At 38.8% G+C, this 144179-nt stretch overlaps 1 protein-coding gene across 2 annotated transcripts; it reads right to left on the reverse strand.

Moving 5' to 3' along the window:
* Window positions 1-50661: 50661 nt before the first annotated feature.
* Window positions 50662-111331, reverse strand: CRYBB2 (crystallin beta B2). Of its 2 annotated transcripts, none has more exons than XM_044069650.1 (6): window positions 111148-111331; window positions 107290-107358; window positions 98452-98570; window positions 93410-93542; window positions 55086-55228; window positions 50662-50973 (listed from the first exon to the last, which is right to left on the reverse strand). In XM_044069650.1, exons 2-6 carry the CDS (start codon window positions 107326-107328, stop codon window positions 50805-50807), a joined length of 603 nt encoding a protein of 200 aa, XP_043925585.1. In that variant the 5' UTR covers window positions 107329-107358; window positions 111148-111331; the 3' UTR covers window positions 50662-50804. The 2 variants fall into 2 exon arrangements, with proteins under 2 accessions (XP_043925585.1, XP_043925584.1); XM_044069649.1 differs by having other exon boundaries at window positions 107290-107361; window positions 111148-111330.
* Window positions 111332-144179: the final 32848 nt, after the last annotated feature.

Consider the following 144179-nt stretch of genomic DNA (forward strand, 5'->3'; position numbering starts at 1 on the left):
CAACAGAGAGTCAGATGCAGAAACAGGCTAAGCATTCAATGGCCTACTTTTCTGTCAAGAGGAATGGTGTGGGAAGAGATGCTGATGGGGAGACCTGTGGTAGAAACCAAGAGAATCTCTTGCAGACCCTGAGCTTATAACCTGGAAAGAAGTAAAGAGGTCTGACAGCTATATCTGACTGTGTGTATGTGCGATGACCCTCTTATGCATAGCCAGACTTGAGTAACTAGGCCTCATAACATAGATGTGTCCATCCTATAACATTATGCCAAACCTGCCCCTGACTTTTATCACGTGCATGGTAGTGAGCCAAAACTAATACCCCATAAGGCTATTTCCCTTGAAAAGAGAAAGGGAGAGAGAGAGAGAGAGAGAGAGAGACCAGGAGTATCCACTGAAGAAGCATGCATGAGTAGCACTGCCATAAAAGCACAATGCAAACTAATTAGTCAAAGGGAACTTAGGTGAGCATACAGCCTAGAAATCAGTGAGGAAATGAACAAAAAGAAAGAAAGAAGAATGACCTATTTCATAACACAGAGTAACGCACACACAATAATGTATTATGGCTGGAAATGAGCAGTCTTTGGTGGTTAAACTCCTCAGCTAAACCTAATACCCTAGCTCACTCAAACAGAGAGAGGTTCTCTGCAGCATGCTTTTTTACATGAATTCATGACATTATTGTGAAAGGTCCGGCTGTTTTTCCTGCAGTGATAATGGGAGTTGACAGGTCAGCTAGATTACAAGAGTGGATCTTGCTGCATTAAATAGATTCATAGGTTCATAGGTAGGTACTAGGCTATCTGCCCAAAGGCATTTATAAGCCTAGCCAGAATGTGTTGGCTTTTGCCACCCCCTTAGATTAGTTCCCTGTGCCTCTGTCCAGCAGAGCCACTGAAGTGATCCCTGGGGTAAACTTTCTGTTTCCCATTCACTCGTCAAGGTTTCTCTTGAAGAGGGTTAGCGAGGAGCTCTCCCTAATGTAGATTGGAACCTTGTTCCAGAGCGTGGGAAGTCTTTGGGACAAGAATCTATCCCTCCAGCATGTCCTATTTATTGTTGTGGTGAGGTTTAGATCCCTGGAGTGTGTGGCTCGAGGGGATATGGTTTTCGTTAGGTGGAGCATATCCATCAATTCTGGGTTGGACATGGCCTTGTATGTCAGGCAGAGATCACCTCTGAGTAGGCGGTATGCAACTGAGTACAGCTGGAGTTTCTTCAGTCAAGCTGCATAGGGCATCTGCTTGAGGCCAATGATCGTCTTGGTGAGGAACTTCTGTGGTCTTTCCAGTTGTTGCAGGTGTCTTATAAGGTACATCCCAAATGGGGCATTGTACTCTATGATGGGTCTGATGAGTGATGCATAGAGGGGCACAATGACCTCTTTTGATCTGGATGCAAACCCTTTTGTGATTAGGTGGGCCACATAGAAGGATTTTCTAACCACTTTGGCAATGTGATTATCAAAGGAGAGGTTACTATCTACTTGGGTCCCCAGATACCTTATTACGTCTTCCGTATTTAGGGGGCTACCACCTATGTGGTAGTTTGTGGGTACTTTGTTTTTTCCAAAGGGGATGACTATGCACTTTTTGGCTTTTAGCTTGAGACCATGGTTTTGACACCAGGAATCTGTCTCAGTGAGACCCTTTTGGAGGATGCCTGTGTCAGCCGAAGAGTCAATTATAGCCCCTAGTTTACAGTCATCTGCAAACTTAGTGAGCCATAGTCCTCCTGTGCTTGCCTGTATCTCTGAGAAGTATATGCCAAACAGGAGGGGTCCTAGGACTGAGCCCTGGGGAACACCACTTGTAACAGGTTTAGAGTCAGACCTAGCTCCTGCAACTCTTACCATGTGGGTTCTGTCTGTGAGCCAGTTGGCAACCCATCTCGTGATGTAGGGGATTATGTTCAGGCTGGTGAGCTTGTCTATAATACCTGAGTGGGGAATAGTGTTGAAAGCCTTTGTGAGGTCTAGGTAGGCTGTGTGGACCACCTTTCCCTCATCTATAGCCTTGGTAACTGTCTCAAAGAAGTCCACCAGGTTTAGGAAGCATGATCTGCCCTTAACAAAGCCAAAGTGGGTAGGGTCCAGTGTTTGGAGGTTTCCAATGTCTCTGTTAATGAGAGCCATGATGATGTGCTCCATAGCTTTGCAGACCAAGCTAGTCAGGCTTATAGGGCGATAGTTCCCAGGGTCTGTTGTGGCTCCACCTTTGTGGAGCGGAATAACCGTTGCTGTGCATCACTCTATGGGCATGTAGCCTGTGGAGAGGCTGAGTTTAAACAGTGTGTTTAGGTGAGGGGTTAGTTCATCTTTGAGCTTGTGTAGGATGCAGCCTGGGACACCGTCTGGTCCCATTGATGCTGTGTTTTTGGCTTTGGAAAGGGCTGTTTTAACTTGAGTGTCTGTGATTTCAGGGGCACTTCATTCTTCTGGTATAGTTATGGGCTCTTTTGGGGATGAGAGGGGGGTGAAGTTTGCACTGAACCTGTCTGCCAGAATGTTGGCTATATCAGTCGGTTCAGTGTATTTTGTGCCATTCTGCACTAACTCCGAGCAGATCTGAGAATTGCCACTTAGATTCTTGACATAGCTAAAGAATGCCTTGTGGTTATCTTTGGAGTCCATGACAATTTTTCTTTCGAAGCTAGCCTTGGATGATTTTATGAGGGAAAGTAGTTTCTTGCTGATACTGATCAGGGATGTCTTCCCTTCTTGTGATTTTACTCTTTTCTGTACTAGTTTCCTCCTTCTATTGTATAGCTTGTTTATGGCAGGGGTCCACCAGACTGGTTTCCTTTTCTTGGAGGAGTGAGTCTTGGTTTTGTTTGGAATAGCACGATCCATGCATTCTTGTAGGTGCCTGTAGAGTGCATTAGTAAAGGATTCTACAGCTTGGACAGATTTATCCTTTAGCATGGGGGCTTTAAAATTTCCCACCTCGGTCTTAAGTAACGTGAAGTTTGCTTTTGAAAAGTTTTTCATGGTGGTTTCTTTGACAGGGGGTGGTGGTGAAATGTGGATATCTAGAGTGATTAGTTTAAGTTCAGATCTAAACAGCGAGGGGTTGACCTCCATTGCGGAACACTGGTCGCCCATGTTGGTGATGACCAGGTCCAATATGTTGTCACCTATGGTGGGGGTATTAACCAGTTGATCCAGGGCATTTCAGTTTATAAATTCTAGGAAATGTTGGGCCAGGGAGTTCGTACTTGAGTAGTTCTCCCAGTTAATGTTTGGATAATTGAAATCACCCAATATCAGGGTGTTTGATAGGACCTTTATGTTTCCCAGTGTTTACAGGAATGTGGAGTGGGGATCCTGGGACATGGTGGGTGATCTGTAGCAAGCTATAATTTGAATAGCAGTTTTGCCCATTGTTAGTTGCATGTGGATGATCTCTGAAGCATCGTGCTGTGCCACTAACCTGGAGGTGTGGGTATCCTTGATGAATATGGATACTCTCTCCCCTTTTGTATTTCGGTCCAGGTTTTGTAGCCGAAATGTATGGTATGAGTTGTAGCCTGGTAGTGCTGGGGTGCTCTCTGGAGCCTTAAACCAGGTTTCTGTTACTGCACATATATCGATTTTCTCCATACTGAGGAGTGCCTTGAGTGCGTGCATTTTGAGGTTTAGACTTCTGGCATTGAGCAGCATTACCCTCAGTTTTTTGTTACTTGTGCTATTTACAGCAGTGGGTTTGTCTTTTGAGCCTTGCCTAAAAAAGGCACTATGGGGGAGACAAGAGCCTTGGCCAGTATTCGAAAGCCTAAGGGTGACAGGTGCAAGCCGTCTCTAGCAAAGCAGCTTGGCTTGTCAAGCATTTCATCCCAGGCTGACAGACACTGGATCCCATTTGAATCACACCAGAAGCTTAGCCAATTGTTGAAATTGATAATTTTTTCTCTATTCCGTGGTATCATTCTTGGTGAGGGCATGATGCTACTCAGGGTCAGGGTCATACCAGCCTGGGCTATGTGATCAGAGACCTTCTCTATGTCTCTTTTCATGCAGTCCAGGGTGGTATGCCTCAGGTCATTCACACCAACATGGACAATGACAGAGTCATATCTGTACTTGTTCTGGAGTGACCTGAGTGCTTGTGTTATGTGGCGGATCCTGGCACCCGACAGGCAACTGACAGTAACCTTCTCCTTGTTCATCCTAGTGAGTAGAACGTCAGTGTGCCTGACTATAGAGTCACCTATTACTAGTGTGTTGGGTATGCTATTTTGTCTTAAGGGCTGTGATTGTGTGGCACACTGGTTTTGTGAAGTATGTGTTTCATGGTTTGTGTCATGTGGTGGAGGTTGCTTGGATGTCTGCTTTGGAGATCTCTGTTGCTTTTGCAGAATTTTATTTAGAGCCTCTAGGTATGTTTTTGCGTATTTATGTGTGTTTTTTGCCAGTGCTGGTTTCATAGGTCTATGTGAGAGTGGTGGTGTGATGCAAGTAATTCCCTTCTTCTCTTGGCTGCCTGGTCCAGTCTTGGGTTGAAAGAGCTTAGCCTTCAGTTTGGCTGTATAATTGCATCTCTCACATGTATTAGTGTTTGGTAGAAGGAGGTTGACTGTGTACATGAGGCAATTGTAAAATTGCCTCAAAATGCCCAAATCCACGAGTTGGACTGGAGAGTACACCTGAAACTGCCATTTGGACATGCCTGGATAGGTACAGTGAACTGTTTTACTGATTGGCTGGTAAGGTCGAATAGAGAGCCTTGTCCTTCTCTACAGTATAGGGGGGGTCTAGTGCTAAGGTTTATTAGTGCTTGCTATGAGTTTTGGGCAAGTGCAAGGATGAGAAGTGAATGATTTGAGTGCTTAAGTTGAACGTTTGCCTAGTTCCAAAGGAAAAATTGAACAGTAGACTTTGTGGAGCCGGGAATAGTTATAGCCTAGTTAACCGGCGCTGCTCGGCGTGCAAAACCACGCAAATGCGGGTTTTATAGCAGGGAAATGAAAGAGATAAAAATTAGCCCAAAATGGCCAATAAACTACTAATTACTGGGCTGAAACCACTCCTCCAGGGACAGATAGGCAGCTCAAAGCTCCCTCTCTCACTGTGAACAGAGAAACTTCCTTCTATCCAAGTAAGGTATGGGCAAACACAGAAACTTGTAACACAGCCCTGAATTCAGCACTAACCTGAAAACTGGACTAAACTAGTTTAGAAAGGTGGGAAAACAAGTATTTTTTTGGGGGGTTTTTTTTGTTTTTTTTTTCAGAAAATAAAGCAGATACAATTAAAAAAAAAACACTTTAAATGCACAGAAATGGCTATCACACGAGTGTGTAGCCTACAACAGTTAAACAGGTAATTTAAACGCAAAAACAACTTTGTTAAAGTGCAGGCAGTAAAATAAGTACAATATGTAGCTGAAACAAGCTTTTTAAATCACAGAAACTCTAGAAAATCTGTGTTTTAGGTGGAATTAGCTAAAGGCAGCAAGAAAATGCAGAAAATGATACTTAATCACTCCAAAGTCTCTCTTTTGTCTCTCTGCTGCTGTAGAACTCTGCAGGGCACCAGGCAGGAGCTTGCTGAGCTGTATACTAGCACAAAAACCTTGCAAATGCGGGTTTTATAGCAGGGAAATGAAAGAGATAGAAATTAGCCCAAAATGGCCAATAAACTACTAATTTCTGGACTGAAACAACTCCTCCAGGGACAGATAGGCTGCTCAAAGCTCCTTCTCTCACAATGAACAGAGAAACCTTCTATCCAAGTAAGGTATGGGCAAACACAGAAACTTGTAAATTAGCCCTGAATTCAGCACTAACCTGAAAACTGGACTATACTAGCTGAGAAAGACGGGAAAACAAGTATTTTTTTTGTTTTTTTTTTCCAGAAAATAAAGCAGATACAATAAAAAAAAACACTTTGAATGCACAGAAATGGCTATCACACTTGAATGTGTAGCCTGCAACAGTTAAACAGGTAATTTAAACACAAAAACGACTTGAAAGAAGATTTTGAGAAACAAAACAGTTGGAAGAAGGCAGAAGGAACATTTGAGATGGCAAAATTAAACATGACTTGAGGCAGTATTTCATCTTTTAAAAGCTTACACTCTCTTCTTGGAAAATAAGCTCACCCTCCCTTATCTTAAAACCAGTCAACACAGAGTCATCGATATGTTTGTTTAGCATTACAATCCTTTGCTAGGAGACTAGGACACAGCCAAATCATTAAAATTTTCCAGGGAATACACAAAAAAGGTTTTAACTTGTACCAGTATTTTGCAGTTGCACTGTATACAGAACAGAAGTTGACTGACAGATCATGCCAAGATGGTGAGTCTTAAAGTCTACCTGCTTTTCTTCAATTTTTTTTTTGTATATTTGTTCTTGCTGATATTCAGGTTGCCATGAAAGAGGCCCCTTAAATATGAAACTCCAAATCATAATAAGCAGAAAAAGTGTTCTAGGAAAAGCTGTTTGTGCCAATGACCAGATGTGACCTGATGTCTGACAATTTCAGTAATTCATGGTACATCATGAAAGTTAACTGGTCATGATCCTAATTCAGTTTGAGAAGGATTTGGCTTAGATCTATACTAAAGTGAAATATCCATAAGCAAAAAGTTGAAAATGTGAGTATTTCTTTTCTACTGCAATGAATCATTAAGAAAGTACTCCTAAAATCTGATAGCACGGAAAATGGGATAAAATTTTTATTTGGTGACATTGAGGCTACTTGCAAATGCAAACTTATATGGGGGCCTTGAACTAAGAAATCATACCTCATGATATTTTTCTTGTAACAAATTTTTTTTAGCAATAACTAAGACCATGTGCTTATTATGGGCTAATTGTTGTTTGTTGCTCTCTCAGAATCTTACAGTAGATATCAGGTTTTCAAAGAGACAGCATACATTTTCACAGGTAGAGTATTAAAGGGAGCTTTCATCCTCAGAACTGAACAGCTTCTCAGATGCCTCCTGCACTGAAGCTGAAGACATAGCAAACATAACAGCTGATAAATGTAGCTCCAACTTCACCCCTTTTCACCCATTTTGTCTCACAAGGAATTCCAGTAACAGATGCCCCCAGACAGTTTTCATGCAGGACAGGAAGTGCTGTCAAAGGCCAGAAGTACTGCATCAATGGGCGCTAACAATATTCCGGGATCTGTCTTAAATAGCATAAAGCATGATTTATCCATGCCCCTAACAATCCTGTTCAACCTCAACCTCTACACAGATTTGTGCCAAGCAAATGGGGAACAGCAACGGTCATACCCATACACAAGGGACCAGTGTCTGTCCCAGGTAACTACCACCCAATTAGTCTGATCAGCCTCATTTTTAAGGCAAAGGAATCAATAAGGACCTAGGGAATGTTGAAACACTGGACAAATCCTAGTTCTGGTTCATCAAATACAGGTATTGCTTACTCACTGTGGAAGACTTCTTTGAACAGGTTACCAAAACATAGATGAAGGCAAGTTGGTGCATCCCACCGGGCAAAATCTGGCCAAAGCTTATGACACAATTCCTCACTCAGACATAGTGAAGAGGCTTACCCAACTAGTAATAATAGCCTGCATCACACACTGGATTACTATCTGGCTCACAGATGGGGTTCAGGAGATCAAGATAGGGGAAGCTACCTCCACAAAAAAGATCAGTCACCAGTGATGTTCCACAGGTCTCATTGCTGGGACCTCTCCTGTTTGGCATCAGCTTCTTTGAAGTAGAGGCAAACACCAAGGGACTCTTCCTGAAAAGATTTGAGGATAAGTACAAGTTAGAGCAGTCACTGAATCCCCAAATGTCTCAGCCATTCTGCTGGAAGGCCTGTCCCAAACAAATAACTTGTGCTGGAGCCATGGACTAAAACTAAATGCCAAAAGGTATGTTATTGTTTCCTTTCATAAATACACTACCCCAGTAATTTACCACATTGACAACACGCTCCTAAGAGTCAATCCTGTAGTTTGGGATAAGAACATATGTGACAGTGAACTAAATTTGACCAATATGTGTCCACAGTAATATGAAAGTCCTTCTATATTGCACAGCTTGCAAACAAACAGCTTCCAGGTCCTGGGATGTCATTGTTCTCCTTCATTCTACTCTCATCAGGCCAATCACTGAGTATAATGCCCACTTTGCATGTATCTAGCCAGATATATGCAACAACTCAAATGCCAAACAAGGTTCCTCATAAAAAGGATACAGGGGTTAAAACATATGTCCTACATGGACCACCTCAAAGTACTGTCATTGTACCCTACAAACTACTGAGAGGGGGACCTATGTCGAGCTTATAAGGCATCCTCTGACCCAATACTGATGGACATACTGCACAACCACAAGTCAAATAGCATCAGAAAAACTCATTCCAGGGACTTAAACTTCTTCTATAACTTTGGAGAAACAAGTATATCTCTCTGAAACAGACTCTCCATCCACATAAAGTAAGGATCATCCTTGCCCTATTCAAGCATAACTTGGATGTATGGATAGGAATGAGGAAATTTACACCAGGTCTTCCCCCTGTACTGCTTATGGACAGAGGTGGCCCCTAAATTCTCTTTACGATAAGGCTTTTATAAATACTCAATGGTATTACTGCTGAAGTAAGCACTCTCTCACCCAGAACTAATAACTTTCCTATAGGTAGTATATAATAATACACCATAGAACTGGGTAAGAGTAATCTGAACTACAGTATACTCAGTGAGGCTTAAAGTGGTCCTCTATTCACCAATTAACTATGACATGTTACATACATTGCCATCTCAAATTAGCAGTCCTGTAGTTGCTTGTATGCTGCCTCTTGGCTACACTACTCTATCATGGATTCTAGGGGATGTCCATTCCTAAAGGAGGTCACTTCTTTTTCCAACCAAATATATATTAGTTTGCCATGTACAAAAGGTCATTGTCTTCTGCAGAATTTTCGCACATGGGAATATTTAACCTTGAAAGGGTTGCTTTTAAGTGGAAATAGTTATGTTCTAATTCATCTTAAGCGTTACTATTGATATATTTTGTCAGTGTATTATGATTTTGTGGTGAGAACCAGGAAACTGATGGCTGAACTACCTGTAATTATCCCCATCACTGTACTGTCCAGATGTTTATCCCTTCCTGTTAAATGAACTGAATTTAGACACATGAGAAAACTGACCACTCTTGTAACTTTATTTCAGGAGACTAAATCCTTACCTTTGTGAGCAGTCTTTTCTGTATCTTTTTTTTTGTATCTGTGGCTACCAACTGTCAAGCCACCAGCACTGTCCATAAAATTCACAAAAATGGATGGGACCAGTCCTGTGGCATGACCATCATGCAGGTAGCCATAAATTAGTAATGGAATAAGAAACAGTACACATACCTCATAAAATACAGTATTAAGACAGCAGGAAAAGTAATCCTGACCAAGCCGGGTATACTTGAGAAAGTCATCAGTTATAATATCCTTACACCAGGAAGTATTGAACACAACCTTTGTTCAGATTACTAATATTTACAGTCTAAAGGCTTACAATCCAGTGGTTCCGTAATCACAGTCTTTCTTTTCATGGTTGGAGGGAGAGATTGTAACTGCATGATATTTAACTTGCATGTGATTAATTTATTTAAAGGCGGGTTTCCCAAATGTATCCATGAATGAAAATTATACTCAGGTGAGACATATTATCAGAAATGAACATTTTACTTGAGAACATCTTGCAGGAAGTATACAGATATAAGACGGACTGTACTTTTTTTTCTGCCCCACATAGGTCCCTGCCAATGCTGAATTGTGTCCTTCTTTTCTTAGGTCTGTCACTTATTAGGCATGTGACATTTAATACAGATATAGTACGCCCCTAAAGTATTAGCCTTAAATGCTAACATTACTCTGTATAAACCTTATTATATCTGAATTTACCCTTACTTAAAATAGAGGAAGACCCTCTGGGTAACTGGTACTACACTTAACCTCTTGAAACTCAGGCAGAGTTGGTAACTATTATAGATCTGTACATAGAAAAAAAGTTCAGTCTTGTTAGACAGTGGTGTTATTAACATTGAGTGAAATTAGGTTAACTACATAAATACAGACTGAAGGATGACAACAGGAAAGGACTGATAGAGAAGATCACATATCAAGTATCAAGTGCCCACAATACCAGATACATCCCTTTGGTACAGTGCACAGAATTCGGTACCATTGTGCAAACGGGTGTGAAGAAAGAAAGAAGAGAAGTGGGACCATTTCTATGTGAACTTCATGATACTTACAAATGATCTTGATTTCAGTTTGCAGAATATTTTAAAACTATGGATCTATGATCCCTTTTCTCAATAAGATCTTTTTTCTATAGCGATTTCTTGAGTATTTGGGATGCCCAGTTCTCTTAGTAGTGTTAAAACAGATTCTACAATATCTGATCATATCAGAGTCACTGGCATATTAAGGCATTTATCATGTTCTGATAATTTCCATCTTGATCTGATTTCAAAGTCTATCCTCTCCGAAGATACACAAACTGTTAATTGTTATAGTTTATATATATATATATATATATATATATATATATATATATATATATATATATATATTAGGACTATTTTACATTTCAGAGAACTAATAATGCCTGAATGAGAAACAAAAAAGGCTGTTTTCTCTATTCTGCATTTACTGTTGATGGAGTCCATAAAATCAAATGTATTCACATCAGGATCTGCAGTTCTGATACTGAATTTTGTACAGATGATTCAAGTAAATACATTAAGTTTTTTTAAGGCATTAAACACAAAATGTTCTCAGAAGGAACTACTGAGTATTGTGACTTTAAATGCTTATGGTTGTAAGAGACGCTATCCAAAGAACCCTGACAGTTTGGTATTTATTTCTGTATGGAGGCACTCAGCAATCTTTAGCGCTCATTTAACCCTGAATTAATTGGTTTGCTAAGCCATGAAAGTAAAGAAGGAAAAACTCTCTGATCTTTGTCTGCTGCACAAGAAGTCAATATTTGAAATGTCATTAGGGAAACAAGGGATGTTCTCTCGTGACACTGAAGATGGAAAATTATATTTAATTGTATGCATAAGACAACACAATGTATACATTGCATGCTATCAAGTAATCAGCTCTGTTATAATGAAATGTTTTACCTTTGACTAGACGGCCATTACATCTGTTTTATAACCTGACCTAAATTCCAAAAGGTTGAAGGAAGGACGCAGTGTGATTAAATAAGAGGGGAGGGGAACAGGTGTTGACTTGAGAATGAACATGGTGAAAATATTGTAGAAAAAAATTACCATATTATATTACTTAAAGTTAAGACATAACCATTGCTGGCAACAGTGTGAGCAAATGCATTTGGGCAATTTCATATTATAAGCTTTAAGTAATTTTTACTCCCCAGTCAGTTTTGAACATAATTGAGGGATGACTGTCCCTTGGAAAAGCCATTGTAATAGTGGAGTTTAGTCTGAAAAGGTAGATTCTACCTTAACCTGGAACTTTTTGTTACATTGAAAATATAAACCAACCTGATGCTTTGTCACTAATACCTAACTCCAACCCACCTGATGCTTTGTCACTAATGCCTATCTCCAACCCACCTGATGCTTTGTCACTAATGCCTATCTCCAACCCACCTAATGCTTTGTTACTAATGCCTATCTCCAACCAACCCGATGCTTTGTCACTAATGCCAATCACTAACCCACCTGATGCATTGTCACTAATGCAATTCTCCAACCCACCTAATGCTTTGTCACTAATGCCTATCTCCAACTCACCTAATGCTTTGTCACTATTGCCTATCTCCAACCCACCAAATGTTTTGTCACTAATGTCTATATCCAAGAGGATGTTGAAGACCCGCTTCTGGTCACAAGGTCAAATGATTTTGTAAGGACTATAAATAGCAGCACCTGTCAAATTTCCTTTATTCTTGTTAATTAAGCACCAATCAAAATTCTTTTATACATATTAATTAAGATCAGAATGACTCCAGATAGCAGTAAGAGTATTGGTATCTAGAAAGGAGGTGTCATTGCTGATTATAATTGTCCAGTTGAGAATATGATACTTTCTCTAGAATTTATCCTAAGCTTGAAACAATTGAAATTAGACAGAAGTCTAAGAAGGACAAGAATCCTTACATTTTGGAAGGGGTTTAATTATTTTATATTTACAAAGCAAGGGCATAATATTTAGTGTAAAAAGAAAATATGGTAAAGGGATCTACAGTGTGATTTTACAGAAGGAAAGGATTATCGATGTAATAAATAATTTCTGTGGGTATTGGGATTCTGTATAAGTGTTGTCAATGGGAGTTAAATGTGAATAAAGTGAAAAATTATGTTCAGGAATGTATGCCTTTGAATAGAAGCAGAGGCAGAAATAGTTAAATTAGAAAATTATTTTAAGAAGCCATGGCAAGCGACATAGTCATTGTTTGTTTTAGTAAGAGCCAGGAAGAAACATTTCATTTTATTAAAATGTGCAGTACTTCTTATCATAGGCCTATTCATGTTATTTGGATGATATATTCATCCTTTGGAAGGGTAGTCAAGCAGCACTAGATTTATTTCTCTCATATATTAATACAACCACTTCTTATCTGACATTCACACAACAAGTGGACAACAATGAGATATAATTTTTTGGATGTCATGTTGAGTAAGGATAGGGAAATAAAAGATTCATAGCGAATATTTACAGAATACCAACCTACTCAAATTCATTCTTGCATTTTTCTAGTGCGCACCTGGCAATTAATAAGAAATCGGTAGTTAAGAGACAGCTTGTCTGGGCGGCAAGGATAGTTAGCTTAGATAAGGACTTTGAAATAGAGTGCAATAATTTGATTGACATGTTTAAAAAGAGAGGCTATCCTAATTATATTCTTAGAGAATTGTATAATGAAGTAAAAACAAAAAGGTCAAATGGTCATTTTGCCCCTATTTTATCATATACTAATAACCCAATGCCCTTGGGTGTGAGTAAACACCGCCTGGACAATGCTGCACTGTTTATAACAAAATTTAATACACATTTTTATGAAATTAAGGTTATTATGATGAAAAACTGGACACTTATGGATGAGGATTTGAACATTAGAACAAAATTGTGTCATGGTTTCAAAATGGTGGCAAGGAGAACAAGTAATTTTAAAAATCTATTGGAGAATGGCAGGACAAGCTGTATGGCCAATAAGTTAGTGGGTAATTTGAATAGATGTGGAATGTGCAATTATTGTAGACATATAGATCAGGGCCAATTCATACAGATAAAGGGCACAGAATATATTATTAAGGGCAAATGTAATTGCAATTCTAAGGGGGTAATATTTGCAGCAGTATATCAGCTCTGCCTAGCATTTTATATAGGAAAAACCACCAGGTCTCTCAAGGAAAGAATTTATGAGCACGTGTATGCAATAAGGAAAGATCAGTTAAATAATGCACTAGCCAAACATGTGCATGAACAACATGATCATTATTTTAGATTTGCAATACTGAAGCAAGTGCTTAGTAATGACAGAGTTGGTCCCTGGGAACTACAATTGGAAAAGGCAGAACTTATATGGCAGCACATGCTTCATTCTTATGCATGGCCTGATCTTTGCAGTATTAACAGCATTTTAAAATTAAAAGCTTTAAGTAGATAAAGGTTTCTTTGGTAATGACAACACATTTTGTTTAAAATGAATATTTTACTTATGTGTATATATATATATATATATATATATATATATATATATATATATATATATATATATATATATATATATATATATATTTAATTTAATATCTTAGGCACGTTATAAACATTTTTAACTCATATAGTTGCATAATTTGCTTGTATTTGGTGTATTTAGAGTGTTTAGTAATATACATGAATATTTATTTATTCATGAATAATGGTACATGCAATGGGGGAAGTAGCATAATATTTAGGTTTGTGATGTAATTTCCTGTAGTAGAAAAAGGCACCAAATTTTAAACTATTTAACTGTTGTTAATTTTTTATACTCATTTTGTCTGATGAAGTTTACTAATGCAGTAAATGAAAAGCGCTTAACATTAGATATGACTCTTTCTTTATTCCATAGCTAGTATTATGTTTGCTTTATAGTAGTTTGTGCATTTTATTTTATTTTTATAGGATCATAGGAGGTTACAAGACTAATGGCCCTGGGCTCTTACAAGTGTAGCCAAGAGTTTATCCCCAAAAGAGAACCCTTAGTCAGCACCTGTTGCCCCTGTCAGTGAGGGACAAAGGTGGAACCCCTGGGATTGCGCTTGAAGAGGGTCAGTGAGATACTCTGTTTCACATGTATGGGAAGTCTATTCTAGAGATGGGGCAGCCTCTGGGAGACAAACCTGTCTCTCTAGCAGGTTTTGTTGATGTCGCATAATAGATTTAGGCCTATCGAGTTGGTAATGCACGAGTAGTTAGACTTACGAATATGGAGCATCTCAAGCAGGGCAGAGTACCATATTTCCTTGAAGGTGAAACACAAAACACCTCTAAGCAATCTGTATGATACCAAGTAGAGCGATAATGATTTGAGCCTGTCCACATAGGACAGATGCTGGAGGCCATGGATTCTCTTTGTGAAATACTTCTGTGGCCTTTCCAGCTGGTCCAGGTGTTTGGAGAGGTACATACCAAATGGGGCATTATACTCTATTATAGTATAGAGAGGAATAACCTCCTTTTTTCTGAATGCAGTCCTTTTACTTATGAGATGAACCAAGTAAAAGGCTTTTCTGACCACTGCTGCCACATGATGGTTAAATGTGAGATTGTTGTCAACCTGAGTACCCAGGTCTCTCATCACAGGTTGTGTGCTTAGGGGGTTGCTATTGATGTGGTAATCAGTAGGGACTGTGTTTTTGCCAAATGGTATGATAATTTTTTTTGCATTTAACTTAAGGCCATGACTTTAGCACCAGTTATTTGTAGCTATGAGACCCACTTGCAGTATGTTACAATCATTTGGGGAGTCAATGACAGCATCCAACTTACAATCATCTGCATCTTGGTCAGCCACAGACCCTTTGTCTTTGCCTGGACCACTGAGAAGTAGATACCAAACAGTAAAAAAAAAAACTTTTAGACCAAAAAAAAAAACAGTAAAAAAGAAAAAAAGTATTTTATAATTTGTTTTAGGTTTGACAATTTGAATTTTTAATGAGATCTAACAGCTATGGCTTTGTGTAGACTAAATTATTTTTTTTTATAGGTTACAAAGCACTGTAAATCTTTCTAGATCAGAAGAAAGTTTAAATTGTTTACATTGAGACCAAGCTGATCTCAAATTTTAAATTGTTCTTTCATTTCAGTGGTTACCCAACTTTTAATCCTTAGCTTAAGCAGTCTAATGAGTATTGGAAAGGATGTGTTTTGTAGATTTAGGATGCTGAATGTTAGGTTTATGATAACAGAATCTGGATGTTGAATCTTAAGAACTAGAGATTGGATAAAATAATTTAGATAACTTTTTAGGCTATCTTTTGTGTTTTACAAATTCATTGGAAGGTATGGAAGGGAAATCAAAGTAAAAGGGAATAGAACAGAGGTCACATAATCCGTGGAACTGAAATTCTAGAGAAGAAATGAAGAGGTGGATGTTACTTATTTCTATGTCAAGACTGGAGTGTTTACCCAATTTAAGGTCTGGATAGGTGGGGTCTTTAGATGGGTGGGATCTTGTACTGGCTGCTACAGACTAGAGTAATATTTTGTCTTACACTAAATATTAATAATATTTAATAATTAAGATCACATATAATAAGTTGAAAATTTCAATAACAGCAAGCACTTTCCTCTTTACATACAGTTAGACTAACACTTTATCAGATTGTTGTGTCCTGTGCATTTGTGAGTGAAAACTTCATTAATGTAATACCCCCCCCCCCTCCATAGCTGAGAATCAGCTGCCATCAGCTCCTCTTCTCATTTATTTGGTGTACAAGACCCTCATTAACCCCCCCCTGGACTCTTTGCAACCCACGTACACGGACAGTGAGGAGACTGAGGACACTGGTGCAGCATCACTGCTGGGAAGTGAGAATGCCCAGCTCACCCTCCCCACCCACACACACTCACACAACAGCCTTGCAATGGCTGCCATCAGGAAGTGCATGAGCATTTCCACATCTGAGCCACCTACCAACAAAGCTGCACACTGCTTGCAGAGCTGAACTCGCATGGCTCTTTCTACTGTGACTGTAGTGAGCCAAAATTACCTCTACCCCCCCCCCCCCCGATGGGTAAGTTATCACTGACTGTCCATTCATATCCTTACCTGCCTAGTCCCTCCAGCAATTGTGCTGCTAGTCAAAACAGGTCATCTAGGCCATAGTCAGGCCATTATCTGTCTGTGCCATGGGACTGGGCCCAGTAATGTAATTCTAGAGACACCAAAGAAGGTTTCATTTGAAGTTCTCCAAGAATTATTAATAAGAATGAAGGTGATGTTGCATTAGTTATTTGTTTAAATTGGTACTTGTTAGAAGAGGGTGAAACCTAAGCTACTGCAACATAAAGGTTTAGTTTTTTAGCTAATAGATTTGACAGAATAATTCAGTTTAGGTGTTTTTGCTAAGGGACTGGCTGTGAAATTTAGTTGGACAAGAGGTTTTCTATCTGGGCATGGATCCCCACTCATCCAGTTGTTTTTTTAACCTAGAGTTATGCATGTAAGAATAACAAGGAAAAGACGTACTGCCAAGTGTTGAGTTTTTTTTTATCCAATATTTGATAACTGCTGCAATGTCATGTTAGTAAGTGTCAATGAATGTGTCAAAGTGTTCTAATTTGTCCCTAATGCTTACAGTATTTGGGAGGCATATTTTTAAACAGGGTGTTGCTGGTTTGTCTGTAAAATATTTGAAGAGTGAACCAGAGTTTGGTTCTACATTGCTGTCTAGAAGAAGTAAAAGAACAACTGAGCAGAGGTGGTAAAAGAATATTTATTTTAGAAAGGGGTATCTTTATTGAGATATATATGTCAAATTATTGGTAGACACTTTCATTGACCAGTGTCACACCCTTACAAAAAAACTGAATCCCATCTCATCATAATTAAGAAATGTGCTTTAACATGGACCCTGCATGTTCCCTGTATTAGGGTTTACAGGACAGGGCAATTTGATTGTTCCTGTGCAGGAATAAAATAAGTCAGGATGTGTATGCCTCAGTGTCACAGATTTCAACAATTGTGCCATTTGTTGAAACTGAGAAGAGATGTTTATTGTAGGCAGAGGGACCTTAATAACTTGAAAAAAAAGTAGTTTGAATGTGTCTGAAATTGTATTCGTTTCACTTTAAAGATGGAGATGAACTTTGCAGTGGGGAATTCCAAATGGTGTTAGATCAAGCATTTTAAATGAAGGAGGAAGTGAATGCATAGACTTAAAACTTAATGTCAGGTGGGAATTCACTGTAATAGTGCTTGAGTGGAAGAAGAAATCATATAGAAAAATGTACAAATTAAGGAGAGGTAACCATTGCTGTTTGGCAGTAAGGTCCTGGAAAAGATGTAAAAGTAATGAAGTGGGGCAGGGTTATTATATAGAACATAAATAGGGGAAGTGCCTAATGACTCCACATGTTAAGCTAGAAAAATATTGAACTGAATGATAAAACTGGAATTTAAACAGAAGTGTAAATGGAGTAGAATTGAAAATTATAAATGCTTTTGTTACTATAAAACTATTAGGATTCTTGATTGTTTTTCAGATTTGTGAAGCATAGAGGTTTCTTATGTCAAAGGTCAAATTAATATTCAGAGTGGTAGCCTTGACAGCAGACAGTGCTCTAATACTAATGTTTAAATCACAACATTCTGTCACATTAATAGGTTGTCTGGACAGTAAAGTATATTAGAAAAAAAATAATAAAGAATCTTACCCTGTAGCCATGGCAAACATATGAAACATTAAAAAATGCAATTTAAAGAATTCAAAGTATAATTTCTACTGGTCATAAAAATGAAGACACCATTTCCAGAAAATAACATGACAACTATAATAGCAGATGCTGCATTAGTTATAGTGGAACTGAAAGATGAATTTGTATGTGCACATGTTCTCCATCTATCGTTTGGCCAGACCTTCAGTTTTGCGTGCAAGAGTAACTAGAATATAAGTAATGTAAATTGGAGGAGGGACCTTATAGCCAGGAGCCTGTAATTGTTGCATTCAGGTTTGCAAGTGTCAATGACAGAGTTTGATTGTTTGCAACTTGACATTCCTGCTTGCAGTGTTTAGGAGGCAGATTTTAGGAGAATAGGGATTTTGTTTGTTTGTTTGTTTGTTTGCAATACGTTTGATAGTGGGACTGTCGAAAAGTGCTAAAATAAAACACCCTCCAACATTAAGGAGATTATAAATACTTCAAAATATTTCTCCGAATCTGCTGTCTCTTGTATACTCTGTGATATGCAGTAATACACTAAGAGATGTACATTTTCAGTGGCTGTACATGATCGAACTATGGGCCTTATGTATAACAGTGCATACATTTGAAAGTATGCAGACTTGTTCCAGTATTTGCTGTGGCAAAGGGAAGTCCTACTGCTTACCAGTGGGAGTGGTGAGCTTTGTACTGCCTATCTAACACTAGAGGAGTGGTTTCCAGCTCTGAAATTGTAATTTTATTAGCCTTTTTGGACTGATTTCTATCCCTTTCAACTTTCTGGCTTAAAAATGTGTGTGTTTGCGCATTTTTCACATTGTGCAGCAGTGCTGGGCTGCAGTTAAATTATTGTAGGTGCCAGAAAGTCTGCTCTTCAAATTTTCCCTTAGAACCAGCTGGTTCCTCAGTAGTAGCACTAAAATCTGAAGCTCTGTCTTTAAAATTTGCGGTAGAACCTGCTGGAAAGCACTAGGAAGCCTGAAACTGATACAAGCACTTAACTTTCCTTGTCAATAAGGAGAAATTAATCGTAGGCACTAAACAGCCTATAAATGCAAGGTACCTTGCAAAGGTAAGGGAAAACAGCTCTTGTACTTTACAAAAAAAGCACCTAAACAGGCATGTCCAAGAGTCAGCTTCCGGTGATTTCTGCTGTCCACCTGGTGAATCTGGGCATACTGGGGCAATGCGTCAACTGCCTCATGTACACAGACAACCCTCTCCTCCTACCACCCAACACTACAACCTGGAGAGATGCATTTACATAGCCAAACTGGAAGCAAAGCTCTCTACGGCCAAGATTGTGCTAGACAGTCAAGAGGAGAAGGTTAACACCTACACTACACCTCAAGCAACTCATAGCCTTTCAAAACCCACATCATCAACATCCACACATAGCAACACTAAACCCACATATGCGGAGACCCTTAACATTAACCTGCCCAAGCAACAAGGATCTCCAAAGCTGAAATGCAAACAAACACCAGTCACAACCAAAGTGACACATAGCTCACAACACCAGTGTGTCACCCAACAACAGCACCTAAGGCAAGACAATGTACCCAACACTTTAGTCATAGGTGACTCTATAGTCAGGCACACTGATGTCCCACTCACCAGGCTGAGCAAGGAGAAAATTACAGTCAGCTGCCTGTCGGGTGCCAGGATGCGCCACATAACACATGCACTCAAGTCACTTCACAACAAGTACAAATATGACACTGTCATTGTGCATATTGGAGTGAATGACTTGAGACATACCTCCCTGGACTACATGAAAAGAGAAATGGGAAGAGCTGTCAGATCATGTGACCCAGGCAGGTATGACCCTAGCCCTGAGTAGCATCCTGCCTTCGCTCAGAATGATACCACAGTATAAGGACAAAATGATTGACTTCAATAATTGGCTAAGCTTCTGCTGTCATTCAAAAAGGATTCAGTATCTGTCTGCCTGGGAAGACATGACTGACAAACCACGATGCTTTGCCAGAGATGGTCTGCACCTGTCACCCCTGGGATTCAGGTTACTGGCTAAAGCTCTTGCCACCCCTATAGTGCCTTTTTTAGGCAAGGTTCAAAGGACAAAACCACCACCATAACAGATACAAGCATGCAAAATCTGAAGGTAATGCTACTCAATGCTAGAAGTCTAAACCTCAACATACACTCTCACGAGGCACTCCTAAAAATGGAGAACATCGATATCTGTGCAATAACTGAGACCTGGTTCAAGGCTCTAGAGAGCACCCCTGCAATACCAGGCTACAACTCTTACCACACTTTTCGGCCACAAAACCAAGACCAAAACACTAAAGGTGGAGGAGGGTCCATATTCACCAAGGATATTCTCACCTCCAGGCTAGTTGCCCAACACAATGCATCTGAAATTCTCCAGGTGCAACTAACACTAGGTAAGACTGCAATCCAAATTGTAGCTTTCTACATATCCCCCACCATGCCCCAAGATTCTCATTACACCTTTCTAAACATACTGGAAAATATTAAGATACAAACAAACACCCTAATACTGGGTAATTTCAACTACCCTGCCATTAACTGGGAAAACTACTCAGGTATCAGCACCTTTTCCCAATGGTTTTTGGAATTCATAAATTCCAACAACCTGGATCAACTAATCCATTGTCCCACTGGGGGCCCCAATATCCTAGACCTGGTCATTACCAACATGGGAGATAGATGCTGCACACCAGTTGTTACCCGCTCATTGGTCCGGTCTGACCATAAGCAAATCACCCTTGACATCCACATCCCACCCCCACCTCCCAGTAAGGAAACTTCCATAAAAAACTTCTCCAAAGCCAACTTCATGCTATTGAAGTCAGAAGTGACAAACTTCATGACACCCATGCAGACGGGATCTGAAAGTTTGACTGCTGAATCCTACACTAAGGCACTGTACGAGCACATCCACTTGTGCATGAATGGTGCCATTCCAAATAGAACCAAGATGCTTTCCTCCAAAAAAAGGAAGCCAATCTGGTGGTCCCCTGCTATAAACAAACTATACAACAGAAGGAAGAAACTGTTGCAGAAAAGAGGAAAATCCCTGGATGCAAAAAACTCCCTCACCAGTCTCAGTAAGAAGCTGAGATCCCTCATAAAATGCTCAAAAGCTAGTTACGAAAGTAAAATTGCCAACGATTCCAAAGACAACCGCAAGGCATTCTATAGTTATGTCAAGAATCTAAATGGCAATGCTCAGATCTGCTCTGAGCTACAACAGAATGGCATTAAATATACTGATCCCAAGGATATTGCCAATATCCTGGCAGATCGATTTAGTGCCAACTTCACCCCCCTCTCACCCCCTAAAGGGCCCATCTCAATACCAAACGATTGCCAAATTCCGGTAATCATGGCCACACAGGTAGAAACCGCATTCTCCAAAGTTAGGAATACATCATCCATGGGACCAAATGACATCCCGGTCTGTGTACTACATGAACTACAAAATGAACTGGCACCTCACCTAAGTGTCATGTTTAATCATAGCCTCACCTCAGGCTTCGTGCTAACTGAGTGGCGCACAGCTACATTTATCCCACTCCACAAGGGGGGATCCACCTTGGATCCTGGGAACTACCGTCCCATCAGTCTGATGAGCCTGATCTGCAAGGGCATAGAACGCAAATAGGGCAGTACTATTTGAATGTTAACGGTCTGACGAAGCAACTGTGAAAGCACTTACCGATTTGTTTCAAGTATTAAACAGACTTTTTACTTTACATTGTGGATTATACATTTTTATGGTTCACTGGCTGGATGGTGGAACTTATAGCTTGCTATGTGGAAGGTGGATTAGTGTGCAATGATTAGTACATGAATGAAACTTTAAAACGCCTTGGTTATCTCTCAGCCATATTTATTTTTGTACTTATTTAATTGCATTTCGAGGGCAGAGAGATATCTACACCATTGGAGACACAAATTATTCTATTTATTAATTAAAACATGCTGGTACACTAGGTTAAGTTAACATAATTAAAGAACTGCATTACAAAATCTACAAATAAGTTCTCCTAAATATTCAGATGTTCCGGATGGCATGCGTGCTAATTTTCAAGCAACAATAAAACATTAAGGTAGGTAGACTGTTACAACATGCAGCTGGGTATGAATAATGAAATGATGTCCACCATTTCATCATCATCATCATCATCGTCATCAGCACATTTTTCCCATTTTCTACTTGGGGTCATGGTGTTCTGTAAACTGTCGCCATCTCTCTCTCTCAGTTCACTACCACTGTCCTACCTATTTCTCTCACACAATCCATCCATCACTTTGCTGGATGTCCTGATTTCCTCTTGCCTTCTTCCTGTCTGTCCCAAATCATATTTACCATATTGTATTCTGCTTTCCTGCACATGTATCCAAACCATTGTAATCTGTTCTTTTTGACCTTTTCTGCAACTGGAGCTACTTGGGCTTCTGCTCTGATGTCATAATTTCTTCATCTGTCCCATAGTGTGCATCCTCCTACCTGTCTCAGGCACTTCATCTCCATCACTTCTTGCTCCCTCAGCTGCTCTGCCTTAATTACCCAGGCTTCTGTTCCACACAATAGCACTGACTGCACCAGTGTTTGTATACCTTATTTTTCAGCTTCCTTGGTATTCTTCAGTAATAAACTATCCCTGAAACTGTTAGGTTGCTGCCCCCCCCCCCCAATTCTAAGTTTGACTTCATTGAGACCACTGGTCTCCTCAGCCACCTCTCCCAGGTACTTGAAAGATGTTAACATGTTCCAGTATTTCCCTTGTCTCTCAATTCTAAGCGTCTTCTGATTTCCCCCATTTGCTGCCATTGCAGCTGCCTTATCTGTTCTCACTTTCATCCCATTCCTACTCCAAAAACACACAATACTTTCTCACACTCCTCATCAAACTCCAACATCTGTATACCCATTTTAACTCCAGGCTCTCCATAAGTGGGGATATCCACCCCAACCCAGGCCCAAATCCATCCTGTCCAACTCAAACTGCTCCAACACAAATGTCAGAACATAACATCCCCACTTTCTTCATCCCTGGGCAAATCAACAACAGCAGGAAAACCAACCATCTTTTAATGCTAAATATTAATATTAGAAGTATCAAAAATAAAATACCTGAACTCCAGGCCACAATAGCACACTACTCCTCAGACATAGTTGCTTTAACAGAAACCTGGCTAAATAAAAACATAGCTAACTCAGACGTTCTCCCTACCGGCTACAATATCATTAGACAAGACAGACCACTTCGTAAAAGGGGTGGAACTGCCTTACTGTACAAGTCAAACTTAACTGTCCATCAATTACCAAACTCCTACCCCTCCCCCAATAATTGGGACATACTTATCTCACAACTTCAACTTCACCCTAAAAAGGTCATCACCACAATTGTGATCTATATTCCACCTGGTAATACACCTGCTAGCCTTGAAGACTTCTTATCCTGGTGTTCTTCCACATACTCACAAGAAACCCTTATTCTGGGGGACTTCAACCTAGATTGGTTCACCTGTATATCAGAACCACCAAGTAATCTAATAAATCTCCATGGCTACCAGCAGCTAGTCCAAATTCCCACTAGATGTGATAAAAAATCTAAAAGGGAATCCATCCTTGACTGGGTCCTAACTAACAACCCCACATTGTACCCTCACACAGGCAGTCTCCCAGACACCTTAAGTGACCACAACATAATATACTTTATACGTAGTAGAACAATCATATGCAAAACCACTAACTATATATCCACTAGAAACACAAAAGAATTCTCTCCTGAGGTCCACAACACTTTACTCTGTAACTGTGACTGGACCCCCCCTAAAACCCCTCCCACTTGACCAGGCTGTAGCATATTTCAACAAAACATTTCTACAACACCTAGACACTGTCGCTCCATTACGCAAAATCAAGGTTAGAACCTCTACAAACCCCTGGCTCAGTAAAGAAACCAAACAAATCCTCAAGTCCAGAGACACTGCCTGGCTTTACTATCAAAAAAACAAAGAAACACAAAGCCTAACTAAGTACCAAGAATTGCGCAACCATGCAAAAAATGCATTAGGCTGGACAAAAAATCCTACTACACAACATTACAAACTAAATACCAACACAACCCACAAAAATTTTGGAAAAATGTAAACCAGCTACTGAAATCCACCCAAAAGGCTACCCCCAAACCGACACTAAATTTCCCATCGAAACACAATTCAACTCCCACTTTGTGAACTCTATTCTATCCTTAGTATCACAGGACAATTCCTTCCTCACTATCCCCCCCCCCCCAACACAAATAACACTAATACAAGCTTTACCCTCAAAACAGTTTCCACCACTTCAATCAAAAGCATACTCTCCAAACTAAAAACATCATCAACCGCAGCCAGCCTACTCCCCAGCTGTTTCTTGAAACTCACAGCAGATGCTATTGCTATCCCAGTCTCCACTCTCATAAACAGATCAGTTGTTGAAAACTATGTGTCCAAACTCTGGAAATTATCCTATGTTACACCCATACATAAAGGCGGGACCTCCACTGAACCTAATAACTACAGACCCATTGCTTTACTCTCCCCCCTGGCCAAAATCCTAGAAAAATGCATCCATACCCAGATGCTAAACTATCTCCTAGACAGCAACATCCTGTCACCTACTCAGCATGGTTTCAGACCTGCCCATAGTACCACTACAGCCCTCCTCTGCTTCACAGACACAGAAAACAGTCTCAAAAATGAAGGCCTACAAGTGTCAACTCTTTTTTTGGATATGTCCAAAGCATTTGACACAGTCTCACACCAAATCCTGCTAAACAAACTAAACCAATATCATCTATCAAATTCCACCTGGTTCCAAAGCTACTTAACTGATAGTTACCAAGCTGTGAAATGGGAAAATTCTCTCTCTCCTTAGCTGCCCATAACTATAGGAGTCCCACAGGGTTCTGTCTTAGGACCACTACTATTCAGAGACTTCACAAATGACCTCCACACCTCCACACAGCATGCATCTATAATTTAGTATGCAGATGACACTACCTTAATCTGTGCTGCACAAAACATTCCCACCCTCCTGCAAACAACTCAACTAGCATTCTCTGATGTTGAAAACTACCTTACCAAAACCCAACTTATCCTCAATCCAAAGAAAACTCGGCTTATGATTATAACCAGTTCTAACAAAAACACTAACAGTCAATTCACTATCTACTCCACTAATGCTACTCCAATTGCTCCAGTGGCACAGGCTAAGCTATTGGGAATAACCATAGACTCCCACCTAAAATTTGATAGTCATCTCAACTTAACTATTAAAAAAGTACATGCCAAACTGGGGTCGCTCTACCGTAACAAACCATTTCTTACCAACAACACAAGATCAGCCATTGCTCGCTCCCAGCTTCTATCCACCCTATTCTATGCATCTCCCATTCTAACTAATCTCAACAAAACTGAACTAAGCAAAATGGAAGCCTGCTATAACAGAATTGCCCACTTTGCTGCAAATTGCTCATATAGAACTCATCACTGTACTGCTTTGAGACAGCTCCACTGGCTTGAACTGCCCAACCTCCTAACCTACAATCAGCTCTGCCTCTGTCATTCTATCTATTACCTCCCCAATAAGTGTCCTGCCCTCAAAAACCTAGTACAACATCACTCAGCCAAAAGGCCTCTTAGATTATCAAGCAAACTACTACTAGAATTCACCAACTGCTACAATAGCTTTGGAGATGCACTATATAGTAGTTCAGTGGCTAAAAAATGGAACTCTGTCCCTATTAGCATTCAAAACACATCATCCAAAGCCTCCTTTAAAGACCTCATCAGGCAACATCTCAAGCAAAGTTGGCAGTGCCATGATTGCTCCCCAGGCTAGTGAAAGCGGATAACACATACATACAAAATCTAGAGCACTTGATAATAGTTTCCAGTCTTACTCACAAACACTGGCTAATCTACAATGTATGTACTGTACCTGTGTACTATGTATGTATTCTACCTATGTTCCAAATTTCAGCTGTACACCACAAATCTATTAATTATCTTTATTTTTTAAAATTAATATTTTTTTGTTTGTTCTCTCCACTGTAATTGTTTATGTGCCGCATACCACTGTAAAAATATGTCTCCTGTAATTTGTGTGTATACTGATCATGTCTAAATAACTAAATGTGTCTGTAATTTTTCTTTGTGGAGCTTTTCTCCCTGGGCCTCTGCTGAAAAAGGGCCTTTTCGGCTCAATCAGACACCCCCGGTTAACAAATGTAAAATAAAATAAATAAATAATATGATTTCAGTTTGCATTCCATTCCCCTATCCCTTTCTGAAGTTCTTGCTCAGATTTTTCTTGTAATGCTGCACGGAGCTGCAAAAGAAGTAGTGTGTTTAACCCCCCACCCCACCCCACAGTTCAACTATTTGAAAATGTATGTAGTAATGACATCAGGTCAATGTTATTAAAGACAAAAAAGACTAATATATTTAATTTAACAGAAGCCGAGACAAAGCTTTTGCACAGTACAACAACAAAAAGGTGTATAAGGGTTATGAAACCCGACAAAGGTGGGGGGCTGGTGGTAATGGACCAACGCATGTATATTGAGAAGATGCTGGGGATTCTATATGGTGATGGTTATGAAGTGTCGTTAAATGAGCTACATATAGCATACAAGAATGTTGGTGTTATATTCAATTATTTATTATTACATTTTCAAATAACAAGGGAGGAATATAATTATTTAATTTAGACATATCCTAAAGTTCCAACCATATTTGAAATCCCCAAAATACACAAAAGCAACAGCAACCCACCTCTGAGACCTATTGTAGATGCAAAGGCATCAAAACAACCACTTTAGCTAAGTTTATTGATTTTCCCTTGAACACAATTTTATCAGAATTTAAGCATATATTGAAGGATTCCTGGGACTGTTTAAAGAAAATAAAACAAGATTTGTATAGGGAAAAGCTGATTATGGTAACTATAGACATTAAAAGATTTGTTTAGCGTTATACCGCATGAAGAAGGACTTGATATGTTCTAGGACTTTCTATGTAAACAAACCAACTTTAGCCACAGTAGAATACTTATGTTTAGGACTCCTATGGAAACAGTGCTCAATAACAACTTTATTATTTTTGAGAATCAGATTTTTAAGCAAACTACAGATGTAGTGATGGGGATGGCATGCACCCCCCTGTTTGCAAATATTGTACTTACTCAATGGGAGCTGACTCAAGTTTTTACTTGTCAATGGTTTAAAGAATGTTTGATTTATGGAAGAGTTCTTGATAACATACTTATTTTTGGGGAGGAAATGAGTTAGAGCTGAACCAGACTTTTGAATATCTAAACAGGAACACTTCTTTTTTGAGCTTTACTATGGAACAACACAGTAACAGAATGACTTTTTTGGACATTCTTATAACCAAAGTTGATTCACTGAAAAAGTTTACTACCACCATTTACAGAAAGCCCACATATTCTAACACTCCCTTACATTTTGAAAGTGGGCACCCTGAATTTAAAAAAAGATTTTTGGTTAAGGGCCAATGTGTGTGGTTAGCACGGATGGTCAGTGACCTATAAATGCATATTGAAGAAAGGGAAAAGTTAAGGGGCAAGTTACTAAGGAGGGGATAGCTGAACAGTTTAATTGAACCGGTTTTGTGTAAAGTTACAGAAAAGAGAGTTAAAGTACGCTTCTTTCCACGGTTAGACTCAGAGGAAAGGGACAACAGTAGTCATAAAAAAGTTGATGTGGGGTCAAGGAACACAAACGAGCTTAACAGGGTCTTTATTCTGGCGTACAACTTGTAGTTTTATGACATAAAAGATATTTTAAAAAATAATTGGTTTATATTTAAAATTGACAAAGAGGTCCTTAAAAATGTTGGTGACAGACCATGTGTCATATTCAAAAAAGATGCATGTGTCAAAGATTTGTTGGAAAGAAATAGATGGGAATAAACACTATAAGAAAAGTAAGATGTTAAAATCTGGACACTGTAAAATCAATGTGCCAATGTATTAGAAACAGAAAAAGATTTTATTCCAAGGTATGGTACAGTTCAACTAAATTTCAAGTTGAACTGTAACAGTACACACGTTGTACATGTCACCCTGTCAAGGCTGTGAAAGATTTTACATAGGGAAGACCAAGAAAGCATTTATAGTTCATATTTACCAACATATGTATAACTGCGGTGGTGGTGCTGCGGTAGCGTTGTCGCCTCACAGTAAGACGTTGTCCCATTCGATTCTCAGCTAGAGCGTCTTCTGTGTGGAGACATGTGTGAATGGGCGTACCTTCATTGAAGGTTGTGCATCAGGGCCGGCAACTCGGCATGTAAAAATCTACTGCTAATCATTAGCGGACCGGAGTTCCGCTGTGGCAACCCCTAACTGGGAAAAGCCGAAAGACGCAACAACATTTACCAACATATGTATGACATCAGGAAGGCTAATGAAAAGAATGTATTGGCTGTACATACTATCTTGAACCCAGATCACAAGTTTAAATTTTAGCCATTGATCAAGTAGTACCTGACAGTAGGGGGGGACTGAAGGAATTGTTTCTAGAATTCATGGGGCAACTTAGAGTGGATATCACTAACCCATCCGAACTGAATGGTGTAGTTTTTCTCTCCAGCTATTTAAAATTAAAAGCTGAACTTTATTTTTTTAGGGGGGGGGGGCACAAATGTATATTCCTGTGGCAACACAGTAACATTTGTTTATTTTAAGTACATGATTTATTTTCATGGAAATGTATTTTGGATTGCACTTTATTTTAATTTTGAGATTGGGGCTGATGGGCTATATGCAATATATAAATAAAGAAGTATGGTTGTAATGCATTTCATAAAGTGAAATTTAGCTATGTATAACAACAACTAAAACAGTGATTTTTAGGTGCATTTTGATTTAATGGCATGTGACTTAGCCTGGCTATAAAAGGAAGTGATGTAGGAATAATTCCTGTTTTAATCTGAAGAAGTTAAGTGTAACAACAGATGAAAGCGCTAATTAAACTTTGTATCCAGTTTCACAGGCCAATGTTCGTTTTCTTTACATTACTGAACAGAAACAAAGAAAAGGAGGCAAAATCGGGATGGGGCAATGCACAAGGGGTAGAGTGTGGCACAAAATGATGGTGGTAAACCTTGCAGAGGATAGAGCAGTGTACATGTTGACTGCAGGCTGGCCCACAGAGATATCCATTTCTTCCAGAAGATGGTTCAGATGAGCCAGTAATAGGACCACTCCCTGCTCTGATTGCTAAATGGCACGTGGCTGATATTCAGGTGCATTTGCAATGGTCTCCATGAAGGGCATGTTGGCAGCAACCCAATAGGCCCTTCTGCTTTCAACCACCTCCAACATAGTCTGCCACACTGAAGGGTGACTACAGGTGGTGACTGAATCAGGCTACCTGCTGAGAGCAGTTGTAAACATCCCTCCATTAGACACTCCCAGGTGTCTCACCCACTACAACTGCAGCTACAAGGGAAGCGACCAGCTGTGGCTGATGCACCTCTGTGCTAACCGCCAGACTAATATGGCAACACAACCCCCAGGTAGCAAACATGAATGTGTATTAAGTCTCTCGTACATTATTCTATTCATTTTATACATCTTGTCAGTGATATATAAAAACAGAATGCCATAACAAGCAAGGCAGCTGCATGGGGATATGCTTGCTAGGTACAGGTAATCAAAAAAAGAATGAAGACAATGCTTATTCCCCTGTGTAAACAGCTGGTTAGATCCCATCTCTGAAAGACTATAAATGGGACTTAGGCTGTTAAGGAGAGGGTCAGATGGACTGTAGCAGGTCTTAAACAAAAGCCTTGTGAAAAAGATTAATGGAGTAGCTTAGCATGTACAACCTTGTGTAAAGGAATAAAAGTGGAATCATTAAAGAGGTCTTCAGTTCCACAACAGAATCAGTAAAGTTCAGGAGGGAACGTTTTCAGAAGGGTAACTGTGCACAAACAAGAGGGTACAACTGGAAAATAAAAAGGCAGCAGCTCATAGAGGATGTGTGCAGTAATATTTTATTAATCTGATACTGTCAATGTCATGGATTAGCAATAATGGCAGACTATAAAGAGGCAGATGACAGGTGTAATACTGTCTAAACGGGGAAGAATGTGATGAAAGGAGGTTAAATTACAATGGCAATTTGCCTCAAGGTTGAGGGAAAAGTGAAGACTGGACAGGCATCAGCAGTCTTTCTCTGCTTGACTATGTATCAGGTTAAAATAAAACCACATTCTAAAATAAATAAATAACTGAAACAATGTGGTTATAAGGATAACACTCTGTGCCTGGCAGAAAAGATAGAATACTTCAGCAAGGATACAAGAACTGAAACATCTACAATGGACTTTGTGTGGAAACATTTTTGAATAGGCTGGTCCACATACCTCTCAGCTGTCACATATTAAGAGGCGTGTCACACATTTTTGTTATAAAATTCTCTCTGTGCTCTGGGGAGGAGACAATTTAACACACTGTCCAATGGTATTTTGATGTATAAATTTATAATTATAAGTGTCTGTAGTACAATGACCAATATAAACATTAATGCACTTGATTATACTCAGTTCACTTTGAAGTCCGTTGGTGCGATCACTTGTCACACATTGTGTAGTGCAGTTTGCTTATGAGAGGTTGAAAGCTATACAAGTCTGTACTGCAGTATTTTCACTAGATTCCTTCTGTGTGCTGTGAATGTTGTCAGTGTATCAACAAACAAATATGTAAAATAGAATAAAATTATATTTTATATACATACTGTCTGCCCTCTAGTGGTAGAAACTGAAATAGACTGGTATTGCTTGCAAAAAGTGAGATGACTAAGTAACTTTACTTGGTAATGCTCCAGTCTTTAAGAGCATTATTATCCTAGCATGATTGTCTTCACAGCATCTCTGTTACAGTCTTTGATCATTTTTTTTCTATTTATAACTGAAAGATATTGGAAAAGAGACTAGGTATAAAATTTCATCTGTAGCTACATTACAGATGTGCTGAAATCTCCTACTACCTAGGACCACCAAAGATATACCCTTTTGATGCATTACAAATTATCTATTTTTAGCCAAGTGATGATAATATAAGGTGCTAAACTGTTGCCACTGAAGCATAGCAGGTCTGCACATGATATTGCATTGTTTGGCAGTTATTCCTATCTTGGGAACTAACCCTTGAAAGATCTAAATGGTTATCTAAAAAAGGAAATGTATGTTGATGCTCTGTGAAGTTCACGGAGTCAGAAGAGAAGTCTTGCTTTTTTTCTGGAGAGCATAAGCCTTTTGTGTTTTCATTTACTCTTTCTAATATGCAAGACCAAAGTTTTTTATGATTCTGTTAACATCTATTGCAACAGTTTCTTATAGTATTAAAATACTGGATTTAGATATAAGAGGAAGTTATTTCTAAGCAAGTGCATTGTGCATTTCAGAGTGATAATAACAATGCAATGTGTATCAGATGAGTTTAGCATCATAAATTTCACAAAAAACATATTTTTACAGTTTATAGCCATATCAGCATTTTAAAAGATACACGATTGCCATTTTTAAATTCGTTATTCATCCAAAACAATCCAATAAAGCTGAATTACATTTCTCCTTAATATTTTCTTGCTATACTGTATATAATAGACTTGCTGTTATAAATCATACTCTGCAAAGGCATTTTTGGTAAGTAAGAAGTTATGGCATGCTGTGTTACACGTTGAATAATATGTCCTCCATGTGCAGTCTCAAGGGCTGGAACATTAATCTAGAACTAGTCTGGTCTTATTTCATATCACATTTTACAACTGTTCTAATGAAAGGTCTAGGATGATCAGCTGTATAGAAAACTTGTTAAAATACACTTACCATTCATGTTCCAGAGAAGGCATAGTCTTTGAGATACATACCTGTCTCTCCAGCAGGTCCTATTTATAGGACAGGCAAGGTTTAAGTCTTTAGAATGGGTAATTCTGGTGCTGTTTGTTTTGCAGATATGCAAGAGGTCCATCAGAATGGGGTCTGACAATGCCTTGTATGTCAGGCAGAGATCCCCCCTCAACTGTCTATAGGACACAGAATACAGGGATATGGCCATGAGGCAGTCTTTATAGGACATCTTGCTTATGCCCTATATTCTTTTAGTGAGGAATCTCTGTGGACATTCCAATTGTTGGATATGCCTGGTTAGGTACATACCAAAAGGGGCATTTTACTCAGACAGGTCTGATGAATGCCAAATACAGTAGAATAATGACTTCCTTGGACCTAGATGTCATACCATTATTTATAAATTGCACAGTATAGAATGATTTCCTCACTACTGTAGACACATGATGGTCAAATGCTAGATTACTGTAAATGCATGTCCACAAATTCCTGATTTGGTCAACTCTTAGGGGTGTGTTGGCAATATGATAGCTACCAGGGGTGGATGTCCTTCTGAAAAATACTATTATACATTTCTTGGCATTTCATTTTAGTCTGTGGTTCTGACACCTGTTGTTTCTTTGTGTCAGTAGGGGATTCAGTGATAGCTCCTAATTTGCAAATCTAGTCAGCCAGATGCCACTGACACTGGCTTTAACTTCAGAGAAGTAAATGCCAAAAAGGAGCGGTCCCAGGACCGATCCCTGAAGCACTCCACTCATGGCTGGCCTCTTTATAGAGGTAGACTCCCCAACTCTAACTTCCTGGGTCCTGTCTGCAAGACAGCTGGCTATCCACCAGCTGACATAAGGATTTGTACCTAATCCCTTGAGTTTGTCAACAATGCCCAAATAGGGTATTGTGTCAAATGCTTTGACCAGGTCAGTGTAGGCAGTGTGAACCATTTTGCCCTCATCCATTGCCTTGGTGACTTTCTCAAAGAAATTCACCAGACTGAGTAGGCATGACCTGCCCTTGGTGAAACCAGGTTGAGTTGGATCTAGTGTCTGGTGATTTCCTATGTCACTGTTGATCATTTCCATGATAATTATTTCCATGCCTTTGCATATGAGACTACTGAGACTTATGGGTCTGTAGTTTCCAGGGTCTGTAGATGGCCCAACTTTGTGCAGAGGGATGACTGTTGTAATTCTCCATTCATGAGGCATGAAGCCTGCTTGGAGACTACAGCTAAATAGCAAATCCAGTGGCCCTGACATGTCATATTTCATGCAAGGTACAAGGCATCCTGGGATATTGTCTGGACCCATTGATGCAGTGTTCTTGACCTTAAAGAGAGCCTTAAGGACCTGTTCCCTAGTGATAGCAGGGGGAGTTATATTTGTTGGTATTTCATGAGGGAAGCTTGAGGAAGAGCGAGAAGTAAAGTTGGAGGTGAATTTGTCTGCCAGTATATTTGCTATATATTTTGGCTCAGTATAGGGGACTCCATTAACAATGAGCTCTGCACACAATTGTGTATTGCCTTTGAGGTTACAGACATAGCTAAAGAATATCTTTTGGTTGTTCTTGGCCTGGGAGACCAAATTTACCTCAGACTTGGCTTTATTTATCCTCTGAATTGTTTGTTTAGTTTGGGAGTTCTTTTATCCTGCTGGGTGCTGCACCTCCTAAATTTTGCCATGATTTTTCCTCCTTTTAAATAGCCTATTGATTTTGTGATTCCACCAGGGTGGCTTGCTTTTTGAGTTAGTTCTGTAGTTCTTACTGGTGGGTACAGCTGCCTCTTTGCAGCTATTAACATGCTTGTATATGGTATATACTAGGCTAACATCCACCAGGGCCTTTAAGTCTAGCCATGCAACTCAATCCAATTCAGCCCCTTGTAACATGTGTGTTTAAACTGGAGCAGAATGTTAGTTAGGGCATTGCTAAAAAATTGTGAGGGGGCTGTTAGTTAGGAATGGTTACTGTTAGTCTCTGTCTATAGGAGACATTGGAGCCAGCCTGAGGTTGAATTTATAATTTCCTATCCAATGATAGTTAAGGAATGTTGACTGTCAGAATGTATCTATAAGAGACATGGAGGCCAGCACTAGAATGAATTTCCAGTTTCCCATCTGATGATCAAGGTTATATTTGAATAGGGCTAGGAATGGACTCTGCTTCACATGGATGGAGAGCCTGTTCCATATCACGGGGATCCTTTGAGATATGACAGCGTGTTCCAGATCATGGGGATCCTTTGAGATATGAGAGCCTGTTTCAGATCATGGTGATCCTTTGAGATATGAAAGCCTGTTCCAGATCATGGGGATCCTTTGAGATATGAGAGCCTGTTCCAGATCATGGTGATCCTTTGAGATATGAGAGCCTGTTCCGGATCATGGGGATCCTTTGAGATATGAGAACCTGTTCCAGGTCCTGGGGATCCTTTGAGATACGAGAGCCTGTTCCAGATCACGGAGATCCTTTGAGATATATATTTGTCTAACCATCATGTTCTGTCTACAGTGCAAGCAAACTTTACATCCCTGGATCTAGTGTTTCTGTTGCAGTTCATTTTGTAGATGTACAAAAGGTCTGTCAGGGCTGGATCAAAGGGCACCTTATATAATAAACACATATCATGTCTCAACAACCTGTAGGAAACAGAGTACAGAAACAGGACTCTGAGGTAAATCTGCACAGGACAATGTGCTAAAACATGGATTCTCTTGGTGAGAAACCTCTGTAGGTGCTCCAACTGTTGCATATGCCTAGTCAAGTACATGCCAAAGGGGAGATTGTACTCTGGTTTAATAAGGGCTGAGTAAAGAGGTACTATAATGTCCTTGGATCTGGATGCTATACCCTTACTTATAATTTGGGCAACATAGAATGATTTTCTTACCACCTTTGTTAAGTGTTGATCAAAGGCCAGATTAATGTCTACATATATTCCCAGATCTCTAACTATATAGTCCAACTGATTGGGGTGTCTTATCAAAGGAGTAATTTGACTGGGTTGATGTTTTCCCAAAAGGCACCATAATGTACTTCTTTGCATTGAGTTTTAATCTGTGGTTTTGGCACCAGTCATTTGCCTGCATTAGACCTTCTTGCATGATGTTGGTGTCATGGGAGAATTTATAATAGCTCCCAATTTGCAGTTGTCTGTGAACTTGGTGAGCCAGAAGCCCTGGACATTAGCCTTGACCTCAAAGAAATAGATACCAAACAGGAGTAGCACAGCATGAAGCCCTGTGATACTCTGCTGGTGACCTGCCTCTTGGTGGAGATGGTCTTACCAATTCTGACTTCTTGGGTCCTATCTGTGAGCCAGCTGACAATCTATTGAGTTATGTATGGATTTGTGCCTAGTCTGGTGAGTTTCTCAACAATACCTGAGTGGGGTATTGTATTGAATGCCTTAGCCAGATCTAAGTAGGCTGTGTGCACCATTTTCTCTTCATCCATTGCCTTGGCTACCTTCTCAAAAAAAAGTCTACCAGGCTGAGTAGGCATGACCTTACCCTGACAAAAACAAACTGGGATCAGTTCATGTCTGTAGGTTTCCAATGTCTTTGTTGATCATTTCCATGATAATTCATTCCATGGCTTGAAATATTAGACTAGTTTAGATTCCCATATTCATAGATTGTTACTAGGCTAATGACCGGTGGGCACCTTTCTAAGCCTAGACATGTTTTCCTGAAACTTCCTGTACCCAAATAGGACATTGAGGGCCAGGCATTCATAAGCTACCCCTGTTCATAAGGGATATTGGTGACAGGTCAAGTGTAAATTTCCTATTCTCCATCCACTGGTCAAGTTGCACTTAAACTGGGTAGTAATTGAGCTCAGCTTCACATGGATGGGAAGTCTGTTCCATAGGAGGGGCCATCTCCGGGACATATATCAGTTTCTCCACCATGTTTTGTTTAAGTCACAGACAAAATTCAGGTCCCTAGACCTTGTATTTCTGGTACTCTTTGACTTTCGAATATGTAGAAGATTCATAAGTGTGGACTTGGGGATGCCTTATAAGCCAGACATAGATCACCCCTCAGCTATCTGTAAGAGACTGTGTAGAGGGAAAGAGCTTTAAGGAGCTTTGCATAAGGCAGGTTTGTTATGTCTTGTACTCTTTTTGTAAGGAACCTCTGAGGCTGCTGTAGTTGGTGCATATGCGTGGTCAGATACATACCAAAGGGAGCATTGTACTCTGATTGGTCTGATAATTGTAGAGTACAGTGGGATAATGACCTCTTTGGACCTAGATGCCATGCCCTTACTTATATGTTGTGCAACATAAAAAGATTTCCTCACCACTGTGGCCATATGGTTGCCAAAGTTAAGGCTATTGTCTATGTACATACCCAGATCCCTGATCAATGGTTCGACTCTTAGGTGAGAAAATGTTTCCAGATAGTTGAATGAACACACACACTCAAGCTGACTGCTATGAGATTAGAACCCCAACCTATGTATGAGTTAGACTAATAGATCTGTATTCCCCAGGGACAGTTGATGATCCACCCTTGTGAAGAGGAATAACTGTTGCCATCCTCCATTCTCTTGGTATGTACCTTGTTTTGAGGTGGTAGTTGAAAAGTAACTCAAGTGGCCCTGGTAGATCATGTTTCACGCTATTTAGGAAACAGCCCGGAATATTGTCGAGCCCCATTGAGGTTTTGGCCTTAGCAAATCCCACCATAACCTCCTCCCTGCTAATAGTGTGTGTGTGTGTGGGGGGGGGGGGTACACTACACTAGTAGTGATTTCCCAGGAGAGAGGTGGGGAGGGTGGGGGTGAAGTCTGAGTTGAATTTGTCAGCCAGCAGGTTTGTTATGTTGCTCTGCTCAATGAAGGTGGTACCATTTACTACCAGTTTCAGATATAGCTGTGGAAGGCCTTGTAGTTGTCTTTAGTCTGGGAGGCTATCTTGACCTCGTAATTGGCCTTGTTGGATTTAATTAGTCCTCTTAGTTCCCTGTTTAGTTTAATTAGTGAGCTCTTGTCATTATGTGCATTGCTCTTTCTGCATTTAGCCATGATTTTTTTCCTTTTATTATATACCCTGTTAAGATTAAGAGTCCAACAGTGTAGATTATATTTTTGGGTTTGTTTTTGGGCTTACTTCTGGTAGGTACAGCAGTCGCTATGCAGTCATTTACATTTGTACAGTTTCTGAAAACATTCTGCACAAACTGTTGTGAATGCAAAGTTAGGCAGGGCATTGAATTTTGACAAACTGTCAGTTAATAGGATGAAGTTTGATTTAGAATAGTTCCTAACTGTATAACTGTAACAAATTTTGCTGGGTTTTCCAAGCTGATTTTTATTTTAAAGGAGACAGTTTAGTGCTCTGACCTCACCAGTGAATATATCACATGGGGGGGGGGGGGACTCTTCCATATTGGTGCGAACTAGGTCCAGTATGTCTGAACCTGTGGTTGGAATGCATATGAACTGATCAAGAGCATTAGTATTAAAGTCCAGGAAACTTTGTGCCTGCAAATTGAAAACAGTGTATGTTTCCCAGTCTATGGAAGGATAAATGAGTCTCCCATGAATAGATTGTTTGGTTGGATGGAGCGTGCCTTCAGTAGATCTAGATAAGAGTTATGGGATTCTTGTGACATAGATGGTGACCAGCAGCTTGCTTAGATGTGGTAATGGATTCTATCCAAGGTGTTTTCCACGTGGACGAACTCCAAACTATCATTCAGTTTCACCAACCTTGAGGTATATTTGTTGCTAATGTAGACTGAGGCACGATCACCTTTAGACCCTGTCTGTGCAGCTGATGGTTTAAATGTGTGGAAGGCACTGTAGTCTTGCACTACTGTAGCATTTTCTGTGATTTTAAAACATGTCTTGGTAATGGCACAGAAATCTTTTTTCCAAAGTGAGGAGAGTTTGTAGTGTGTGGAGTTTCTTGTTAAGGCTCCTAGCATTGAGAAGAAGTCACCTCAAGGTTCCTTTGGGTTTTATTTGCTATGTTGATAAATCTGTCACTTTGACATTGTGTAAATAAGGCTCTAAGAGAGTGGATAAAGTTTTAGCAAAACCCAGAAGTCTAGGGGGAGATAGTTGCAGCCCATCTTTGTCAAAACAGTGTGGTCTGTCAACATGTCCTCCCTGGACTGACACCACAAACTAAGCCAGTTATTAAGGTTAGTTATTTTTTGTTCATTCTGTAGCACCATCTTTGGTGAAGGTAGAATGCTGCTCAATGCAAGGCTCATAGCTGTCAAAGACACATATTCAATGAGATTGACAATGTCTCTCTTCATAAACTCCTGAGAGTTATGTTGCAGGTCATTTATGCCCACATAAACTATGATAGAATCATACTGGTACATGTGCTTTAAAGTGTGTTAATATTGGTGGATCCTGGCTCTGGAAAAGCAAATGATGGCAATCATTTCCTTGTCCAATATGATGAGTAGGGCATCCGTTTGTAGTACAATGGAGTCCTCTATGACAAAAGTCCTGGATAAATTGTTCGCTTGCCTTTTGGGCTTTGTTTTCAGGGATCCATTGGGTGTAGTCTTGTGTGGTGTTTGGTGCTGCTTTTGGTGTGTGCTTTACAGACTGCTGATGATAGGCATTGCTGTTTGCAGGCTTAGGTGGTCTTTGAGGAGAGTGCTGTTTTTAGTACCTCATCATAAGATGGTCTATGTGTGTGACACTATGTGTGGTAGATGTATTGTGTGTGTTCTTCTTGACAACCTTGTTTGTAAGTGAGGGTTTTGCCTCCAAGGAGGTTGTCTATGTATATCTCTCACATACTCTGTTGGTTTCTTTAAGGATTAAAAAGTTGTCAGTGAACATGAGACAATTGCTACATTGTCTCTGGGTGCCCATATCTACTGAGCTGGCTACAGATACATTTGGAAATTGCATATCCATGTTGTCTGCACCTGTATTAGGGGGGGCTGTTAGGGTTTAAGGCTAGGTTTTACAAAGGTCTCCTAAAGTGATCTCTAGGGTTAGGGACAAGAGTTGAATAGTGTTAGGATATGGAATTAGTGCTATCTGGCATGCAAGCTAGGTGCTCTGAGGTTAACTCCACACAATGCTTCAGTCAATTGCAAGTTACAGTCTAATACTAGCTTTATAGGAAAACTTAGTCCATGTACTTGTCTCTGTACAGGACAATGCAAAACACTGCTGCACAGTGAACAATTCTGCACAAACAAGCCTAATTTTTTAGAAGCAGAAATTAAAGTGAAATCTAACTCCTGAACCCTCTGGACAATAAAATGACTAAACTCTGAGACCAAGCAAACACCTTTTGCCACAAGATAGATGACCTTAGTCCTCTTAATGAACAAGGATAGCAAGAAAAAGGACCCTCAGGTGCAATGCAACATGAAAACAACATATTCCCTACCTGAATCGGGTTTCTATTGGAACATCGAATTTCCAATTGTTCGAATCACTAAAGGTCGACCTTTAATGATCGAACAATTGGAAATTCAAATTCTTTAAAATGAACATAAAAAAAAGTAAAGGGTGTAGGCAGGGGGCAAGCCCCCTGCACCCCCCACACCCCTTGCTACTTAAATATACCAACTCCGAGATCGCGCTACAGTGTAGGAAAGGGAAATCTTCCCTTTCCGCATCATAGTGCATTAAAGTGCAATCTCAGAGTTGGTATATTTAAGTGGCGGGGGTGTGGTGGTGCAGAGGGGCTTGCCCCCCTGCTTTAACCCATCAGGGTACGTTGTCTTTGTCTTTTTTTAATTTAGAAGTTACAGAACTTTGATCATATGGTGTCGACCATATGGTATTCAAAGTTCCGTAACTTCGATTTTCTAATAGGTAACCCCTGAATCACCCTTCTACTAACTAGCTAAGGCAATTATTCCCCTAAAACCTGAGTGCCCATTAGAGAGTAAACAAAATAATATGAGTGACTAAGACAGGGGAGAAAATTTACTTTTGAAAGCAATATTCAAGAATGCCTGTTTTGTCAGATAGATTATTGAGAACTTACATGTTCTGTGTCTTTCTAATCTCATATAGTGAAATTCAGACACCCAGTTTATAAAAAATCAGATTTTTTTCAGTTTGACTCACAGCCTAATTGTATGGATGGAGGTGAATATTTCACCACTGAAAGCTGGATATGTATTGTATTGTCTTTTTTTATTGTATCATATTTTACTAAACCTGTAACTGACAGTTGAAATACCATGCATTTAACATCATTGTTTGTGGAGGCCTTTGTAAGGGTTTTTTTTCCACAGGTCAAATTAGATGGTACACAGAAATGTAGAGAAGTATGAATAATAATTGGAACAAGGTTTGTGTTAATCCTAGTTTTGTACTATTAGTGGCAGCAAAGATTATGACTTCATTTTATTTATTTTTGGGCCCACATCCCCTTCAGTAGTCATCAATCTCTCCCTAAAGCACAGAGTGAGCCTGTTTATTCTTCCCAGATGTAAAATCCCACTGGCCCATTCATTCCTCTGAATGGTAAGAGTCAGATCCAGGAATGATGCCATCAGCTGCTGGAAGAGTGTTGGGTTGTTGTAGATGCTCCTATCCCCCACCACTCTGATGGCTTGCATGCTACACAACTGTTGCTACTAGTTGGTACCTGAGTGCTGTCACACATCACGTCTCCTGGCCAAGCAGTGCACCACTTTAAGTGTGTGCACTCCAGCCTCCTTGCTGCAGGTAATGCACCTGCGCTCCAGCAGGTTTCACCAATGCAGTGACCCAAGGCAACACCAACCACTCAAGATGAGACAAGCATCATCAACTCACTCCAATCATTTCCTTGACTTGTCCCTCCAGCACCTGAGCATTCATCAGCTGTGGCAAAATCAGGGCTTCATTCTTCTCTATCACACAGCCAGGAGTGTTTTTTCATGCAGAAGTGGACACACAAACCCACACACACATGTACAAACACACAGCACTAATGTATGCTAACACACACCCCAAGCACTAAGTCACACAGTCAGAGTCACACAGACACACAGACACTCAGACACATAGTCACACAGTCACACAGAGACACACACACAGAGACACACACACACAGACACACAACACTAATGCATGCTAACACACACCCCAAGGACTATGTCACACAGTCACACAGTCACACAGACATACAAACACACAGACACACAGACACACAGACACACAGAGACACACACACACAGAGGCACACAACACTAATGCATGCTAACACACACCCCAAGCACTGACAGACACACACACACAAACCCACACACACACACACACACACACACACACACACACACACACACACACACACACACACACACACACACACACACATGTACAAACACACAACACTAATGTATGCTAACACACACCCCAAGCACTAAGTCACACAGTCACACAGACACACAGACACACAAACTCACAGACACACAGTCACACAGTCACACAGAGACACACACAGAGACACACACAGAGACACACAACACTGATGCATGCTAACACACACCCCAAGCACTAAGACAGACACACACACACACACACACACACACACACACACACACACACACACACACACACACACACACACACACACACACATATATACACACACACTTACTGTCATCTTGCATAGAGGGCTGTTAAACCTACACAGTAGCTCAGAGGTTTAGAGCTCTGTCTCTGATTTAGAGGATCTGGAGTTCATTCCTGAGCACCTGTCTTGCTCTCTCTGTGCTGAGTTTATATATTCAGCCTACAACTATGATTTTTTTCAGTATACTCTGTTTACCACCCACCTCCCAAAAATACAAAAGGGTTGGGATAACATGTAATTTTCTTTTAATTCAACCCTGGTGCAGAATGAACAGAATGAATATGAATCAATTTCTTTATTCACATATGATCGAGTTGAGCAGGACAGAATGCAAGCAGGTGATTTCATAGTTTAGTCATCCTATATCAACAGAACATGCTACTGGGAGTCAAAAACTGTTACATAGCAAAACAGCCACAACAGCTTGGTGTACTGGATGCTGACAATGCCAACAACATGAACAGTCACAATTAGTTTACTGTTCTGTTTTACATCACTTTATTCTTAGTTAAAGGATGAGCAATGCATTAAGCCTTCAGGTCCATAATATGATATCCGATATCATTTCAGTTTCTTCTGCATGTTGTGCCACTTACCAAAAATTTGCCAAAAAAGTCTTGACTGGTCTGCCATTACAATACTGTTAACGATCATATAAATAATGTCAATTCCTTTCCCAATGTTTTATTTCTAGAAAGTTAAGATGTTCAAAGGAAACATGGATGAAAAGGAAAGAACAAATATTTATACTGTCCCTTGTAAAATATTTAATACAGATTAAATGTGTGCAGTTATGTCAAACAGCAAATTGTTTTCTTCTCTTCAAAAAAAATAGATTGTTACGTATATTTTGTTCCTTTTGTTGTCCTCTATGATTGTTTCTTAGTTTAACCCCACAAGGTCAGGAACATGTCTTCCGCTAACACCACACCTCTCAACTGTAGAGATTTTCCCATAATGTCCAGATTTTTGCCTCACATTTTTTATCTGTTTCTCATAAAATTGTGTTTTTTTGTCAAATTGTTGGTAAATCATTGAGGGTTGAAGTAAAAAAATGACAGACATCTGAGTTTCTGACTCCATACCTTTCAGAAAATACATGTTAACGTGAAACCTGTCATTCTATCAACTAGTTTATAAGCACAATATTTAAAAAAAAAGTGTCCCTATTTTTGGGCCTTTGTCTCCCCTATTATTTATGGCTTTGCCCAGTTGTTCTTGCTCTAAGAGATTGAGAGGTATGCCTCCCACTATGAAAACTTGGTTGTTTTGCTACCACAATTGCTCCAGCTGGCCATCACATTTGCAAGTATGACAATCTTCATTTATATGCACAATGTATAACCCAGAGAACAGTTTTTTTTTGTGTTAGCAAAACACAGTTTTATTTAAGCATGTTTATATACCAGATTATTATTATTATGGTGTGTTGGTACTACACCATTTACCACAGTCTGCAGTATTCTTAGGGCTTCCTTTAGAGATCAGTAACAATGCCAAATAGCCAGTGAGGACTTTCTGCACAGTTGGGAACATATAGGTTCATAGGTTCATAGGTTTATACTAGGTTATCTGCCCTGAGGCATTTATAAGCCTAGCCCAAATTTTTGTGGCTTACGCCACCCCTTATATGAAAAAATACTGTGCCCATTAGTTTATTGTGCCTCTGTCCAGCAGTGACACAGAGATGATTCCCGGGGTAAACCTACGATCTCCCATCCACAGGTCAAGATTTCTCTTGAACAGAGCCAGCGAGGTGCTCTGCCTCACATGGACCGGGATTTTATTCCACAGCATAGGGAGTCTCTGAGTGATAAATCTATCCCTCCAGCACATCCTATTTATATCTGTGCTAAGATTTAAGTCGCTTGCTCTAGTGGTTTTGGTGGATTTTGATTTTTTGAGGTGGAGCATGTCCATTAATTCCGGGTTGGACATGGCCTTGTATGTCAGGCACATGTCACCTCTGAGCAGACAGTATGCAACTGAATAGAGCTGGAGTTTCTTCAATCTGGCAGCATATGACAGATTTTGGAGTCCCTTTATCCTTTTGGTGAGGAACTTTTGGGGTCTCTCCAATTGCTGCAGATGTCGAGTGAGATACATCCCGAATGGGGCACTGTACTCGATCATTGGTCTGATAAGTGAAGAGTACAGGGGAACAATGACCTCACTAGATCTGGATGTGAATCCCTTCATGATCAGGTGGGCAATGTAGAAGGTCTTTCTAACCACTTTAGCAACGTGAGTGTCAAAAGAAAGGCCACTGTCAACCTGGGTCCCCAGGTCCCTGATAACCTCTTCTGTGCTTAGTGGATTGCCACCTATATGGTAGCTTGGGGTTACCTTGTTTTTCCCGAAGGGTATGACTATACATTTTTTGGCGTTTAACTTCAGGTCATGGCTCTGGCACCAGCTATCTGTTTCCGTGAGTCTCTTCTGAAGGATATCCGTGTCCGATGCACTTTCCACTATGGCACCCAGTTTGCAGTAGTCTGCAAACTTTGTCAGCCAAAGTCCTCCCATGTTGGCCTGTACTTCTGAGAAGTAGATGCCAAACAATAGGGGGCCAAGGACCGAGCCCTGTGGGACACCACTTGTGACCGGCTTGGAGTCTGACATAGCGCCAGCAACTCTAACCCTGTGGGTTCTGTCCTTAAGCCAGTTTGCAACCCATCTTGTGACATATGGGTTTACATTTAAGCTGGTAAGTTTTTCTACAATACCCAAGTGGGGTATTGTGTCGAAAGCCTTTGCAAGGTCAAGGTAGGCTGTATAGACTGCCTTTCCCTCATCAATAGCCTTGGTGACTGTTTCGAAGAAGTCGACCAAGTTCAAAAGGCATGATCTTCCCTTGACGAAGCCAAACTGGGTCGGGTCCAATGTCTGCAAGTCCCCTATATCTTTGTTTATGAGCTCCATTATGATCCTCTCCATAACTCTTCAGACTAGACTTGTTAAGCTTATGGGGCGGTAATTACCAGGGTCTGTAGAGGCACCGCCTTTGTGGAGTGGGACCACAGTTGCCATACGCCACTCCTTGGGCACATATCCTGTGGTAAGGCTGAGATTAAACAGCTGCCTTATGTGGGTTTAATTCCTCATTTAGCTCGTGTAGCACACAGCTGGGGACACCATCCGGTCCCATTGATGCTGTGTTTTTAGCTTTAGAGAGAGCAGCTTTCACCTGCGCATTTGAGATGTCTGGGAGGCTACACTCCACTGGGATAGTTATCTCTCCTTTAGGGGAAAGGGGGTGAAGTTTGCACTGAACCTGTCTGCCAGTATGTTGGCAATGTCTGTGGGTTCAGTGATTTTTGTATCATTTTGGACTAATTCTGAGCATATCTGGGAGTTTCCACCCAGGTTCCTAACATAGCTGAAAAAGGCCTTATGATTGTCCTTTGAATCCATGGCAATTTTTCTCTCAAAATTGGCCTTAGTTGATTTTATGAGTGCTCATATTTTTTTTACTAATAATGATCAGGAGTGACTTCCCTTTTATGGATTTTGTTCTATCATGTAATAGCTTTCTCCTCTTATTGTAAAGTTTGTTAATGGCTGGGGTCCACCAGACTGGACGTTTGCCCTTTGTGGAAAGAGTCTTGGTTTTATTTGGAATTGCCTGATCCATGCAGTCCTGGAGGTGTTCATAGAAGGCATTTGTAAGGGCTTCTGCAGCTTGGGTTGTGGTTTCCACTGGCTCAGGGGCCTTGAAGGATACCACACCAGTCTTGAGTAGTGTGAAGTTTGCTTTAGAGAAGTTCTTCACTGTGGTCTTTTTGTTTGGGGTGGGGGCGGATGTGGATTTCCAGTGAGATTAGTTTATGATCAGATCTCACCAATGAGGGATATACTTCTGGTGTGGAGCATTTTGTCCCCATGTTTGTGATAATGAGATCTAGTATATTTTCTCCTCTCGTGGGAACAGTGACTAGCTGTTCCATGGCATTTGAATTTATGAACTCCAGGAACCGTTGGGCTAGAAAGTTAGGGCTTGAGTAATGTTCCCAGTCTATATTCGGGTAGTTGAAGTCACCCAATATGATGGTGTTTGGAGATACATTTATACCCTCCAGTGTCTTCAGGAAGGCTGTGTGGGGTTCCTGAGTTTGAGAGGGTGGCCTGTAGCATGCTACAATTTGTAGAGCAGTTTTGCCTATGGTTAGTTGCACCTGGATGGTTTCCAAGCTTCATGCGTTGCCACCAACCTGGAGGTGTGGGTATCCTTTAAGAATAGGGATAAACCCCTCCTTTTGTGGTGTGGTCTGGGTTTTGGGGCCGGAACGCATGATATGAGGTAAAACCTTATAGTGCCGGGGTGCTCTCAGGAGCCTTGAACCAGGTTTGAGTTACAGCACAGACATCGATGTTCTCCATACTGAGAAGGGCCTCGAGTGCATGCATTTTGAGATTTAGACTTCTGGCATTGAGCAGCATTACCCTCAGTTTCTTCCCATTTTTGTTTTCTAGGGTGGTAGGTTTAGAATTTGAGCCTTACCTAAAAAGGCACTATGGGGTGGCAAGAGCCTTAGCCAATATCCGGAATCCCAGGGTGACAGGTGCAAGCCATCCCTTGGAAGCAGCGTGGCTTGTCAAGCATGTCATCCCAGGCAGACAGACACTGGATCCCCTTTGAATGGCACCAGACATTAAGCCAATTGTTAAAGCTGATCATCTTGTCTCTATATTGTGGCATCATTCTTGGTGAAGGAAGGATACTGCTCAGGGTCAGGGTCATACCTGCCTGGGCTACATAATCAGAGAGCTCCTCTATGTCTCTTTTCATGTAGTCCAGGGAGGTACGTCTCAGGTCGTTCACACCAGCATGGACAATGACTGTGTCATATTTGTACTTGCCGTGGAGTGACCCGAGTGCTTGTGTTATGTGGCGGATTCTAGCGCCTGATAGGCAGCTTACTGTGACCCTCTCCTTGTTCAGCCTGGTGAGCAGGACGTCAGTGTGTCTGACTATGGAGTCACCTATGACAAGTATGTCTGGTGTTGTATTTGGCCTTAAGGGCTGTGACTGCTTTGCACACTGCTTTTGTGGTTTATGTGTTGCTTGTGGGGTGTCTTGAGGTAGCAGTTGTTTGGGCGTCTGCTTTGGAGGCCTGTGCTGTTTAGGTAAATTTTTACTCAGAGCCTCCGAGTATGTCTTTGTGTGTTTATGTGTTTGATTCAGAGGTGTGGTAGCATTATGTGAGGCTGGTTTTGTGGTGTGTGTAGTTGCCTTCTCCTCCTGTCTGGTCTTGCCAGTCCTGAGTTGAGAGAGCTCAGCCTCCAGTTTGGCTAAATAGCTGCATCTCTCGCAAGTATTTGTGTTATGTGGGAGGAGGAGAGGGTTGTCTGTGTACATGAGGCAGTTATAACATTGCCTCAAGATTCCCAGATTCACCAGCTGGCCATATAAGGCCCAATTCCAAGAGACTTCCTCTGAATGTGACATACTTTGATGTAAGCCTGATTTATAGACAGATCTTACACCGGCTTAAGTAACTTACATTTTGGGATTGGGCCTACAGTGTTTAGTAGTGCTAAATTCATCCTAAGGAGTTTATTATAAATTAGATTTTACGCAGTTGCTTAAGGTTATACTTTCAAAAAGAATTACATAATTTTCCTATTTCAAAAAGACAGCTAGTGGGACTTCAGTTTCCTGTTACTAAATTACGTCTGCTCTTGCAGTAGAAATTTGTATTGCTCACCTTCAGTTATCATATGCATTACCATTCAAGAAGTTCAATTAACATCACCACTTCCTTAGCTTTTCTTCAAAATTTTGGAATATATTCCGCCTTTTCAAAATTATCCATCTATTATATGTGGTATGCCTTTCAGAAATGGCTGTGTAAGTGTGTGTGAGTGTGTGTGTACGCCATACCTCTCGACTCTGAAGATTTTCGCAGAATGTCCAGATTTTTGTCTCAAATAGTTGATGTGCTCCTAATAAAATCTGTGGTTTTCTGGCAAATCACAGGGGATTTAAGTCACTAAATAATGACCATACAATGACATATTTGAATAGCCGTGGTGGTACACCAGTAGCATCGTTGCCTCACAGCAAGAGGTTCTCCTGTTCGATTCACGGCTGGAGCGCCTTCTGTGTGGAGTCTGCATATCCTCCCCGCGGTCGAGTGGCCTCTGAAAAACATGCATGAATGGGCGTACCTTTGCTGTACTGGGCATTGGGCTGGCAACTCGGCACCATAAAAAACCTACTGTCAGTCATTAGCGGACTGGAGTTCCGCTGTGGTGACCCCTAACCGGGAAAAGCCGAAAAGACAAACAACAATGACATATTTCAGTTTCAGATATCATAAACTTCAGAAAATGCATGCTAACACAAATCCTATTAGGGTTGCCACCTTTCGTTGTGGTAAAACCGGAGTAAAGCCACACCCCTTGCATCAACAGTAATCCCGCCCACCCTGCCCCTCTCCCACCCATATTCCGCCCATTTTGTGACATCACGATTACATTACCTGTCTGGGAACGCCCCCTTTTTCTGTTCCTGCTGCCTGTTTTCAGCTGATTTACTATGCTTTTCTATAAAAAAAGCATAGTAAATCAGCCGATTTACAAACTCCAATAGTCTGTTTCCTTTTTTTGAAACAGAATACCGGAGTTTGTACAGTGTTTTCCGGACTACCGGAGAATCAGTTTGATTTCTGCATAGTCCGGAAATAAAACGGTGCGGTACAACCCTACATTGTTCTAGCAGCTTTCTAAGTTGATGAGAGCAATATTTAAAATCTGTTCCTATTTTTGGGCCTTTGTCCCACCATTATTTCAGGCTTTGTCCAGATTTCTTGTGTTAAGAGGTTGAAAGGTATGATGAGCGAGCATGTATGCTCAAGCATGTGTGCCCATGCAAGGGTATAACTGGCACAGTATATTCTCCTTTTATCAGTGTATCTTTCTTCATCACTGTCTTGTGGTGTATACATGAAAAGTACCAGCTTCCTGCTGAGACTTGGCTATCTTTTTCCTTAGATTCTATCTATATCTGAGGCAGCATGTCATACTATTCCCTTCTTAATTTTTATTGACTTGCTTAGTATGAGTTTGTTTTTCTGAAAGCTAGCTTATTCTTCCATTATGTTGTTGACATTTTTATACAGAAGCCCATATCTTACATTATGTTTTAAATATTTTAGGCTGATACACTGTGCCTTCATAGTGCAGTATTATCTCTGTATTTTTTCTGTTATCTCTTATTCTTGCTAACACATGCTCAGTGCTTTGGCAGGCTTTGTCTAATCTAAATAAAGTCTGCTTTATTTATGTTTCGTATCTTCGTTTTTAACCTGTTGGTCTAATGCATTGCACTCATCATGAGCTATACGAATAGGGTATATTTTCCCAACTTTCAAGTTCTAACACTAGGTATGTGTAGCTTCTTCAGTGCAGTGTACCAAGATAGAATACCAAGATAGAATATTCTCCTACATGCTATTTGCTTTCATGACAGTATTGCATGCAGTGGTTTCCCTTCAGGTCATCTAAGTTACATTACTTGTTTTTTTTTTCCCGTCCAAGTAGGATGTTTGAGGTAGTGTTTTCTCACTTTTGTTTGATCAGGTAGTGTTTTGCAAGTGCTTATGGGAGTGCTATGTGGTTATTATTCTCATTCTACAGTTGCAGCATTTTGCAGAAGGAACAAGTAAGTTATTTAACTTTTTCTAACACTTTTCTATGTGCCTGAGTTGCAGCAGTATCAAAAAGAGAAATAAATCAATTTGTGTTGGGGGGCTGGTGGTAGGGTTAGGACTTACACCACATAAAACATTTATTTTTGTGGTACGTTTGTCGAAAAACATTTTCCCCTTTGTAGTATTGGTAAGCATCTGTGTACTCAAGGGAATATATTTGTGCTGTGGTTCATAGGTGTTTACTAGGCTAATGACCACAAGGGCTTTTAAAGCCTAGCCATGCATCCTAAATCTCTGACAAGTTCTGCTACCCTTGGTAAATGAAAGCATGGGCCTGGGAAATGAACAATTTACAGGTTACCTGTCCAAACCAGGGATGAATTTTTAGTTTCCCATTCAATTGTCCAAGTTGCACTTGAATTGGGTTAGGGAGGAACTCTGCTTTATCTGCTTCACATGGATGGGGAGCTTGTTCCATAGATGGGGTACTCTGGGATACATACCTCTTTCTCTAGCAGATCCTATTTATATCACAGGAAAGGTTTGATTCTTTAGAACGGGTACTTCTGGTGCTGTTTGTTTTGTGGATATACAGGAGGTCCATCAGAGTGAGGTCTGACAATGCTCTGTATGCCAGACATAGATCTCCCCTCAATAGCCTGTAGGAGACCAAATACAGGGATAGAGCCTTGAGGCAGTCTGCATAGGACATTTTACTTATGCCCTGTATTCTTTTAGTGAGGAACCTCTGTGGATGTTCCAATTGTTGGATATGCCTGGTTAGGTACATATCAAAGGGGGCATTGTACTCAACGATGGGTCTGATGAATGCCGAATACAGTGGAACAATGATTTCCTTGGACTTAGATGTCATACCTTTGTTTATAAGTTGTGCAACATAGAATGATTTCCTCACCACTGTGGACACATGATGGTCAAAGGCTAGATTACTATCTGTGTGTCCCTAAGTCCCTGACCACTGGGTCAGCTCTAAGGGGTGTGTCGTCAATATGATAGTTACCAGGGATGGATGAAAATTCTGAGGTTCATAAATCAGTACTAGGGTAACTGCCTCGACAGGCCATTTTAAGTCTAGCCAGTTACCCCATGTAAGAATGGAACTCTGCACCTTATGGCTGTAAGGTAAACACCTTAACCATTAATACCACCTTTCATTCCGGTAGCAGCAGAAAAGTGTACTAACCTCTTATGAATCACTCTAATGGAATCAGACAACACTACACATATTCAAGCTCTCACAATCCAGATTTTGTACTTTTCCTTCCAGTTTAAGAACTTTCTTCTTGCTTAGCACATTCTCCATACCAGTATGAATGTACTAAGGTAAACCCCGCACAAGCTATACTATAATTTATTATTTTCATAGCAACTCCTTGTGCTTCTGTCCTCCTCATTCTTCCTTCCTCATTTCTTTTAGTTTTCTCTTAATTTCCATTTCTACATGTTTAACACTTCTGTACATAATGTGTTTCAGTGTCTTGAAGGAAACTATGCTATCATTTGTTCTTTCCTTTCCACACAGTTTAAGAAATGGCTATTTATCCCAAACATTCAGTCATTATTAACTCTAATAAAAGTCAGCGAACATGCCTTCAAAGCACAAAACTTTATTCAGTTGCTCTAGTTGATTATAGTCACACTGTGGTTTGCAGCATTAAAATATGGTAATATAACATGAGCAGATCATGGAAAGCACTTTGCTTTAAGAAGTGGAGAAGGGGAATGATCTCTTAATTGATGGGATGAAATGTTCCCCTCTGGTGCCACTGCATATCACGAATGCGCCTTACAGACTGGATCTGGGGGTGCTGGGCTCCGAAATCCGTGCTGTCCTTGTATTCCCCCTTTTCAAACAGGTACTGGTAGCCTCTGTACCCTGGGTACTGGTATCCAACCCAACTGTAAAAATGCACAAAACAAACAAAATCAGAATATGGCTTAAAACTAAAACAAGGAAGCAACATTCAGGAAAGATGCAGAAGCTGGCATATATTGCAGAGACTTGGAATAGTTATTTACTATATGCTTATAAAGAAGAGTGACTTCATAATTTGGAAAATAAATAATCACAATGTGCAAAATGACTTATTGCCCATTCACTAAGAAAAATGTTGTATCAGTCAACAAAGCCTGTAGTGTCATATTTCCCCATTTGGATTTTATATGAATAATCTTATGTTGTTTAATTGGCATGAAGTTAAGAAAACCCAAAATGCCTTAAGCCAAAAGAGGTCACAATTCAGGGTTTACTTCTAAATTGAGAATTTTGAAGTTTCAAAACTTTGAATTTCAAGACCATAACATCAAAGTTTTGAAACATCAAACCATTTAAATGGAGATCACCGTACAGAGCAAAATGGTATATTGACCATTTTCCTAGCTGTAGTGCAGTCTTGGAGTTGGTATATTTTATTAGCAAGGGGTGTGGGAGGGGGTACAAAGGGGCTTGCTCCCCTGCCAAAAAGTAAGAAAAAAAAATATTTTTTTTATTTACATTTCAAAGTTTCAAAACTTCGACTTTATGGTTTAAACATAAGAAATTTGAAGTTTTGAAACTTCTAAATTTAGAGTTAGACTCATAAATAAATATATATATATATGTATATATATGTTTGGTTATTTGGTTATCACTCTTTGTCAAGGGAAACAGATGGCTGACAGGTGTGAAAGACTGACAAATCCTGGATAGGGGAATTTGTGGTGTGAGGTGCATGGGGCTTACCCCACCCTATAAAAATAGTTACTTTTATTTTGCATGCTCCAAGGATAGCCCTAAGAGCATACACAGTAGCCGGTCAAAGTTTTGTTATCGACATTTAAGATGTTAGCATTTCTGACTGACACACACAGACACACACAGACACACACACAGACACACACACTAACTCATCAAAATGCAAAAGCATTGAAACACAGCTAGTCGAAGCTTGCATACCAAATAATCAGAAACAGCAAAAACAGAAAAGATAACAACAAGAAAGCAGTTTCCTTTTGTGATCCCTGAACCAAACTGCACCACTACAATCAGGCAATGTATCTGAACAGATGCAGTGTTACGGAGAGGGATTTTCTAAGGTAGGATGTAAGGTTGTGGTTAGGGGCAAGGTTAGATATAGGATTAGTACACATTACTAAGTATGGGCAGGGGGCTTCACCTCCTACTCCACCTTACTAATACATGCTCACCCAAACCATAACCTTTCTACCTCTAAGCCCAAACCCTCACTTCACCTTAGAAAAAACTTTTCTGCAATACTGCCTCTATGGAAGACACATATGTTGCATATGCACATCACATTTTTCACATTCGTTCCTTAGTTCTTACTGTAACCCAAACCAAGACACACTCAAACACACCATTAACCCATCATAAAACACCATCAAACATTCAGCTCACAAAGATGCCCATACATACTCTTACCCCCTAATGGCATGTGAGTAGCCTTGGCTTTGTTAAGTAGCAACTAATTGCCAGCAGGGCCTTCTTATGCCCCCAGTTTATGAACTTAATATGGTAAAAATGTAGCATGCTGCAGAACTGACATTTTGTTTACCAACAGCAAATGCCAAACCAGATGTCTGAAAATGCTACTGAATTTTGCCAGCTGTAACAACAATGAGGTGACATGAGATATTACACTGAAAACCAGGCGTAAATATTTTTTAAATTGTTTACGTAACTAGGAAGTGAAGTAAATGCTTAGTGACTACTAAAGCTTTTGAAAACTATTACTACAGTCTTCATGTGATGCCAGAGTCCAAAAAGAGAAAAAGGAAATGGAATGCAAAATTCTTTTGTAGTTTTTTTCTGTATAGTTCGACCACAGTGTTTCCTAGGTTAGGAACCCAGCATACACTTAACAAGTTTAGCATTGGGGAGGTGAATAATGAATACATATCTTAGATGGAAGTTTTCTTTGATTATTTATCTTAGGTTAATAGGGAGAGCTGAGGGGTTTTTTTTTTCTTTTTCATTTTAATAGAACTGAAATTGGGAAGATGCAGAATGAAACTTTAGAAAGATACTACCTTTATGGAGGAGGTAGTCACAGTATCATATTACCACTAGGCAGTCAGTACAGGAACAACAATAAGAACTAGACAGCTACTATCATAATCACAAAACATATATTATCTGAATATTGACTAACTGATGGAAATTCAAATAAAGGTCAGAAAGCAGCATATTAGTTATGGGAATAAAGGAGATATGAAATCTAAAGATGTAATCTGTAAGCCAAATCAGGGTTATGCTTGGAATTACAGTCAGTGGGGATTTGTCATTTGTACATTTTTAAGTCAGCTATTCTAGCAGTAAGTTGATCCTTTGATAAGAAGATTGAACTGAAGGTTTTGACTTGGGAAGTATATATATATAGCTAGATATAGATATAAGGAACCTGGCTTAATTTAAATACATTAGCAAATGGAAATGGGTATTTTTCCATTAAACCCCTACCACTCGTGGTGCAGTGTTTTCCTGTTATTTCATTTACTTGCCTTTGTAACTAGAGGAAGACTGTTTGTTTTTTATAGTTCCACACTGATGTCCTTATTCGGTCCCATACCTGTTAAAGTTTCCTGTGTTTGTACTTATATTACTTACCTTTGCCCCTTTCAAGAGTTTCAACTACATTTCCTTGAAAACTGTGCCTTTGTCTATCAGATCTTTATTAAAATTACAACCATTTCGCGGCCTCAGAGCTGCTAGTTGTAGTTAATATACAGGTTGAATTACACCTCCCATTTACTCCAGCAGTTATTTTAAAGTGGAGTTGATTATGTCTTTGGGTTCTAATTAGTTGTCATTTAATAATTTTACCTGTTATTATTAACATGGTACTGTTTATACTGCTGTCACTCTTTGCGGTTTGATCGGACTTGTTGCACTGATTTCAGTTGATTTGGGGACACACACGCACCTACTGATACTTCCCAGACTGTTTTTTTTTCTTTGTAGTGTTTCTCAGCCTTCCCTTTCCAGTATACTGTGTGATCACTTTGTAATCCAGTTATTTTTCACTAGATCCACAACTTTTCTTCTCTCGTTCTTCCTCACACTAGTCAGCCTTTCGTGCCCAAGACTGTTTAGCCTGAATGGGAACTTGCCCTTACGAGTATGTTTTGGCTGGATGCAAACTAGATGCCATTAGTATTTTGGTACTTGCCGATGCACGGCCGAATGAATTCAGTCCACGGGTCTGAAGGATCTGCACAGTTTGCTGAGGAATAAGTCAAGACATGGTGATCTGGGACCGAAAACGCATGGTAGGGGTTTAACGGAAAAGTACCTGGAAATGTAATGCATGATCACTACTTGGAAGTTGTTGTGGTTTGTATTAAAAGACTGAGATTGCAGTAGCTCTGGGATTTCTCTACAAAGGAAGATAGAATGATACTGGAGTTAGAATGTATAAGTAACAAGAGTGCAGGGGGGGGCTTGCCCTCTGTGTTGTAGGGTGGAAGTGAAAGACACCCCTGCAAAAATGGAGTTTAAGTGATTTCAATAGTTTCAAAGTTTGACCATTTTTAGAAATGGTGTTCTTTTATGAGAGAAAATCACAGATAAGATGGATAAATTTCCTCTTTCCATTTTGTTCTTTTTCAGACAATTTGAATGACTTCCTACCTACACTTAAAAACTTTTACCTTCAACCCTCAGTCTACTAAAAATGTATCAAGCTTGAATAATGCACAGCAGTACTTTTTCAGTTAAGCAGTGACCTTGCTTTTACTTTTTGTGAAGGTACAAAGAGCTACGTTATGTATTAACTACTCAGTCTTTTGTAGAATTATACATAGCAGCAAGTCTTTATTTCAGCTTGCAAACTGCATTAATCAAATGTCATTTTAACGTAAGAAAGTATATATATATATATATATACATACAAATATTTGTAGTAATGTGCATTTGTCATGCATAAAAAATTGCTTGTTTGGTTAAGCATACAAACTACATCAGTCTCAAGACATCTGTTATGTAGTCATTACCCCTTCCCTTTAATACTTACGCTCCACTTTGAACACGGACAGATGACACTTTCTCCTGGTAACCATGAGCATGGAAGCTTGGAACATCATCATCTAGAATTTCGATTTTCTTTCCTGAGAAGTTAGGATTTTCATAAAGAACAATTTTATGTTCTTGGCTGCCCTAAAAATGATAAAGAAGCATATTTAGAAAAATAGTCAATGAAAAACATAGCATCTGAAGTAGTTAACTTCATTTGATCAGCAACCTGTGGGTATCGGATCTGACCTGTATCCGAGCCGGCAGCTTTCCAAGCTAAAGATCTGAGCTCCAAGCTCCTCCCCTTACCCATAATACCCTGCTACCTCCTTCCAGTCCCCAGATCTCATTTGCCACTGCTTTAACAAGCACGAGTTACAAGCTCCTGGTGGTTAGGTAGGAAGTATTTGTCAAATTTTGACTTTTTGGTAAAATTAGAGAAGTGTGTGTTTATGTTTAGTTTAAACCCATTAGCTTAGATTAATTTTAATATATTCACCCTTCCACTTATTCTTGTGTGTCTGTGTGTGTGGTTGTGGGTTTTTGTTATGGCCGAAGGCCCAAAGGCCATTTTTTCCAAGTGCTCGGAGTGTGGCCATAAGCTCTCCCCAGCCGATGGCCACACAAAGTGCGTTCTTTGCCTGAGGGTAGCACACTTGTCATCAGGCTGCCATATATGTGCAGCCTTTAACCCCCAGGCTGTGAGGGATAGGAGGAACAAGCTGATCCTGGTGGGTCTTTTGCCCACGGATTCTACTTCTTCTACCTCTCCCTCAGTGGCTCCAGCCGCGACTGCGGCTGTTCAGCCAGCTATACTATCTCCCCTGGCTGGGACTCAACCTTCCACCATTTCCCAGGGAGAGAAGGAGGCAAAAAGGAGAGAGGAGAGAGGAGAAAGAGAGAGAGAAATAGGGATAGAGAAAAACATAGGAGCCACAAGCAGTGGGCCGACTCTGCCCCCTCGGCCCCGCCGGCTAAACAGCTCTCTTCTCCATTGAAGATTTCCGGGTCTTCCCCCTCTTGGCTCCGTTCCCCACATTTCTTGCTGGAGCCAGAGGAGGAACCCCTGGCCGTCTTCGAGGTCATCATGGCAGCCTTCCCGACCAGCTTCGGCAGCCTCTTCTAGGTCTACAAGAAGCCTTTCAGACGCTGAATAGGACTGGATGATGCATCGCTTCCTACAAGCCCAGGTGCAGATGGGAGTGCTCCTGCCTCACCCCCCCCCCCTCTGGGGGGAGCTGGGCCCCATTTTTTGCCCCCATAGCTCCTTCTCTGATCCATTATTGGGTTTCGGAGCCAACGTCAGATCCGAGTAGTCTTGGAGTCAGGGAGTCGGCGCCGACAGTAGTTGCTACTTCAACGCCGTCCATGTCCTCGAGTTTGTCAGATCCATTTTCTGATCCGAGCTCTCGTAGCCAAGAGCCACACATCAGATCTGAGGGGGTGTCTTTGGCTCCATTGCGGTCGGAGCACACTTCCCTTTTGGGTCCCATTGCTTCGGTTCTGACTCCGATCCCCTTGTCGGATCCAAGGGTGTTACTCATGTAACCCAGGGAGAGCGGTTCACCTTCGGCCTTCAACATGGTGGAGAGGGTTCTCTCGAGAGGTTCAAGACCCCTTGCTCATGCTATGGATCCAGCCACCATTCCTTCGCAGATGGGCTTGTCTTCCATCATCCGGCCCCAAGGAAAACCTGCGTCAAAGCCCCAGTCAGTCCCACTGGAGGAATATGACCCTGTTAGTGAGCCCTCCTCGGACAGTCCCACCGAGGAGGTCCCTCACAAACGTAAGTGTAAGAGGAGGCACTTGGACTCCCCCGAGTCCCTCACGAAAGACACTGATTTAGAGGAAGGGGAAGGTTCCCCCAGGTCACCCCCTGAGGATGTCTCCTTTGGAGACATTATGGAAATGCTGCGCTTAAAAGGGGGGTGGTCAGCCCAAAAGTCTTCTTCGGATGAGTCTGTGTTTCTGGAGGCATTTGATGCAGGCCCATCTACCTCTTGGGTGTCCTCTCCGGCCGACCCCCTGGTGGACCTCATTACTACCAGGGCATGGAAGGAGCCGGACACTGTAGAGGCAATCCCCAGGAGACCAGATAAGATCCTTACTCCCCCTGTGGATAGGAGAGTGTGGAGTAAAGGTTCCCCGGTAGATACCATGGTGGTGGCGGCTGCCTCCAAGAAGGAACTGGCACAGGATAGTTCCTCGGTACATCCTCCTGATAAGGAGTCTTGGACAATGGATCACATTGGAAAGTGGATGTTTGCTTCAGCTACTTTTTCCATAAGGGCGCTGAATTACTTGGCCCATATGATTAGGCTTCAGTGAGATCTGGTGAAGGAATATGCTGAGTCTCCCCCTGAGTCCATGTTGGCCGAAGACAAACAGACCTTCTCGACTTGCATGGCCACTCTAAAATCTGTGTCGAACACTTCTATGCGGCTACTCTCCCATGCCATGGAGGGGGCCGCTAGAGCCAGCGGATCAGGCATCATCTTACGGCGTCACACCTGGCTCCGACTTTGTGATTTTGTGGAACCCTTCAAGGCGTCCTTCGCAAATGCTCCCTTTGGTTCTACCCTGTTTGGCAAGACCATCCATGATACATTGGTCCAGAGCGAGAAAGACAGGAAGACGCTGTCTGCCATCGGAATCCACTTCTCAGCTCCTCGAAGGTCCTTTTCCAGGAACCAGAGAGGACAAAAGAAGATGTGGTTCTGGAAATCTCAGCAGTCCCGTTACGCTCCGGACCCTTCGTCCTTCAGAGGCAGAGGGGGACAAGGTGGACGCCGGCCCAGAGGCAGAGGGGGGGGCAAAGAATTTTGGGTCGTGAGAACCCTTCTCCGATCGACCCACGCAGCAGCCCAGAGGGGTTGCCCGACTGCTCCTCTCTGGAGGCAGTCGGGGGGTATTTTTCAAAGCACCTGGCACTATGAGAGTCCATCACGAGAGATTGCTGGGTGCTTCGAATAATATCCAGAGGCTACTCTATTCCCTTCATAAACCTTCCTCCTCAATCAAGGCACCTCCCCAATGTTCCACCCAGTCAGAGGAAGGCTGCAGCTTTAGAAATAAAGAAGCTGCTAGAAAAAAGAGCCATCCAGCACGTCCCCCCAGACCAGTCCGGATTAGGCAATCCAGGTTCTTTTTGGTGCCAAAAAAGATGGGGGACTTAAGACCAATTATCGACCTTTCTATAATGGACCTCTTCATTGCCAAGGAGAAATTCCGGATGGTCACTCTTCAATCCATTCTCCCTCTACTGCAGGAGAATGACTGGATGTCCTCCATAGACCTCAAGGATGCGTACTACCACATTCTCATGGACAGATGATCCAGGAAGTTTCTCCACTTTCGGTTGGGGGCCAGTCATTACCAGTTCAGGGTCCTACCATTCGGCCTCACCACAGCCCCCAGGGTGTTCACCAAGGTCATGGCAGTTGTAGTGGCCCACCTGCAGCTCTAGGGAATACAGGTCTTTGCTTACCTGGATGACTGGCTCCTTGCCGCCTCCACCAGGCACCTACTCTGCTCAGCCAAGGATTGCTTCCTGCTCTTAGCCTCCCAGTTTGGGATCACTATAAATGACAAGAAATCATCTCTTCAACCAATTCAAGTCCTGGACTTCATAGGGGCCAGAATAGATACACTTCAGACCAAGGCCTTCTTGACATCTGACAGGCTTCACAGTTTAACCCTTCACATCCTAACACTCCTTCAATCTCCAGCCCCATCAGTGGAGTTAGTCCTGAGAGCCTTAGGATCCATGGCAGCAGCAATCAACCTTTCACCCTTAGCTCGCTTGCACATGAGGGTCCTCCAGTGGACCTTGCAGGTCCAGTGGTCCATCCTTCAACACCCGTTGGACTCTCCGATCCCCCTCAGCAGAGTTTGCAGAAATTCCTTCATATCCAATCTCGAGAGCTTCGGGAAGGACGACCATTCATAATGCCACAACCCCAAGCCACGGTAACCACGGACGTTTCTTGCTTTGGGTGGGGGGAGATTGTATGGGCAGAAATGTCCAAGGTATGTGGACTCAGACAGAGACCGTTCGGCATATCAATGTTCTGGAGATGAGAGCAGTGCTTCTAGCGTTGCAAGCTCTTCATGCCTTTCTCCCTCCAGGGACTATTGCAATTCAGACAGACATGTCAGTGGTCTGGTACATCAACAAACAGGTTGTTTAAAAATGATAAAGAAGTATATTTAGAAAAATAGTCAATGAAAAACGTAGCTTTCAATCACATTGTTAAATGTATTCAAGCTATTTTTCTGACTCCTCCAGTCTTTTTTAGTTTTCCTTTTGTATAATGTTTTAACTAAAGACCTAATTTAAAACAACCATCCTGATCTTCCTTATTTTTCTATTTATTTAGTGATAGGTGTACTAGACTGCTTCACCTATGAATCATCAAGTTACAACACTAGAAAGAATAAATTTAACAAGTTCAGCTACTCAGGAGCTCAGTCTATATTAAAAGTGTTTATTGTAAAGAGTCATGCATTCCAACACCCTCATTATGAGGAGAAAGCTATCCACACCAAACCTATAGATATCAACTCCACAGATATGAAATAATGAAGAAAACTGAAATTCTATATCTTTCTGTTCTGTTTATTTCCCTTGTTATCAAGGTAAAAGAACCGGTCCTAAACACCTGACTATTTTTCTTCTCTACACTGATCCAAATGTCAACAATAAACATACAGCAGTCTTAATAGACAAGAGCAAATAAAAAAAAATCCACAAAACATGGGAATCACTACCAATGCACACCTAGAAACTGCATTGCTGTGGATTTCCAATGGAATACAGGAATAAAACAAAAATCCATTTTCTCAAATTTATTGATATATTACTTTCCTCTTCAGGAAAGTTATTTTCAAGCTAGGATTGCAGTGTTATAATGGACTGTCTCAAGACTGTTATGTAGTTTTAAAAGAAGCACTCATTTTTCTGTCAGTTTAAAAGTAGTGTCAACTAACTAAAAACATTTTCTCTGGAGAAATTGTGTTTATTTTTCCTTGGCCATTTGTTGTACTTCAGACTACTCATATTTTATCCCAGATCCCTCAGGTATAGCACCTACAGCCATTATGGACCAGTTGTTAGTCACATACTCTGCGGCTTTTGAGGTCTCCTCAGTGAGTGAGGAAATCCACTTTTGTCAACCCTTGGAGAAGGAACAGGGTGGGATTCTCTGTTTTGCCAGAATGCTGTTCACACCTCTGGGGAAGCATCTGTTGCCATTAATAACATGGTGGGCCCCATTTTTCCTGTCAAAAAGAAACAGAAAACAAAGTATGTATCTGCTCCTCCTCAAATTTCTTCATTCAGGGGTAGTTTACTGGATCTGGCTCAGGGTTTAATTCAGGCCATTGATTCCTGTTGTAGTTTCTGTTAAAAGAAAGAGGGATTCCTTTTTTCCTGAAGAGATTCAAGATTCTGAATTTGAACAAGAAGACATAGGAATGGATTCAGTTTTTTCTCAGATATCGTATTCAGACTCAGAGGACAGCTCAGTTTCTGATCCTTCCTATGGGGGGGGGGTCATTTTTCTCTAAGACTATTGCTAGAATGTGCCATTGTTTTTAATGGGAGAACACTGAGGTATGTTGTCCCTCGGAAAATACTATGAGTTGTTACAGAAGAATTTTCCAGAACCTACACCCATTCTTCCTGTTCTGTCAACTTTAGAGGTTGTGTGTGTGTTATTGCCAGCAATTGTCCTGTTAGTCAGCCACCTGTCCCTAAAAAGGCATACAATATATATACAATTCCTCAATCTTTTAAAATTTTATACACTATTCCCAAATCTGTCCCAGCAGCTATAGCCTTAGTTGACCCTGATACTGCTAAGCACTTTGCTAATTACAGTCCTACTCTTTCTGATAAGAAAGGGAAAGCTTTTGATAAGTATGAGGGAAAATTACATATATCTGCAACTTTGGTTTTCAGAATTTTGAACTGTCAGGTTCATATATTAAAGTTTGCTCTTACAATTTTTGAACGTATGAGGAATGTTTTATCTGCACTTTCTTATTGTGAGGAATTTTTTCTTTAAATAACTTAGTTTCTTCTTTTGCACAGGTCACTGCTCATTGTTTGCAGTATGTGTATGACTCTGTTGATAGTTTTTCCAGGGCTATAGCCACTGTTATTGTGTTAAGGAAGTTTTCATGGCAGCATTCTCAGAACCTTCCAGATGATATTAAAAATGAGATTTCAAATTTGTTTCTGGATAGAGATTTAGTGTTTGGCACTGCTGCAGAGGTGATCAAAAAGTTTGATGAAACGGGCAAGCTGATTCAGAGCATCTCTAAGATTTTTCAGCTATCCTTTTCCAAATTGTCCAAGGGATTTTCTTTCTTTTCCATTTTTGACAGTAAACAGAGAAACAGTCTCATCAGAATTAAGGTAAACATATATTTAAGAAGGAATGGGAAGGGAGTTCCAAAAAGAGTTCTCTACCCTCCGAAAACCAAGAGAAGACGAATATCAGAATGACTATTCAGGATATTTTGTGACCCACTCCCAGCCTGGCCCCTTTTTCTTCCAAAAAGAAAACTTAATCTCTGTTCCTCTCTTTGGCAATGGATTGCTTCAGGCAAATGGGTTCTGAAGATCATTAATGAAGGTTGCAGATGGCAGTGGGAGGAAATTCCTCCTTTAAAGGGGGTCATTACTCATCCTCCAGATCAGATTCTTTTGTTTCCACCTGTTCTTCATCAGATACTGTCCCAAGAACTGATAGAACCAGTCCCTCCGTACCAAGTGGGAAAAAGGTTTTATTCAAGGATGTTCCTGGTGCCAAAGAAGGAAAATGCTTGGAGACCAGTTCTGGATCTTTCTGTTCTAAACCTGTTTGTGATAGTGCCCTAATTCAAAAATTATGTCACTTCACAAACTGTTACCCCTTCTTCCTCTTTCAAGTTTCCTGATAAGACTAGACTTATAAGATGTTTATCATCACATCTGTATTCATCCAAACTTCAGATGTTTCTTAAGGTTTTGTATGTCTAGATCACATTATCAGTTCTCTGTCTTAAGTCCAGGACTATCCACTGCACCAAGAGTGATCACAAAGTGTCGCAGCTCTAGTTATACCTCATTGCAAGCTACATTGTATCCACATTTTTCAGCATTTAGATAATTTGTTTATCTTTCCTGAGCCTATTTCAAAGTGTCAGGAATCTCTCTCTCTCTTGGGTGAGAGATCTCTTACACAAGTGGGATTCAAAAAGAACAGTCAGAAGTCTTTCTTGACTTCCTCACACGGGGTTGTGTTTTTGGGATATCAGTTAGACACCTCAGTTCGAAGAGCTTTCCTTCCACAGGAAAAAACAGATCCTTCTTTAGATCTGCTTCTAAGGTTTTCCACTCAGACTCTGATAACTGTGACAGAATACCTCAGGATTTTGGGTCTCATGGCATCTGTGAGTCTCATAATATCCCTGGCAGGACTCCACATGAGAAAGCTACAGTGGTATCTGTAATCTGTTTGGTCCCAGTCTCAACACCATTTATCTTTTCAAATCCCAGTGCAGGGGGCAGAAGGTGTTGTCAGAAGTGAAATCTTTCGTGGAGATAACAGATATCCTTAAATTCAGGTCTCCCTTTCTCTCTTCCTGCTCCAAAGCAGTCAGTCAACACAGATGCTTTAAACCTTGCTTGGGGAGCAGTTTCCGAAGGAATAAAAGTGCAGGGATATGGGACAGCAAGTACAGAAGCAAGCATATAAACATCTAGAATATGCTTGCTCTGATCAAGGCATTCAACTCTCTGAGCCATTTTGGCCCCTGGGACCTCTTCAAAGTGGTTTCAGACAATACCACAGTCATGTAGTACATCAACAAGCAAGGAGAGACCAGGTCGTAGCCCCTTTGCAGACTTGACATATTAGCTTGAAATGTAGCTGCACAGCACAGTCTCACTCAACAGGCATCCTACATTCCATCAGAGCAAAATTATGTGGCAGTCATGCTGAGCAGGACCAAGGCAGGCCCTTAAGAATGGAAACTGGATCACAAGGTCTTCCAACATTTGATCCATCTGTGGGGATTTCCTCAAGTAGATGTTTTTGCCTCCTGTTTGAACATTCAAATGTCAGGATTCTGTTCCAAGACTCTATGCAAGAAGGCCTGGAAGGCAGATTCTTTCTCTCTCTCTCTCTCTCTCTTTTTTTTTTGGACAGGAATGTTCCGGTATGCTTTTATACCATTTCCACTAATATCCAGGGTACTTCTGAAGATTCAGAAAGAATCCACAAACATCATTGTGAAGATTCCCTTCTGGCCCGTTTCAACTGTGGCCCTCCTTTCTTTTGGAGATGGCGGCAATTACCACAAGCTTTATCATAGACTGGATTTACTCACAACACAAGAACAAAAGTGTTTGATACACTCCAACATCAATCATTTTCAACTGACTGTTTGAATGATAAGGTCTTAATTTCTTTTAGGTATCTGTTTACTGAGAACATGCAGCAAGTCCTAATGGAGGCAAGAAAGCCTGCTACTAGAAGATCATGATGTGTTAGCATACAGAAATGTTGTGTGAGTTACTCTCCTATGGTCTTTCTCATTCCTGTCAAGGTTCATTTACCAGCTATTTCAGCATGTCTGCTCATAGAGCTTCCTCTTTCAAGGCAGTATCATGTCAATATGTTCTTGAAAGGGGTTTTGCATAGGAGGCCACCTAGTAAACCAGTGGTCTGTTCTTGGGATCTTAATCTTGCGCCATTTGAACCAGCTAATCTGACTGACATGAGTTTTTTAACATGGAAAACAGTTTTATTAATTGTTCTGACCTCTGTAAGAAGGATATCTGAGTTGCAAGCTCTTATGATGAGTTAAGCCTGCCTCATTTTCCATTGGGATAGGGGTTCTTTGATAACTAATCCTTCTTTTATGCCTAAAATGGTATCCAAGTTTACTTTAAGCCAGACTATCCATTTCCTTATTTTCTTTACTGAATCTAAAAATGAGAACAAAACAATATTCCATTCTTTAGATGCCAGCAGACAACACACATTCTATCTTGACAGAACTAGATCTCTCAGATCTATCTTCAGATCAGTTATTTACCCCTTGTGAAGGTAAGACAAAGGGACAACCTGTGTCAGAACAGATTATTTCCAAATGGTTGTCTCACGCTATTATCTTTTGTTATACTCACCATAATAAATCTATTCCAGGAAGGGTCAAGACCCTCTCTGCTAGGGTCTTGGCTTCCTTTATGGCTTTCTGGAAATGGTTAGATTCTACACATATTCTAGATGCTATTACTTGGTCCTTTGTGAATACTGTCCATATGTTTACAAAGTACTTTAAGCTTGATTCCTTCTCTAGTTTCAGATCAAGCTTTTTTAGGACTATTCTCCAGGGGCTTCTGGACTCTTCTTCTTTAACCCCCCAATGTAGTTAACTAAGGTAATCTACCCATATAGCTAAGGCTACTGCAGCAGTAATCAATATGATGAACATAGTACTGTTGTGTAAGATGAACTTACCATAACAGAAGATGTTTGAATGATCACTGCTGCAGTAGCCATTCCCTTCCTCCACCCCTCCTTGTATTTTTGGTGTTTTTTTATGCCAGGGTATGGAGATTTATGTTTTCTTGTTCATAGAATAGTCCTTTCAGTGTTCAACCCCCTTTCTGCTTGTAGGAAAGCTCTGAAGGGCTTTGGGCCCAAATTTGTAATTTAGTCACCTCAGTTCAAGCTGCTTGACCTGAAGCTTTGGAAGCTGGCTGACTGTTATATCCTTGGTAGCATATAACACATATAGCAAAGGCTACTGCAGCAGTGATTATCTACTGTTATTGTAAGTTCAGCTTACACAGTTGTGCTTTTCATTTTCCAGTTTATAAATACACTGATAGTGCTGGAAGTGTGGTGTCTGGTTTTTGGTATGTACTGTGATATCCCTCCTCTGGGCCAGTAATCAAGGAGTCTGAATCCTCACCACTGACACCGGCAAGGAACATTAACTAGAAACAAAAATAGACACACAATATTTTCAGATGCAGCTCTCTGCATCAAGCACAATTTCCCTTAAGAGCCCACAGGGAATACACTCAGTCCCAGGGCTAGGTTTCCCAATCTCTCTCTCCAGGCCACCAGTAAAACTCCCCACTGGCATAGCTGTAGAGTTGAGTCCTCAATCGAGTGTCCAAACCAAGTCCTCCGCCACTCTCTCTGTGAAAACAGTGCTCTGTGTATCTGCTCCAAGTAGCTGACACACGCACACTCTTTGAAATTTGATTTTTACACACACACACACACACACACACACACACACACACACACACACACAGACACACACACACACACACACACCTGTGAAAGGCTGGCACAGATTTAATAGCTATGCCCCTCTGCCCAAACTATAAGGTAGTTATTGCCAGCAGTCACTCCAAAACCAGCTACTCTGAGGCTCTTACAAGGGTACCTAATTATACAGAGTGACATTAATACTAATACAAATGGTATTATTTGACCAATGCAGTAAGGCTTTCAGGAGTGGCCACAGTGTCACCAAATAAATATAAGTACTCTCAAAGGTTAAAATATTCTCTGAAGGACCAGCCACAATGAAAAGTTTAAATATATTTAATAATAAATAATACAAGAACTTGAAAATACTAAATATTTATTTACAATAAACACCAGAGTTTCATTCACAGGAAATATTAAAAAGAACACAGGTGGGCAGGTTCACACAGTTACAGGAAAAACAATACTTAACTAATCTCACTATATTTTCCTGACTGATCTAAAGAATTACTATTCCCTGGTTACTTACTAAAGTAAGGCAAGATGATGTAGATGAGTGATCCTTCTATGTCAGGTTTCAAAAACAGACTGCTCTGAGATTTTAGTCTCATCTAGTATTAAAACATAATTATTGTGCTGGATTACAGAATGACATCACACACATCTGGTCACTTGATTTTGGTTCTCACACCACCTCCTTTACTAGAGGCTGCCAAGATTTAGCACACATTACCTTACACATCTAGAGCTTTGCTAAGATCTGTTGCAGCTTCTGGAAGTCAGAAAACAATTTCAAATGTCCACCTATCCAGAGTAGCAATTAATTCACCCCCAAGGACAATACAGAAGACTTCCTGGTACAGATTTTTTTGTCTCTGGCTGCCTTGAGACCTGTGAGATGCAGTCTTTATGGCTTACCAGATAATTTAATTTCAAACTATTTTTTCAAAGTTAGCTGGACAGAGATTAAGGTCTTCTCTTCCAGTATCCTGTGTTACAATGTATTCATTTCAATAGTCACCATGCAGTCTGACATACAGTTACATTTCTTTTTCTGCCCAGCAGGACACACTGTTGGTACATCTTTAACACAAGCAGCTTTACAAATACATTTTTCAATACAAGCATCTGCACAAATCAGTTTGATATATAATGACATATAATTCTTTACATTACTCCAGCTAGCTATACTGGCATATGTTACGCATCAACTGCCTTACTTCTCCTGGCATAGCTAGCAAAACCTCACATCATCCCAGCTCTCCCCCTTTGAAGACTAGAGCTACTTTTTCAAGTGAGCCTGGAGAAACATGGCTTGAGAGACATGAGCCTGTCTGGGAACACATTAACCAATGCCCAGTCTTGATAGCCCATCTACATTGGCATTGCTGACCCCACTAGGGTGCTGCACTGTCATATCATATGCCTGTAACCTTAGGATCTACCTTAATAACTTGGCATTTTGCTGGCTGGCTCAATGTCGCAATGTTATGGAATTGTGGTCTGTAACTACAGTGAACTTCCTTCCACACAGATAGTGTTAAAGTTTCTGCAGTGCCCATATTATGACTAGACATTCTTTTTCTACTGCTGCATAACATTTCTCCCTAGGTTAGAGTCTATGGCTGAGGTATACCACTGGGTGCTCTTCTCCTTCTGAGGAAACCTGGCTGAGTACAGTCCCCATCACATGGTTCAAAGCATCCACCTGTGCAACAAATTTGCTGTAATTTGGACTGGCTAACACAGGGGTCCTCCCAAAGCCCCTTTAAGATTTTGGAATGCCTGCTTACCATAGGGTCCGAGAGCTAAGCCTGTTTCAAATCTATCTTTGTGACACTTTCCAGCTCCACGTCCACATGAAGTCTGATATCCTCTGACAGCGGTGCCTCACTGTCAGCCTAGGTACTACCACTCACCTTTGCCCTTGCAATCACTCTGTCCAAGGGAACACCAGTACCTACCAGCAGCTGTGTCTCACCTTCAGGGTCACTGTTACAGGGTATCTCCTTCCCTGAAATAGCCACCTCACCAGCCCTGGCTTCAGGTGTGGGGTCTGTTTGGGTCTCTCCCAGGCTACCAGACTCACATGCCTCTCTCTAAGCCTGACTGCATGTAACTGCATTCACACAAGGTACTACATTATCAGAATCATTCCATATTAAGACAGCTGGAGGGATATCCTCAAAAACACCTACTTTCTTGCTTCCTTTTCCACCCTCCCAGTCAAGGTGAACCCTAGTCAAAGGCATTTGGAATGGGTCCCTCCTAAAGCTCTGACTGGACTTAGCAAGTACTCCTCCTCTTTAACCACTGCAGGCTTTGCAATGGTTATGTCAGAGGCTGTGACTTTTAGTGGTGTTCTGTTTTCCATCCACTAAGATAGGATATAAACTCTGGTGATAGTTTGGTACCCCTGTTGTCTCCAGACAACTTACCAGTGGCATACTGTTATTCCCACTTGCTGGATCTCCCACCTTTTGTTAATTAGTAGGGAATACAATATGATAGCTATAAGAATTAATCAAAGGAGGTTAGAAAATATTGGGAAGAGAGACTGGAAAAGCAATTTACAAGGGAACAATGGGAGGACATATGCATGGCACTCAAGTATGCAACAAATCCAGAATGTTTCAGATTTTTTGCTTGGACATGATTGCATCATAGCCGGTCTTAGGCATAGACCAACTAGGCAGCCGCCTAGAGCACTTCTGTAGCAGGGGTGCTTTTCCAGTATTTATTTGGTGTAAGTAGAACAGGATGAGGGCACCGTGTGATGTGGAGGGGCCCAGTGGAGTCCTTTTGCCTAGGGCATTAGTTGACCTAAGGCCGCTCCTGGATTGCATAGGTATTTTCATACCCCTGCAGACTTCAAAGAATTGTTCTTTTGGTAGATAGCAAATGTTGCAAGCATGATGAGGAAGAAAGAAGTAACTGGGAGCATGTTTTATAGAAATGTAATGCGTTGGCAGATTTAACTACTTCCATACAGAGTACTACATCAGAAATATTGTGTGAGCAAATGGCTGTAACTAAAGAAATTATTATTTTGAGCTGAGGCACAGGATCTAAATTGTCTAGAAATAGTAAGGGTCTTATTAAGTTTAATTCTGTGGGCTGGCAAAAAAGCAATTACTAGACAATGGAAATCAAAATGTAAACCTACTGTATTTGAAGTATTAAAAATTATAAAAGAGATAAAAGAACTGGAGGTGTAAACTTCAGCAAAGGTAAGGAGCACATTACATAGAAACAAATGGAAACTGTGGTAACAATACATGCAGAATCATGTTCAGGAGCTGAAGGAGTGAGGTTTATGGGAAGACAGGAAATGAGGGATTTTTGTAATGTTGGATTGAAAGACAATTGTAAACAAAGAAAACACATAATGTATAATGAATGTAAATGGAAAAAAATAATAATTTGGTTTGTTTTCTTTTCTATTAATGCATGTGTGCCTCTGTCTTATGTGATATTAATAAAGGTATTTACAAAAAATAAATAAAGATACAATAGAAAATGTCATCACAGCATTGGTGGATGAATGGTTTCAATTAAAAAATGTAATATCGCCATAATGTGTTATATTATGTAAGCCAGTGGAGTTCTTTTTGTGGACATTTCCTCTTTTCTCTATTGTAGCATAACCATAGATTTATATATATATATATATATATATATATATATATATATATACAAGAAAAAAAGGTGTTTTGTTTCTTTTTCTTTTTTCTTTTAAGATTTTTGATACTGAGTTGAAAGAGACTGCTTCAATCATTCGTAGGTAAACCATTGTGAATAGGGCTGAAATACAGAATATGCAAATCATGCCTAAGGAGCAGTATGAGGCAGACACCTGTTGCAGCTATGTAGAAGAAAATTGTTATTCCTGATAATGGCACACATATTCCAGGGAATTCACTCCAACAGGGAGTTAACAAAAGAACATTAGACAATTAGTTACAAATTAAGTGCACTTGCATGTTTTAAATTGATTACTGAAGGAAGCAAGGCAGGAAAAAAGATGAAACAAGCTAATAAGTGATTTGCAGATATTGGAGCCTAGATGAGAGAAAGCCCTGTCTGCATAGACAAGTAATTAAAGTGAAGTGACAAGTATAAGACAAGAAGTGTCAAGACAATCTGAGAGTCCTGAAGTAGTGTTTGACACAAATGAGTTACTGCAAGGTTCTAAATTGGTCTGTCAGAACAAACTTACTTAAGAGTATGCTAATGAGGATGACAAGTCTTGGACAACTGGGAACTTGCCTGATTGCTTAACTGCATGGCACTGATGAAGCCTCTTTCCACCTCCAACAACAAAACAGCAGATGTAGTGCTGCATTGTCTGAATTGTTTGTATATTTTTGGCAATGGTGGAAGGCACAGAGGGAAGGAAGTATTTGAGTGACATATAAAAATACTCCTTCACCCTGTTTAGTTACTAGAATGCAGATAGTGCTGCACTTGCAGCTTATTGATGTGATTTTATTAAGTATGCTGTAGATATGAATGGAGAAAGGAAGATATTGGTAAAGCCATCAGTTTTTAGAGGACTGTCATCAATGCCTGTATGGTTCCAGATGTCATAACAAGAGATAAGCATTTTTTGTGCCAAAACATATTGCAATGGACATGTTAACATAAAATATGAGTCATGCGGTTTGACAGGTCTTGCATAATTATGACGGCAGAGCACTAAGTAGCCAAATTGGCACCCTGGGCACTCCCTAGATTAGTGCCCTGCGCAAACTAAAGGTGAGCAGTAAATCAATCAATAATAAAAAACTCCTCTCCAAAGCTTAGAAAACAGCTCTTCCTTTTCACTCTGGCTCATTACCACTCATTACAGCATTCCTTTCCTTCAGCTGCACAACTACAACCGTTAAAGGAATTAATAGAATTCTGAATTGAAATTCTCACGGAATGTTGATTGTGCATCTTTGTACTCCACTTCTGCACTGCTGACTGAATTGGACACCCTAACAGCTTGTGCCTGGAGCAGTTGCCCCCTTTGCCCTATCCAAGCTACAGTTTTGTGTCGCAGGGCAGCATTAATACAGTTACAGATCAATGCAGGTGAACTGACAAATTCCATGCAGACAATGTCACCTGCATATGGTAAGATACTTCATGTCCTTTGGGAAATGGTGAGAACATTGATGCAATTAACAAACAGCAATAGTCTAAAGATGAGATCTGTGGCAAAGGTAAAACATTGTGGAGTACTTGACAATATTGACTATAGGTTCATAGGTTCATAGGTAGGTACTAGGCTATCTGCCCAAGGGCATTTATAAGCCTAGCCAGAGTGTGTCGGCTTTCGCCGCCCCATTGATTAATTAACTGAGCCTCTGTAAAGCAGAGCCAATGAAGTGATCCCAGGGGTATACTTTCTGTTACCCATCCATTTGTCAAGGCTTCTCTTGAAGAGTGTTAGTGAGGGGCTCTGCCTAATGCAGTTAGGAATTTTGTTCCAAAGCATGAGGAGTCTCTGTGACGGGAATCTATCCCTCCAGCATGTTCTATTTATTGTTGTGGTGAGGTTTAGCTCACTAGAGCACGTGGCTTGCAGTGACTTGGATTTCTTCAGGTGGAGCATGTCCATCGATTCTGAGTTGGACATGGCTTTGTAAGTCAGGCAGAGATCACCTCTGAGTAAGTGATATGTCACTGAGTACAGCCGGAGTTTTTTCAGTCGGGCTGCATAGGACATATGTTTGAGGACAGTAATCCTCTTGGTGAGGTGCTTTTGTGTTCTTTCAAGCTGTTTGAAGTGTCTTGTGAGGTACATCCCAAATGGGGCATTGTACTCTATGATGGGTCTGATGAGTGACGAGTAGAGGGGCACTATAACCTCTTTATTTCTAGATGCGAACCCCTTAGTAATTAGATGGGCCACATGGAAGGATTTCCTAACTACTTTGGCAATATGATTGTCAAAGGAGAGATTACTATCTACCTGGGTCCCCAGATCTCTTGTTACCTCTTCTGTATTAAGGGGGCTGCCGCCTATGTGGTAATTCGTGGGTGTTTTTTTTTTTTCACAAAGGGCATGACTATGCATTTTTTGGCATTCAGCTTGAGGCCATGACTTTGACAATAGGTGCCTGTCTCAGTAAGGCCTTTTTGGAGGATGTCCGTGTTAGCCAGAGAGTCAATTATGGCTCCCAGTTTGCAGTCATTGACAAACTTGGTTAGCCATAGTCCTCCTGTGTTTGCCTGTACTTCTGAGAAATATATGCCAAACAGTAGGGGTCCCATAACTGAGCCTTGTGGGACACCACTTGTGACTGGTTTAGAGTCAGACCTGGAGCCCGCTATTCTTACCGTGTGAGTTCTGTCTGTAAGCCAGTTGGCAACCCATCTTGTGACATTGGGGTTTATTTTCAGGCTGGTGAGTTTTTCTATAATAACCGAGTGAGGAATGGTGTTGAACGCCTTGGCGAGATCAAGGTAGGCTGTGTGAACCACCTTTCCCTCGTCTATGGCCTTGGTAACTGTCTCAAAGTCAACCAGGTTTAGTAGGCATGATCTGCCCTTAACAAAGCCGAACTGGGTCGGGTCAAGTGTTTGGAGGTTCCCAATGTCTTTGTTAATGAGTTCCATGATGATGCGCTCCATAGCCTTGTAGACCAGGCTAGTCAGGCTTATGGGGCGATAGTTACCCAGGTCAGTTGTGGCCCCTCCTTTGCGAAGTGGAATAACCATTGCTGTGCTCCATTCTATGGGCATGTAGCCTGTGGAGAGGCTGAGGTTGAACAGCGTGTTTAGGTGGGGGGTTAGTTCGTTCTGTAGTTCGTGCAAGATGTAGCCTGGGACACCATCTGGCCCCATTGATGCTGTGTTTTTGGCTTTTGAAAGGGCTGTTTTCACCTGTGCTTCTGTGATTTCTGGGACACTACACTTTTCCGGTATTGTTGTGGGCCCTATAGTGAGGCTTGGGTATGTGAGAGAGCAATTAAAAAAATACCATATCATGAGGGAGCCGATTTAATGAGATGGGCTATCAGGACAGCAAAATCTACTGAATCTACTGTCCTGCTCTTCTGTTTTTCTTTTCTTTTTTTTTCTTCTCTTTTCTCATTTTCCATATACAATACTGGAGCGGAAACACAGGGTTTGATATCAGGTAACCCTAGTTATCTGCCTCCAGGTCACGGACTATGGTGGCAGCATAGTATGTATTATCTATTACTTCTTCTACTGTACTGTGTTACTAACTCAAACAATTGTGGTCAGCTAGCTCAGCTATTCCAAAACAGCAGTGGACTGTAAAGGAAGCTTAGACCCTCACTCTTCCAAGAAACAATTCTCCTTCACTCACTATTCAACAAGAATATGCATGCAGGTAACAAACTCTGAAAGCCTTGCCTTCTTTAGCAGGCTGTGCAAGAGTCAATGTCATTCTCTTACTTGTCCCACAAATTCTACTTTCTCCAACTTTATCGAACATTAGCAACAAAGGAAATCCTGTTTTTTTCATCCACTCTAACTCTAGCAGCAACAGGTGCTATCTTACTTGCACCTCAAATTCTTCATGTTACCCCAACTCTGACTAAAAAACACTTGAGACATTTCCAAAAGCTCCTTGGATTTGTTTTATTCACTAGTTTATTTTATTCTCCTTTATTATATCAGTCAAAGCTTAGGTCACAGCTGTAAGAGACTCTTAACTTCCAACACATTGCTCTGAACTGAGATGGTTGTCTAGTCTGCCCTCCACCTAACATGTGTTAGTACATTCCTTTAACCTTTATTAAATCATGTTTACTCATTTTCTTTTTAGTTTAGGTGCCATTTCACTCGCAGGGCACAGTTTCATAAATCTAAGTGCTCTTCTTTTAGCTGAACACATTTCTATCATAAGATTAATCCACATAATCTAAGGAACTTCCTTAATCTTCACCTTTTTCCATTAGAAACCTATGCCTATTTTGACTTTTAATTGCCTCTTCCACTAGTGGTCCTCTCCCTGCCAAAAAATTAAAAAAAGTGAAAACTTCAAACAGAAAAACTTTCACATTTTATAATGGCACCTTATACCCCTAAAGCTCAGTTTTCACAGCCTATTACTTTCATTGACTACCCTAATATTTGATAGATGATATACTGTGATAACAACTAGTCACAACAACAACAAACTATCCCAAGTAAGAATAACTTCCCCATTTCATCGTAAAACCTCATCAAACAACTCTCATTCACAGCCAAATCTACATCCATTCTTTTCTTTCCCAAATTAAAACTCTTAAGATCACCAGCAAATCTTCTTTGGCCAAATACTCTTAAGCTCAGACTGCTGGCCCCCTCACTTCTAGATGAATTTGGAAAACTCATTTGAACCCCCTTGACCCCTGGACCAATTAAAAGCGGTACCAATATCAGATGATGTTAACCTGCTTCATCCAGTATTCTACTTTTGTGCAATCTCTAAAGATAACATTAGGATTCTCCTAACAACTTAAAGAAAAAAAATATCCCTAATCCCTGTTCACATGGCTCTTGACTTCTAGGCATTAGAAATCATAGCACCGGCCTTTAAAAATCATAGCAGGGAGTCCAAAACAGGAACACTTTCATATCTTATAGACAAGAAGGTACTTTAATTTTTTTGTTCTGGTAGTTATGTAGAGAATTAAGGAGCTATTAACAAGCTGTTTCCTGTGGTCCCGTGGCCCAGGGTTTGATTCCCTCAGCCACCATTGCTTAACTGTGTGACTCTCAGCAACCAGATAGCAATCTTGGGTTTTGTCTGGAAATAATCCATGGAGATCAGGGCTCTACCACAGAAAAACAAATAAAAATAAATAAAATACAGTATTGTGTATATTTAGTCATGATGACTCTTGGTATGGACTTAGTTTGCTTATTTCTTAATGTATCCACCCTTAAATAGATCTAATTTTATCAAGAAAAATCAGCAAATGTAAAAGGATAAGGACCATATTTAATTGCCAAAATCATAGCAGTTCAGAGCTATGCCTAACCCATACCCCCTTCTCTGCTACATAGAACTGCTCTACCATATACAGTCTCAAACTACTGGAAGTGTCCCACACTAAGTAAAATATGCAGTTATATTCCTTTTCCAAAATGTTCCACCCTGCAATATTCCAAGGACTTCAGACATTACTCCATCATTTGTCCTCTTATCAAACTCTTTGAGAAAATGCTGCACACTCAAATTACTGAACATATCAACAACTATGGACTTTTAAATGACTCCCAACATGTTTTCATAGCAGGTCATAATACACAGACAGCAATCTATTTGCTAAGAGATAAGATGGTAATATGGAGAGCAAGTATGTAATGGGCAGAATGATTATCAATCTTAAAAGGGCATTTCAGAGTGGGATTTAAGCTAACGGTGGTGCAGCGGTTAGCATTGCCACCTCACAGCAAGAAGTTATCTGGTTCAATTCTCGGCTGGGTTGCCTTCTGTATGGAGTCTGCATGTCCTCCCTGTGGTCACGTGGGTTTCCTCCGGGTGCTCCGGTTTCCTCCCACATCCCAAAGACATGCTGTAGGTGGATTGGACACTCCAAATTGGCCCTAGGTGTGAGTGTGTGCATGCATGTGCCTTCTGTGGAAGGTTGGACGCCTGGCTGGCACCTCAGCACCGTAAAACTCCACTGCCAATCATGAGCGGACAGGTGATCCGCCGTGGCGACCCCTAACTGGGAAAAAGCTGAAAGAAGAAGAAGATCAGCTAAACTTTAGCACTGAAGTGCCATACAGGCTAATTAGCTATTTTACCAGCATGACTTTCAAAATTCAAGGAAGAAATTCAACCTCTGACATTGTTATTTTTACAGGCAGTGTTCCTCAGGTATCTATTCTCTCTTTTCATTAATGATGTTACAACATTTAGCCTCTCAGCACAAAATCTGTTTATGCAGATGACGTTAAGCTGCACAGGGCAAGCCCATCTGGCAAGTACATGTAAAAGCAGCTGCAAGCAGACCTTTCATCAATATGTCAACAGCTCAGCAGGAATAAGCCAACCTTTAATGTGGCAAAAATAGCATCTATGCAGTTTGGATCACTCCAAAAGCTTAAAGAGAACAACTCCAGAATATTACACAAGCATGACCTGTACATACATACATACCTAGCTTGCTATTTGATCTTAATCTCACATTCACCTCTCAATCAAACGTAATCACAGATAGTCAGAAATATCAGCTTAAAACCTACAATAATATTTCAATCTAATCAAGACATGCCCTGCTTAAATTTATCAGTAAGTGGTATGGTAGCTGTTAGGAAGCAAGAGGGCAAGTCTGTCCTTGTAAGGCAGCAAGCAATCTTTTTAATCACTTAAGCAGCTGGAATTTGCTTAAATGATTTAAAAGACTACTTGCAGGGTTTGCTTGGGAACCCCCATCAAGGAGCTAGTATCCTTGCTATAGTTTTAAAGTTAAAGACAGTGTAGGAAAGATAGCGAAGAGCTGTTATGTAAATACTTAATAGCACTGGAACATAAAAACATAATTCTAGGCAAGTGATCACAAGAGCCATACGATGCCTAGCCATATACCCCTGCAAGTAGACAAACTTAAAAGTTCTTGCCACTCATATCAAGCATTTCATATTGCTTACCTACCAAATCAAGCACAGCCTTACATGATGGTCCTGGTTTAAATTTGTGTCTTCCATACAGCCATTATGACTAACCTTAAAGCTAGCCAAAGTAGTACTTTGTTTGACCTGAACTGACAACTTATTCCATAGACTGTTCTAAACAACCAAGTCCGGACAATTGAAGGAAGCTTCAGCAAACACAGGGAACAAAAAATAAGTAAAAATGAAGCTGGTCCACCACAGCAGAATATCTTTAATAAAATAGAATAAAATGTAAAACACTCAAACAACAACAACCAAGATCTTTTTCAGACTAAACAAGATAAGTACTTTCGGCAAAAATACCTTCTTCAGATCTATAAAACACATTCTGTGCTGAAGCTAATTTTAAATAGGGCTCCACCAATCAGAATCTCTTCATGAGTTGATGCCCTCATAACATTGGTCTTAAAGATTCCACTCAATGTAATCCTGGTGCTTGATCTGCTTGTACATCTGTGATCCATCTTATGTCTGCCAATTCGGTCATAGTATGCAGATCTCCTAGTCTTAAGCTTTCATTTATTTAAATGAAATAAGATGGATTGCTTTTGCCGAAAGTGCTTATCTTGTTTACTCTGAAAAAGATCTTGATTGTTATTGTTTGAGTGTTTTACATTTTATTCTGTTTTATTGATATTCCACTGTGGTGGAGTAGCTTCATTTTTACTTATTTATTATTCCATAGACTGGGAATAGGCTATGTAAGAAACCTTATTCCACAGATTGTAAATATGCTGTGTACGGCACCTAGCCCTCCAGTGCATATTGTTTATGCTTTGCTGTAGATTTAGGTCCCTAGTGTGGAGGTTTGTAGAGGCACTGGCTTAGTGAAGAAATAGCAAGTCAAATAGGATTGATTCTTTCATAGCTCAAAAAGCTGGACACACATCACCTTGAAGTAGCCAGTGGGCTAATGAGTATAAGGAGAGTCATGCTAATCTTGTGGGATATTTGAAGGATTTAAGACCTTTAATTTTCTTGGTAAGAAACCTATGAGGCCTATTTAGCTGAGCTATATGCTTGGATTTATATGTATCAAAGGGGGCATCATATTCAATGATTGGTCTGATAAGGGAAGAATGGATGGGTAGAATGACTTCTTTGACTCTTCAAGATATTCCTTTGATATTTAACAGGCCAGATAGAAGGATTTTCTCACTATGATAATGACCGAATGTGAGAGAGTTGTCCACATAACTACCAATATCTCTTATGACCATCTCTGTTTTTACGGGATGATCATTTATAACATACGAGATGGTTGCGGCTGTTTTGCCAGATGCTACCATGTTACACATTTTTGCATTTAACTTGAGACCAATTTCAGTGAACCAGGTATTTGTGTTTTCCTCCCCATGCTGAAGCTTTTAGTATCAGTGGATAAGCAGATCACAGTTGCCAACATCCAGTCATCAGCAAACTTGGTCATCCACATTTTGGGATATTGGCTTGGATACCTGCAAATTCTTATGATAACTGACTCATGCTTATATTTGTCTCTGCTAATTTTTGCCCCAAATGACTAAAACAAAAATCTTCATGGTGTAACCTTACTGCTTACTGCTGTTGAAATAACAATTGTAGATGAATGTATAGTTATCTAGTTGTTTTTTATGAATGTATAGCATCTATTGTTTTTTTGTACTCTTTGTATAAATTGTACGTTTCTCTTGGAGCTTTTCTTCTTGGGCCTCTACTGAAAATGGAGATATATTCAGTTAGAGTAGCGCAGTCAACAAATGTAAAATAAAATAATAAATAAAATAAAATAAATGCAAAAGCAGGAGAAAGCCTACCATAGATTCCACGGCACCCCACTTGTTACAGTTTTACACTCAAAGTGTACCAGAAACCTTCTTACCTTGGTATTTGTTGGATGGCCAATTTGCAATCCAGCGTATAATACAGGGGTTTGCATTAAGTGGGTCAATTTTTTAATAATTCCAATGTAGGTAGGCAGTAATATCAAAAGTCCTGGCCAGGTCAAGATAAATAGAGTGCACAGATTGTCTTCTGTCCACATCCTCTATAACTTTTCCAAGAAGCTTACTAGGTTCAAGAGACAGGCAATGGCATTCACAAAACCAAGCTGCCTGGGGTCCAGTTCAGTTAAGTTGCCTATGCCTACAAAAATGAGTTCTGTTGTGATATATTCCATGGCTTTGCACTTACGGCTGGTGAGACTGATGGGCCTATAATTACCTGGGTCTGTAGTTGAGCCACCTTTGTGTAGGGGAGTTGCAGTGAATGTTCTCTAGGCATGAGGCACAAACCCTGTAGACAGGCTGAGGTTGAGCAGCTTAAGTAGAGGCTTGGATACTGCATATCTGGCACAGATGAAAATGCAACCTTGTATGTTATCTGGTCGAATAGAAGTATTATTTTTAACCTTTGACAGGGATTCTAATCCTTGTTCCAAAGTGATTTCAGAGACAGTGGGTGTAACCATGTGGGCAGGTGGGGTAGGGATGATGTTATGCTGCACACGGCAAGGCAACCTGGCAAGCTTGTCTGCTAATATATTAGCTATATCCTTAGGGATCAGTGTGTGCAATATTATTATGGATGAGCTCAGTATATTGGACATTATTCCCTAATTTTCTTACTTAGCTTAAGAATGGTTTGTAGTTTCCTTTGGTATATGTGGAAACCTTAAGTTTGCATTCTACTTTACATTTTCTAATAGTACTCTTAAGTTTCTTGCTAGCAGATTTCAGTGAGGTCTTGAGGTGGAGGGATGGGAATTTTTTGCAACTTTTAATTGATTTCCTTCTTTTGCTATACGTTTTATTCTTATGGGAGTTTTACCAAGAAAGTTTATTCCTGAATTTACCATTATATTTAGGGTGGATAGGTACTTACTTTTCTATGCAGCTGTTTAGGTGCTGGTAAAAGTCAAAGGTGAATGCAACAGCTCTCTCATTTGGGTCTATTTGCAAGGGATCATTTGGAATTTTGCATATGTATTCTACAACTTGACATAGGTTTGGATTATATTTTTTATTTTTCTTTATTTTATTCTGATCCATAACTCTGGATAACACATATTTATTTGTTTATTTATTTATTGTCCTCAACTGCAGGCAAGTCCAGACCCACTGTAGAGCCACTAATGTGGTCTCTAAATATCCTGCTTCCAGAGTTAGTTCAGATTGGAGAAAGTATATTTCAAGGTCAAATCTAGGCATTCAAGCATCTTACTACACTCAGGGATAAGCATTTATAGGCAGTAACCAGGAGTGAAGTCCAGGAGACCATTAATATGCCTAGTCCAAATTCCCAACTGCCTGAAAGCACTGTCTGATTAAGTGACTTGCTCATGGGTGAGTGCATCTGAACAGAAATCCAAGGCATCCAATGAAATCTTCTAAAAATAAGTATAATTTAAGCCTGTATTGCACTCTGTGGACTGTATCTTATTGAATTGCTGCTTAATTTTTGTTTTCTGCTCTGACTGCTTCATTCTGCACTTTGTATCATTGCTACATCTACCTTAAATAGCAGAGGCTAGATTCAGACTTGCTGAATCTAGACTGTTTGTATCACTTGAGCACTAAAACCAGCCATCTTACATTAAGAGGGCCTCCCTGCACTCTTGTGGCAGAAGTGTGTAGCTCAGGACCCATCTGAGTTGGGGATTGCTGGAATAAGCCTCTGTGTGGGGCTTTCCTAGTGGTAGTTTGTGTTAAAACTGTTTAAATTCACTTGTATTTAAGCCTTTTATTTGCACATAGCTGTACACCACACAATGTGTTAGCAGTGTCCTGTATAGACACAAATGCCTAGATACAGCTTTTTCCCTAGAGAACAGTCGGTGGAGCCCTCCCAGGCTTTCTTGCTGCAGTGCAGGCAACTCAGCTGCACACTGCTGCACTGCGTGTAACTCAACTGTGCACTGATGCACTACAGGCAACTCAGTTGCACACTGTTCCACTGCGGGCAACTCAGCTGAACACTGAGCAGCATTGCCACACTTTTTAATCCCTAATCCTCAATAGAAAAAGTCCCCTTGTTAACCCAAGAGCAAAAGCTGATGTAACTTGCCTACCCCCTAACAGTACTTATGGTTTAACCTGCTACAATGAACAGTCAGTTTCCCAACATTTCTCCAACTGAACTGATTGACATGGGCATCCCGAGGCAATGTAGTAATTGCCTCATATTTACTGACACATTTGCTTGCTCCTACAGCAAAACAAATACAGTACGTAAGAGATATAACTATACTATAAAAATGGAATTAATCCTTTCATGTAACAATAAGCAAGACATAAAGCAGGTTGCCAGCAAACACACCTCTCCTTTTGTCTCCTATGACACAAGATAGTCACAACACATAAACCCTCATATATGGAAGTAGTCACTAACAGCTTAAAAAAAGACCAGAGACCTCCCAAGCACAAACAATTCACACATACTAGAGCATGACCAAAATCTATTGCACATAACATCACACATACCAGTGTCTTAGCAAATAAGCTCCTAAGGCAGAACACCTCTAAACCAAATGTCCTGGTCATAGGAGATTCCATAGTGAGAAACACAGATGTCCCCCTCACCAGGCTGGGCAAGGAGAAAGTCATGGTCAGCTGCTTGTCAGGTGCCAGGACCCATCAAATCATGTACGCACTCAAGTCACTCGACAAAAATTACCATTATTTCTTTGTCATTGTACATGTTGGGGTGAATGCCTTGAGATGTACCTCCGTGGACTATATGAAGAAGACATGACTGAACTCCCAGATTATGTGTCCCAGACAGGTATGTCCCTAGCCTTAAGCAGCATTCTACCTTCACCCAGGACGATGCCACAATATAAACAAAAAATGACTGATTTCAACATTGGCTTAGCTTCTGGTGTCAGTCCACTAAGCTCTATTATCTGTCAGTCTGGGAAGACATGGTCAACAGACCATGCTGCTTTGCCAAAGATGGTATTCACCTGTCTCCTCTAGGCTTAAGAATACTGGCAAAGATGCTTGCCTCCCCCATAGTGTCTTTTTTAATCAATACCAAAACAACAAAACTTCTGAAGTAAAAAAATCCACTACAGACAAACTCAAGATTATGATGCTTAATGCTAGGAATCTAAACAGGAAACTGCACTCCCCGGAAGATCTCCTCACCGTGGAAGATGCTGATGTCTGTGCAATGACTGAGATTTGGTTTAAGACCACAGAGAGCACCCCAGCCATGCAAGGCTACAATGCTTTCCACATGTTCAGACCTCATAACAAGCATTAAAGAACCAAAGGTGGAGGTTTAACCATTATTAAAACCTGGAGACTGGTTAAAGAGTACGACTTTCTTGATCTACTCCAGGTCCAAATAACTAAGGTAAAACACCCTACCACATCATTGCTAGCTAAGGTCCCCACCACGAACCATGAGAAGCACACCGCCTACCTGGACTTGCTCGAGTCACTCACTATACATGCAAACACCTTGGTCATGGGAGATTTCAACTATTCTTCTATCGAGTGGGTGACATACAAGAGAAAAAGTTCAATTGCCCTGCGTTTCCTGGACTTTGTTAATTCAAATGCTATGGAACAGCGTCTGCACTTCCACAAGGGCTTCTGATGTTCTGGACTTAGTACTCAGCAAAATGGGTGGTCACTGCACTATCCCCCCTGTGTTCTGAACTCCCTAGTAAAGGCAGACCATAAATCTGTCTCTTTTGAAGTAACAGTCAGACTTGACACCTCCACAGGAGCAATAACAAACTATAGCATACTAAACAATGGTCTGAAAAGTTTCAAACCCCCTGTTAACACAGTCAACAATGATTTCTACGCAGAGGAGTACACAAACACCCTATGTAACTACTTAAACAACTGTACTGACTCTGCTGCACCTGACAAGATCAAAACCAAGTCCTCCCAAAAAAACAAGCCACCCTGGTGGACCTTGAGTGTAAACAGGTTATATAACAAAAGGAAGAAACTGATATCTAATAACAAGAGGGAACTTAGAATAGAAAGAATACCCTCCACAGATTGAACAAGCAAATCAGATATCTGGTAAAGTCCTCTAAAGCTAGTTATGAAGCTATATTAGCTTCCCTAGCTAAAGGCAATTATAAGGCATTCTTTAGCTATGTCTGAAATCTAAAAGGGAATACCCAGCTATTTACCAAACTCATAGTGGATGGTACCACTCACACCGACCCTGAGGAAATTGCCAACCTGTTAGCTGACTGATTTGGCACAAACGTCACTCCCCTGTCCCCCACCAGCCATGCCCCAAAGCATATCTGACACCTGTCCTCTCCCCAGTATCTCTAATGAGCAGGTCATATCCATGCTCTCCAAAGCCAAAAACATGGCATCTGTGGGACCAGATAACATCCCAGGCTGCTTACTAAACAACCTAAAACATGACCTAGTGGATCCACTTGGTTCATAGGTTCATAGGATCATAGGTAGGTACTAGGCTATCTGCCCGAAGGCATTTATAAGCCTAGCCAGGATGTGTTAGCTTTCACCACCCCCTAGATTAGTTCCGTGTGCCTCTGTCTAGCAGACCCACTGAAGTGATCCCCAGGGTAAACTTTCTGTTTCCCATCCACTCGTCAAGGTTACTCTTGAAGAGTGCTAGCGAGGAGCTCTGCCTAATATAGATTGGAATCTTGTTTCAAAGCATGGGAAGTCTCTGGGACAGGAATCTATCCCTCCAGCATGTTCTATTTATTGTTGTGGTGAGGTTTAGATCCCTAGAGCGTGTGGCTCGAGGGATAAGTTTTTCTTTAGGTGGAGCATGTCCATCGATTCTGGGTTGAACTTGGCCTTATATGTCAGGCAGAGATCACCTCTGAGAAGGCAGTATGCAACTGAGTACAGCTGGATTTTCTTCAGGCGAGTTGCATAGGGCATGTTTGAGGCCAGTGATCCTCTTGGTGAGGTACTTCTGTGGTCTTTCCAGCTGTTGCAGGTGTCTTGTAAGGTACATCCCAAATAGGGCATTGTACTCTATGATGGGTCTGATGAGTGATGAGTAGAGGGGCACAATGACCTCTTTTGATCTGGATACAAACCCTTTTGTGATTAGGTGGGCCACATAGAAGGATTTTCTAACCACTTTGGCAATGTGATATAAAAGGAGAGATTACTATCTACTTGGGTCCCCAGATCCCTTATTATGTTTTCCGTATAGTTTGTGGGTACTTTGTTATTTCCAAAGGGAATAACTATGCACTTTTTGGCATTTAGCTTGAGGTCATGATTTTCACACCAGGTATCCATTTCAGTGAGACCCTTTTGGAGGATGTCTGTGTCAGCTGGTGAGTCAATTATATCCCCTAGTTTGCAGTCGTCTGCGAACTTGGTCAGCCATAATCCTCCTGTGCTTGTCTGTACCTCTTAGAAGTATATGCCAAACAGGAGGGGTCCTAGGACTGAGCCCTAAGGAATGCCACTTGTAACAGGTTTAGAGTCAGAACTAGCTCCCGCAACTCTCACCATGTGGGTTCTGTCCGTGAGCCAATTTGGCAACCCATCTTGTGACATAGGGGTTTATGTTCAGGCTGGTGAGCTTGTCTATAATATCAGAATGGGGAGTGGATTCAAAGGCCTTTGCAAGGTCTAGGTAGGCTGTGTGTACCAACATTCCCTCGTCTATAGCCTTGGTAACATTCTCAAAGAAGTCCACCAGGTTAAGGAGGCATGATCTGCCCATAACAAAGCCGAACTGGGTAGGGTCCAGTGTTTGGAGGTTCCTAATGTCTCTGTTAATGAGTTCCACAATGATGTACTCCATAGCCTTGCAGACCAAGCTAGTCAGGCTAATAGGGCGATAGTTCCAGGGGACTGTTGTGGCTCCACCTTTGTGGAGCGGAATAACTGTCGTGTGCACCACTCTATGGGTACATAGCCTGTGGAGAAGCTGAGTTTGAACAGTGTGTTTAGGTGAGGAGTTAATTTGTCTTTGAGCTCATGTAGGACGCAGCCTGGGACACCATCCGGTCCCACTGATGCTGTGTTTTTGGTTTGGAGAGGGATATTTTAACCTGAGTGTCTGTGATTTCAGGGGCTCTACATTCTTCTGGTATGGTTATGGGCCCTTTTGGGGGTGAGAGGGTTTTGGGGGTGAGATGGGGGGGAAGTTTGCACTGAACCTGTCTGCCAGAATGTTGGCAATATCGGTTGGTTCAGTGTATTTTGTGCCATTCAGCACCAATTCCGAGCAGATCTGAGCATTGCCACTTACCTCTTGACATAGCTAAAGAATGCCTTGTGGTTATCTTTGGAGTCCTGGGCAAGTTTTCTTTCAAAGCTCGCCTTGGATGATCTTATGAGGGATCGTAGTTTCTTGCTGATAAAGATCACGGATGTCTTCCCTTCTTGGGATTTTACTCTTTTTTCTGTACTAGTTTCCTCCTTTTATTGTATAGCTTGTTTATGACAGGGGTCCACCAGACTGGTTTCCTTTTCTTGGAGGAGTGAGTCTTGGTTTTGCTTGGGATAACACGATCCATGCATTCTTGTAGGTGCCCGTAGAATGCATTAGTAAAGGATTTTGCAGCTTGGACAGCGTTATCCTTTAGCATGGGGGCTTTGAAACTTTCCACCTCCGTCATAAGTAATGTGAAGTTTGCTTTTGAAAAGTTTTTCACGGTGGTTTCCTTGTCTGGGGGTGGGGGCGGAATGTGGATATCCAAAGTGATTTGTTTATGGTCAGATCTAACCAGCGAGGGGTTGACCTCTGGTGTGGAACACTGGTCGCCCATGTTGGTGATGACCAGGTCCTATATGTTGTCACCTCTGGTAGGAGTATTGACCAGTAGTTCCAATGCATTTGAGTTTATAAATTCTAGGAAATGTTGGGCAAGGGAGTTAGTACTTGAGTAGTTCTCCCAGTTAATGTTTGGGTAGTTGAAATCACCCAATATTAGGGTGTTTGGTAGGTCCTTTATGTTACCCAGTGTTTCCAGAAATGCAGAATTGGGGTCCTGGGACATGGTGGGTGATCTGTAGCAAGCTACAATTTGAATTGCAGTTTTGCCCATTGTTAGCTGCACGTGGATAATCTCTGAAGCATTTGCTGTGCCACTAACCTGGAGGTGTGGGTATCCTTGATGAATATGGATACTCCCCCACCTTTTGTATTTCGGACCGGGTTCTGTGGCCGAAATGTATGGTATGAGTTGTAGCCTGGTAGTGCTGGGGTGCTCTCTGGAGCCTTAAACCAGGTTTCTGTTACTGTACATATATTGATTTTCTCCATAATGAGGAGTGCCTCAAGTGTATGCATTTTGAGGTTTAGACTTCTGGCATTGAGTAGTATTACCCTCAGATTTTTGTTACTTGTGCTATTTACGGCAGTGGGTTTGTCTTTTGAGCCTTGCCTAAAAAAGGCAATATGGGGGTGGCAAGAGCCTTGGCCAGTATACGAAAACCTGACAGGTGCAAGCCGTCTCTAGCGAAGCAGAATGGCTTGTAGAGCATGTCATCCCAGGCAGACAGACACTGGATCCCCTTTGAATGACACCAGAAACTTAGCCAATTGTTGAAATTGATAATTTTTTCTTTATACCGTGGTATCATTCTTGGTGAGGGCAGGATGCTACTCAGGGTCAGGGTCATACCGGCCTGGGCTATGTGATCAGAGAGCTCTTTCATGTCTCTCTTCATGTAGTCCAGGGAGGTACGGCTCAGGTCATTCACACCAACATCGACAATGACAGAGTTGTATTTGTACTTGTTCTGGAGTGACCTGAGTGCTTGTGTTATGTGGCAGATCCTGGCACCCGACAGGCAGCTAACAGTAACCTTCTCCTTATTCAGCCTAGTGAGTGGGACATCAGTGTGCCTGACTATAGAGTCACCTATTACTAGTATGTTGGGTATGTTATTTTGCCTTGAGGGTTGTGATTGTGTGGCACACTGGTTTTGTGAAGTATGTGTTTCATGGTTTGTTTTGGGGGTGGGGGTGGAGGTTGCTTGGATGTCTGCTTTGGAGGGCTCTGTTGCTTTTGCAGATTTTCTATTTAGAGCCTCAGACTATGTTTTCATGTATTTATGTGTGTTTTTTACCAGTGCTAGTTTAATGGGTCTATGTGAGACTGGTGGTGTGATGCCAGTATTTCCCTTCTCCTCTTGACTGTCTGATCCTTTCTTGGGTTGAGAGAGCTTAGCCTCCAGTTTGGCTGTATAATTGCATCTCTCGCATGTATTAGTGTTTGGTGGAAGGAGGAGATGGTTGTCTGTGTACATGAGACAGTTGTTACATTGTCTCAAAATGCCCAGATTCACCAGTTGGACTGGAGAGTACACCTGAAACCGCCCTTTGGACATGCCTGGATAGGTACAGTAAACTGTTTTACTAAATGGCTGGTAAGGTTGAATAGAGAGCCTTGTCCTTCTGTAGTGCTAGGATTTATAAGTGCTTGCTATGCGTTTTGACCAAGTGCCGGACTGAGAAATGAATGGCTTGAGTGCTTAAGTTGAAAGTTTGTCTAGTTCCAAGGGAAAAATTGAAGAGGAGACTTTGTGGAGCCAGGAATAGTTATACCCTAGCTAACCGGCGCTGCATGCGGTTTTTATAGCAGAGAAATGAAAGAGATAGAAATTAGCCCAAAATGGCCAATAAACTACTACTTTCTGACCTGAAATCATTCCTCCAGGGACATATAGGCTGCTCAAAGCTCCCCTCTCTGACAGGTGAACAGAGAATCTTCCTTCTATCCAAGTAAGGTATGGGCAAACACAGAGATCTGTAGCACAGCCCTGAATTCAGCACTAACCTGAAAACTGGACTATACTACCCTAGAAAGGTGGGAAACAAGTATATATGTGTATATATATATATATATATATATATATATATATATATATATATATATATATATATATATATATATTTTTTTTTTTTTTCCAGAAAAAGCAGATACAATCAATAAAACACTTTAAATGTGCATAAAAATATGCTTATTGTTATATATCTCAGTTCAGAGTTGTAGTCAATGCACCTAGTAATAAAGTGGGAAGAAACACAAATACAGTTAAAGCAGATGAATAAAGTGCATATATATATATATATATATATATATATATATATATATATATATATATATATATATATATATATATATATATATAAAATAATAGAAAACAAACAATCTGATTTAAACAAGTTACCCAATTAACCAGAAAAAAAACCCCTCAAAACTGAGCTCTGTTGCAGCAGTCTTCAATAAGACAAGTTCTAACTGCACACTCCCGCTACTAGGGTGCAGGGGAACCTTCTCCAAAAATGATGGCCTGGATCAGTGCTCAAGCTATACAAACAAAGCTAGATTGCCTGAATCTCGTCCTATGCTACAGCAACAAGGCGCATCAATTTCAGAAAAAAACAGTTTGAATAAGCAGGCACAATAAGCCTGTGACCAGAAATTCCCAGCTCAGAAGGGCAGAATCCAGCCTCTCCTCCCACAAGAGTGCAGACCACAAACCTTCTTAATGTAGAATAACTGGCCTGAAGCCCAAGTGCTTAAACCAGAACTAATACACTTTTAGAATAGCAGACACTGAGCTTTCAATCAGCAATTCCCAGCTTAAAAGGATGTAAGCTACCTGTCCTGCCACAACAGCGCAGACCACAAACCTTCTTAATGTAAAACAACCGGTATGAAGCCCAAGTGCTTAAACCAAAAGACTTAGAATAACAGTTACAATTTAATCAGGCTACTACCAAGCAGCAATAAGTGCAGCAGAATAAATAAAACTTGAGTACTTTTAAGAAGAGGCGAAAGCAAAATAAAGGCGGAAACACAAATACAGTAAAAGCAGATGAATTTTTTTTTTTGTTAGTAAAGTGCAAGGAGAGATGAAGGAAGAACCTAAGTGGGTTGGCCTTCTCAAATCTTCTCTCTGTATTATGTAGAGTGAACACTAGACTCAGAATATGATCTCACTGTATTCGGTTAAGTGAGCAAATGAGATGGACTCAGGAGGAGTGTTCAAATAGAGACTTACAGGAGGGGCGTGGAATTCCAAAGCCACCAACACTAACACCAAAACAAGAACAGGGAGGGTGGGTGTGGACAAACAAGAAGAAGAATAAGTACAGTTGTATAGATTACAGAGATATTAAATCAAAATGCAGACAAAAAATGAGAATAAACACTTATCTTTTCTCAGTATCACAGCTGGCATTAGGTCAATCTCTCTCTGTAGCAGCCTGGCACTCTCTTTAACCACAGCCTAAGCACTGGCTTTGTTTCAGCAGAGTGGAGAACAGCAACTGTAATCCCCTTGCACAAATGGGGTCCATCAACCGACCCTGGGAACTATAGACCCATAAGCCAAACCAGCCTTATCTGCAAGGCCATGGAAAGAATCATCATGGACCTTATGAGCAAGGACATAGGCAACCTTTAAACTCTCGACCCAACCCAGTTTGACTTTAAGATTAGATCATCCTTACTAAACCAGGTGGACTTCTTCAACAATGTCACCAAAGCCCTGAATGAAATCAAAGCAGTACATACCACCTATCTTGACTTAGCCAAGGCTTTTGACACAATCCCCCACTCAGGTATCATGAAGAAACTCTCCCAGCTTAGGATTAACACATATGCCACTAGATGGGTAGCCAACTGACTCAGCAACATAACCCATACTGTCAAAGCTGGGAATTCCACCTACACCAGTAGAACAGTTACCAGTGGGGTACCACAAGGTTCTGTGCTGGGCTGTCTACTGTTTGGAATCTATTTCTCAGAAGTCCGGGGAAAAGTAGATGACCTGTGGTTTACTCAATTTACAGATGACGGCAAACTGTGAGCAATCATTGAGTCTCCTAAAGATATTACCATATTACTGGAGGAGTTAACACAGAGAAATGATTGATGCCAAAACCACAGTCTAAATCTAAATGCAAAAAGTGCATTGTTTTCCCCTTTGGCAAAGAGGTAGCCTCTGCAAATTACAATATAGGTGATACCCCATAAACCTGAACTCAGTGATGCATGACTTGGGAACACAAGTTGATAAGTCTAAACTTTGTTAACCATGTGCCCACAGTTGTAAAGAAAACCTTTTATATTGCACAACTCATAAGTAAGGGCATCACATCCAAGACCAAGGAAGTTATAACTCATCTGTACTCCACCCTCATCAGACCACTAATAAGGTACAATGCTCCATTTTGCATGTACCTCACCAGACATCTGCAGTATTCACAGCAGCTGGAGAGACCACAGAGATTCCTGACCAAGAGAATTCAGGGACTCCAAAACATGACCTACATGGGAAGACTGAAAGCCCTGTCACTGTATTCTGTGTCCTACAGGTGGCTGAGTGGGAACCTGTGCCCGGCCTACATAGCAGTCTCTGACCCTGCCCTAATAGAAATGCTGCACATCTGCAAATCAAATGGGACAAGAGTCACTTACTCCAAAAATCTCAACCATACTTGTGAATTAAGCAAATCATACTGGAGAAACAGACGTGTCTCCCACAGATTGCCACTATTCTGCAATAAACTCCCAATTCATCCTCAATGACCCTATTTAAGCTCAACCTGGACAACTGGATGGGAGACTGTAAATTCAACCCTGGGTGGTACCTATGTCCCTCATGGAGAGGGGCAGCTGGTGCTGATCATAGGTTCACTCTACAAGCAATCAAACCATCTAACAATGGTCATTTAGGGAAGCATCTAACAATGGTCAGTTATGGAACATGTGTATTACATGGCTAGACTTGTAAAGGCCCTAAGGCCATTAGCCTAGTAATCTTCTATGTACTTATGAACCTATGAACATATGAAGGTAAAATAATTTAAACCCTATAACCTTGGCACAGGAAGTGGCTCATTAATAAGCTAGAACTTTAGTGTTCTTTTCTGACAGACTATTCAACTATGTGCAACCGAGCTTCAAGCAGATGGAACATGTATAGTGAATTGTGACCTTTGGCTTTTCTGGAATATGGGAGAAGTATTGTAGAGCACTACTACAGTCTTATTACTCCAGTGCTGGTGACTAGTCCATATTACACAACTGTGCCCACAGTTTTATTTCTGTCTTTCTCATGCTTCAAAATTCAGTAGGTGATGGTCTTATCGGTTTATTAATTTTAACTGAAAGGGTGAGCCACAGTAAGTGGTGGCCTCCAAAATAGTGGCAGTCAATATAAGGGGTACAAAGCTTCAAAGGCTGGTTCAAACTCTGCATATTCATTAGAGTAAGTGGAGGCAGTCTTCAGACCTTTCATGTCTGTGTGATATAAAAATCATGAAATGGTAATGGGGGAATTAAACTGGTAAAAATATTAAACAGGGGTGTCATATAAACATAGGAAAGAAAGTGTAATATATTTAGAAGGAGGAGGTAAAGAGGAACTGGAAATTAACACATCTCTAAGAGCATTTCTAAACAATGGAACAAGAGCTTACATTACAGAAATTAGCTTAAAAGGCAGTTAAATCATAGGAGTGGGTGGAAGTGGAAACAAAAAAGTAGGGAACTCTTCTTCCTGCTAAAGATGATAATCGAGACAAAAATGTTAAATGACAATATATGAAGAACAACTGCACAGAGTAAATACCACTCAAGAGCATACAAGCCAGGCAACAGCCAGGTAAGTAACTTTCAGCATGGAAAAATAAGCAGGGACAAAGGAAATACCACCCTACTTTACTTGAAGAAGGATCAATAGAAGATACCATGACAAAACAGTAGATGCAGCAGCAAAGAACAATGACTAAGGAGGCCACGGGAATATAAAATAAGTAGGTCAAAATGCTGTGACAAATCCACAAAAATCTGTTATCCAAATAAATATGAAAATTACAACCAGAAGCAATCAAAACAGTCAGAGCATATTCTTTATTTGTAAAACAAGCAGAGCTAGGCCACCACTGAGAAACATTTATTAACTAATAAAACTCAGAGCCTTCATCAGATCCTGTGTTACTGCCAATACTCCTTCCCCTTTAAAGCAAAGAGCAACCAATTAAAATTCATCTAGGAAGTCTCATCCCTTTCATGAGATACTGCATTACTTCCAGTACTCCTCCCCTTTGAAGCAAAAAGAAGCCAATTAAAATTCACATTTTGTCTAGGATGTCTCCTCCCTTTCAACAGTGGCTTCAAGGGAATCATCCCATTCAATCTAGGGAGCCAATCTGCCTGCAAATGAGCAATCCATCGGCTCTCCAAGACCTCTGTTTTATTATATAAATCACCACCTTGAGGATTATCGTGTACTAATTCTAATGCCATAAATATAAACTCGTGTTGTACATTCTCTTGGATTTGTTTAGACAAAGCACTGGTGTCCTTTCCTAGTCTAATGTCACTGAGATGACGTAGAATTCTATCTTTGAACTTACATTTACTTTAACATTAAAATGTTATGAACATCATCATCATCATCAATGCACTTTTTCCATTTTTACATATGATCAGGATGTTGCATCAACTGTCATCACTTCCCTTACTGTGCCACTCTCCTATCTTCATTGACAGGCATGCCTATCTATCGTAGGTCTTCTGCCACACAATACATCCATCTCTAGGTTGAATGTCATTATCGCTTTATGGCTTCTTCTAATCTTTTCCAAATCTGTTTTACCAAATCATTGTCTGTTTTACTGCACATGAGATGAAACTACCATAATTCTCCTTGACATTCTCTGCAACTCGGACTACTTTCATCTCTGATGTGGTCATTTTACCTCTGTCCAACAGGGGACATCCTACTACCTATCTCTTGCACTTCATCTCACTCACTTCAAGCTTCCTCAGTTGCTCTGCCTTCACTGTCCAGGTTTTAATGCCACGTAGAACACCGATCACACCACTGTTCTGTACATGTCACTTTTCAGCTTCTTTGGCATTCTTCTGTTATACATGAATCACCCCTCCCCCTGATATTTTGTGTGATTTGGCTGGAGCACCTCTGATTCTAGCATTTACCTCCTATTATATACTTCCCTTTCCATCAACTATCATTACAGATACTTGAAGTTGTTATCCTCTTCCATTATTTCCCTTCTATTTAAATTTTCATCTTCTTCTGATTTCCCCATTTGCTTTCGTGACAACCATCTTGTCTGTGCTCTGTTCCAGCCCAAATGGTTTCAGTTTTGAATTCCAGTCACTACCATTTGCTGAAGTTCCTGTTCAGAGCATGCTTGTAAATCCACATTATCTGAGTACAGCAGCTGTGTTGTCTCCTCTGGCCTGTTTGCTCATATGAAAAGGAGTCACCTCAGAGCTGAACCCTGATGTACACCCACTCTCACTGTGAACCCCTTTGTGAGAGACCGAACACTGTTCATACTTGCATCACTGAGCACTTGTACATAGCCATGCAGTGTTCCAGGCCTCAGACCATCACTGCACTGCCAAAATCAACTTTCTTGGGACCTTGGTCATGTGCTTTCTTCAAGTCTAGGAATGCCCACTGTAAATGGTGTGCATATTTAGTGGGCTATACTCTGGAAGGTGCTGCACAATTTTATATAGCCTGGTTACACCCCTGCTCACTCTGATCCCTGATATTTACTGAGTGTTATAACACATACAATGGGTCAACAGTACTGCATCCTGATCTGAATCTAAACTGCTCATCTACCATATTATTTTCTATATGTCTGTAGATTTGTAACTTTCACGTAGTTTATACAGGAGCTTGATAACTCTGTAGTGCCCTTATTTGGACATATTCCCTTTGTTCTTGTACAGCAGAGGTTAGATATGCAGAACATATGTGACACTACAAGATGCACCATTCTTGGTCTCCCACAGGTGCAAGTCCTAATAGCATTCTCACTCTGCCATGCCCTCCCAAAGGCTTGTGACCCCAGCCATATGGGTAGTAGAGGGAGTGAATGTTAGAGGTAAAACAAATGAAGGTACAATTGGGGGACTATTAACAAAAGAAGCAGTAAAGCACTATTTGAAAGCTTTGATAACATAAAATATGCTCCACTGAATGCTTGCATTGTGGTAGAAGATACTGAGTACTGTAGATGCTCTTTGTATAAATCAGTGTATTACACTTTTCCTCCAGTTTTACTTTTATAAAACACCTTTTTGAAAGCTTTGGATAATCACATATGCAAATGCAAATGCAATTTCAGTTAAAGATGTTCAACACCTATAAAGCAGGTACGTGCATAGAAAAATGCCATGCATACTATTGACTTCTAGTGCAGAGGTAATCTGTAGTCTGTAATAATACTTTCAACTTGAAAATTTGTTTTAAATATCAAAATATAACTTTCCAATTAAAGGAAATGTTAAAATGAAACATATTTGCATGCCTACTTGCTATCATGGAATGGTCATTTCATTTATATAACAGTAATGTGCACTTACCAAGCAAATAAGGAAATACATGCTGAATGCATTGAGATTAGCAGATGTACTTGAATTGTATCACATTTCTTTGCTTACCAATTTGATGGGTCTCATTGAGAAGATGATATCAGTTCTTTGGCTGTTGGTCCAGGCATCCCAACGCGGATATTCTCCCTTCTCAAACACAAACTGCTCCCCTTTATAGTTTGATTTTTCATATCCTACCCAGCTAAAAATAAAAAAAGAAAATAAATGTGCAGGCTAGTTCTGTACTTTTATTAGATAGTTAAATACACTTTGTGGTACTAGAGCCATTATTTTCATATCTGGCTTATACAGGAAATGCATGCATATCTTTGTTCTGTATCTGTTGGTAATTTTAGATACAGAACACTCTGTTATAATAATCAAATAATTATTATGATCTGAACATAAACATGATTTACCGAGTGTTATAACATATACTTCTGTGCAGCAACTATGGTATAAGTGATACAGTTATTACCGGCAGTTATATTACAGCTTATCTGGAATTATGACATGGGAGGAGCTTTCACAAAATAGGCTACAGTTATGTGTGTCATGTAAATTTTAACATGATGTGTTATATGACAGCTGCGTTTTATGTTAGTCATACCTCTCTTAAAAAATGTTACTGGAGATGATGATCCTGTCTTTTCTCAATTCCAATTCAATGACCTTTAGTATTCATGTTACCCGATTGCATTACAAAATACCACTTCCTCTCATGATTGTAGCTTGGCATGCATCAGGAAGTTAGTGATGTAAACTTTTTTAGAATAATTTCTTTATTTTTGTAATATAATACATTCATATTTAAATAAAACATTATACTGTCATTCTTAGCATGGTTTTATTTTATTAAAAATACATTTTTAAATACAAATTATCCAAAATGTGCACTGCCCACTCTAAATGGGGTACACATTTGGTGGACTATACTCTGGAACTTGGTGTACAATTTTATATAGCCTGACTGCACTTGTACTCACTCTGATCACTGAGAATATAGGTAGACTGTGCCGTAGGGACATAACATATGCTGAACACTGATGGCGCCTGAGGGTATGTTCTCTCTGACAAATGCTTCGTAACCATAATAAATGGTGCAACTGAAAAATATTTTTAAATTTCATAAAAAGTCTTGCATTTTCATAGACTAGAAAATATCTCCCTGAATGGGTATCAAACTTGTATGTACGCACTTTTCCTGATTTGAGATTCACTTTTACTCAGTTATATTTGCAACAGTTTCATTAACTTCTATTATAAACAACTATTTGTCATTTTATAAAACCAACAAAGTACTCTAAGACCTCTGTTAAAGATATCAATATATTATATTTCCCATAAACATAGGACATTTTGAGATGATCATCTCACTTCTTAGGAGACTGAAACATTTTTATGCTGGCCTTCTTACTTCTTTGAGGCAACAACAGTTCTGTTGTTGGCTTTCACACTTCTTCAAGGCATGGAGAACTCCTAGCTGGCTTTCATGCTTTTCAGGGGCATCAAGAATTCTGCTGTCGGTCTTTACATTTCTACAGGGTATTGGGAGTTATGCTGCTGCCTTTCATATTTCTTAGGGACACTGGACATTCTGCTGTTGGCTTTCATATTTCTCTAAGGTATAGGGCATTCTTAACTGGTATCCATGCTTCACGGGGCCAAGAGACATTCTGCTGCTAGCTTTCACATTTCGCAGGGGCATGAAGAATCTTACTGCTGGTCTATGCCTTGTGTATGGACATCACAGCAGCTCAGTGGCTAAGATTTCTGTCTCACAGCTCTAAGGTTCGAGGTTCAATCACTTTGTGTGTAGAGTTTTTCATATTCTCTCTTTCTCTCTCTCTCTCTCTATCTGTGTGGGTTTTGGGTACACTGGTTCCCTTCAATGCTCAGAAAAAGTATGCTGATCAATTGGGTACTCTAAACTATCCATTTCCACAGTATTTGATAGCAGCCAAATGGTGTCCAGGATAGACCACTTCACTTTCCAGGTTAACAAATATTATTCGGAACCATATGCTAAAATCCCTTTACTTGCATCCTGTTTTTTTTTTTTTTGTAACAGGCAAACTGTGCAGGCTCCCTTTTTTGCTTGTAAACTCATTTTTCAATATAATCTGAGTTTTCACATTTATAATCTCCAAGGGAATCAAATTCACATTTACAAAGACATGCGTCTGGAGCGTTTCTCCCTGGGCCTCTGCTGTAAATTGGCTTGTTCCAAGTCTGACTTTCCAGGTAAACAAATGTTAAATAAAAAAATAAATAAAATGTACACATATTTTAGTGCTATGATTTTGGACCCTCTGCTATGAATTTTGATGGCTCCTTGCTATGATTTTGAAAGCTGAAAGGTTGAGAGGAAGAGTCATAGTCAAGTATTCACTGACTGCTCTTCTTAAGGTGTAACATGAAACCAGTTGTTTAACATTTGCCATGTGCTGCTATAAAATCCTCTGAATGGGGAACAACAAATCTCAGACATTAAGTTTACACTTATCCCTTAATTTGCCACATGGTTACTCAATTAGTGAATGTTTATTCTGATAACATATATATATATATATATATATATATATATATATATATATATATATGATGCTGTAAAACATCTAAAGTCACAGTCAATGATAGAATAAAAATACTGTGCTGTAAAATATTTGAAAATCTACTTTCAGAGGTCAAGGCTAATGTCAAGGAGGCCTGGCTCACCAAGTTCACAGATGACTGCAAATTTGGAGCTATCATAAATTCCTTGATGACACCAACATCCTGCAAGAGAGGTCTAATGCAGACAAATGACTGGTGCCAAAGCTACAGATTAAAACTCAATGCAAAGAAGTCCATTATAGTGCCTTTTGGTAAAATGTACACCCAGGCAAATTACTCCATTGATAAGACATACATAAGAGTTGACCCGGTAGTTAGAGATCTTGGAACATATGTAGACAGTAATCTGGCCTTTGACCAACATGTATCAAAGGTAGTAAGAAAATCATTCTATGTTGCCCAACTTATAAGTAAGGGTATGGCATCCAGCCAAGGAAGTTATAGTACCATTCTATGTGGCCCTTATCAGACCCATCATTGAGTACAATGCCCCCATCAGCATGTACCTGACTAATCATATGCAACAGTTAGAATGCCCACAGAAGGTTTCTACCAAGAGAAATCAGGGTCTTAGCACATTTTCATATACAAATCATCTTAGAGCCATGTCTCTATACTCTGTCTCCTTGCGACATAACTAGAACATGTTACCTGTGACAGATATGTGTATCAAAGGATCTCTGTACTCTGGATTAAGCTCCCTCATCCATGTGAAGCAGAGTATAACTCTAACACTATTCAAATATACCCTTGACCATTGGATGGGAAATTGTAAATTCATCCCCAGGCTGCCCCCATGTCTAATGCAGACAAAGGTCAACTGTAAACATTTCATCCCCAGGCTGCCCCGATGTCTAATGCAGACAAAGGCCAACTGTAAACATTTCCTAAGTAACATACTTCCTAACTAACATATCCCTCCTAACTGACATATTCATCCAATTTAGATGCACATGTGGGATGCCATTGGGTTGGGTTGTACGGCTAGGCTCATGAAGGCTCTGGTGATTTAGATGCACATGTGGGATGCCATTGAGTTGGGTTATACAGCTAGGGTCATGAAGGCTCTGGTGGTCATTAGCCTGGTATATACCTATGAAAATGTTCCAATGCACACAACCGACATGACAGTGCTGCAACAGGAAGCACTATGCCTAACTGCATTTACAATGTGTTTCCATTAATTTCATTGTGTTATTCCTGTTAAACCCCAAAAAGTCAAAAACCTTTACCGCTGCATAATATAACCTTAGAGACAATTTAGAGTAGCCAGTTATCCCAAGCAGCATATTTTTAGAATGAAGCAAATTCAGACATGGCTAGAATAGATAAACTATGCCCAGACAAAGATGAGGCTAGAAATAATCTTCGAAATCTGAGGATTACAGGAAACAGTATGAATCACCATGGATTTCAAATACATATTTATGCTTGTATCAGTAGAAATCTTGAAAACAGAGGGCATGTCCCATTAGCATACAGGTATAAACCCTGCCACCTCACAGCAAGAGGTTCTTCTGTTAGATTCTCAGCTGGGATGCCTTGTATGCAGAGTCTGCATGTCCTCTCTGTGTTTATGTGGGGTTTGCTGGGTGCTACATTTTCCTCCCACATTCCACGCAGCAGGTGAAGTGGGCACTATAAATTGCCCATAGGTGTGAGTGTGCCTCTGCATGAGTGGTATGAAAGAACAACCACAGCAGAGCCAGACACCCAGCAGTGTGAACAGTGGATCTAGGTGATTGCCACTGTTGGAGTGACACAATAACCCCATGTGCAAAAATTGGAAAAAGGGGTTGTGGATAGATGAATGGAAGGATAAACTCTAACTACATTCTAAGTGATCCAGGTGTGAATACTGCCTTCAGGCATCTGCTGGAGCTAACATAGGGAAATGAAAGAATTATGCTGTTTAGCTAAATAATCTCTGTTTGGAATGGAAGGAGGAACATATCCAGGCACTCGGTCTTAAAGTAGAATCTCTGATGGAATCGGAAGTCGTGTGGAGACACTGGCTTCAAGGGGAGCAGGACAATTATGAGACATTATGTCAACCACACAAGTGAGTGACTTTTTCTCACTGGCATGCCCATTGCATGCTGATCTCTAATGTAACACTGGATATGCACAGTGGGGTAAAAAACAGACCTCAGATGCCCAGATGTGAGTCCAGTGATGGACAGCTCTTGCCTCAAGGGAATAAATAGGCTGATATCAGCTCTTGCACTAAGAGAAATGAATGGGTCAGTAGGCTACTGGAACCAATGGTTTGCAGGCATCAAAGCCTAAAATGTGTTCATCAAAATACTGAAAACATAAATAACTGGTTTTCCCCATCAGTATTAAGCATATCTTTACATCCTTTTCACACAACAATATTATGTGTTGCAGAACAGGTGCCTCTATTATCAAATCTGCAAGCACAAAAGTAATTCCTGCTAATTTGAAATTTAAAAGCTACACAAAAATCAGCAATAAAGTATCATTGTACTTACGGTCCACAGTGGACTAGGACAGAACCAACTTTTTCCACACCAGCTTCCTTTAGGTTGGGGCAGGAACTAATGATCTCATGGCAGCGGCCTTGGAAGTTTTCCTGCTCAAAGATGACAATCTAGAATATAAGAATGAATAAATGCAAATTTATGTATGAATGACTGTATTTTAAAAAGAATGCAAATCACGGCATTTTTTGTAGCCTATGCAATGAAGATTTGTCTTTAAACAGTAACTTTACACTAGAGTAGAAATAGCAATGGGAAGTCTAAGCTATCAGGGTACTATTTTTATGTCTTTCTTGGTATACAACAATACAATCCACATATTTACTGTTGTCAGTGTGGAGTAGAAAAACTATGAAGTATCATATATAAAGATGGATGTTTAACTTTCCACTAGTGATGGATTCTCTAAACATGCAGCTATCCCAGGTGACAATCAAAAGTAAATTATACTAAAACTGCTACAAATTACAATTACAGCATTTTTATTGGGTTAGAACTGAAGCCATTGCAACTTGGAGAGAGTAGTAGTTTTCTGTCTCTGGTAGGATCCATTAAAATTTCTGTTATCCAATGAAAACAAGAGTTTTCAACCAAAGTAATAACACTGATTCATCTTTAATGCATCCGTCAGCATACACATGTATAAGGCACAGTTGTGATCCCTTTCTTCACATATCCTTTTTACGTGGATAGTTTTTCACCAAGCACAATGATTCAGCCCATGTTTAGTTTTTACTGCACACTGTCTTTTTATTGTCTATGTACAGTACATGTACAATAAGTACACTTTTACTGACAGTTTGTGCAAATTAAGTAAAATGAATGAATGAATGTTTAGATAAAACGTGGAGACAAGAAGGGCAAATGGCAGTGGTAATCAGCCCTTTATTAAGTGAATCAGGCAGACACTCATCCTCTTATTAGTCTATCAAGTCTCTCAAGATAACAGAGGAAGAGCAGCAGAATAGCAAAAAAGTTATGAAATGTCCCCCTCAGTAAGCCAGTAAGTAGTTCATTAGTATTCAAAAAAGACTGTACAGTGCAGCAGCAGATAATGATATATGTGTTCTCTGATTTGGTTCCTGACTGGGATGACATCTCTGCAAAGACAGCATATTCCCTGTTTCTTCCTTATCCTAAATTGTGTGTGTGTGCTTGTGTGTGTGTGTGTGTGTGTGTGTGTGTGTGTGTGTGTGTGTGTGTGTGTGTGTGTGTGTGTGTCTGCATGCGTGTGTGTGTGTGCATGTATGTGTGTGTCTGCATGCGTGTGTGTGTGCATGTATGTGTGTGAGACTGCATGCATGTGTGTGTGTATGTATGTGTGTGAGACTGCATGCGTGTGTGTGTATGGATGTGTGTGGGACTGCATGCGTGTGTGTGTGTATGTATGTGTGTGAGACTGCATGCGTGTGTGTGTGTGTGTGTGTGTATGTGTGTGTATGTATGTGTGTGAGACTGCATGGGTGTGTGTGTGTGTGTGTGTGTGTGTGTGTGTGTGTGTGTGTGTGTGTGTGTGTGTGTGTGTGTGTGTGTGTGTGTGTGTGTGTGTGTGTGTGTGTGTGTGTGTGAGACTGCATGCGTGTGTGTGTGTATGTGTGTGAGACTGCATGCGTGTGTGTGTATGTGTGTGAGACTGCATGCGTGTGTGTGTGTGTGTGTGTGTGTGTGTGTGTGTGTGTGTGTGTGTGTCAGAGATAAGTGATGTTACTTTGCATGATCCCAAAGGCATGGTGTGTGTGTGTGTGTGTGTGTGTGTGTGTGTGTGTGTGTGTGTGTGTGTGTGTGTGTGTGTGTGTGTGTGTTAGAAGTAAGCAATGTTACTTTGCTGCAGAGCAGAAGACCCTCCAAATTTTCCAAAAAATATATTTTTAATTAAAAATTCTATTTTTGTTTCATAATACAAGATTATGCAAGTATCTCTTAATTAATGTATCTCAGTCACAAGACTTGAACTTCATGCACAAGCTATACCCTAGAATGAATGTTTCCAGCTGGCTGGGCTGTATTTTGAAACAGACAGCAAATATGCTGTGTTTTTTTTTTTCCATAGACGTATAGGCACTTTATCTGCTGTTACTTCCTACCACCCATAACTATATTACCTGGGGCTGTCACTGATACTGGTTAGGCTGTGAGGCTTGGCAATAGCGAAAGAATTGGTTGTTAGTTGTAAGAGCCTTCCCAGCCATGCCTGTCAATTGTATGGAATTGTACAGAATGTCTGATTTTTGCCTCATATTTTTGGTCTGTTCCTCATAAAGTGTGGAGTTTTCTGGCAAACTATTGAGGACTGCATTCACTAAATAATACACATTTCAGTTTCAGACTTTATATCCTTTAGAAAATCCATGCTGATGCAAAACCTTTCATTCTAGAAACTTTCTAAATTTATGACAGCAATATTTAAAATCTGTCTTTGATTGTGAGCCTTTGTCTCCCCATTATTTTTGGCTCCCCATTATTTTTGGCTCCCCATTATTTTTGTCTCCCCGTTATTTTTGGCTTTATCAAGAATTCTTGTGCTAAGCGGTTGAGAGGTGTGTTCCCAGCATTATCAGATGCTGTGATACCACAGAGTCAGGTCAAAACCTGAGGGTTCTTTTAAATTCAAGAAACAGTATTTCAAAGTTAATTCTAAAATGGGATTCTTGTTGTAGGAGAAAAACAACAGAACAGATCTGAAGTCACATCATTTCAAGCATGCTGCATCTTAGGATGATAATGGAAACTCCATTGGACCTTTATAGTGTGGAAGTGGAGACATTGAATATAAATGACAATGAGCTGTGACTATCTGCTGAAAACGTGATATTACAAGTCATGGAAGCAGCCACCATAAGAATATATTTTGAGTTATTAGGGGCTTAGGATGCAGACATGGGGCTAAAACCTTAATCATCTTTTTGATTTGCTTATTCACAAAGAACATTTTGCTTTGAGGATAAAAATCCAGAATTAATTGTACCAAAGTAAGCCTCACAGAATGCATTATAAATGGCTCTTTACAAGGACTGCAGTAAGCAGATTTATTAGTAACAGATGCACGTGGTTCTGGAAGAAATATCCTTCAGTTACATCAAGTATTAAATTAAAAAAACCTCAAAACTTCCACGGCACTCACAAACTGTAAAAATAACACAAATGAAGGGAAAAGGCAACTGATCCACTCCCAAGTATTTATTTAGCGCTTTCATTTATAAAATACAAACTTCATCAGAATAAAAGCTTTTATTCTGAGGAAGTTTGCATTTTATAAACAAAAGTGCTAAATAAATACTCGGGAGTGGATCAGTTTACCTTTTGCCTTAATTTGTGAAGTATTAAATTAAGGTTAGAGCCATGCATGGGAGAGATCTTAGCACTTGATTTAATCTTTATTGGTATCGTTTTAAAGTGGCTATAGTGTTTTATAAAAAATTATAATATCCAGGCTCAGAGATATACTCATTTATTGAGTCTTGGAATTAAGTAATTAAATCCAAGGCAATTTCAAAATGCCTTTTCTTTGAATTATTTGTATGAAAGCAGACCTGTACTATAAGAACAATATGCACCATAAAAAGGTAAATATTCACGACTTGCAATTCATGGCAATTATCAGTGAAGGAAGAACTTTAAAGAGGCATCTGACTTTAAGAACAAAGGACATTTTTAGTAAAATCCATTGTTTTATGTGTTGGTACTGTTCTTAGGCAATGCATCTTTACAACAGATGTCAAGTTGTCCTTTCTGCATGTTAGCATGCAGCCAAGATTATGGACATGCAACATAGCTAGCTAGCCAGATAAATAGATATCTAGATAGACAGACAGACAGATGGGCAAATAGATAAAATACACTCTGTCTAACAAGTCAACCGAATATCTCACCTCTTTATATTTATATAGCTGTTGTAGCGGTGTTCTGTCCCAGTTTAAATCAATGCATTTTAATTACTTTTCTCAAAAAAGGGGTTATATTGATATTTTTGTCTCTATCTTGGTAAATGCATTGTATCAGTAGAAGACACTGGTGTCAAGAAGAACATAAGTGCAATACAAAGTTAATGAATGACATATTTCTCTGATGTGAAGTCACAGTAACACTGTTGGTACTTAGACAACTAACCTAAGGTGTATGTTGGTATCTGGAGGCCCATTTAAAAAACTGCTTCCCTAGTCCATATCACACAGCTTTTAAAAAGTCATCCCTTTAGCTCATGAGTTGGTTCCCAATCCCTACTTATTGTCCACCTTTAAAACTCTATCACTCCAACACAAAAATCAGTTCATTACATTAAAAGGGCAATTTAATGAAAATCCTAATATAATACTTGTGTATCTTGCAAACTTCTGCACCTGCTGACACTTTCCAGATATCTTTCTTGACTTTATATTTATTCAAAGTTAGTGGGGGGGAAGGAACACAAGGTTATAGGCTGATGAAAATGATACTTCAGTAAACCACCCTTTGTCATTTGCTTGCTTTAAGTACTTGGCTAGGGTGTTCAAAAAGCACATTAATATTATTACTTGATCATAAAAAGATTATAATTTTATTAAAAACAAATGTTCAACAAATTAGTACCAAGGGGTAGAAGACAAGAGCTATATTTAGTGCAAACTGGAAAAAAAATAACTAACCACCCCCACTATAGACAGACAATCATGCCTGACCCCTAATATGCATACCCAGAGATTTATGTAATTTTTTATTGAATTATCACTTGTGACATTGACAAACTTACATTTATATAAACATAATCAAACCATATTAACAAGTTCACATTTACAAACATTATACATCACATGTATTATCATATATTCAAAACAATATTACATAAATTATTCAATTCCTGCCTTATCTTAAACCTCACTCCTCCTCCAAAACATTTTTTTCTGCGTGTATTGTTCCCACAGTTTCCATTTTTCCTATGTAATTAACTCCTACCCTTTTCTAATTATTTTATCTCTGTTACAATATTCACTACATCAAGTATACTTGGTTTAGATTTAAATTTCATTTTCTAGTAATTGCTTTTTTGGCAGCCACCAGAATTAGTTATCAAGGCCTTACTATGTCTTGGCAAATCAGATCATGAATCCCAGTTCAGAAATATAATTTCCTTAGTAACATTCATTTGCTCACCCAGTATTCCTGACAGAGTACTCTGTGGGGATTTTTTAAAGTCTGCCAACTCATTACACTCTAAGAACAAATGCTCCCATGTACCTGTATCTTCCCCATTACACCTCCAACATTTGCCATCTACCTAAGGAAAATTTATTTGGAGTCTGCTTGGGGTATAAAAGTACCTATGCAAACACTTTTAGACAAAAATCCTAAATCTTCTAGATTTTGTTTCATATTTGGGAGCCATACATATTGTCTCACAGTGTTTCTTTGTGAATTGCATTTCAAATATCTATTCCCAATCATGCCTGACCTCTTCTGATTAATTCTTACAATTAGCATGCAATATTTTATAAGCCACATTAATTATCCTTACCTAGAGCAAATTAAAACTTAGCCAGTGCAGGTCGTTCATTTAGAAATCCCCTATCACTTTCTCCTTGTCTATACTCTTATATCAATCCCTGCTAGGGAAGGTAATCACTAGCCTGCAATCCAAATTTCCTCTTGGTCTGTTCCCATTCTATTACCTTTCCCTTTCTAATTACATTTTCCTAATACCTTGGTTCCTTTGCCAGCTTCCTCAAGTAAATTCCATCTTCTTCTTACCTATTCTCTGTATCCCTAACTGCAGGCATACCTATTGGCAGAATCTCTTTTATCCATTCCTGCATTGGCTTAGTTCCTTGTACACTGTCTGCTAATTTATGGATATAATATTCAGCATGACTGTTGTTATTCTCCTTAAGGATCTCCTTCTAAAATCCAACTCTTTTCTTATTTCTTGAATCACCCCCCCCCCATCATCATCCCTTTCCACTTTGAATTGTAGCTTTCTACTTATGTATAAGATCCTTAACTGTGTGTCTCTAAAATATCGCTTCATATCAGGTTATCCTAAATCTCCTTGTTCTGTCAGGATCAGCTTATCTCACTTGACTCTTGCACTCTTCCCCTCACAAATAACATGCTTCAGTTCTTCATTAATTACAGTCCACAGCCTCTCCTCTGATTGATAAAAATATTCTTGATCTGTGTATAAAATGAAAGGGACAAAAAACATTTGTACTGCTTTTATCTTACCAGCTGTATCCATATCCATAAAGCAGAGTTTCCAGTTTCTCAGTTTTTGTATTATCTTTTGTTTAGTCTCTTCCCACATATCCTTATCTGTCATAATTGAATCCTTTTAACCCATACTCATAAATACTTCATTTTATCATGCCCCCATAAATATGGGTATTGCTGAACTAATTAATGTGTGGGTACATAGTTTATAGATATAGCCATTGTTTTACCTTTGTTAATTTTATATCCCCAAAACACCCGGAAATATCTCAAAATGTTCCACAACACTGAGACTTCCAAGACGGTTGCACATTGAGTAACAGCTTAATCCTACCTCTCCCAGTGTGAAAACAGAAACTTACAAAGAAATCCAGTGGACCTAGATTTCTGGGTAAATTTCAGTAACTGGCTAGTAAATGCACTACCTGGATGCCAGGGAAAAAGAAATACAGAAGACCTGAAGGAAAATCAGCTACAAAAGGCAACAAAAAACACTGACTGGGAAAAGTACTGTAGCTGTTCAGCGAAAAGCAGTGCATGCACCAGTCATGATGTTCAGCGACCTAGAGGAAAGTATAAGGCAGCTGCACACAGACCTAACTAAACTAAATGAAACACTGATGGAGTATATCAACTCAAACAATAAAAGGCTGGAAAATAGAAGAACCTTTAAATAGATATTCTGATGAGGTGATAAAATTGCAAAACTCAGAGGTTGAAATGAAGAAAAGGCTGGCTGAATATGAGACCGCATAAGAAGAGATATTTAAAAAAATAATTGAATTAGAGGACAGAGCACTTAGGGAAAAATCTGGGATTTTCTGCTGTACCCAAGAAGCTGGAAGGAACAGACTGTATTAATTTTATGAAAGCAAATAGGCAATTGGACTGGTATTTCACAACAGGAATTGTTACTTGAAAAGGCATATTGTGTGCTTGCTCCAAACCTGGCTATGAGAAAACAACCTAGACCTTTAATAGTAAAGATGCAATCTTACCAGCACAAGGAGTTGATTCTGACAAAACTAGCAGAAGAACAAAACACTAAAAATAGGAGACAGCAGAGTGCTTGTGGAGAATAACTACTCATTGTACAGCAGGCAGAAGAGGAGTACATTTATCCCATTCAGGGATGTGCAGAAGCAGGCATGAGATTCAAACTGCTGTACCCAGCTATCTTCAAAATATTTTTCCCAGGAGGAAGAAAAATCATTTTTAAGGAAGAAATACAAATGTCTATCCAACAAAAATTGAGCTGTGAACCAGAAGCAGATTCTGCTTTTTCTTCTGGTAATAAAGATCACAGAGAGTGTGCCAGTGAAACTTTTTCCATTGTTTCATCACAAAATGCTTGAGAGAGGATAAAAACACAAAAGTTTACTAGAAGAATCAAGAGTATGTTGGAAAAGAAGCAGAGACAGGGATTGTGAGAAGATGAACAGGAATAGAAGAAAAAATGGAAATGTTTGACTTTTTTGGACTTTGTTAAACTTATATGGACTCTAAAGCATATGCCATACTACATGCCATTAATGTTTGTTAAAATACTCAGAAGAGGGGAAGAGGTGGGAGAAAGTTAACTGTAAGGAAAACAAGTGCTATTTAAATGTTGCATGATCTTCTTTGTATGTTATAAAGTAAAGTTTGTTTCAGTTACTTTTTTAAGTGTAATGGGAATACCAATGTAAATATTGTAAGTGCTCTTTTTTTTTTCCTTTTTCTTTCTCCCTTCTTCAGTCTTTCTCATTGTTCAGCTTTAAGAAATGTAGACACTATAATGTAAAAAATGTTCCACAACACCAATATGTCCTTTTCTCATTCCAACAGGTACAAAATAATATCATTTGCAAATAAAACCAACTTTTCATGAACGCCATATCAATTATATCCTTCTATTTCTGAGTCCCTTATTTTCTTTGCCAATTGCTCTAAATATAAAACAAATAACAAAGGGGAAATAGGGATACCCCTGCCTGGTTCATCTGTTCAGATACAACTTATCAGAGTGGAACCCTCTGACTTTGATTTTTTGCATCCAGTCCCTCATAAATCCTTCTAATCAAACTTATCAAGGTATCAAGAAATGCAAATACTTCTATTGCCCTACTCATAAAATCTCAGTTTACTCTGTCAGATTTCCTGGACTTTTTTTTAAACAGAAATACTCTGGACCAGCTAGTCTGTAAGCTCACCAGGGGTGCAACATGAGAGAGTGTTGCACCATCTCCATTGTGTTGCCCTCACTGGTCAGGTCAAACCATAAAGCTATGTCTTTTGAAATAGAAATAAAACCTGGAAATTCAGCTAATCCTGGAACTTTCAGGAATTATTGTAAGGCAGACTTCCTTCTATTAAGTGATGCTTTATCAAAATTCCAAGCCCCAACCCAGAGAACACTGTTGACTATGTGGAATTGTTCATGGAAACCCAATTACAATGGAGTAAGTTCTCATCCAAGATCACTTTCCTCCCTTCTTGCAATGACAGGCTCCAATTTCTCTGTAATCATTAGTGGGATAAACCAGGCAATGCAAAATAAATGAATACTCACAGAAATCAGGCAATTCATTAATAATTCACTTCATAGCAGCTGCTTATATACAGAACTGATTTCTCCTTTTCTAGGAGAATGCATATAGCCATACAAACCTTGGTACTTGATTGAGTTGGTTGTGGATCTGATGCCATTATCGAGCTGATGGTCTGTTTGTAACAACACTGCTAAAACAAAAAAGAGACACTTCTGAAATCAAGCCAGGTCATTGTGAAGGGCAAACTGTGAAGGTAGTGCTGCATACATTAAAAGGAATGAAAGTTTGCACAGGTTTGTCATAAGCAGAATGGATTTTCTATTGTAAGGGCACTTCTTTTAAAATAACATTTTCATGAATTTCAACAGAAAAAAATGTGAGCATAAAGAAGAATGTTGCTGTACATTCTTATATAATATTGCAATGTCTGGTAAGGAAACCTATTTGGCATATATTTCCTTGAACAATAAAAATATTGGTAAAATATACTTCCATGACAGAAGTCTCTGCCAGCAGACATAAATCAAATATTAAAGCACATGGAATTACTTATGAGACCGTGCAGACATCCTTTTCTTGCATCAGTACTGACCCTAATTGACAATGGATTTGCATGATACTTATTGCATAGCAGTGGAAAGTAAGGTGACTCGGGGTTTAAAGTGTCTGTCGCACAGTTTCAGAGCCCTGGGTAGAATCTTGAACCCTAGTAACTCTATGAATCTTTTATGTTCTCACCACATTTTTGTGGTCTTTCTCCACACACTCTTGTTTCCTCACATCTTCCTGGTTCTTTGGTTAATTTACTTGTCTCTATTCATGTTTTCTATCCTTCTGAGATAAGCCACTTCATTTATCAGATAAGCAAATGAGTAAATATAAAAAATGCACACAAAAAAGATAGTAAGCTATAATCTTTTCTTATGCACAATTCCTTCATTAAGGAAAATGTTTGTATTACACTAGTATATTGGTATCCCACCCCACAGTAGGGCAAATAATGGAGTCCCTTCGAAAGAAAACTTGGAGACTGCAGGACAGCATACAACATGAATTAATAGTTGGTTGATCAAGTGAAATCTGTTAGGCATCTGACTCACCAATGAAAGTAGCTTGGAGTGTAACTGTGAATGCAGTTTATCTGCACTTTAATAATACATCTGACACACAACACTGTAAAACAGAAATTGCACAGCTTTAATTGAATTACATAGTGGTAGGCTGTGTAAAAAGCTAGTTGTGCAGGTCACAGAGAGTGATCATAAATGGTGTTTCCCATGTTGAAAGCAAATTTTGCACTGCAGTTCTCCAGAGACAAGTTATTTATTTATTTATTGAGTGATTTATTTTAAAATTGCAGTGAGATCTGCTAGAAAGCAAATGTGCAAATGAGGTGTAAAAGGGATTTCACAAAACAATAGCACTAATAGTCTGAAACATCACAGCTTAGATTTAGTGCAAAGAAATGCATCCCAAATGCAAACCCAATGCACACTGCATTCAAGTACTATTTAAAAGTACTGTTTCAGCCACAGGGATAAAAGAGACCTTATTTCACTTTTTCTGTATAGCACATCACTTATCACTGTAAAAGGCAGTAAGGCAATCTACTGGAATAGTTAGATGTCGAAATAAAAACTTTACTCATAGGAAGAGCAAAGTTATAATACTTCTCTACAAATAAATGGTGAAGCATCATCTTCAGTAGTTTGCAGTGCAAGATTCCATGACTTTGCAGCAGCATAACTGAATGGAGACAGAACAGATGCCACAAAATATTCTATGGGTTTATGCCAGAAACCTTTCAAGAAAAGCTGAATGTTTTTTTGGCCTGGCCTCATACTTGAGGAAGGAAGGCAAGACAAACACTGGGATTCATTAACGCATACACAAAGTGTACACCATTCAGAGTGAAATGACAGCACAAGCATAACTCATACCTTCTTCCTTCTAATTTTTGTTTTCCTACTGATTTTCTTCTAGCCTTAAATGTCAGGGGGTAATCATAATGGCCACCACAAAGTATAGACTACGTGTATACATAGTGTAACATTTCTGAGTGACTAGAAAGCACAAAAAATCAGGTAGGGATGTTCTTGAATACAGATAGTGTATTCTTAGTGTACACTTAGTGTAGGTGTTAATGAAACTGGTCTAGAGTCATTCTAATATCATGAATCAGGAAAGTTCAGTAGGTAACATCAGGAAAAAAAGGTATACATAAATAAGGGGCCATATTTTCAAAACAGAAGAAAAGAAATGGGGGGGGTACGGTGTGGTAGGCAGAGTATGTTTTCATTAATAGGGTCATACATACATGAAACAGCCTCACAGAAATGGTGGTAAATTTCATAGCATGTAAAATGCAAAACTATGTGAGATAAACATAAATATGTACTGGCAGAAATTGATAAAAAGCAACTGAAATACAAGTCAGATTTCAACAGTAGCTGTTTTGTGGAGTTTATTAAGGTCAGAATTTGATGGACCTAAGTTTATCTGTCATCTACTTCTAAATGTAATTTTACAGGGATTTCTGCTATTTTTTGCATAGTGTGGATATTAATACTTTCTACTTTAGTAAATATAAAGACAAACTGACCATTAAATAGCCCCTTCTATGTTGTCTTTCATTTATAATATTTTAATATAATACATATTAAATATTTTAATATATTTAATATTTTTATAGCAAGCCTTATACTGATCCGAAGGTAATCAAAGGATTTTCAGTCAGAATTGTATTCTGCGCCAGTTTTTATGTGTTCAGGATAAACTGATTCTGCTGCAGTGGTGCAGATACACAGTTCAAACTTTAAAAAATTCAGACATTTTATGGGATTTTATACAATGTGTACACTTAAACTGAATTGCTAGATACAACATAAATGCATATAACATTTGGCTTCGGAGTTAAAGTTCAAAATGTACCTTTTTGCGAAACCTGCATAAAAGTCTTATTACAGTTCAGATATTATTTGTGAGATATTTGTGCCTTTCAAAAGAAAATAATGTAATTTTCCAGTGTACTACCAATTGCTTGAAAAAGTGATAACATAAAATAAAGATTACAAAAAAATCTGAAGTCAGAATTTTAAAGCCATCTTTCAGTTTTATGGATACATTCTCTTTTAAAATGATATTATTTCTGTTTCCTGCGCCTACACTCACAAGTTTACTTCTGCAATAAATTTGTAACTCTCAGTTCATACCTCCACATGCACAGTAATACAGTAATAATTCTGTTATCTTTAACAATGATTTAGAAACAATTCTGGAACTACAAGAAAAACCAAGGTTGTAAAGAAAACATTTTAGTTTTATATAGGTCTGTTAGAAATTCAAACACTGCATAAGAAAATAATGCCTGATAGCATCATGCCACAAAACTTTGAGTAGTTTATGTTTAAAACTGATAATAGAACAGCAAGAATGAATTATGATGGAGGACACTTTGAGATTTAGACATTAGCAATCACATAGAAAGTACTTTCTATAGTTTGTTGACTTAGAACTAACAGTCATACCTTACTTCCCAAGGCGGGCATCTGCCCTACCAGTAAGGTTAATGGGGGTACTGAGGAATGATGTGACAAGTGCCCATCATGAGAGTCAATAAATGGCATGGGAAAATACATCTGTGTATATCATAGACTTTAATTTGGTTCATTTCTTATATGGATAAATAACAAGCTTTACTTCAATACTCGCACAAAAAACATTTAGGGAAAAAATAGATATCTTCAGACCTGAGAAAGTAGCAAGACAGGCGAGAGAGGCAGTTTGCCTGGAAATTTCCTGGCCTCTAATGGGTTATTAGGTTCCCATAAAGCAGTAACATGGGCTTGTTTTGCCAGAAATACTATCCTGTTGATATACATATTTTCTCTAGCAGCATGCATAAAAAGAAAAGAACAAATTAAGTTCTACAGTTAGAGAAAGCCTTTTAGAATGTGAGGTATGGAAAAGCTCTTACCAGTACCACGAGTTCCTGCTTGCCAAGTCACACTCCTAGCACACAGAGAATTTATACCAAAAGGGAAAGGAATTGAGCCAGAATGATTTACATAACCGTAATAGCATTAAACAGCACTGGATTAACTGCAAATGAAAGACCAGCTCAGCTGATACATGGGGTATTGTTTTACCAAACAGACTTTCAGAATTATTTCATTAGCTTTCACATTTAGAGTTGTGTGCTCTCTACTAGCTGTTTTTTTGGGAGATTTGAAGTTTGCATGAATCAGCTTTATGTGTGCCAATGACTAGGAACATCTATCTGACACAGCAGTCAGATATCTCTGCCTCAGGCATTTCAGAGCCAACGACTTTAGCTCAGTAAAAAGTATCATCATCGGGTACTTGTCTCTGAAAATAAAATGTATTAATGTTTGTAGGATAATTCTTGCCAGGCAGATTTTTTTTATGACTCAAGTATTTAATTTAGAGTTCATAAAATCCAGGCACAAATATAATGTTGTTATAAAAGCGTACTTATCCCAGAATTTATGATCTCTCATTTTCCATCTACATGCCATTCTTGAATATTCCTGTACCATACAGCATCGGCAGTTATGTATTTCTTGCTAATTTCCACGACCATCATTTGACTCAGCATGAATCAAAATCAACTGATTAAAAGGAAATGCATTGTTCTTTCCATTCAGTGAAGCGGGGAGGTTAAAAATGAAGAATGTTATGCAACTAAGTGACCAGAAAGATGTCATGACTACTCCATAGCTATGTAATCCACGTACAGACACTCATATTGTTAGGCCATCAATCTAGGACACAATGAGAGGGAAAGAAGGGACATACATGACATCTGTCAGTGTATTAAAATATTGTCATAGAGAGCTATTAATCATCTGAAAGTTGGTAAGATACAGATTAAACTTCCACACTTAACTAAATGACACTGCATTGCAATTCTATATATATAAGGACATCCATATGCAAAAACACACAAAAATTGAAATACATATTTACATAGACCACACTTGTCTATTCATAAGTAAAAGGTCTACAGATGTATTTACACAGGATATAACCAACTGCCTAAAAAAATGAAATACACCATAACCTTTTGGTATTACTTCAGTATACAGTTGTCCCAATGCTTTACTTGAAATGCAATTGTGAAATCTAACACCTGATGTGATGCACAAAAGAGCTGTGCAATGCAAAAAAACTGTCAGGTTAAACACCGGGAACACTTCATTACTAAAATGCAAATGAAAACAAGCATGCAGGAAGCTAGCATATCTTATATTGGATAACATATGGTTCACACCTCTGCACACTGCTTGCTATAAAATTGTTTTTTATACAAAATGATTTTTACACACATTTGACTGGAAGCTATTAACAGTGATTATAAACTTGCTCTTAAAGAAATGTATTTATTTGATTTCTGTATAGATATTAATTTGCATTTAACAGCATTGATATACATTACTGTAGTTATAATTTAATATACGTTGTTGTCTTCTGTACTATACGAAACAATTTAGAGGAGAAGATGCTTAAAACACCTCAATCTGTTCAACAAAAGTTGTCTTAATTACTCAGAGTTACTTTGCTAATTATTGAAAAATAATATTAATGAGCTGATTTAACTCGTTGAAATGTTCTGCATTTGTTAGTGAAGTATGTAATTTTATTTTATACTAAACTGACTTTTAAATCATTTCAAGCATTTTTCACCTCCCAGTGATATGATGAACACAAAACGTAATCTGCACATTTCAGAATATTGCAATGAAAAGAAATATAAGCAAATTTATAAGTACAAAATACTTAAAATATAATCATAAAATAATGCTTCCTGTACAAAAGTTAGATGTTAAATTTATATTCCAAGTACTAGAGGTATTGGTACAACATGCATGTATTCATAATATAATCATTCACTTAAAAACACTCACTCATTTGTATATTTACTCTCGTGCAGAGATGCATAGAACATATTCACTCTTTTAACTATTATACATATCAAGCATATACTCATAATTTACAAACACATACACACAGTTATATGTATACACATCCATGTAACTATATTATGCATATATAAGCATGTACAATGTACACAAATATGTAATTTTAACTTGTATCACCTTTTAATTATACTTCCATAGTCTGGCTATTACTTTCACCTTTTCACCCACGTTATTAAATGAGTTTTAAAAGTTTTATGGCAGGTAATCTTGATATGTATTGGTGTTATGATGTCTGTAGGTCAATGTGTTAATGATGTTGTCAGTTTTATTTATTTCCTCTATATAAATGCTTAAATACTAGGTTATTTATAGCATTTTCTATAGTAGGATTAATTAGAAGAAAACTGCGTTGGTGGTGCTGCGGTAGCGTTGTCGCCTTACAGTAAGATGTTGCCCTGTTCGATTCTCAGCGAAAGCGTCTTCTGTGTGGAGACATGCGTGCATGGGCATACCTTCGTTGGAGGTTGTATGTTAGGGCTGGCAACTCAGTACGTAAAAATCTACTGCCAATCATTAGCGGACCGGAGTTCTGCTGTGGTGACCCCTAACTGGGAAAAGCTGAAAGATACAACAACAACTTTATAAAATGTCTTGATCAAATAGAGACATTTGAAATGCATCATTTCTGGGATATTTTTGATACATTCCTAAATACATAATATTCTTTATTATTAACATTTCCAACTTTATATTGCTATGATCTTAAATATTAATATTTCTCAAAATAATACTTTATATTGTTTTTTCCTTTTAACATGACTTCAGTGTGCTTTAAATAGTTATAATTAATATTGTTTTAAATTAAGAAGCAATAGCAACTGTTTATCTTCATAACATTATAATGGCTGGTTGCTGTGTGATTTAGATGATTATATCAGGGAATTTTTGTTCTATGATGGGAAGTTTGAATGTATACAAGTTTGCAATTTTGCTTTTGTTTTTTGTATCTGTCCATAACAACAAGTATTAGCACTTGGTTATTATATTTAAGCTAAATCATCTTAAAATCAGTGCATGCAAATGTTTTTATGAATGTCAATATATAATTGTCTCTCATTAAACATCAATAGACTTAAGCTATCGAAGGGGAATAGCTTAAACAAATATTTTAAACTGCATGAAGCTCACATGATTTTCTTACAAGAAACACATTATCTGAAAATGTAGATAGATTGATATTAAGAGTATTCAACTCTTGTGAGTTCTCATTTTAAATCAAAAAGGAGAGACACTCTTATTCTTTAGAGAAATTCATTACCTATACCTAAAATATTAAATGCCCGTTCAGATAAAATGGCATGTTGTGTTTAGCAGTAGTAGAAACTGACAAAAAGCCTTATGCTTTTGTGAATTCTTAATGGATACCCGGAAATGGAGCCAAAGTTGCTAAGAAATATTTGGATATTACAGCCTGATATACAAAAGGTGAATTAATTTTTGCAGGAGATTTTACCTGCATTCTTTCTAGTAAAGATACGACTACTAATAAGGTTCCTAGGCTATCCTCAGAAGCTATACATTTAAGACAATTTTATTAATTCTCAACGTTTGGGAGATACCTATGATATTAAATCAACTAACTTTCTTAACTTTACACATTTTATTATAGGTTTAGCACCCAGGCACCACTGAAAGTTTTTACTTCTAGTAGTTTAGTTACTAAAAAAATTGAAGATGTATTGATAACTACATGTTACATGGATGGCACAGTGCTGCAGTGGTAGCATTGTTGCCTCACAGCAAGAGGTTCTCCCATTCTATTCTCGGCTGGGGTGCCTTCTGTGTGGAGTCTGCATTTCCTCCCTGCATTCGTGTGGGTTTCCTCTGGGTGCTCTGGTTTCCTCCCACAGCACAAAGACATGCATCTGGAGAATTTCTCCCCGGGCCTCCGCTGAAAACTGGCTTCTTTTCAAGTCGGACTTTCTCAGTTAACAAATGTTAAATAAATAAAATAAATACAACTGTCCTTTATCTGACTACAATGCTATTACATTTACGATAATGATAAAGCCAAGTAATTTGAATCCCTGCATGTATAGCAACATTAAAAGACTTTAAGGAAAGGTGTCTAAAAGAAATAGATCAATACATTGAAATTAATAACAATGGAGAAGCTACAGAAGTAATTCTCTGGGATCTTTAAAACCTAATCTATATAAAGAATTAAAAATTGCTACATATATAAAAAAAAGAGTGGGATAAGGAGTTGACGTCTTTGCGGTCTAATATAGATTAATTGAAATCTAATTTAAAACACTATGACAAATTGGCAAACGCTGAGTTGAAAATATTAAATCAGAAATATCTTGATGTACTTCATCATATAATACTGATAATTCTGGAAAAATTAAATTACAGACTAGCTCAATAAGCCCCAAAAGCTTACACAGGTTCATAGGTAGGTACTAGGCTATTGGCCGTAGTGCCTATATAAGCATAGCCAAAAAGGTACCCTGGCTTTCACCACCCAAGAAAATTATTTTCCTATACCCTTGTCGAGCAGAGCCACAGAAGTGATCCCTGGGGTGAATTTCCTATTTCCCATCCAATCATCAAGATTTTTCTTGAAGAGTGCTAATGAGGAGCTCTGTTTGACATGGATAGGTAGTCTGTTCCAGAGTATGGGAAGTCTCTGGGACAGGAATCTATCCCTCCAGCATGTTCTGTTTATTGTGGTGACAAGCTTTAGGTCCCTACAGTGTGTAGTTCAGAGGGATTGGGATTTCTTTAAGTGGAGCAACAGCTCTGGGTTTGACATAGCTTTGTATGTTAGGCAGAGATTGCCTTGGAGTAGGCGATATGTGACGGAGTAAAGCTGGAGTTTTTTGAGACGGTCTACGTAGGGTATCTGTTTGAGGCCAGTAATCCTCTTTGTGAGGTATTTCTGTGGCCTCTCCAGTTGTTGTAGATGTCTTGTGAGGTACATACCAAAAGGGGTGCTGTACTCTATAATGGGTCTAATGAGTGATGAGTAGAGGAGAACAATGACCTCTTTTTTTTTCTGGATGAGAAACCTTTTGTGATTAGGTGTGCCACGTAGGATTTCCTGACCACTGTGGTGATGTGATTATCAAAGGAGAGACTACTGTCCACCTGTGTCCCAAGGTCTCTTATCACACTTCCGGTGTTAAGTAGACTACCACCTATATGGTAGTTCATGGGTACAGAGTTTTTACCAAAGGGGATGACAATGCACTTTTTGGCATGGAGCTTCAGACCATGGCTTTGACACCAGGCATCTGTATCAGTGAGGCCCTTTTGTAGGATGCCCACATTGTTAGGAGTTTCGATTATGGCTCCCAGTTTGCAGTCATCTGCAAACTTAGTTAGCCAAAGACCTTCTGTGTTAGTCTGTACTTCAGAGAAGTAGATACCAAACAGGAGAGGACCTAGGAATGAACCCTGTGGTACTCCACTTGTCACTGGTCTGAAGTCGGATTTGGAGTCTGCTACTTTCACAGTGTGGGTTCTGTCCATGAGCCAGTTGGCAACCCATCTTGTGACATAGGGATTTATACCTAGTTTAGTGAGTTTATCTATAATTCCAGAGTGGGGGATGGTATCAAAAGCCTTGGGGAGATCTAGATAGGCTGTGTGAACAACCTTACCCTCATCTATGGCTTTGGTGACTGCTTCAAAGAAGTCTATCAGGTTTAGGAGACATGATCTGCCTTTTACAAACCCAAACTGGGTGGGGTCCAGAGTTTGGAGATTACCAATGTCTTTGTTTGAGTTCCATGATGGTACATTCCATGGCCTTGCAGACCAGGCTCATCAGACTAATGGGGCAGTAGTTCCCAGGGTCCATTGTGGCTCCTGCTTTGTGGAGTGGGATAACCGTCGCAGTGCACCATTCAGTGGGCACATAGCCTGAGGTGAGGCTATGATTGAACATGGTACTTAGGTGGGGTGCCAGTTCATTCTGTAGTTCGTGTAGAACGCAGCCTGGGATATTGTCAGGTCCCATCGATGCTGTGTTCTTGACTTTGGAGAGTGTGTTTTTTACTTGTGCAGCCATGATTACAGGAATTTTGCATTCTTCCGGTATAGAGATGGGTCCTCTAGGGGGTGAGAGGGGGGTAAAGTTAGCACTGAACCTATCTGCCAGGATGCTGGCAATATCAGTTGGTTCTGTATATTTAGTGCCATTGTGCTGCAACTCAGAGCAGATCTGAGTGCTGCCATTGAGATTCTTGACATAGCTATAGAATGCTTTGTGGTTGTCTTTAGAGTCAGTGGCAATTTTGTTTTAGTAATTAGCTTTGGAGGATTTCATGAGGGATCTCAACTTCTTACTGAGGCTGACCAGGGAGCTCCTCCAGTCATGGGATTTTACTCTTTTTTTGCAACAGTTTCTTTCTTCTGTTGTAGAGTTTAAGGCAGAGGGCCACCATATTGGCTTCCTTTTTTTTGGAGGGTAGCATCTTGGTTCTGTTAGAGATAGCATGATCTATGCACTCGTGTAAGTGCTTATAAAGTGCATTTGTGTAGGATTCAGCAGTCATACCTCTGTTGTCCATCTGCATGAGTGTCATGACGTTTGCCACTTCTGTCTTAAGTGTGAAGTTGGCTTTGGAGAAGTTTTTTATTGTGGTTTCCCTAATGGGGGTGGGGGCGGGATGTGGATGTCTAGGGTGATTAGCTTGTGGTCAGATCTGACCAACGAGGAATTGACCTCTGGTGTGGAACACCAGTGGTCCATGTTGGTAATGACCAGGTCTAGGATATTGCTGCCTCTGGTGGGGGTATGAATAAGTTGATCCAAGGTGTTGTAATTTATGAATTCCAGAAAACGTTGAGCAAAAGAGTTGGTGCATGAGTAGTTTTCCCAGTTAATGGTGGGGTAGTTGAAATTGCCCATTATTAGGGTGTTGGGTTGTACCCTAATATTTTCCAGTGTATCAAGAAATAAGGAGTGGGAATCCTGGGGCATGGTGGGGGGTCTGTAGCAAGCTACAATTTGGATTGCGGTCTTGCCCAGAGTTCGGTGCACTTGGATAATCTCGGATGCATTATGCTGTGCAACTAGCCTGGAGGTGTGGATATCCTTAATGAATATGGACACGCCTCCACCTTTAGTGCTTCAGTCTGGATTAGGTGGCCGAAAGGTGTGGTATGAATTATAGCCTGGTAATCCAGGGGTGCACTCTGAAGCTTTGAACCAGGTATCTGTCACTGCACAGATGTCTATGTTCTCCATTTTAAGGAGTTCCTTGAGTGAGTGCATTTTGAGGTTTAGACTTCTAGCATTGAGTAGCATTATCTTCAGATTTTGCTTGCTTGTACCTTTTATGGTGGTGAATTTGTGATTTGAACCTTGCCTAAAAAAGGCACTATATGGGTGGCAAGAGCCTTAGCCAGTATCCAGAATCCCAAGGGCGACAGGTGCAGGCCATCTCTGGCAAAGCATCGTGGTCTGTCGATCATGTCATCCCAGGCAGACAAATACTGGATCCCCTTAGAATGACACCAGAAGCTTAGCCAATTGTTGAAGTCAATCATTTTGTCCTTGTACTGTGCTACTGAGGGCTAGGGTCATACCTGCCTGGGCTACAAGATTGGACAGCTCCTCCATGTCTCTTTTCATGTAGTCCAGGGAGGTATGTCTCAGATCATTCACACCAACATGGACAATGACAGAGTCATATTTGTACTTGTTGTGGAGTGACCTGAATGCATGCATTATGTGGCGGATCCTGACACCCAACAGACAGCTGACAGTAACTTTCTCCTTGTTTAGCCTGGTGAGTGGAACATCAGTGTGCCTGACACTAGTCACCTATGACTAGATTGTTGGGCACGTTGTTATGCCTTATGGGCTGTGGTTGAGTGGCACACTGAGATTGTGGGCTATGTGTCATTTGGTTTGTGTTGGGGGTGGAGTTTGCTTGGGTTTCGGCTTTGGAGGTCCCTCTTGCTTGGGCAGGTTTTTATTGAGAGCCTCCATGAATGTAGGTGTGTGTTTTGCGTTTCTATGTGTGTGTTTTGGTGGTGTAGATTTTGAGGGACTATGTGATGAGTGTGGTGTGGTGCAAGTGTTTACCTTCTCATCTTGACTGTCTATTCCAGTCTTGGGTGCAGGGAGCTTTTCTTCCAGTTTGTCTATATAAGTGCATCTCTCACAGGTTGTAGTGTTGGGTGGTAGGAGGAGAGGGTTGTCTGTGTACATAAGGCAATTGCTGCATTGCCCCCAAGATGCCCAGATTCATCAGATAGACAGTGGAAACTACCGGGAGCTGACCCTTAGACATGACTGGATAGGTACTTATTTATTAAGTACTAAAAAACTGCTTTCCTCTAGACAAGTGAGGAAAGTTGAGTGCTGTAGTAATTTGTAGTTTATTTAGTGCTTACAACAAATTCTGAACAAGTGCTGAGCTCAAAGAAACAGATTTGAGTGTTGAAACTAAAAAACTGGCTAGTTCTAAGAATCAAAATTAAGCTAGAAGGCTTCTCTCCAACACAGAAAGCTTTGGGGGCTCAGAAGCTTACAAATAGTCCTGGATACAGCAAATATGTATGTGGACTAAAGTACTTACAGGAAAGGCAGGAAACAAACTTAGAATTTTTTTCCCCCAAATGCTGTATTTGTATACAGTAGGAGTGCCTGAAATCAGAATATGACCTCATTGCACTCAGTTGACTGAGCAAATGAGATGGGCCCAGAAGGAGTATCCAAATACAAATTTACAAGAGGGGTGTGCAATTTCAAAGCCACCAAGATTAACACAAAAATAAGAACAGGGAGGGGGTGGGAACTAATTGTAGAGACAGAGAGCCACAATTTTCAGTTCAATTAATATTCAGTAATAACAAAAACACATAAAATGCAGTACTATATGAAAAAAGTGAAGATAAAAGTGTACTTAATTTCACTTATACATCCAGTTGATTGCAGACAGATCTTAGCCAGCCAAAGCTCAATTATTGGCTGTTAGATCTAAGAAAAAATAAATAAATACTAATCACATTAAAGAAATAATTTTCAAAAAAGATGATAAAAATAAAAAGTGGCTGATTTTAAGACATACTAGAATGCTTTACAAAGAGACAGACTTAGAAATCAACAACATAACTGATGACTTTTCAAGGATAATATAAGGTTTCAATTAACCAAAGAACAAAGATACAAAACTGATATGTCATTCTTTTTGAGGAGCTAAACTATCACATTAATAATCTTAAACCAAATAAAGTCCCTGGTCTTGTTGGCATAATCCCAGAATTATACAAATTATTCCCAGAGAATATTTTAAATATCCTATTACATTTTTTGAACAAGTTAAACATATGTCGATCATCCTCTCTCGTGGAAATATTCCTTGATATCTCCTATCTTGAAACCAAATAAAGATTCTAAGTTTTGTTTTTCTTACTGTCCTACTTCATTACTAAATGTTGATTATAAAATATTTGTCTATTCTTGCAAAAGATTGAACCTTATTATGCCAGGACTAATAAATGATGATCAGACTGGTTTTATACTATATAGAAAGGTTCAGGATAACATAATTAGGCTTAATACTTTAATAGATCTGACTAATAAAAACAAAAATAACTAACTATAGCAAGTCTAGATATAAATAGGCTTTTGATTCTATTAGTTGGAATTATTTGTTCATAGCACTTAAACAATACAAATTTCCCTAAATTTTATAAATCTTATAACTAATCTATATAGTAACTCATTCACTTTTATTAGAATTGGCTCTTTTCTTTCTAGTTCTTTCAAAATATTAAAAGTACAAAACAGGGTTATACCCTGTCACCTCTATTATTTGACTTTCACAAACTTTATTAGATCTAATAGCAAAATTCATGGATTCTCAATAGATGAAAGTTATTCCTGTAAAATTCAATTATTTGCAGATGGCACTTTAATAACAGTTGGTGATGTTGAAGCTTCAACAGAAAATTTAACTGTCTATTCATCACTTTAAAGAAGTGTCAGGTTTAATATTTAACCCTGATAAAACAGAAACTTTACTTATTAATAAAAAAGTTAATAATTATTTAAGAAGCAAGAATTTTATTTGGGACAATTCACAAATTAATTATGTTGAAAGTATACTTAAATCAACTGAAAAAAAACTCAATAGCAGTAAATTATAGCAATATAATAGACACCATTACTAAAATAATTATTAATTGGAATAAACTTTTTTTACAAAGGAAGATAGACTTTAATAAAAATGATAATCCAACCAAAATACTTTTCTATCTACAATCACTAATTATTCTCCCTCCTAAAAATGTCTTTAAAAAATTAAATTCTACTCATTAATTTTTTTCTGGTTCCCCAATAACCCAAGAATATCCTTTGAATGACATGTTAAAAGTTAGCAAGAAGGTGGATTAAGTTTTCCCAATGTTATATGCCAAACATGTAATGCTCAATTTAATATCTGTATGGTTAAATTCCTCTTACCAATCCACTTGGAAATCCATTGGTGAAAGATTAATAAATAATAACAGCTATGTTGTAGAATCTTTCTCTAAATTTGGAATTAATAAATCTTACTGGATCTTGAAAGACTTATGTTTAAATTAAAAGAAAAAATACTATTCTTCTCCCTTCACTGATTACCTCCTTGGCCATTAAAAAAAATCATGAATTGTAATTATATAGTTAAAGATTTATTGTTTCTATTACTTCCTATATCAAATACTGCTGGTTGCTTGAGAACATTTAATATAAACAAAATGCTAGACTTTAGAGATGCAAATTTAAATGTTTGGCATCAATTCTTAATTGGAAATAAGTTACATAATACAGATTTTCTTCTTTCAAGATATTGTTTAGAAAATAATTGTTTGAGTATACAATCTTTTAAAAATATGTTAGTGATAAAATCAAAATCTCCATGAATTTTTAAACAAAACATATTCCAAAGATATTTGATTTTTTTAAATCAATAGTAACTCAAATAAGAATAAATCATATATATCCATAATTTATAAAATAATAAGAGAAGATTCATTATTTTGGAATTACTCAACTAAGATTAATAAGAAGCCCTTTTTGACGAAGATAAATGCTTAATTCTAAAATATGCATGAAAATCTACTTTTCTTTACTGGAAATTATATATGTTGCGATTTCTTCACAGAGCTTTTTAAACTCCACATAAAGTGGCTTTAATATATAACTATGGGAAAATTAATTGTTGGAGGTGTAATGGAGTCTATAATGCATCCTGGTCTCATATGATATTGGATTGTAAAATAGTAGCTCCTTTTTGGGTTGGATTTAGAAATTTTGCCGAAGCTTTGTGGATGGATAATTTTATAATTTCTAACTCCTTGATCTTATTTAATGCTCCAGTTCTGGATTCCATTCCTAGGGTGCAGGTGCCTCTCCTTTGGTCCATTTTAGCTATAGAAAGAAAAATAGTCACAAAGAATTGGAAATGTAAAACTATTCTTTCTTTCACTTAATTCATTAATTTAGCAAAACATGTCTGCAAAAAAAAATTAACTGCCAAAATGAAAACTTTGAATATTACTCACCAGTTTAGATTTTGGTCAAAATTAAGTGATTTACTTGATAAATTTTAATTTAGTTTTCTATGTTTGGTTTTGTTGTGGACATCTGTAAATAGCTTTTGTTCTATTTATCTTTAAATAATTTTGTATAATCTTTGTTCTAAAATTAATAAAAGGTTGTTTAAAAAAATAAATATACAGAATGTCAAGAATGTTGACTTCTCTACTAGATTTTTCAATAATGTATCTGTGTTTGTTCTCATGTAAAACCTTAGTAAAAACAAGTTTGTCTGAACTAGATTTATTAATAATTCTACACTTTGTGTGTGATAATTTAATTTAAATCCCTAGTAAGTATGTCCTGTGTAAATATTTATTGCATAGATACAATTATTATATCTTCTATTTGCTTCAGCATGGCCACAGGTTGGGGATTAATACCCACTACTAATTATTCCTTATTTTTTATAGTTACCACCAATCAGACATGGTCTATGCTAGTTTTTTGTATGCTCAGTCAGACATATTTCACTGTCCTTTATATACTCTTAACATAACATCACCACCCCTCCCTCAACATGCTAACTTCTAATACAGACACAGGTGTTACCCATCACAAATTTGTACCAACTCATCATTCTTTAATCATGTTTCACTAATAATTGCAATGCTACTGGTGTTTATTTAACTGGTTGAATAATAACATCCCCATGTTGTTCAAACTCCTTACAATTGTTAACAATAAGTTTTGTATACTTATTTCAGGCTAACATGATCTGATAATATCTCTCAACCTGCAGACATTGAAAATAGAAACAAAGGCTCTTGAAAATTAGGAATGTCTAGCTAAAAATCTGGACATCTAATTACCATAAAATTTGAATACCAAATAGTACATATCTCTTCCCACTTCCAAAAGTAATGTGAGGCACCACTTAGAAACACATTTAAAAAAAGTAATAAAAATGGAAAAATATAAGCACATTATCAAAGAGTCAGTGTAGGATCTGTAGACTTTAATGAACTGTATTGCAAAATTCTAGCACATATTGTCACATATTTTGCTACAGAAAAAAAGTCAGTTGTAAGATGTGTCCTATTACTTTAAATTATTGCTGCCATTAGTATATCAGTCATGCAGTATGGTTTTCTATGTACCAGACAGCTTCAAAAATCCTGTGATAAGAGGGATTCAGAAAAATTGAGTGAAGGAGTAAATTCAAGCCTAAAAATAGAGACATTCTGTGCAGGGGGTAAATCAGGCCTGAAAACAAGAATGATCCTCCAAAATAGGGACAGTGGAGAGGTCTGATTCTTTGAAAAGCAATTGCTTGTTTATTTCAGTGAGGAAGTCTCTTGCAAGCATTATTTTACCTGCTTTACTAAAAAGAATGGCATCTTCTGATAATGCACATGGATGTTCTCCAAACAGGGTAAAAGGTGTATTTCAATCCCTTCAAAGTTAGTAATTTATGTAGACGCTAATCACGTCAGTTATGTGACTTACCCACTTGTGATTTTACTCAATGTGCAAAATCCTCTGCATTAGTTATGGTTAGGCTCTTAATTGCCAGATACCATGCTATAAAAAGAGGTTCTTGGCTCCAGGGTCTTCAGTGAGTTATTCACCTGGAGAGGCATATGGAAGGAAAAGAACAGAAGAATAGATTATGTTGGTCCAGTCGGGGCTAAGTCATGGTGTATGCCAAGAGATGCTCCTGTGACATAGAGCTGGGCCCAAGTCATGGAACAGGCCTACAGACTGAACATCTCATGATAACAAATTTCATTGAGGGGCATGGTGGATGGTGTATAAAGATACCAAAAATGTATCATTTTGTGCAACTGAAAACCAAATGGTTGTATTTGTTTTGTTTAGTTTTAGAACTGAGGAAATCAAGAGCTACTATTCCTTCATTTTGATTTTTAAAATGAGAACCCAAGAAGTACTGTTAGTTCATTTCCTGATTAGATACATGCATTCAACATGTTTTATATAAATTAGTGTCTCCAGTGTTTTTTTGTTTTTTTTTTACTTGCACTTGTGAAGAATGAGGGCATTTGATACAGACTTGATGTTTATTATTCCTAGCAATCATTAGATTACTGTTGCAATAGCCTAAATTTTATGAGACATGTTGCCAAGGATCAGACCAACTGACCAGCTTCCAAAACATTAGAGCACATTTCACACACTCTAGTCACTGTGCAGCAAAAGGAGATTAGTAAAAAATCAGTGGCTAGGGAGCTAAGACTTCAGAATGTTCTTACAGTCAAAGTGCTCTCTTCTCTGTGGACTTTAACTGAAGATTATTGGCTAGCACTTCAACAAGGCTAGACAGATAAGTATCCCACCGGGGAATCCCTTCCTCTTTACAATTTTTTGAGAAACAAGATTGTTCTTTTCTGTCTGAAATATTTGCTAAAATGCTGGAACTGATGTTTTTAGAGGTTGTCACTAAAGCATTTACCTCAAACTATTTGTCATGGTTCCCTGTGGGAATGTCTTTCCTATAACTTGATTTTTGTGAGAAAAATGCTCACTTTTAGGTCAAAAAGAGTGGTTAGGGCCTAGGACTTGTGATTTTGCAAGTTGCCATAAACTGTTTACCTTAAAACTTATGTTTCCTATCACATTGTTTTATTTGCTGTCCTTAGTTCAGCTACCAGTTTGTCAGACACTTCAATAGACAGATGGTCCTGAGTTCCTGTGGGAAGCCTTATATCACATTTTGTGAGAAAAAGGTGTTAATTAATGTAAAAAAATGTTTGTTGTTAGGGACAGGGGACAGTGTGTTTGGTTGTTACAAAAATAATTCACCTCAAACCTTAACTTTTCTGTCAGGATGTACAACTAATTCTTCAGGAATAAAGTAGAATGATGAACAATTAAACCAAGTAAACCACGAACAAGGATACCAGGCAACCAAAAAACTTCTTCACTAGTTTAATAAAGCGCTTTTCGTCATACAAGGTTGAATGACTTCTTCAGATAAAAATAAGGAACACAAGTGCTTACTATTTATATGTTTTCCTACCCCTTCCAGTTCAATTAATTTCAATTCAATTAAGTTAAATTGATTAATTAATACTATCAATTGTTGTAATTTTAAAACATTTAAAGGGGTATTTCATCCACCATTATAGCTCTAACTCACAACTCAATAGATAATACATACATACACTTGTAAGTGCCTTCATGTACCTTATGCTATCATTGTATGACTTTCCAATTAAAATTAAACAAAACCATCCTACTGAACATACAAAAAATGAATACAAAATATATAAATATACATTTTAAAACATTATTATGAATTAAAAACTGTTTCAAAAGTTTTTAAGACACTATTTAATTTATGCCCTATACTTCCTATACTAAGTGAACCAGGAATATAAAGTCATCTCTTTAAGCTTCTAAGCTTCAAGAGGCATGCAATGTTACAATGGTCATTTAAACCCGGTTCCATAAAGGCATTGGTTTTAAATTGCCATGATAGTTCTCGTTCCTCTAAAAGTAAACTAAAGGGGCCCTTCCTACTATCTATTTCTATTTGGTCCAAACCTATAAATTTAAAAGTATGATTAGGGAAGGATAGAATATGTTTTACCAATGCATTATCTGCTTTCATTCTAGAGATAGCATTAATATGTTCATATATTCTATCTCTCATTCTCCTCTCTGTCTTCCCTATATAAAAACTTGTACAGTTTGAACACAAGGCCCCGTATACTACTGATTTGGAATTACAATTAAAATTGTACTTTGATACATATGTCCTGTTATTTATCACATGTTTGTTACCTCTTTTTATATATTTACAATAATTACAATTTCCACAGCCATATGATCCTTTAATATCTCCTTTCCCCCTTGTTAATTTATTTTCTAGTAGGGTCTTTAAATTCTTACCCTTCCTAAATGTTACTTCGGGGACTAGCCCAAGGGCTGTGGAACATTTAAACAGGAGTACTTTCCAATTTTTATATAGAATGTCTCTTATGATGTTACTTTCCATACTGAAAGTCATTATGTAGCTAGTACTTCTATCTTTGGTTGTGATACTGCTGATGTTATTGCTTCCAGTATACATCCCCTTATTTAACTCTCCACCTAGCTCTACAGTTATGACTTCCTCTACTGTGTTATTTCGATTTAATAAAGGTAAAATAATCCCATTCTCTCTCTTAGTATTAACCTCTTCCAGTATATTAGTTAGAAATGTTTTAGGATAACCTCTATGGATGAACATTTTTTCTAATAACTTACATTCCTGTACATAATCTTCATCACGTGTGACCATGCGGGCTGCTCTGATTACTTGTCCTTTTACAATGGCTTTTTTCTGTACTTTGGGATGATTACTCGTATAATGCAGAAAAGAGTTACAATATGTCTCTTTTCTATGTATTTTTGCATAAAATTGTTTGTTCACCTTATCTTTAACCAACGTAATGTCCAAGTAGTTTATTTTATTCTCATGGAATTCAGATGTAAATGATAGAAAATTAGTAGTTTTATTTAAATATTCTACCAAGTCTAGTCCTATATTCTTATCTCCACGTAGGCAGATAAAGATATCGTCCAAATATCGTGTGTAATACACGATAATAGGTGAAAATTGTTCCATGTTGAGAATGAAATTATTCTCCCAGTAAGCTAAAACTATATTTGCAAAGCTGGCACCTACTGGGGACCCCATAGCCACCCCACATTTTTGCAAGTATAATTCCTTGTTAAATAGGAAGTAATTATTGGTTAGAATAATGTCCAACAATGTTGTGACTAAGTAAACTTCATTACTAGTAGCCCCTTTCTTGACTAGATATATATTCACCCATTCCAATCCTATATCATGTGGGATTGTGGTATACAAGTCTACCACATCTATTGTTAAAAAATTATAGTCTTCCTTGTATTCTAGATCATTTATTTTATTTAAGAAAGCCCACGAATCTTTACATATTTGGGTTTCATTGGCTAGATATTTTTTTAAAATGTTGTCTACCAGTTTTGCGCTACCGTATGTAATGGAATCCCTTCCATCTATGATTGGTCTAAAAGGGGGTTCGCTCAAGTTTTTATGGATCTTAGGTAATGCAAAGAAAACAGGTATTTTAGGCCATTCTGTTTTTATATAGTTATACATATCTATGTCGATGTATCCTTCTATGAAAAGGTCACTAAAATACCCTTTAATTTGCTGGTATGCTATATTCACTTCATTAATACTTGATTTTTTATATGCCTCTTTATCTAAAATTAAAGAGACTCTTTTATTATAGTCACAGATGTCAAATAGGGTTAATCCCCCTCCCTTATCAGGTTTTATTGCTCTAACATTTAATGTTTTAAAAAGTTGGAGGAAAGCTTTTTCATCTGGAGTAATATTCGATGGTCTACTCGTGTTGTTCAGAAATAAATAACTTTTTTTGCTTGCCAAATTTCTTAAGTCTAACTCCATAATTGCCTCAAAAAGTTGAAGAGTTGGGTGTAATGGGGGGTTATAATCACTAGGAATATAATATGTAGGTCTAACTCTTTCAGTATTGCCTAGTAACAGTTTCAAGTTGAGCTTCCTAACAAAAAGTTTCAAATCTTTGATGTTTTCCACCAAGTCCATATGTTGGTTTGGTATAAAGTTATGCCCTTTAGATAAAAGTTCCACAAAACTAGGGTCAATGTCCAAGCTTGAAAAATTATAGACAGTAAAGTCGCCCCCCTTATTTTTAATAATTTTTGGTAATTCCAAAATAGGAATTACCTCCTTGGTTTGTTCAGGGGGCGCTTGTTGTTTTTTTGAAGACCTTGATTGTGGGCATTTGCCTTCGGAATAGCCCCTTGGTATACATAATCAAAATTGTCCAAAGAGTCCATGTTGTTATCATCTGGTCTCTCTCTATTATTTCTCAAGCGGTTTGCCCATGTGCTGTTGTTTAGATCCTGTATATTCCTTTGATTAGAAAAAGTCTTTCTGTTGTTTATACCTCCATCATTGTCCACATCTCCACTAGGGTCATTTTCCATCATGGTAACACTAGGATTAAAAGGGCTAGTTTGTGAAGGGCTAGTTTGTGAAGGGGGTGGTTTGGGATATGCTGTACCATTTGCATATGCCAAACGATCCCTATTCATTTTTTTATTTTTATTTATTTTCAGTCTGTCCAGCAATTGGTCTATAGTAGTAAATGACCTATCATATTCAAACTTATAACGAGGAAAGTCTGTATTAGCTAGTATGTCAGCATTCAGTTGTTTCACTTCATTAGATAGATCAGTCACTTGTAGTCCATAATGTTTTACCATTAGTTTTAACAGACCTAGCCCCTGCATATCAAAGAAAGCCAACAGTTCTTTATGAAACAATGAATTAGCTATTAACCCCGTAGGGTAGACATGATAACGTAGCCCCTTAGGTATTAAATTCTCGTTGATGCACTCGTTTAGGTAGTTTATTTCCAGTTGTAACTTTTTAATTTTCACAAGTTTATTGTCCAGTAGTTTCAATTTGTGCGTTAAATTAACTGAACTGACCTGAGTTTCATTGGCGTCTTCTGCCGAAAATCCCCTGTTGTTCCGGTACTTCAGTTGTAATTTACTGGTGTCCGTTAGCCATGTATCAAAGCCGGGACTTCCCATAAGCTCTCCGACGCCTTCTCCTTCTGTCGTTGTCATTATTCTACTACTCCTGTAGTTGAAATCATTAGAAGTATTAATGTTGGAAACAGTTCCATTACTTGCCCGATTAGCGTTGTGTATGCTGCCTCCTTCTATGGGGGAGTCACGAGGACGCTGGGCTGGTGTAATATCCATTTCCGTGTTTTCACTGCTTAAAGGAATAGCTGTATCCAATGCTATGCTAGATTCCAATCTAGCCGCCAGGTTATCCACACGCTGTGAGAGAGCCAAGATGAGTGCTGTAAGATTACCTTCATTATTTGAATTCGGTATTTGATCCAGTAACGGCTGGCTGTTATTACTTTCCGCTTCCGTCATATTTACTGTTCGTATAGAGTCAAAAGAAGTTTCTGCTGCCATGCGAATCACAAGACCACAAACCAAGTAGAATGATGAACAATTAAACCAAGTAAACCACGAACAAGGATACCAGGCAACCAAAAAACTTCTTCACTAGTTTAATAAAGCGCTTTTCGTCATACAAGGTTGAATGACTTCTTCAGATAAAAATAAGGAACATTATTCTTAATTATTAATTCTTCAGGAATGTATTAGCCTTTTGTCAGACAACTTTTTCTTTACTTACAGATTATCATTTTTGTGAGGAAAACTGTTAGTCTTCTGTCAAAAAGTGTTCTTGGGGACTTGAGCTAATGAGTTTGATGGATGAAACTAAAAAAAATTACCTTAGAACTTAAGTTTCCTGTCACAAAAACTCCACTAAACACTTGCCAGACACCTTTTGCAGCAAGGTCATTAACTTGGGTCCCTGTAATCAATCATTCTTGTAGTGGCCAGCAAGAAGAGAAAAGTTATCTGGGGGGCATTGGTCTTGACTATGGCTTCCACTTCACCTCTGCCTTCTCATCACTTTCTCTTGCTCCCTCTTGTGTTACTCCACAGGATGCTACTAATGGCTGGGAGGCAGGTATGCCTTCTGTGGCTATTCAATAACCCTTGTCAGGTAAGGGAGAACCACTCTTGCTGGCATCTGGAAAGGGACCAGGTGATGCTCCGTTAGTAAGGTATTCTTTGGAGCTTCACTCCTGAGGAAGAGACCATCCTTTAAGCTTTTATTGTTCTGCAGGGTCTCCCAGAAAAATTAAATATAAGGTTTGACATTTAATTTGCTGTAAAGTAGATGTGGTGGATTGGCTGGGTTTTGCTAAAAACATATTTAAAGCCTTTCTGACTTTACATGCTAGGTCCATAACTCTCAACATCTTACAGTAAGAAATCTGGACAAAGTCATAAATAATGGAGGAGAAAGGACCAAAAATAAGGACAGTTTTTAAATATGTCATTTACAAACTTAGAAAGTTGATAGAATAACAGTTTTTGCATTAACATGAATTTGCTGGAGGGTATGAAGCCTGAAATTCATATGCATGTCATTATTTTCTGACTTCAGTCCTCAATGATTTGCCACTAATTTGCCATAAAAAAATCTTATCAGGAATATACTGAAATTGAGGCAAAAATCTAGACATTCTGGAAGAATCTGGACAGTTGAGAGGTATGGCTGGGTCTTCCTCTTGTTAAAAAGGGAAAAGGTTTTCCTCTCTCTTAGACTCTGATCCCAAGCCTGAAAGACAGGATTTAGACTATGTTTCTCAAGTTCCCTTTCCATAGAATGGGGAATTGAACTCTGAGCAAAGTTATTCTTTAGATTCCTATCTTTAGGTGTTGCATTTTTCTGATACTATTGCTAAGACGAAAGGGCTTGTTTCAGTGAGAACAAAAGAAGTACCTAAATTCCAGTAAAGATATGATTTGTTACAGGTGGAATTTCCTCAAACAGCAGCTGCTCCTCATGTATTGATTGACTCAGGGGGATGTTTTCTTTGCTGCCATCATTTGTCTGACATTCAGCCACATGCTCACAAAAGGACCAATAAATTGCATTACATGCAGTTAGAGTTGGAGTAATATACAGGAGTGAACTTGCAAATAGATCAGCAGGTATTTGAAGGTACTTAAATTTGTTTAAAGTGATTTTCAGTCACCAAACATGTGTCATAGCATTCAAAGTGCTCAAAATAATTTCTGAGATATTTGAAATGTCCAAAATAGTGACACAATGATTAAAGTGTTTGAAATAATCTCTGAAGTGATTAAAATGTTTGAAAAGGCTAACATGTCCCAATTTTTTTACAATGTCCAGCTTTTTCACAGTAACTGAAATTATTTGAAGTGTCTGAAGTTTCTGGAGTGTTCAAGATATTTGCAGTGTTAAAGCAATTTTGGAGAAATTGTGGTGTATTTGGGTATAATTACAAGTACCAAGTCTATACGTATGTTTAAAAATAATTTGTTATGGTAGAGGGATTTCACACAGCCGAACTGCTGGTATTTGATAATAATATTGCTGAGAATTGGAAAGTGTTTGAGCAAGAATATGATATCTTCATACAGGCTACTTTTCCTGAAAAGATGCACATTCAAAAACATTTATACTTCTCAATTTAGCTGGCTCAGATTCCATTGAGCTAGAACATTCATTTGTGCGTGCACCTGTCATGTATGCAGGAGAGGGGGAGAACTGCCATGTTGAGATACAGGCTAAAACATGGGAAGACCCTGAGTGTTTAAAACATAAATTTAGAGAAATGTGTAGCCCTCAGATTAATATTACAATGGAAAGGCATACATTTTACATAAGAAATCAAAAGCCTGGTGAAACTGTTGCAGCATATATTACCTGTTTAAGAAATAAAGCTAATACTTGTAGATTTGGTGATCTAAGGAATGAGTTGATAAAAGATTTCTATGTGGTGTTATTAATGATACAGTGAGAAAGATTTTGCTTCAAACAGTGAATTAATCTTGAGCAAAACCATTGAGGTTTGTCAAATATATGAGATTACAGAAAAGCATACAAATATGCTTACGAATGAGAAAAGCATGTTTGCAGTATCTGCTAGTGCAAATGTTGATAGTCTGCAACAGAAAGTTAAGATGAAAAAGAAGTATAAAACACAGGGTGCTACTCCCAACCTCATTGCTAACTGTTGCAGTTGTGGCAGTCATGAATCCAAAGGTGGAAAGTATTTAGCTTTTGGTCATCCATGTCACAAATGTAAAAAGTGGAATCATTTCAAAAGGCTTTGCAAGTCTAAAGTGTTGCAGACATATATTAAATGAGAGAATCTGAAGAAGCAAATAAATCAGATACCGTAGCAAACTTCAAGAGCTGTGAGCAAACTTTTTATGTTGGTGTCTCTGTGATCAACGAAACAATTAATACAGTTGACTATCAACTGGTAGCAAAGAGTAAAATATTTTGTACTGTTCAAATTAATGGGAAACCTGCAGAGCTTAAAGTAGACACTGGATCTAAGTGCAATGTTATATCAACACAAATGTTTGCTGAATTAAAAGCTGGTGAGAAACTTGATTCAGCAAAGTGCGCAAAACTAGTTGCTTATGTTGATGAAAAGATTCAAACTCATGGTGTAGTAGTTCTCACATGCCATTCTGCTGGGAACAGCTATGACTTGTAGCCTTACATAGTCAAAAGACATGTGCGGTCACTGTTAGGCCTCAAAGACGGTCTGACAATGGGATTGATTTCATTTAAATGAGTTTCATCATATAAGTCTGAATAACATGATATAAACCAAAAACAGCAGTCCGTGGTGAAGTATAGCTGACCAGATATACGAAAACACTCTTGATGTATAAAAAGCTTTAATCCACAGTATTGTAGCAAACACAATACAGATAAAGATGCAGTCGATAAGCGCTTTCACTCAAAGTGAGCTTCATCAGATCGTACTACTGCTACCCATGTATTCTTTATATATAGTAATTCAAGCAACACAACACAATTCAATTATTCAATGATTCAATAAAATAATCATGATTCCTTAAAAATATACACTCATAAATGTATATGCTATCAATGAGATGCATAATAAATACTCTATAGGATTCTCAATCAGAACTTATACTCCTATGAATATAAAAACTTGTTATAATATGAACAAAATATATATAAAATGTAAAAGACATCTATATATATATAAGTAAATATATAAATACTATCTATTAAATAAAAATATATGTATATATATATATATTATTATTAGTATTGAATATGTGAAAGAAATTTTCTATGTTGTATTTTATGTATGTTTATTTATGTATGTGTGAATACATCAAAACTAAATATGACAGCTCAAAACTCATATGTCATTATATAGTAAAATTGATCAAAATTAATCAAAAATAACACATAAAAAATATGTATACATTTGCATGTATCTTGTAAATGTACACAGATAAAGGCTTGGTGATTGGAGAAGATGCGATTGTAGTGATCTAGAGGAAAATGAGAAGAGAGAGAGGCCATTAGGAAATGGCATGAGGGTGATAGGGTGATAGGGGACTTTTAGGATTAGTCCGGATTAGCACAAGGACATAGCCAATGAGCGTTAAAGAATAATTTAAGATTAATTTTGAAATGGCTGAGAGAGGTAGTTAGTCTTAGGTTATTAGGAAGGGAATTCCATAGCTTTCCAATGGAATTGGCATAAAGAGCATCACCACCCAAATTATTAGATTTCGTAGTTTGTACCAGGACACTATTTGAAGATCGAAGGCAGCTGAGATTGGAGTAGGGGGTTAAAAGTTTGTTCAGTGAGGGGGTTTTATCTGGTTCCTTAATTATTTTAAATGCTTCAGTAAGTTGGTTAAGTTTGAGAAGATTGGGGAGTTCTAACCAGTCAAGTTTCCTTAGGTTAAGGCAGTGATGAGTACGGTAAGGTTCTCCTGTTACGAATTTGGCAATATGGTTATAGGCAACAGAGAGTTTATTAAGCTCAGTTTTATTGAGGAAGGAAAGTACCGGAGAGGCATACAATAGGGTGGAGAGAAGGTGTGTACGTGCAATGGTTAGTTTGGTATTAGGAGTTAGAAAGTTCTTAATTCTGTACATGGAATCAAGTTTCTTGTTAACTGTTTTTATAGTTTGACTGATGTGCATATCAAATTTGAGCTTGTGATCAATAGTGACACCTAGTAATTTGGTGTTGGTGACAGGCTCAATGATGGTCCCATTAGTGGACTGAACGTGGAAGGTCATATTATTAGTAAGTGGAGGGTGTTGCCCTAAGGAACTGGCTGAGGTGGAGAAAATTAGTAGTAACTTAGTTTTTATTGGATTTAGGATAAGTTTCCGTTCAGTGAACCATTTTTCAACTGCAGCAAAGCAGTGTTGGGTGACTTCCTGGAGATTATGGAGAGAAACGTCAGAGCAGATCAGGGTAGAGTCATCTGCATATTGAATGCAGGTGGCTTTGGGGATGACTGAATGAAGATCATTTATGAATACGGAGAAAAGAAGGGGACCAAGTATAGAGCCTTGGGGAACTCCTATGGTGTGAGGTAGCAAGTGAGATAGCTTGCTTTGCCACTGGACTGCTTGTTGTCTACCAGAAAGGTAAGCATTGAACCAGCTTAGGGCTAAGTTATCGAGGTGAAGGGTTTCGAGGGTGTGGAACAACAGTTGGTGATTGACCATGTCAAAGGCTTTAGACAAGTCCAGAAAGAGAGCAGAAGTAATTAATTTATTGTTACGGTTGCAGTTGACTGAGTCCACAAAGGAAAGGAGGGCTGTGGTTGTTTTGGACAAAAGATTGTTTAGAGTGAGATAGTGTAGGAGTTGCTTGTGAGCACACCTTTCCATTATTTTTGCTAGTGGGGACAATATTGCTATGGGTCTATAGTTTGAAGTTTCCGTGGAGGAGCCACCCTTATGAAGTGGGATGACATATGATATTTTCCAAAGAGAGGGGATTGTGGCCTCTGTTATAGTTCTGCTAATCAAGATTGAGATGGGGTAGGCTATAACATCTGATGCTATTTGTAGGTATTCTGCTGGGAGACGATCAGCCGATAGGGTGGATGGTTTAAGTTTCTTCAGTAGGGTTCTAATATAGAAGGTGGATATTGGTTGAAGGTTAAAGGTGGGTAGAGATTTACTAATAGCATTGGTTATGGAGGAGGAAGAAGAAGGTAACTGACTGGCTAGGGACTGGATGGTCTCGGTGAAAAAAGAGTTAAACGTATTAGCTACTTCTTCGGGATCTTTACCAATAAGTTTCACGGGGGTAGGGGTAGAAGATTTCCCAGAATGAAGGAGGTTATTAAAACCTGCCCAGAACTTCTTTGGGTTGTTCTGGTGTTTATCCTGGAGGTGACAGAAGTAGTTCTTTTTATCCCGGGTAATATCTGATTTTCTAGAATTTCTAAGCGGATGAAATTTAATGCGATCTAGGGGTGCTTTAAGTAGTTGCGCCCTTATCCCAGGCCTGGTCTCTAAGCTTAATTTTGATTGGTTTTTCTTTGGATTTAGCCAAAGGTGCTATGGACCTTGGATCTAATGAATGGTTAAGTGCATGAGAGTCAAAATGGCAATGTGTATTTGAAGTAAGTGCACTCTCTGTCAGTAATCTGGTTCTAGGAATTGTCCTGGTGAAATTTCTTCTTAACAGTGTATACAGGAGGGTTTGTGCATGTCATTTGTGAGCTTCATAATAGAAGTATAGGAGTGATCACACAAGAGGTCATTAGAGGGGGGTCAGTGGTATAATTATTGTATCTTTTATTGGTAGAATCAGTCGGGGGTGTGATTGGTATTTCCAATTCTTGTGGGAGATTTAATGTTTGAGAGTAGACATGTAGGTTAATGGGCAGAGGATTCATCTGGTCAGTGAACGAGGACCAGTCCAATGTTGAAGTAAGCCCAGTATAATGAACTTCACTTGGGAATGGTTGTAGCTAACCAACTTGCAGGAGGTTGGATTCAAGGTTTCTACTACTTGTAGATTTGAGCGAATTAGGAATGAGTGACAAACTCTTTCTATGTGGTGTTATTAATGATACGAACAGAGACAGCTTCAAATGACAGGTACAATCTTGGAAACAAAACCATTGACGTTTCAAATATATGAGATTACAGAAAAACACAGAAGCCGCTTCACGAAGATGAGAAGAAAGCATGTTTGCATCTGCTAGTGCAAATGATAGTCTGCAACAGAAGTTAAGATGGAAGGCAAGGATGGCATAATTTGCTGTATTTGCAGTTGGAGCGTCCATGAATAAAAGGTGGTGTGAAGTATTTAGCTTTTGGTCATCCATGTCACAAATGTAAAAGTGGGAGAATCATTTCAAAACTTTGCAAGTCTAAAAGTGTTTGCAGACATATAATAAATGAGAGGATATGGAAAACGTCAAATGTGAATGCAGCAAACTTGAGAGCTGTGGTAAAACTTTTTTATATTTGGTGTCTCTTGGCGATCATGAAACTAATTAATACAGTTGACTTTATCAACTGGTAGCAAAAGTAAAATATTTTTGTACATTTCAAATTAATAGAAACACAGAGCTTAAAGTGTTTGGGTCTAAATTTTAATATATGAACACAAATGTTTGGTTAAAAGCTGGTAGAAACTTGATTCAGGCTTAAAGTCATAGCAAACAGTTGTATGTGATGAAAGATTTCATTCCATGGTGTAGTGGTTTCTCATTCCTATGGGAACAAAACTATGACATGTACCCATAGTCAAAGACGTAATGCGGTCACTGTTGGGCCACCTCAAAGACGGTCTGACAATGGGATTGATTTCATTTAAAGTGAACCATCCATATAAAGTCTGAATAACAGATAAGTTTTCAATTTTGGTAGATATGCTGATATTTTCAAGATCAGGCTTAGCAAACTTGGTTCACATAATTTATTTGGGATTAAACCATGAGTAGAGATCCGGTTTGTTGGGTTAGCACAGAAGATTCAGTAGCAATGCAAGGTAGGGTAACAAGAACTTCGAACAAAATTGGTGAATTTAGGTGTCCTTACTCCAGTAGAAGAACCGAATGAATGGATATCCTCCATGGTCGTAGCTCATATGAAAAGCTCGGATGATATTCAAATATATATTAATCCAACAGACTTCAACAAAGCACTCATGTGTCCACCCTTTCAGTGATTAGACTTCTTGGTCCTGCAGTATTCATGTGAGTGATTATCCTCTGGTCTTTCTTAATTTTCTGTCAAGATTCACTTTTAGAACATCACTGCTTGTCTTGCCTTTGATCCCCCTTTCCACCCTACCTCAAGTGAAACATTTTTTTTTTTTATATTTGACCATCTAAAGGGTATGTGGCTTCTTAAAAACACACTGCTTGTATGAAACACACTGGACACAAAATGTAACTTAAGCACTTTTATTCCTTTAATATAGGGAACTTCTTCAGAATAACCAAAAGTATATAAACAAACAACACATTTATATAAAAATAATTAGTGATGCCACTCATTGTAACCAATCAATTCCACCCTCTTAAAATTAATTTAAAGTCAAACCTACTGACTAAATAGTAAAATACTACTACTACCCTTTTTATTTACAAAACCATTTGAATTAAACTGACCTAAAAAAATTACACTTTTTACAATTTAAAAAAACTTTTTATAGAAAATTCATAATTTAATCCTGGTGCACTATCAGCTCTTAAGAAAGTTTGCCATTTTTAACTCCAAATATTCTAAAATAAGAATTAAAAGACCCCACAAATTTCTTTTTATCCACTCCTTCTATTACTAAAAATTGAAACTTCCTAAAATGCTCACATGAAAGTGAATGCCTTGCTAAAGCATTGGTGTTATCCTTCTTTTTAATGGCATAGATTTGTTCTCTTATCCTGTCCTTTAACTTTCTTTTGGTCTTACCTATATAAAAATGGTTTCAATTTACACAGACTGCTAAATATATTAACCCTTCACTATAACATCCATATTTACTTTTAGCTACAAAGGTATAATTTATATGCTTAACATGAAAGCTATTAACTGCCATAATATACCCACCATAAGAACATTGTTGACATGGATATGTGCCTGCTTTAAGATCTTTATTTATTGTAGAAACTGAATTACTTGATTTTTCAAGAATCTGTTTAAGGTTTTTACTTTTTCTATATGTAAATTTTGGTTTACTTCCTATAACTTGCACAATTATTTAGGCCAATAGTATCAGCGCCTTTTAATAAAACTGTCAAAATTTCAATGTTTTTGGATTCAATTTTAAATCCAGTAGTATAGTTAAGTGAATATTTGAAAAGCTCTTGGATATTTTTGGATTTGCTTAAAAATTACAAGTTTACAGGGCAGGTAACTCCACTGTGTAGTATAGAGGTGACATCCCTTTATACTTCCATAGAACAGGAAGAAGGTTTAAAGTTTGTAAGACTATATTTGACTAAATACGGGAAACAATTGAAGTATGATGTGAACATCATTTGCCAATTATTAGAATTGGTGTTGAGCAATAACTTTTTTATGTTTAAAAACAATATTTTCCACCAGACAAGTGGCGTAGCAATGGGAGCTCACATTGCTCCAGATTTTGCCAATTTAGTTTTATGCTGGTGGGAAAAAGAATATTTAGTTCAAATACCAAACTTTAAATATGTTAAATTGTATAAAAGATATATCAATGATTTATTTTTTGTAACTCTGACTACAAACAATAAGGTTAATAGTTTCAGAAGTGTTTACTAGGCTAACAATCGCAAGGGCCATTTTAAGCCTAGCCATGCATCCCAAATCTCTGACAAGTTCTGATACCCTTGATAAGTATAAGCATAGGCCTGGGAGATGAACCATTTACAGGTTACCTGTTTGCATTAGAGACATAGGTGCCAAACCAGGGATGAATTTCTGGTTTCCCATCCAATTGTCCAAGTTGCACTTTAATTGGTTTAGGGAGGAACTCTGCTTCACAAGGATGGGGAGTCTGTTCCACAGCTGTAGTAGTCTCTGGGATACATACCTATCTCTCCAACAGGTCCTATTTATGTCACAGGCAAGGTTTCAATCTTTAGAATGGGTAATTCTGGTACTGTTTGTTTTGTGGATATGCAGGAGGTCCTTCAGAGTGGGGTCTGACAATGCCCTGTATACCAGGCATAGATCTCCCCTCAAAAGCCTGTAGGAGACAAAATACAGGGATAGGGCCTTGAGATGGTCTGCATAGGACATATTACTTACACCCTGTATTCTTTCAGTGAGCAACCTCTGTGGACATTCCAGTTGTTGGATATGCCTGGTTAGGTACATACCAAAGGGGACATTGTACTTAATGATAAGTCTGATGAATGCTGAATACAGTGGAACAATGACTTCTTGGACTTAGATGCCATACCTTTGTTTATAAGTTGCGCAACATAGAATTATTTCCTCACCACTGTAAACACATGAAGGTCAAAGGCTAAATTACTATCTATGTGTGTCCCCAAGTCCCAGACTACTGGGTCAACTCTAAGGGGTGTGTTGTCAATATGATAGTTACAAGGGATGGATGACTTCCTAACGGATACTATTATGCATTTCTTGGCATTTAGTTTTAGTCCATGGCTCTGACACCAGTTGTTTGTGTCAGTCCCTCCTGGAGAACATTTATGTCAGTGTGAGATTCAATGACAGCTCCTAATTTGCAATCATCTGCAAATTTAGTCAGCCAGAGACCACTGACATTGGCCTTGACTTCTGAGAAGTAATTTGCCAAATTCATCTTTTTACTCCCCCAAATTTTTTAGCAGGGAATTTCTTCAATGACTTTAGATTAACAATTATTCTTTATATAGATTCAAGCAACACAACACAATTCAATTATTCAATGATTCACTAATAAAAATAATCATGATTCCTTAAATATACACCATAAATGTATATGCTATCAATGAGATGCATAATAAATACTTATAGATTCTCAATCGAACTTATACTCCTATGAATATAAAACTTGTTATAATATGAACAAAATATATAAAATGCAAAAGACATCTATATATATATATAAGTAAATATATAAATACTATCTATTAAATAAAATACATATGTATATATATATATATATATATATATTATTAGTATTGAATATGTGAAAGAAATTTTCATGCTGTATTTATGTATGTTTATGTATGTGTGAATACAGTCAATATGAGCTCAAAGCCACATAACATTATATAGTAAATTGATCAAAATTGGTCAACACATTAAAATATGTATACATTTGCATGTATCTCAATAACTTATTGCTTATGAATCATGTATCGTATGGGACTACATATAAAAAACTTAATTATATATAAAATCATATGTGCCTAACACACTAATGAGAGAGCCTCTATAAAACCAGCTCTGAAGAAGAGAAGGAACATTAATATCAAACTCAGGTAGCATAGTTTTTTCATTAGTGTGTTAGGCACATATGATTTTATATATAATTAAGTTTTTTATATGTAGTCCTATACGATACATGATTCATAAGCAATAAGTTGTTTATTGGAGATACATGCAAATGTATACATATTTTTTATGTGTTATTTTTGATTAATTTTGATCAATTTTACTATATAATGACATATGAGTTTTGAGCTGTCATATTTAGTTTTGATGTATTCACACATACATAAATAAACATACATAAAATACAACATAGAAAATTTCTTTCACATATTCAATACTAATAATAATATATATATATATACATATATTTTTATTTAATAGATAGTATTTATATATTTACTTATATATATATAGATGTCTTTTACATTTTATATATATTTTGTTCATATTATAACAAGTTTTTATATTCATAGGAGTATAAGTTCTGATTGAGAATCCTATAGAGTATTTATTATGCATCTCATTGATAGCATATACATTTATGAGTGTATATTTTTAAGGAATCATGATTATTTTATTGAATCATTGAATAATTGAATTGTGTTGTGTTGCTTGAATTACTATATATAAAGAATACATGGGTAGCAGTAGTACGATCTGATGAAGCTCACTTTGAGTGAAAGCGCTTATCGACTGCATCTTTATCTGTATTGTGTTTGCTACAATACTGTGGATTAAAGCTTTTTATACATCAAGAGTGTTTTCGTATATCTGGTCAGCTATACTTCACCACGGACTGCTGTTTTTGGTTTATATTATACACTTCTACCGTGTATTGTGAGGTATTTATCTGTATAGGGCAACCTTTGGCATTTTTATCTGAATAACATGATAGTTTTACATAGAATATTTTTAGTAAATATGCTGATATTTTCAAAGATGAGCTTAGCAAACTTCCAGTTACATATTCCATGAAGTTAAACCATGAAGTAAGTCCAGTTGTTAGACTAGCACAGAAGATTCCAGTAGCAATGCAGAGTAAAGTAAAAGCAGAACTAGACAAAATGGTGAATTTAGGTGTCCTTACTCCAGTAGAAGAACTGAATGAATGGATATCCTCCATGGTCATAGCTCATATGAAAAGCTCGGATGATATTCAAATATATATTGATCCAACAGACTTCAACAAAGCACTCATGTGTCCACCCTTTCAGTGATTAGACTTCTTGGTCCTGCAGTATTCATGTGAGTGATTATCCTCTGGTCTTTCTTAGTTTTCTGTCAAGATTCACTTTTAGAACATCACTGCTTGTCTTGCCTTTGATCCCCCTTTCCACCCTACCTCAAGTGAAACAGTTTTTTTTTTTATATTTGACCACCTAAAGGGTATGTGGCTTCTTAAAAACACACTGCTTGTATGAAGCACACTGGACACAAAATGTAACTTAAGCACTTTTATTCCTTTAATATAGGGAACTTCTTCAGAATAACCAAAAGTATATAAACAAACAACACATTTATATAAAAATAATTAGTGACGCCACTCATTGTAACCAATCAATTCCACCCTCTTAAAATTAATTTAAAGTCAAACCTACTGACTAAATAGTAAAATACTACTACTACCCTTTCTATTTACAAAACCATTTGAATTAAACTGACCTAAAAAAATTACACTTTTTATAATTTAAAAAAACTTTTTATAGAAAATTCATCATTTAATCCTGGTACACTATCAGCTCTTAAGAAAGTTTGCCATTTTAACTCCAAATATTCTAAAATAAGAATTAAAATACCCCACACATTTCTTTTTATCCACTCCTTCTGTTACTAAAAATTGAAACTTCCTAAAATGCTCACACGAAAGTGAATGCCTTGCTAAAGCATTGGTGTTATCCCTCTTTTTAATGGCATAGATGTGTTCTCTTATCCTGTCCTTTAACTTTCTTTTGGTCTTACCTATATAAAAATGGTTTCAATTTACACAGACTGATAAATATATTAACCCTTCACTATAACATGCATATTTACTTTTAGATACAAAGGTATAATTTATATGCTTAACATGAAAGCTATTAACTGCCATAATATACCCACCATAAGAACATTGTTGACATGGATATGTGCCTGCTTTAAAATCTTTATTTATTGTAGAAACTGAATTACTTGATTTTTCAAGAATCTGTTTAAGGTTTTTACTTTTTCTATATGTAAATTTTGGTTTACTTCCTATAACTTGCACAATTATTTAGGCCAATAGTATCAGCGCCTTTTAATAAAACTGTCAAAATTTCAATGTTTTTGGATTAAATTTTAAATCCAGTAGTATAGTTAAGTGAATATTTGAAAATCTCTTGGATATTTTTGGATTTACTTAAAAATTACAAGTTTACAGGGCAGGTAACTCCACTGTGTAGTATAGAGGTGACATCCCTTTATACTTCCATAGAACAGGAAGAAGGTTTAAAGTTTGTAAGACTATATTTGACTAAATACGTGAAACAATTGAAGTATGATGTGAACATCATTTGCCAATTATTAGAATTGGTGTTGAGCAATAACTTTTTTATGTTTAAAAACAATATTTTCCACCAGACAAGTGGCGTAGCAAAGGGAGCTCACATTGCTCCAGATTTTGCCAATTTAGTTTTATGCTGGTGGGAAAAAGAATATTTAGTTCAAATACCAAACTTTAAATATGTTAAATTGTATAAAAGATATATCAATGATTTATTTTTTGTAACTCTGACTACAAACAATAAGGTTAATAGTTTCAGAAGTGTTTACTAGGCTAACAATCACAAGGGCCATTTTAAGCCTAGCCATGCATCCCAAATCTCTGACAAGTTCTGATACCCTTGATAAGTATAAGCATGGGCCTGGGAGATGAACCATTTACAGGTTACCTGTTTGCATTAGAGACATAGGTGCCAAACCAGGGATGAATTTCTGGTTTCCCATCCAATTGTCCAAGTTGCACTTTAATTGGTGTAGGGAGGAACTCTGCTTCACAAGGATGGGGAGCCTGTTCCATAGCTGGAGTAGTCTCTGGGATACATGCCTATCTCTCCAACAGGTCCTATTTATGTCACAGGCAAGGTTTCAATCTTTAGAATGGGTAATTCTGGTACTGTTTGTTTTGTGGATATGCAGGAGGTCCTTCAGAGTGGGGTCTGACAATGCCCTGTATACCAGGCATAGATCTCCCCTCAAAAGCCTGTAGGAGACAAAATACAGGGATAGGGCCTTCAGATGGTCTGCATAGGACATATTACTTACGCCCTGTATTCTTTCAGTGAGCAACCTCTGTGGACATTCCAGTTGTTGGATATGCCTGGTTAGGTACATACCAAAGGGGACATTGTACTCAATGATATGTCTGATGAATGCTGAATACAGTGGAACAATGACTTCCTTGGACTTAGTTGCCATACCTTTGTTTATAAGTTGCGCAACATAGAATTATTTCCTCACCACTGTAAACACATGATGATCAAAGGCTAAATTACTATCTATGTGTGTCCCCAAGTCCCAGATTACTGGGTCAACTCTAAGGGGTGTGTTGTCAATATGATAGTTACAAGGGATGGATGACTTCCTAACGGATACTATTATGCATTTCTTGGCATTTAGTTTTAGTCCATGGC

The sequence above is a fragment of the Protopterus annectens genome, chromosome 4.part0, assembly GCF_019279795.1.
Source record: "Protopterus annectens isolate FY-2018-M chromosome 4.part0, PAN1.0, whole genome shotgun sequence".
Classification (NCBI taxonomy): domain Eukaryota; kingdom Metazoa; phylum Chordata; order Ceratodontiformes; family Protopteridae; genus Protopterus; species Protopterus annectens.

What these genes read in the sequence shown, in the direction of transcription:
- CRYBB2 (XM_044069650.1), bottom strand. Translation starts at nt 107,328, where the DNA reads ATGGCATCAGATCCACAACCAACTCAATCAAGTACCAAG. An exon ending in CAACTCAATCAAGTACCAAG is followed by an intron (nt 98,571 to 107,289) that starts GTTTGTATGGCT and finishes CTTATATTCTAG; the next exon opens with ATTGTCATCTTTGAGCAGGA. An exon ending in GTCCGTGTTCAAAGTGGAGC is followed by an intron (nt 50,974 to 55,085) that starts GTAAGTATTAAA and finishes GCATTTTTACAG; the next exon opens with TTGGGTTGGATACCAGTACC.